The sequence below is a fragment of the Hydractinia symbiolongicarpus genome, chromosome 13 (genome assembly GCF_029227915.1).
Source record: "Hydractinia symbiolongicarpus strain clone_291-10 chromosome 13, HSymV2.1, whole genome shotgun sequence".
Lineage (NCBI taxonomy): Eukaryota > Metazoa > Cnidaria > Hydrozoa > Anthoathecata > Hydractiniidae > Hydractinia > Hydractinia symbiolongicarpus.
The window spans coordinates 16859508-17003686 of record NC_079887.1 but is presented as its reverse complement, the minus strand read 5'-3'; the positions used below and the strand labels follow the sequence as shown (position 1 = coordinate 17003686).

General features: G+C 35.9%; 5 protein-coding genes and 1 long non-coding RNA gene across 16 annotated transcripts in view; 5 read left to right on the top strand and 1 right to left on the bottom strand.

Annotated features, from left to right (window-relative positions):
* Nucleotides 1-6775, top strand: part of LOC130623839 (uncharacterized) — a 9721-nt gene extending 2946 nt beyond the window's left edge. For all 3 annotated transcript variants that reach the window (XM_057439366.1, XM_057439367.1, XM_057439368.1), the window contains exons 3-5: nucleotides 3276-3591; nucleotides 5629-5696; nucleotides 5783-6775. In XM_057439366.1, the coding sequence (XP_057295349.1) occupies nucleotides 3276-3591; nucleotides 5629-5696; nucleotides 5783-6066 (668 nt within the window). In that variant the 3' untranslated portion in view covers nucleotides 6067-6775. The remainder of the gene's footprint in view (nucleotides 1-3275; nucleotides 3592-5628; nucleotides 5697-5782) is intronic.
* A 23215-nt stretch (nucleotides 6776-29990) lies between these two features.
* LOC130623466 (malate synthase-like) lies at nucleotides 29991-44322 on the bottom strand. 5 transcript variants are annotated; one of them, XM_057438960.1, is made up of 11 exons: nucleotides 44225-44322; nucleotides 40519-40621; nucleotides 37757-37799; nucleotides 33828-33994; nucleotides 33284-33530; nucleotides 32919-33188; nucleotides 32581-32759; nucleotides 32337-32507; nucleotides 32117-32223; nucleotides 30468-30597; nucleotides 29991-30385 (listed from the first exon to the last, which is right to left on the bottom strand). In XM_057438960.1, the coding sequence occupies exons 3-11, from the start codon at nucleotides 37773-37775 to the stop codon at nucleotides 30089-30091; spliced, it is 1587 nt and encodes a 528-aa protein (XP_057294943.1). In that variant the 5' UTR covers nucleotides 37776-37799; nucleotides 40519-40621; nucleotides 44225-44322; the 3' UTR covers nucleotides 29991-30088. The 5 variants fall into 5 exon arrangements, with proteins under 5 accessions (XP_057294943.1, XP_057294941.1, XP_057294942.1 ...); XM_057438958.1 differs by having other exon boundaries at nucleotides 40523-40621; XM_057438959.1 differs by lacking the exon at nucleotides 40519-40621 and having other exon boundaries at nucleotides 44225-44320.
* On the top strand, nucleotides 37986-50508 carry LOC130623467 (isocitrate lyase-like). Its single transcript, XM_057438962.1, has 5 exons — nucleotides 37986-38144; nucleotides 38675-38741; nucleotides 47581-47763; nucleotides 47830-48122; nucleotides 49425-50508. Exons 2-5 carry the CDS (start codon nucleotides 38699-38701, stop codon nucleotides 50211-50213), a joined length of 1308 nt encoding a protein of 435 aa, XP_057294945.1. The 5' UTR covers nucleotides 37986-38144; nucleotides 38675-38698; the 3' UTR covers nucleotides 50214-50508.
* Nucleotides 50509-55419: 4911 nt separating this feature from the next.
* Nucleotides 55420-58915, top strand: LOC130623468 (uncharacterized). The gene is made up of 2 exons (XR_008981141.1): nucleotides 55420-56311; nucleotides 58177-58915. It is a non-coding gene; the product is annotated as an uncharacterized LOC130623468 (long non-coding RNA).
* Nucleotides 58916-62637: 3722 nt separating this feature from the next.
* On the top strand, nucleotides 62638-136955 carry LOC130623464 (uncharacterized). Of its 5 annotated transcripts, none has more exons than XM_057438954.1 (10): nucleotides 62667-62760; nucleotides 64025-64332; nucleotides 75623-76070; nucleotides 76162-76362; nucleotides 82502-82663; nucleotides 82813-83075; nucleotides 83270-83533; nucleotides 89518-90312; nucleotides 93305-93496; nucleotides 132179-136955. In XM_057438954.1, the coding sequence occupies exons 2-10, from the start codon at nucleotides 64192-64194 to the stop codon at nucleotides 133412-133414; spliced, it is 3702 nt and encodes a 1233-aa protein (XP_057294937.1). In that variant the 5' UTR covers nucleotides 62667-62760; nucleotides 64025-64191; the 3' UTR covers nucleotides 133415-136955. The 5 variants fall into 5 exon arrangements, with proteins under 5 accessions (XP_057294938.1, XP_057294937.1, XP_057294935.1 ...); XM_057438952.1 differs by having other exon boundaries at nucleotides 89515-90312; XM_057438953.1 differs by having other exon boundaries at nucleotides 62696-62760; nucleotides 64055-64332; nucleotides 89515-90312.
* A 4968-nt stretch (nucleotides 136956-141923) lies between these two features.
* Nucleotides 141924-143236, top strand: LOC130623145 (uncharacterized). Its single transcript, XM_057438634.1, has 5 exons — nucleotides 141924-142010; nucleotides 142054-142202; nucleotides 142363-142636; nucleotides 142726-142936; nucleotides 143019-143236. Exons 1-5 carry the CDS (start codon nucleotides 141924-141926, stop codon nucleotides 143234-143236), a joined length of 939 nt encoding a protein of 312 aa, XP_057294617.1.
* The last annotated feature ends 943 nt before the right edge of the window (nucleotides 143237-144179 follow it).

Genomic DNA, 144179 nt, shown 5'->3' with positions numbered 1-144179 from the left:
ATTATTATTATTATTATTATTATTATTATTATTATTATTATTATTATTATTATTATTATTATTATTATTATTATTATTATTATTATTATTATTATTATTATTATTATTATTATTATTATTATTATTATTATTATTATTATTATTATTATTATTATTATTATTATTATTATTATTATTATTATTATTATTATTATTATTATTATTATTATTATTATTATTATTGAAACTATTTACCCAGGATAGGCTTATCACTTCCTATTGGTACTGCTATCAACGAGGGTCCTGCGAAGGGCGTCCTAGCGTATTCAAACCTACCATTTGAGCTACGAAAGTCGCGCAAGCACAGCAATTACTCAAATAGACAACCGCCTAAGATATCAATCCTATTCTCATTATGAGCGCTAAGCATAAAGGATAGATTCACACTTTGATAGTCTCTGGCTTGACTCGGCCGGGGTTTGAACACAAGACCCCCGCACTTAAAGCGAACGCTCTACCACAACGCTATCAGTCGCAAAAAAGCAGTTAACAGAGCTATAAATAAAGAGGGTATTAGTAGTGGCGGTGTAACAAAACAAGTTAAAATATTGTAGATTTTAGGTGCGTATCTTTTGGCGTAGGTCAACCTAACCTAGCCTCATTTTTAGAATGACGTGGATACATTTTTATTTTACTATTTGTTATTAAATTTAGAACTAAAACTTAATGTACAGTTTACTAACACTTAGTGGCACTTCATCCGTCTGTCCGTCTGTCCGTCTGTCCATCTGTCCGTCTGTCCGTCTGTCCGTCTGTCCGTCTGTCCGTCTGTCCGTCTGCCCGTCTGCCCGTCTGTCCGTCTGTCCGTCTGTCCGTCTGTCCGTCTGTCCGTCTGTCCGTCTGTCCGTCTGTTTGTCTGTCTGTCTGTCTATAACAAATTTGTCTATAACAAATTATTTTCCACATTTGTTGCGTACAATTCAAATTAGCATTTCAGACTATCGGCTGTTGTTCTTTCAAAAGTTATGCATTTGTATCAAGCATTGTTAATGGTTAACCTTGATACTTACAGTTTGTAAGTAATATGAATTCCATGCTAAGAAAAAGCCTTTATTTATCAAAGTTCCTATCCAGAAAAAAGAAAAAGAATAAAATAATAACTTGTCTTGTGTATAACTTTTTCTCATCAGAACGTCTGTTAGCTGTGAGCAAGCTTAATTTTTGTCAAAATATCAGCTTCATTGTTCTTATAAACTAGGTTCATACTTTTACTTTTTTACCTTTATGTGTATATCTAAATCTTGGAGATCTTGCAGAATTGTTTAAATTGTTTATTCACGGAAAACAACTATCTATTCTTCCATAGTGTTGATTTATGAAATTTCGTTTTGACCTCACAAAGAAATTTTCGACAAAATTTTAGGAGCATATTTTTTTTTTCTAAGAATTACGTAGAACCATTCAAGTAACCATTTTTTGTACTCTTTTTCAAGGAATAGTTTTTAAATTGAATAGGAGAAAGCAAACATCCTTAGTGAAGTGAGCAAAATATCTGCAGAAAAGCTGTGAATTGCTTGGAAGAGCCCTTACATTTTAGCACTTCAATATAAACAACTAAGGGTTTAAAGTCAAACTTGCCAACCAAGATAAGAAAGTGAAATAGTGTCCCTTAATTCTGAAATCACATATGTGTGGAATGTGACTTTTAAATACTGGTAAAACTACCATTTTTTGTCTCATTTAGAAAAAAAATAAACAGGGTAAGATATCCCACAAAAGCTCAATTATTTTACAAACAATGTCAGTAAGCTGTCTTTTTTTACAGATTAGAAAATTAGGGACAATCAATAAGTGGAGACACAATATATATGCCAGTAACATCACGAAATTCACAACACCTTAAAATTGCACGTTTGTTTGAAATAAGCCAGCCAGCCTGCCTGTTTCTTATATTATCATACTCAGGGCTAGCCATGCTATACCTAGGTCATTTAACATTAAAAATAATAATCAAATCATTACGGTCCAGTGTCTGTCAGATTCATACGATTTTTCCATATTTATATTAAATGTTAATAGCTAAACCGTATGACAAACTAATTTTACTTGCAAATAACGCAAGAAAACAAACCATTATATGCACTACTCTGTTGTAAACTTTTGCTCAAAATTAACCTCGTTTTCATGTATTCAGTATTTTGGTATGTATACTTCGCTGAGGGAGAATGAATATGAAATACCGTAATGATCCGAACAAGGGCCCTTGGCGCTTATTAAATTTTTGGATTTTTTGCATGGGCGCTTAATCGAGGGGGGCGCTTATAATTTTTTCTAAATTTTATACAAATTAAAGGCAACAGTAATTTTCAATTTTGTTTTTACCTAAAAAATAAAACTGAACAAAAGATGTAAAAAATTGAAGTTTAGTCTTTTTGATTAAGCACCCCCTTTTATCCGGAGGGCGCTGATTCGAGGGGGCGCTTAATAAGTGGTGGGCGCTTAGTGAACTTTGAGGAAATTACCTGGGCGCTTATTCGAGGGGGGCGCTTAAAAAGTTCTGGGCGCTTATTCGGATCATTACGGTAGTTCCATTTTAAGATTTGTATGTAGCTATTTTTTACGATTCTCCAGCAATGTTATTTGTTTTAGTTTGGAGTTATTATATCATTGCTATAAGATTAAAAGTTATAAAGCCCGTCTGTACCACTTTTTAGCTAATCAACGCTATGAATTTTCCTTAAAAACCGGTTGAGAATAGCTATCAGTTAAAAAAAAAAAAAAAATAACTGAATTTATTCAATAAAATTCAGTTGTTATTACACAAAAAAATTATTTCCAAACAGTTTTACTCATCTTTCCAGTCCTACAAAATTTTCAATCTGACCATATATTTCATATATTTATTTTCAATTTGACGTTTTTTATATTTCAAGTTGACGTAAACTAATATTTTATATCCCGAGCGTCATTTTTAAACTCGATATATACACGCTTTTTTATAATATCTGATAAAAATATTTGATAATAAGCAAATTGAAATCCACCAAAAAACAAAGCAGGCTGTAAGCAACAGCAACAGCCAGCTCGAAGTGAGTACAATTAAAAGGAGAAGAGTCTTTCCTTGCGTTAAGTCATGTGATCGATTAAAAGCTTTGTTTCGATTGACACACTATCCTAACCGAGCAGTGAATTTGGTCCTCTCAAGAAAATAGTTGACAAAAAATTAAAAAGCAACAAGTGAACAGTCGAGCCTTTAAACTGGAGAAACTTATGTCGTTTTCATTGCTTTGTTTTAGTTTTTGTTAGCAATACTTATGGGAACAACCCCAAATTGAATTGTGAACCCCGACTACGAATAGTATCAACAGAACAAGATGGAGACTTTTATAGCCCATCTCGTGTACAGGTTTACAGATGCGACGGTGGGGTAAAACAACCAAGCCACTATCATTGTGTTGCCAAAAATATCGCTAAAGTGTACTTTATACTAACAAATTCAGACATCAATAAAAAAAACAACATATCTATCGTCAATCATACGAGCTGTGAAGAAAAATGCGTCTGCAAATGCCCTGGTGAAACTCATACGCCTGATTGTCCTTCTCAGATGAGGTAAATAGTTTTGTTTGTTTGTTTGTTGTTTTTTTTGTTTTTTGAGGGGGTATCCAACCTCTTTCCCAGGGCATTTTGCCTTGTTGATGAAGTTGATAAATGTTGGGCACTCCGTAATGAACATGATGATAGCAACAACATTTGTGACACTCTTCCGTTCAAAAAAAAAATGATTTCAGTAAGAGGTTGGAAAGTTATCAAAGAATTCGTATATATTTTGGACATAAATATTTTGAACAGAAGTATTTTGGACTAATTATCTATGACATCATGACCTAGCTCTGAGTGAGGTTTTGTTATCTAGAGTTTAAGGAGTTAGGGTTGGAGTTTTGCTAAGGTTTATGATGTTGTGTATGTTGGGGTTTTTATTCGGTTTGGCTTTTAAACACTTTACTTGAACTTTCATATTTAAATTATTTAACAGCAGATTCAGCAGTTTCAGATGATCAGAACCTATATTTTAAAGTTATAAAAATTTTTTGAAAAAAAATGAATTTCTAGACAGCCTTCCATGCTGTTTTACATGAAAGTCTTTTTTCACATTTCTTTCAAAAAAAGGGATTTTTCGATAAATAACCTTCATGCTAGCTTTGTTAAACTAAAGTACCCATTTATTTATATTTATGCTAGATTCCCCCCAAAAAAAAGTATTCAGGGCTGTACAGCAATTAAGTTTCTGTTACATAACATTAAAAGGCATAGGCTAATAATCTTGTACCTAAAAAAGACCGTTGCAGACAAGCGTATTTTTGGGGACAGGGGAGAAATTTTCAGATTTTAACTTTTTGGGATAAAAATGCATTCTCTCATGCCCTACCCCTAAATGCCCTACCCCTATATTTTCTGATCCACTTGCTTATTTTGAAAAATATTAGGCACAAATGTTAACTGACATAAAATAATTAAAGTGGCGGAAAAAAATTTTTCTGGTTTTTTATTTTTTGAGTATATCATATGCAAATATGATCTAAAAGATCAAATTGCACATTTTTTTTCTTCGGAGCTTAGAATATTGGTGTTTTAATTTTTTGTTTTTAACGCCCCAAAAACGCCCACATTTAGAGAAATTACAACTTGAATGAATGCTAAGTAACGCTAAGTAACCAGTTATAGAATAAGAAAAAGTGGGAGAAGAATGAAAAAGTGATTTACCGCAAAATACGGGTGTAAATTACGCCCTAACGGCGCAAAATAATATGTTAGGGCGTACTAAGGGCGTAATAAGAAATTCAGCTACTAAATATTTCAAGTAAAATAAGACAGGCAAACAAAAGTTACAAGTAAATAACGGAAGGGTAGGGTATTTGAGTTAAATTAAAAAATCTCAGCCCGTGGAAGAATTTCGCCCTTGGTACATATTTTCTGCATCAATATTTCGTGCATTTTTGTCCAGTTGCTAGCATAAAGTAATAAAACATCTTTCTGGGGGTTCCGAAGTAAAGCTGCGGTGTAACTGTTCTAAGCAGAACACGGCCATAATTATAGAGACTAACCGTTAACCGGTGGAACAATCGAATATGTCAGATTTGCTATTTCGTGTAAAAATATAACATAGATACTTGGGGCGAAGCAAGAACAGCTTTGCTGAGGATTAAAAGTGTAGCAGAAGCAGTAAAACAAATGTCTTGTTTGTATGACAAGGCGAGTAGTGATTATAAAGTAAATAGAAGAAGGAGAATTCTTGAAATGCTGTTGAGAATTGTTGAACAATAAGAGGGTGATTACTCTTCCTCATAAAACTTGAGACCGAATATTTTTCACGACGAGGGTTATTATTTTAAATGGATATAAAACGCCACCTTATTTTTGAGGTAACAAAATATTCTTACATGGGCAGTTTTAATTCATAGCAGTTTCGTCTATTGGTACTCTTAATAAAGCTGGTTAGAGTAACAAAGAAAAAATGTATCTAAACAATGTTCCCAATGAAAATGTGAACTGCTATGATTTTTAAATAATTTTTAGCTTTGTGTTCTGTTTTGTTTATATACCGTTTAGTCATGGTTTAGTGATCAATCAATTCTCTATTTTATTTAGTTGGGACCAAGAAGCATGCATGTGTATAGCAGAACAAAGCAAAACTGAATGTGCAACTGGACATACTGGTTCGTACCTTTTTTTTGCTTTGATCACTGTTCTTGCGACTTTTAATTGATAATGTTTTGTTAATCCATTCATTTACTAATTCTAGGGGGAAAAGGCCAAATTTCTGTGGTCATGTTCGTAGTTTCGTTATTCATTGAATTGGTTGCTGTGTTAATAATTGTATTTTTGGTCGTCGATGCGTGCAAGTATAAAAAGCATTCGGAAGGAGTAATTTACCGCACAACACAGTTTGTACGTCAAATATCCAGTGGTGAAAACGAAGGATTTCGATGCAACACGTTAAAGAGAGAACGCGACACAAGTGGATCAGTCACTCTACTTTACGATATAAGAAATGGTAATGTTCCGAACGGTAAAGCTGATATATAAGAAAGTTTTTATGATTCACTTTTTCATAACAACAGCTGGCTGTTTCCTACAGAAGAAAGTTATGAACAGTTTTACTTCGCCGATTATACACAAATTATGAAACGTCATATGATCCATTTCAAGATAGCTACAAACTTAGAAAGCATATTTTCTATAGCATACGACAATGTGTGCACGTGTATTTATTGTTTGCAAAGAGGGTTTAGTACATATGAAAATGCATGTTCAACCGTCTCGAATGATTTCGGTCACTTATGCAAATAGACGCTATTTCTTTCACTACTGTTCTTTTTTCGTCAAACCATTGTAGATATTTATTAAAGTAAACACTAGCTAGACTTATTTATTCATAAAAAAATATGATTTTTAAATGTGCCCCAGTGAAATATAAATTTAATCTAACAACATATTCTTAAAAACTGGAACGAACGATTCCAACAACCCTGCTGCTATATTTGTGACACTTAAAATTATCTTCATCGAAAGTAGCTGTTAAAGCGGCTACAAAACGATTCAAATAAGCTCTCCGACATGGGCAACTCTCCATCCTCGCACATCTGAATGACGGTGTGTAATAAATAGACCTTGTACAAGAAGTTATATGCACTTCACAACTGTACAAACAACCTGTAATAAATAATTTATTTTTTATGATGAATTTGATATTTTTACTTGCTATTTTCTATTAAAAAGAAAAATTTTCTTTTAATGTTCTTTTTGGTGCTAAATTGAGCGGTCTGTAAAAAGTCTTAAATATCAGTAAATCGAAAGTTTTTTTGACGAGGAAAGAAAGACAATACGGATGGATGGATGGATCCTACGGTTTTAGGTTACGTTTTCTACGTTGGTTACCTTTCCTACCTACGACGGTTACGTTTCCTACCCAGCAGTAGGTTACGCTTAGGTTACGTCGGTTACCCACGACATGGCGGTTACGTTTTATACGGCAACGCGCATGTGCAAATATAAAAAATAAATCATAAGGGCGGCTTGCGGCCTGAAAGATACTCTCAGTTAAAGATTGTTGTTGTTGTTTTTAATCATACCAATCATATTTAAGAAACAGAAAAACCTTTTAGATTTATTTGGTAAGTTTTATTTTGTTCTTTACCAGTTTTTAATGTTGTAAGTGCTTATATAAATATATTTTTCGTGGGCAACCGAAATGCATAGCTAGCTAACGTTTTGTAGCTAGCTAGTAACACCAAATAGCAATCTGAACTTTTAGGTTTGTTTAATGAAGTATTTTGTATCTTGTTCCCAATGGGTAAATATAAGCGTCGTTTGGGGGACCTAAGTCTGACTATTACACCTTGTTAACCCCGTGTGCAGACAAACTAACCAAACTCAAAATAACGTACGCGATTTTTATAAAAAAACTGCTTTATAAGAAATTGAATAGTCGCGCTTCAAAAATTTGTGAAATTTTACCTAGTAAAGTTTTACTAGTTGGTCGTCCTTATAAAAAACGCTAGTTTTAAATTCTGAATTATTAGTCACTATCATTTATACTGTGCCAAAGTGTTAAATTTCGACAACACGATCTCAAAGTTGGGGAGTTAATTTTGATTTAAATATGATATTTTGTTTAAATATTATTTTCTGTTCACATATATATATTTTTTTTGGTTGTGTTTTTTCTTACTTCTTGGGTTTATTTTTGGTTTTGTTATTTACGTTTCGTATTTTTTTCTACCTTTTGGCCTCCTTATGCTATTTCCATATTGCATTTGTTGTAAATACCTGTGTAATACGAGTACAAATTCAATATCTAACCAGTTGTAACCTGCGAAAAGTTTCTCATATATCAATGTGTTCAGAGTTGACTCTTCAAACATGATGAATGCACACACCGAGCGGTTGATATCTCTCCTACTCGATTTGAGTAACTTGACTGAGATTATACCGTGGGTGACTTCTCATATCCGGCGCTTGGCGGAAGAGATTGAGATTTGCGCTGTCACTGCCGAGGAAAACGGTGAAACCGAACTACTTAGCAGTCGGCGGCCAATGATCATATCTCTCTATGTTCAGAAATATACGATCGAGCCAGGAACGACCGGATGAATTATGAGAACGCCCTATTTTATCTGGTTTCGGCCAGAAAATATGTGCTTTTCGTCGGCATGATTGACGAAAGTGCAAATTTATTAACATGCACTTAAAACAATCCACATTTTATTTTGCTTTTGTTTTGTTTTGTTTTGTTTTGGCCGTTCCTACGTTAGTAGGAGCAACTGGCTACCTCGAGTAGAAAAGCTCGATTCGCAAGCAAGCTCGTCCCAGGGCATCTTGTACCTTTTCTCGCCATTCTGGTATAAAAGAGACAGCTAGCGTTGGGAACGAGGTTGCGTTTAAGATAATTCGGAAGAACCGCAGTGCGATCACATGTGTAGTCCACTGTTTTTTTATTCTTCACCGGACAGTCCATTTAAGGCCAAGGTTATGATCATCGAATATGGTCGTATATACAATTATTTGTATAAATATTGCAATAGTTTTTTATGCCAATGATTTGTACTTAAGAATGGCTGTCGAACAGCTGAAACGTAGTTAATAAATTACATCAAAACAAAAAAGCTTTATGCAGTGATATAAGTAAAGATTACCTATATGCAACCAATCTTCATCATTTAGGGAAAACAAATTAGGCTACTATACTATTAGGATAGTATTCTAGTTAGGAGATTTTAGACTAGTTAGGTAAATATCTGATATTTACAGGTTGTAGCCTGTTTTTTATTTTAGTTGCAGAAGTAATATACAAACAGTAAAATCAAACACACTATATATAAATAATGCTTTTTCAAATTATTTAGCTCCTGGGAGTCTTCATGAGGAATTTGTTATTATATATCTATACAATTACATCACAATTTGATTTAAAAGAGCGTAATAAAAACTTTTAACTATGCTTTTTTTCTAAATTTACTGCATTTATGATTTTTATGGAAAAGGTTAAAGGGGATACTTAAGCCTAATTTTAATGGCACGTATGCAAATGCTTGCAATTATTAATTAGCTTATTATACTGCTATAACATCATTTGGGAATTTAAACATTACTAAAGGTGGTAATTTTCCAAAACAATATCAATCCGATTAGTCCCAATGGCAATTTGATGTATCTAAGGGAATAATTTTCGCGGGAATTAAATTTTGCGGATTTGGCGGTTTTTGGTCAAAACCGCGAAATTCAATTCCCGCGAAAAATCCAAATGTGCCTCATCCGCGAAATTAAATTCCCGCGAAATTTCGAAAACACGTTCATCCGCGAAATTAAATTCCCTTTTTTAATTTTTCTTTTAATTTTTTTTATTTTAGATACCGTAAAATTCAGTAAATAAACCTACCCTGATTGTGATAATGAGGATGACGTTGGGAATATATTTTCTATTTTAGAGGATGATATGACGGATAGTTAAAGAAAAGATATATAAAGAGTTACTAAAATTCGTATTTCTTACTTTTAAAATTTTACGAAATTTGGATCTGCGAAATGAAATTCCTGCAAAATTTTTGGATACACTCTATCCGCGAAATTAAATTCCCGCGAAATTTTCAAATCATGTTGATCCGCGAAATTAAATTCCCTTTTTTTCTGCAAAATTTCCTAAAAAAAACCCCGCGAAAATAAGTTCCCGCGAAAATTAATTCCCTTAAGGTAGTATAACAGTATAAAATCGTATTTGTTGTTAAAATTAAAAGTCCCATAACTTCTTAAAAAATCAAAAGAGTATCTCAAAACCTGGTATGCTGTGGTTTTAAACCAGTCCAATGAAATAGAGCCAAATGTTTTTGGACCTATTATCATAGTTTCAGAGTTTAAATTCAGTTCAGTTTAGAGTTCAGGACACTGAGGAGCCATTTTTGACAGCATCTCAATTCAACAATAATACAGGTGCGAAAACTAATATTAGCAATTCTCATGATTGAAAATGTCAGTCTGGGTCTAAAAAACATGTCCTATAGCTTTTGGGCTGAGTCCCAAGAAACATTTTCAGTGCGGTGCTGGAATATTCAACCTTTTATTATTCTAATAAAAATCAGTGGCACTGTAGTGGCACTGTAGGGTTACATTCAGTTGGTGACGTTGGGTCCCACAATAATATTTGACTACTTTCTTGGGTTGTTGAATATCACAGCTTAGCAACTATTTGCAATTATTTAATGAGAGCAATGGTATCCATTATGATATATCAGCTGCATAGACTATCATAGCTGAAATATACTACATATAATAGCCTAAATGGCAGTTGCTCCTTCTTGAACTGTTTAGCTCCTGGACCTAGCCAGAACCTAACTAGAGATAGCTAGCTAGCTTCTGGATAGCCATATCTAGGTACCCAGCTAGATGTTAACTAATGGAAACCTTGGTAAGCAATATATATACTACTCAGAAGTTCAATAAATAATTAGATCTTACCTAGCAGATACTCTTTTTCACAAGAAAAAAACAACAGGGTCCAACAGTCACAAAAACTTTGCGCCACTGTTGATACTTGGTTTAAACCCGATAGGGCACATAAATTTCGATTTCTATATACACTATTCTTGATGGCGATAACGATTTTCGTTTCATTGACAACTTCCGATGTAATTGTGTTTTAAAAGGTGGGGCAATTCCGACTAACTGTTCTAGCTTTTGTATTTTAAAAACCATTTTTGATAACACGAATGCATGTTTTATGTCATTATTGACACACTATTCGATAAGGCCCGTGGAAAAATCCACTAAGGCGCAGAAGAACAATGGAAAAATAGATTGCTTTAGATTTTTTGCTGACGTCAGCAGTGCATATACAAAGAGAAAATTGGTGAAATTTAGCCATTTTTGTCTGTAATGTGCAGAGGTTGAAACGCTGATCAAAATAATGTATAGTATCGTATGTTTTTAAATTACGCCTAAGCAGATATAGGGGTATAAAAATTTTGCTGACGTCAGCAAAGTCCCTACCAAAAGTTCCAAAAAGAATTTATCCACAAATTCATACACCCGTTGCATTCATCGTATAGATCTTGAAATGCTGATCAAGAAAATGTATAGGAACATGAACTTTTGACAAACGGTTGCCGAGATATTGTGGTTTGTAGGTTTTGTGATGACGTCATCAATCCGTCCATTCCGAAACGGATTCAAGGACCCAGGTTTGGGAAACTTACCCAAATTGGTCCCTAGTTACCCACGCGGTGAAAAGTTATTTGGCCTCAAAGTTTTAAGTGCACTGTAATGGCTTCATTAATTTAATATAGGATATTGACGTTAAAGTAGTGTTATTGACGTCGCACCGTAACGTCAGAAAATTTAACATATTTGACATGCATTTTTCGGTTACTTCAAAGAAAATTTCGGTAAGATCAAAGAACAATGATGATATCAACTTTGCCTGTCACAGAGACACGGAACTGGCGTATTATTATATAGACTAGTCGATAAAGCCCGTGGAAAAATCCACTTAGGCAGAAAAACAATTAGAAAAATTAAAAACAATCAGTATATTGAATATGCCTTTTACTAAAAAAATAATCTGAAAATGCATAAAAAGAAAGTATATAAACAACGGCGTTGCAGGGGCGTATCTAGGGTTAGGCAGCCCAGACAATTGCCTAAGCCTAATTTTGTGGCCGTAAAAAAAAACATTCTATAGATAGAATAATCCATAAAAAACAGAATTATTTTTCTAAATTTGTTTTTGGCATCCCGCTCATTTCGACATCATGACTATGCGGCGTTTTATCAATTTTTTTATCATTGATATTTTACTCAAAAGCAAACCTGGGGCGATCTTAGGCAAAAAATGTCGATTCGCCTAAAACGTCCGCGGGTTTTAAAGTTTCGAATGAATGAAAATCACAGATGGAAGAAAAAACGCCTAAAACGTCCGCGAATTTTCAAGTTCCAATGAATGAAATTTTGAAATGGGAAGAAAAAACGCCTTAAACGTCCGTGGGTTTTTAAGTTTAAACGCTTAAAACGACCACGGGTATGGTTACATGGACGACAAGTGGATGCTTCTTTTTCAACATGGTTTAGCTGGGTCAGAAGCACCTCAAGTGGCTAGAATAAATCAAAGCATATGCTAGCTAAGTTAAATGAAGAAGTTTTGAGTTCGGAAACCCTTTCAGATATTAAAAGGATTGGAAATGCTGGAGGGAAGTATTGTTGCCACGTGCGCCATGTTGTTGTCTTAAACCAAAACTTCATCTTGCTTCTGCAAAAGACAATAAATACATTGCTTTAAAGTAAGTAATACTTCATATATTTTAGTTTTTACTGCTACTGGATTTAAAGCACTTTTGTGTCAAGAACTATTCTTAAAAGTGGTAAAGCAGCAGATGTTCTTACAAAACGTGTGATTTAAAAAATCTCTTTCTTATCAAAACGGCAATATTCTTTCCATTTTCTCCCGTTTGCAGCAATTGCGTAACATATTTTTCTTCGAAAAACCGGTAATCGTTTTTTTCTACAGGTTATTATTTTAAGCGACGAAAGTTCATCGGTCACGTAGCTTCTAAGTAAGTGACCTGCACATTCCGCATTCGTAGTTTTGAAGCGGTTCATTTTGATTTGTGCTGGCCAGCTAAGCTACTGAAAAGCTATTAAACGCTGTATCAATGCAGGTTCCACTACCGGTTATTGTTCACAGTGTTTGGAGAATTTTACTTATCGAAATGACTACTACCGGGAGGGGTTTATACACCCGGATGATGATGAGCTTTTAGATAGAGTGCAATCTGGAGAGAAGCCTTGGGCGACAATTGCGTGTGAGGAGGAGGATGAAGTGCTCGAATACGATATTGAGGATCGCAGGGGTCTGCATATTGTATCAGCGAACGTTAACGAGTGGGGGGTAATTTGTTATGAAATCATAAAGAATAAGGACTTAAAGCTCTCGGATCTGGCTGATTTGAATAAAATCAGTGAGATATTAAAAATTCAAATCGAGGATAGGCGCCTAGTTGATATCAAAGACTTTGAAAGCGAGCCAAATGTTATCAACGGAATCGTCTATGGCTATCCATTCTACACCCTACATCTTTATGATTATACCCGCCTTCATCCGATTGATGATTAAAGGGATCTTGCTCGGGTAGGTATTAACGTGAACCACAGGTTCATGTAACCATAGGGCTCGTTACCATTTCTTAACATACTCCGGAGGTACTTCACCATCCTCTGGTATTAGCATGAGTTCTTCAGAGACGAAGCTTCAATCAGTCTTGTCTTTTAAATAGTATAGGAGACGTGTACCAGTCACAATACGATCGAGTCTATACGTCTTTTTGCTCCACCAAGTATCGGTTGCGCGTCTTTTAGCATCACCATGCTCTTCACCGGGTTGCAGCAAGTACAAGTATAGGCCATCATCAGGTAGAGGCTTTTCTTCAAGATGGTCATCGCTTTTCATAACCGGGACTTCATCGAGCTTGATCGCTTTTGAAGGTTTCATGTCGATCATGACGGTCTTGGTATTATTCATGCTTTTGACGATAGTGTACAAGTGTTTGACCCATGTGGTACTAGTTTCGTTAGAGGCAAGCTCCTGCGCATCTTGAAGTTTGAAGAGCCTTTCCGGGAGTACTTTGTTGTAGGATTCCACGAACGCTGTGAACGTATGGTGATATTTAGTAGTTGCCCAGTTGATGGAAACGCCTTTGGCTTCCAACAGCTTACTCACATCAGACTTGAACTCACTACCATTATCGCATTGGAAGGTCTTGGGGTATCGTAAAGGTCCTGCTTTATAAATATCCTTGAGCATTTTCGCAACTTCACTGGCTTTCTTAGTACGTAATGGTCTCGCTACCTTATACCTTGAGGCCACGTCAATACCCGTCAAATTGTATTTATAGGTGTTTCCATAGACTTTGTCATGTGGCATGTACAAGAGATCAAACTGGTGCATCTCATTGGGTCTCGTTATGGTGAAATGAGGATAATTGATACGCTTTGGCCCTCGAATATGCCTGAGCCAGAGCAGCTGACGACTCACCCAGTGCATAACTCTCTTTTTTGAGAGGTCAGAGTTTTCAGCGAGCAGTTCGATCGCTTTCCGTCCAGTCCAGAGATTTTCTGGAGAATAGTAGATTTGAATTAGTTTTTCAGCTTCCTCCCCGGTAATGATATGTGCTTTTGTTTTCGACATCTTTTATTAGATGTCGAAAAACATATATCTATGCCCATTTGTAAGCCGCAAGGCCGAGCAAGGCCAACGATCCCACTATAAAAGCGAATTCACCGTCTTTTTGGCCTTTGCTAGGTGTGTAAAAATCTGAGAGCTTTGGGGCCTTCTCTATGGCTGCAATGAAATACTCCCGAATTCCCTCGTCGAGCTCGCTGAGACTCTCCCCAGCTTGCTTTTGTTCCTCCCTTCTCTTATTGTATGCATCAATCTTCGCTTGCCTATCCCTTACCCATTGGGATTGGGCAGCTTGAAGCCTTTCAACCGCTAAATCATGACGTTTTCTTTCTTCCTCGCCGTGCCCACTGAGTTTGCTGAACAAAAAATTTGACCCACTGAAAGCCAGAGCATTGATCAATGCTCCTCCAGCAACAACTGCTATAGTTGCCATTTATTTTGTAGACCCAAGGCCTGCAAAAATAAATTTTGATCTCTTAATATTCTACACTGTGGAACCTCCCATCCAGGATGTTTAATTGCGCGTCTTGGATAAGGAAGACGTAGCATCTAATATCTCCATTGCCATCCGCTTTTTTCGTCATGTGCAGGGTTATACCGTCCGATAACCTTTGCAGAGGCCGCCCACTTCCATGTAGGCCCCGATCAGGTGTTGCCCTGAAATCAATGAATAGCGCATAGCGCTTGGTGAAAAATTGACCTATGGTTACTTCACTATCATGGCACCCAAATAATTCAACGATCTGCTGCAAATGATCTCGAGGGAGCATAGCATGTGAATACAGCTCATTGGGCTCACCCTCCACCGTGACAGAAATCTTCTCTCCGCATAAGCCTTGGATACTTCAGGATTGACGAATAATAGTAATATACCCGCCAAGGATTTAGCAGGGGTATCGACTTGGAGATTGTAGGATGTATCACTTTTCTTTATTGTCACCACTGTACTCCTCAATACTCGTTCGTATGGTAGGGCGAGGCGGCTGTATCGCGACATCATAGCGCTCGCTAGATCCTCATTTACTAATTTTTCAAACTCGAGCGAAATGTTAGACATTTTGTATGTAGCGTCAGCTGCTTTGGCTGCGGTTGAGCCCGCGGCTGGTGATGTAGAACGAACTGTAGCCTATCGTGGAGTCCATGTTCATAAAACGGGAGGACTCTCGTCAACTCTAACATTTTTCCCAACGGAATACAAAAGGTGTTCCCGTACGCCGCGGCTATAGCACGCTCCTCATTTGTTCCTACATGGTCAGATGCTTTTACCTGTAAAGCGCGAATTGTCCCGTCATTTGGATTGATTCCCTCCAAAATCCGATTGTTCTTCCTATTAAATTTCGAAATCCAGAGATCACGGTAGACACTGAATACATTATAATCCGCAATATGCTGGACCTCATTCCCATTCAAAGTAATACGTAGGTCACGCACCAGGGCTTTTCCGATGTTGCTAACGATCGTTCTTTTCGTGTTGGTGCCGGTCAATTCCATATCAAATAGTAGTCTGATACTCCCAGAAAATATAACATTGTCTCGATCCATGTTTGGTATTTCCACATAGAGATCCTCATTCTGGCCAATCGTGGACGGTACATGACTCACTTTAACCCCCTGCCTCTTACCTTTGACAGCGAGCATAGTCTTGACTTCCTGATAAGGGTTTAGTCTTCCGAAAGTACTTATTTATTTAGGTAGGCTGGTGGTTGAAATAAATGGCTGATAATCCGGGGTATGAAGATGACTTTACGCCAGAGCGAGATATAGAAGACGAACCCGAAGAATTTAGTAGCGAGAGTGAGATCATTCAACCAGAGCCTGATGTCGGCATAGCGCCAGGACAACAGCAGGGAGGTGCGCGTAGGCGATTAGATGTAGGGTTGGGGGAACAGAATTTAGAGGAAACCGTCGACGATCTTTATGCTAAACTTAGCGAGCATTTAGGATTAAGGCTGTCAACCGATAAAAATTATTATTATTTTAGGGCCGATGAAGGTAAAAAGCTTGTTTTTAGGGCGGTTACGCTGGGGAGTAAAGACTATAAAGAGATATTGCTTACGACTACGACCGGTGAGTTAAGAGCTATTACATCTATAGAGACGGCCTTAGGACCTACGCGTCTGAAGGCCTTATGTTTTGCCGACATGTTACACCCAACAAGGGTAGTAGGAAGATGGCGCAGGAACTCCTAAATAATATTGATATCATCGATAATAACCCTGTTGATATCGAAATGTTGCCGCTACTTGAGAATGTTCTTGATGACGCGAAGAGCCTGATGGAGGATACTTCCTTTACTGAATCGTTAGACGAACGTGAAAGAAAAGAGTTTAAGCGCGAGCTTCAGACTCTCAGCGGTAAACTGAAGAGGTTAGAGACAAGGAAAGCTACACCAGGTGCATCCGAGGAGCAACAAAAAAATTGGGATAAGGATATCCACAATCTGCTGAAGGCGATTAAGGGGACCCTCATGAAAATAGCTGGAGATGACACATCCCTACGGGAGAAATTGACCATTTTGTTCAAAGAGCAGGGGCTCACTATCGCAAGCATCGTCTCAGCTGTTGGTCTACTGGTCTCTACCATCGTGCTCGCCGTCACTGGAGGAAGTGCAGGCGCCGTAGGAAGTACAGGAGGAGGTGGTGGTAGCAAAGGGTTTGTGAGAAAGCAGCTGGAGAGACTGGGACAATTCCTGAAGTATCTAGCAGGCAAGGCTGGGGCCGCATTACCAGGGATCATTGGCAGCGTAGTGTCGTTCTTTTTGAGAGTTGCAGCGAGAATTGTCGAATTCGCAGCGAGGCACTTGTATATGGCCTTGGCTGCCGCCGTGGGTAAGTAACAGGAGGAGTAAGAATCGATGAAGAGTCTAGTATGTTGTTCAACACATTAGACCTATTTCTTCATCCATATAAATGCAAGGATAAGTCCTACTCCTACCGTAACCAGCGTGGCTTTGGTATCCTCGTGAACAGCAGCTTCCTCGGAGGATGGTGGAGGGAGGGGTATATCATGTACCTGCTTCCTTGGTACAACAGCATGCGGAGCGTTAATATTGGGATTGATACCAATCTTGAAATGGTCCTGACTGATCAGGATCTTGTTGTTAAATCGAGCCACATTTCCGATCCTCAGTGACATATCGCTTGGGATCATGTAGACGCCATGAGCAACACTATAATCGACCTTGCTTCCTGCATATCTGAGTACGTTCTCGAATTCACTAATCTCTCGACCTGTATTTGTAGGTCTATTCCCCAGCTGTTCAAAGGTCGTCAAGTAAAGCCGTTGGGCATCGATAGAACTGCCTTGATTACCAATAATTCCTGATCGCGCATTGGCTTGGGACTCCAAAATCAAATACGCGTAGAGATAACTTTTCAATGCTAATACGTGTAAGACCCTGACTATTTTCAGTTATCCACCTACTCAATGAATCTTCATTAAAATATGAAGGCCCACTACCAGGAAAATCTTTACGTTTGGCTTGCCATTAATTGAAAATACTCTAATTTTTCCATTCTTGCTCATTTGGAGAAACACCAAATTTATGGGCCAGACGTCTAAATTTTTCCATGTTGAACATATTGTTTGTTGAATTGAAGCGGGAGGAGCCAGGAAACGATACCTCAAGTTCCTCTAGGATCTTCCGGATCTGGAAGTATACATGAACTCGATACACGGCACGCACAAGGGGTAATGGAGACGTTAGATGTTGCATGCTGATACCACAAGCCGATGTTGCACAAAATAAAGCGAAATTTAGCTGCGTTGACCAAAGGTTGAAGGGGTGATGTTTCCATTCATCAACTGGAGAATTAGCATGGAAAACATAGTCCACGAAGATAACAGGAAACTTTACTTTAAATAGATAGATTGCACAATGAGATCAGAGCCTTTTAACTGCTCCAGGTACCTGCCATGATTGGGGACATATTTTACTCTGAGAAATGAGTTGCATGAATATATATTCATGTTTCTTAAAGAAAGATGAAGCAACTGTATGTTACGAATATAGAGAACGATTTTTGAGGACTACCTAGGGCAGGACACGAGGATAGCCCTGAAATAAGCATTCGACCTACATGGTTGAATCTCTACAGCAACAACGAGTTTACTATCCGTAAGGTAGGGCCCGATCAGACGGTTACTCGAATTGAAATAATGAATGGGTTGCATAGGATTGAGGATTTAGCGAGTATCGTCAACAGTCAGGCAGGGCATAAGATTAAGCTGTTTGTTTTGAAAAATGGACTCTGCAGGCTTCGTGTCAATGACGGGTACACGGTGGTGATTCATCGACAACTGCAAGAGCTCTTGGGTCTACCCTACGATCCCAGTAAAAAATACTATATGAAGGATGACTATGATTCATTTTACAAGACTGACGTATACCAGCGACTGAGGCTTCTTTGCCCCCAGTTAGATGAGGTCATCCTCATCTAACTGAGGGCAACTTGCTTGCTGGATGGTAAAAAATCCAAGATAATGGCCATCCTACCGACCAAGGAGGTAGGTGCTTGGGGAGACATATTGACGTGAAGTTTCGATAACCCCGTGTACTTACCTTTGAAAGGTTCAACAGACCGTCTAGAGTTTATGCTGACGGATTAGCATCACCACGATAAGAATGTTTCATTCATGGGTATAACCATGCACTTGCTCAAAGAATAAATGACAGATATTACAAAGCTTTATCCGAGCGTACCACCGAGCCCACCAGATCAAGAAAATGAGAGGCATTTGTATCGATTGAAGAAAATTGAAGAGATCAAACAATTTCTGCGAAGCGAAGTTAAGCAACGTGAAAAACTCGCTAAAAAATTTGGAATGCATGGAACCTGGATACACTACATGGATCACGGGCTATTAGCGATAAGCGTAATCACCTCAGGCGTAGGGATAGGCAGCATGCTCAGTAGGATAGGAGTTCCTCTGGCGGTAGCAATGGGAGGAATCGCGATCGCTGTAGGGTTGGGGCAGACGGCCTTAAAACAAGGGGGTAAAAAGCTGAAATACAAACACGACTCAATAAGACTTCTTGCGGAAACGAAATTGAATAGTATTGTGGACCTCATATCAAGGGCTATTGAGAATGGAATTATATCCAACTACGAGTTCAGTTTGATCATGCAAGAGAAACAAAAATACCTTCTGCTCAAGGAACAAATAAGACAACGTACGAAGAAGATCGTTAGCGAGATCAATGACCAAGAGAGACAAGCACTTGTCACCAAAGGCCGCGATGAGGCGAGAGTAGAATTGTTAAAAAACTTGCATTCTGCATAATATGTAAGAAATACCTAGATACACCACCTAATTATTCATAATTTTAATGTTTTGATGAAATGACACCAAGCACTTCACCGGTACTAGCGTCAACCATAAAATCGCCGTCGTATATGACAGTTCGGTTTTGTTTTGCCTCCAGGCCTCTGATATATTCATCGAGTATTTTCATAGCTGTGATTTTTAAACATGGCTTGCAATAAGGCCCAAGGGTTTGTGTTGCAATATCTTTATATTTTACCTTATGAATCGCAGATATGAGATCAGCCCTCCTGAGAGTGGAGTATCCACGTATACCCAATTCTCTCACTTCTTTTTTAAGCTCGTTCATGTTTATTATACTACGACGAATATGTCCTCATCATCTGAATCAAGGTGTCGTGTCCTGGATTGTTTCACTGGTTTATACTTACACTCTTCTAGCATAACCTGCAGATAGTTCTTTTTCCCTTGCCGATAGATACTTGATAGCTTTAAAATGTAGATGCAGTCGCAGGGCTGCTTCAGGGGTACTGGTTGATCATGAAAATCAGTATTAATCTCCCTATTCCATAGTACTAACATACTCTTTTTTAACTGGTGGGGTAGTGAATTCATTACCGTTCAGTTTCTCAATCCATGTCAATATGCTTTGGTATTTCTGAAGCCATTCTGGATGCTTCCGTAAGTTAAGTGGCATTGTAAGTGAGGAACTATCATCATAACGAGATGCTACATTCCTATATAACCCCCTGGTATTCTGATTAGTAGGGCGGTAATTCTATTATCATTTTTATAACCAATCACAAATCTAGCATCCTTGCCTTTATTGGCTTGTATTGGATCGCTAAATACAATGTTTTCGATCTTTATATCAAAGATGTTAAATGCAGCTAGGTTGCTATAAAAAGCCGTTGTTTTAATATCATTTCCATAAAACATCCCGTTTATTTATGAAAATTAGACTCTAACTAGGGTTTTTACAAGGACAGCACCCACCATTGTACGTGATAAACATCATGTAATGCTGCCAGCACAGCATTTTCCTGCATATAATTAACCTCCGTTCACACTTGCATCTATCATATTTATCGAGATCAATTCTACATTCATCACAATACTCAGTCATTAATTTTAAAAGGCTTCGAGTAACCATGGCTCTGAAACGATCTGGAACATACTTGAACATCAAGGGATTGCGTTCAACGGCTCTGATACACATTTCTAAGGTCTTGAAATGGCTGGGGACATACTTGAGCAACCATGGATCCTTCCTAGTAGCCTTGATACACATGTCTTTTGTTTTGCAGTGATCTGGAATAGAACAGAGATACCAGGGGTAGCGCTCAATGTCTCTGATATTGAGCTCTTGATATCCATATTTATCCATATTTATTTTAGAATAATTCAGGAGACATCATAATTTTTACTCATATTCTGTATAATATGAGTATATGCTAATGCGCATGCGTATTATCGGAATCGGTATTCTCGGATTTTATTTTTGGTTGACGTCGGGTTTACCGATTTCGGATGGAGGTGGTGGTGGAAATGGTGGAAGCGGGGTTTTTGGGTGTAAAGGTGTAAAAGGAAAGAAAAACCACTTATGTTCACTCCTTACTACTACTTACATTTTCTTGATCAGCGCTTTAAGGTCTACACAATAAAGGCAACGTAAAAACAAGGTTCTAACTTTTTTGCAGATGGGTCAAAATTCATATGACGCTTATTTTTCAATTTAATCCTGCTTCAGTGGATTTTTCCACCGGCTTTATCGACTAGTTGTTATTATTATTATTACGGAAATTGCGTTTGGTGTTTGCAAAAAAGATGGCTGTTCTTTTTAAGCATTCTGTTACTTTTTCCTTTAAAATAAATCTTAAAAAAACATTTGAAGAAGAGCATGGTTATATAAATGAATGAATGAATATATATATATATATATATATATATATATATATATATATATATATATATATATATATATATATATATATATATATATATATATATATATATATATATATATATATATATATATATATATATATATATATATATATATATATATATATATAGTCATGCCAGAGACTATAAAAGTGTGAATCTATCCTTTCTGCTTAGCGCTCAGCATGAGAATAGGATTGATATCTTAGGCGGTTGTCTAGTTGAGCGATTGCTGTGCTTGCACGACTTTCGTAGCTCAAATGGGAGCTTTAAATGCGCTAGGACCCCCTTCGCAGGACCCTCGTTGATAGCAGTACCAATAGGAACTGATGAGGCTATCCTGGGTAAATAATAATCTCTATATATAGATATATAGATATATATATATATATATATATATATATATATATATATATATATATATATATATATATATATATATATATATATATATATATATATATATATATATATATATATATATATATATATATATATATATATATATATATATATATATATATATATATATATATATATATATATATATATATATATATATATATATATATATATATATATATATATATATATATATATATATATATATATATATATATATATATATATATATATATATATATATATATATATATATATATATATATATATGTGTGTGTGTCTTTGTAGCCATGTTCTTTATACCTAGCTAAGTCTCCAGTTTATATGTAACTGACCAGCTATTAGCTGCTGTAGCTGCATAACGTTAGCTTTAAACTAAAGATTTCCAGTACCTAGCTAACCTGTGAATTTTATGTTGCTTTTACATGTAGCTAGCTACTGTAGTTATCTTAGTTGTCTTTGCTAGGAATATGGCTATATAACAAGCCATAACACCTTTTAATACTATATAACATTTAAGGATAATTTAAAGACTCTTTTTTATGCAAAGTTACATATGTATTTTTAACATTTTGTGTAACTAAATTTACATTGGTTGCATGAAATATGACAAAAGGATTTTTATTTAACATGTAGTAATTCTGGTGGCTTAAGTGTGGTGGAAGAGGCAGGAGGAAGATTTACATGTTTTTTTACATTTAGGGTAAAAAATGTACAGGGAAGGCTGGGGTGACTTTCCATTTATATACATAGTCTATATATATAATATATACAAACTGTTGTGTTTTTGTTTTTTGAAATTTTGTGGTAACTTTTGTGGCAAAAGGATTATGTAATATAGCGAAAGTACTAATTTATGTAGAATTTCACTTTACACCTTGCAAGCCATTCGTGTTTTTATATCAAAATGAGAATTTTAACTCTGACATTATAAAAAGTAAAATTTCCACATAATCTATCAAACGTTATTAAAATTTTTAAACATTTCCCTGATTCTATTTTTGATTTGCGAAGTTCTTTTCCTGCAAAAATTTCTGAAAATAAAGTACAGAAATTTCTTACTTTTAAAATGTGAATTTAATTTGTTTCAAAATGTGGTTGTGACATTTTCATGTAAGAGTTTGTGGGCAAAAACATAAATCAGCATACTAAAAGAACTGACTTTTGTTAATTTAGAATTACTAAACACAACCATTTCTTTACATTTAGTGTAAACTTTTGTACGTATGGCCATATTTAATACCCGAAAGAGCTACTTTGTTGATTTTGATTTTATACTCTTTGTAAGCTATTTTTTTCTTCTTTTTCACAAATTGGATTAACTTTTTGTTGTAGACTACCACTATTACCACTTTTACCACTCAACTTTCACGTTTCATATAAATTGTTTGGGATAGGATGGTATGAATAGACCAAAATACCTGATCTTAGTTGTTTTTAATTGCTGTGCCTGGTGAAACTTTAACGTGAACATTTTGTGGAAGACAATAACATGACATAAACTGATGATAGAACCTATTTTTGTTGTTTTAGATGTTATAACTGAAACTTTTTTTGACATTTTATGTTAATTTGCAAAGTAGGACCATACACAGAAGAAGAATTAGATAAAACACCTTACAAGCTGTGTTTTTCTATATTTTGTATATATAAATTCTTACTTGGGAGGACTCTGTGCAACATACCGAAATGACTGACCCTTCTCGATTTAAATTTGATGTGTTCCAAATCGTAGTTTTTTGAAATTTTGTGCAAGATTTAATGGGTAAGGACAACATGCACAATGTCAAAAAAACTGATTTTTGTTGAATCAGAAGTACTCCCTTACAACCTTTTTTTTTACACTAAGTAAAGCTTTTGTGGGGATAAGAGTGTATCCAATATCATCGAAATAACTTATTTTTGTTGCAAACTGTTTTTCTTCGGCATTTTGGATTAAAATATTGTTTTAGAGGGCATATGCAATAGATATATACACCAAAATAATTAAATTTTGCAAACTTTGATTTTGTTGTTAACCTCTTTTACATTTTGATTAAACTTTTTTTGGTCTATTGCATACCCACGGTCAGTGTAAGTTTGGTGAGGAAGCACCGTATGTGCAATATATAGCTATCAAAAAACGTTTTGTTACATATAAATCCTTGCAATCCATTTTTTTAAACCTTAGATAAAAAACTTCTGCCACAGGCACAATTTATTTTTTATTTTTCACATTTTGTGTCAACCTTTTTGGCAGGGTTTGCACTAAACTAACTGATTTTAACATATATACACTGAAAGAGATTTGTGTTTAACATCGATAAGCTTTTTAAAGGTGAGATGTATTTCGAAATGCTATGGTAATCTTCTTTCCAAATAATTTTCGCATTGCAAGAGGGTCAGAGCAAGTAATTTTATTTCCACAAACTGGATTTGAAATCTAACAATGAACTATCTAAGTTCAGCAAAGAAAATTTTTATTCAGAAAGAAACCTAGCTAGCTATAGCTAGCTAAACTATATTAAAGTATTATGTAACCTGCTAATAAAACAGCACACCGTTTTTCCAAACTTTAAAGACGCTTATTGCAGTTACCAAGATAATTTTTCTCGTATATTTTAGTCGTGAGACAATACAATATGTTAGTACGTTTTCTGTTGCTGGAACATAAATTCAGCCCTCTAAACTTTCGCTATTCTTGGTCGAATAAATTAACGTATGACGCGTTTGCATAATCTGGTCATATATTGGCGAAAAATCACGCAACGATACCAGGGTATTTTTCGTCGTCTTCTCTCATATCAAAATATATATACATAGTCACGCGATTCCACATGTTGGATTATGTTAAAAAAACTTATGATGCTGAATATGATCTTAAATTCAAAACATTGAAATTCTAAAATTTTAAAGGTACTGTCCAGTAAAAATATAATAATAAAAAAGTAGCCTGATCTGAATTGCACTTTTCTTTTTTTTTTTGCGAGAATATAAGTGATTATATTTCTAAAGTTTTACAACTCGAATAACATTTCCTTTAGTTTACAAATTTTCATATCGCACGTTGTTGAAAGTAAATTTATACCGAAGCCATTCTACATGAAGGGGAGGCTAAAATAATATATTTGTTGTGACGTAAGCGTTTCTCGGCGAATCAAAACATTGTAAATAGAAAATGATTGTTTTACTCTGAAAAATATTACCAGATTAAATTCAATTTTTTTTTTAATTTTACCCCCTTTTTAAAAGAATGTAGCAATTTATGAATATTTAATTTCAAAGCATGCAACTCACTTTCAGAGATAGAACTTTATGTCCCTGTCCACACAAACAGAATGTCTCTCTCTACACAAATTAAAGTAGATTACTTTAAAGCTGCTTTATTTTTTGTGCCGATACTGAGACCAGATGCGGGTAAGATAATTTACGTAAAAGTGTATCTACGCAGACATCCGTTGGAGTAGCCGATGCTCAAATGCAGACAGCATCGCGTGATGATGAAATGAAAAAATCTGACGCGACATTACAAGTTAAATTCCTTAACGAATCTGAATCATTTTTTTGTAATATACTAAACTATCAACTGTTGTTGTCATATCGGTACATATATCGTACTTCAGAAAACCGACCAGTAAAAGAAGAAAGTATAGAAAATACAAACGCATTAAATAAATTGTGTTTTATGTACCTTTACACTTCCTCGACAATTATAAACCTCGTTCCCAGTACCCCTATTCTATTACCAAAGTTACCTCAATTAGCGAACAAAAAGAAATACTTAGTTCGAGGTTGTTGATATTTATACTTTTTATACCGTAATGCTTCGAATAAACGCCCATTAAGCGCCCCCAGAAAAAATATTATACCGCACGTGGATTAAAGTTGTTTAAATAACACTTGAGGCATAAAGAAAAAAAACCAGTAAATTCGGACCTGCTATGATTTCCAATTGTTTTGTCAAATGAGGAAATTATATACAATTAAATCCATGATAAAATATCTGTTCCGCCTGTAAGCGTAGTTTTGCAGCTTTATCTGTGCTCCGTCGATGTTCACCTCCTCATAAGTTAAGAACCGCATGGCTGGATTTCTTGTGTAAGACCTGGTGACCAACGACGAAGGGGCCAGGCAAAAGAGATTCATGTCTACGTAGTTCTTTTAACTAAGTCAGGAGTCGGTGAATTAGCTAGGATGGTCAGGTTGGCTATGAATAGGCTTGCTCGTGGATGAAAAAAAACCAGGACTACTAAGTGTCCGAACAAGACGGAAATCTATCAACGTTTTGTCCGACGAAAGTTCTAAAGGAGCTAAGGACATGTCCGACCAAACTGGAAATGTGGCGGGCATTTTGTTTGACGAGACTCCAAAAATTATTTCGAGGGCTGCCATCGCACGCAATAAAATGGGATTTTATAGGTTGATTTTTAAAACTCAATATTTATTTTTCAGGCGTGCGAATAATTGCACGCCTGGAAGGATTTACGCGTGTGCCACGGCGTGCGCGTGCGATCGCACGCTTCTCCTGAAAAAGACTGTTGTTTTTAATCTAAAATCAAATATTCTTTAATTTACAATCAAATATTCTATTTGTCCGAGAAAAATCATCTTCAGGTATTTCTTCACCTTCTTTGAAGCTAGTATACACCCCATTCGTACTTGGATATTCTTTACGTATCTTAGACACAACACAAGATTGTATAACCCGACGAACGCCTTTTCCCACGCATTGCTTATCAATGTCGAAAGTTATCTTCGCTATTTTCTGTGAAAGATAGAACCAAGGATAAACACAAACATGGTGTTGTGTACAAATACACTTGTCCAGTGGAATCGCGATGCTACATACATTGGTGAAACAGCGAGAAGGCTAAATCAAAGAATGCTAGATCACCAAAAGCGCGATAAGAACTCTCACATCCTAAAACATTCAGTCACTGAGAATCACCCACTTGCTGAACAAAAGAACTTCAGTATTTTAATAGATAATGTTCACCACTTTAAAAAGAGGAAAATAGCTGAGGCCATGTATATTCGCGATAACAGTCCCACGCTTAATGTACAGGAATTGTCTGTTCCATTAAAATTGTTTTAGGATAAGTATTATTTATAGTCAACAAGGGGAGGAGTGCATTTGTGCTCCGCGCGGTGGACGTTACCCTTACCTACGGTATATAATTTAAATACCCTTGGGTTTGCCGTTATGTGTTATATGTTTTGTTAAGTATTGTTTTATACGTCCTCTGTGTATTATGTAGTTGTTAATTTAAAAAACTTGTAAGATAATTGTAACAATTAAAAAAGATGTCAACATCAATCAAAATTCTCGTACTTATTTTAATGTCTGTTATTATATTAAAAAGATTATACTTCCTTTTACTGTACACGACTTTTTATTTACTGTATGTGACAAACTGCCCCAAGATCAATCTCAATTTTCAGAAAGTATTCAAGTTTTAATTTTAATTAGGCTTGGAGCATTCGGATTTGACGATAACCTGCCTCAGATATACGGAGCGCTAGGGGGTTGGGACCCAATGTTAGATCGTACTGCGATTTTACTCATAAAATCGCAATTACAATGCGGAAACGGTTTCGCACATTGTTTTAAACCTTTTTCCCAGGAGGGCATAAGCACGACTTCTTGCAAAGCGAAATGCATTGATGGCGGTTTAGTAACAAACCTACACATTTTTTTAATTTTATACTGTACATATGTTTTTACTCAATAAATAAAAGAAAATTTAACGAAAGCTTTCGGCCAGAACTTCGGCCATCTTTAGTCATAATACAAAGTTGTTAACATATAACACGTAATTGATAATTATATCTTGTTATAATTGATTTGTAATTGATAATTAACACGTAATTGATAATTATGTAAATGACTTTTGTTAAATAAATTTTATTTGTTGACTCGCTTATGTCTTTTTAAATGTCTATTTTCTGCACAAGTCATATTTTTCAGCAAACAAAAAATTTTATGAAAAAGGGTCAGGCGCCTGACTCTAAGAGGGTTGGTCGGCTGGATCTTTAACACCAGACATTGGTTAAGGGACGTAGCAAACAGTTTTCGTCTCCGTTAACGGCAAATTGGTTGTTAGGACGGGGACGGGGTAATGCATCGTCCGTTAAAGATATAAAAATGGAGACGAATTTCACTATTTCACCTTTTTTAGAGAAAATGAAAAAATATAACATATTAGAAAATGTTTCCACAGTAAAAATCCGCCATAATCTAGAATTTTTTGTTAAAAAATGTATCTCGTGTTCGTGGGATTCTATTTAACAGCAAATTTGCTGTTAACGGAGACGAAAACCAACGTAGGGGAAATGGGCTTGCCTTTAAGGGGCAGGGGGAGGGGTTTAAATTCTATCGGCCAATTTTCCGGTAACGGAGACGAAAGCTGTTTAACAACGGCCCCTTATGTCTGCCCTACTAGCTAGAGCTACAGGTGTCAACAGGTTTTTCTGCAGTCAGGAGGTAATGTTATATCTACTCCATGTTTATTCCAGAAATTACCTTCAACTCTTTTATACGTTTAGCTGTATATGTAGCTAGCTACAACAAAATTTGAAAACTACACACGTGCAACTTACAAAATATAGCTAGCTAGCTTGCTACCTTATGTTTAAGTAATTAAACATTACTATGTTGATCTGTACATGATCTGAAAACAAGCAAAAAACTATAAAATAACACGCGGTTTGGCGCGTTATAATCGTTTAAATTACTTCCATCTTTCTTTAGAAAAAGGTACAAGGAACTTAATCCAACTCAAATCTCAAGAAACAAAAAATACTAAAAATACAGGAAATTCAGAAACAGGAGTAGCATTAGATTAAACAACAAAAACAGTTTTAAAACTATTATTTTTATTTCAAATAAATTTAAAATAACATTAAAAACATCATTTCAAAGTAAGTGAGAAATTATTTGTATTATAATTAATTTAAATACAAGGAAATAAAGCAAATTTCAAGTCTGTGAAATATAGCACACTTTTCTTTTACGGTCGCCGTTTTTCTTATGCTTTATCTTTGATGAATTCTTTTTCTTACTCGGCGTCGTAGGTTTGATAGGGATAGGGGGGGAGATAGAAATTTTCAGTTCCTTGGTATACTCAACGCGTAGTAAACGTGCTCCACAATTTCGCTGAATTCTTATGCATTTAATTTAGCGATAAAATTAAAAAAAAAAAGAAAAAAAATGGCGAGCATTTATTTTGACGATGGATGAAAACAATTAATTTTGGCAAGTATTTAATTTCCCGATGGATGAGACAAAATTTGTACGAATAAGGTATACTAAATAGCAGATTTGGTATGTGTTAAAATCTATATTCATGACAAAATTTCAAATAAATTCTGCGAGGACTACCGTCTTAACGAACTATGTTAGGGTTTTTGATTGCCTTCAGCATACTTTTGACAAAGCAAGTATATAGTTCTGCAATTTAGCTTTTTACTACGTACATCCTTGGGTTATGCTTAGATTGTCAAATTCGCACTGCTATGTGTTTACCTTTTGATGTATGTGTCCGTTACATGGATTAAATGAGAAATAAAGTGGATTCTTTCACGGGCATACAACTAGTGGGAATTAATATCTGTAAAATGGTTTTTACGCATGGATATGTGGAGGTAAACTGTGTGGTTATACCTTCCATTACTGTGTGAAGGTTTAATCGACTTAACATTTTTATTAAATACAGCAATGGAGTTTGGAGCCTGCCGACACTCCAGTTTTATATTGGGTACTAAATATTATAAAGCTGGTTAATTTTTTAAAAAAGGTTTTTTTTGAGACTTTTGAATGATGTGAACAGTGTCAAAATGATTTTATATTGCAGTTTTTACAAGGTTTTTCATATTTAAATGGTATAGGCGCTAGTATGGAACCAATATAGGAATTTTCATCAGGTATATTAATATGTATTTTTAGTCCCATGTATTAGCTTTCCCAATCTTATGTATTGTATACAATTTAGCGGTGTTTGGTCTCGGTTAGGTGACCTTTTTCGTCAAAGTTAAAGTGTTAGAGACAATCCTTGCCAAAAGTGTTGAGACATGTCAAAACCCCCGCACCCCTCCACCAGATAATGTTGCGCTCAGGTTTTGTAAAAGACAGAAGTTTGATGATATGACTCATTGTGTAACATTGTGTGAAGAGGGAGGAAAGAAAGAACCGTAATTTTGTATTTATAGCCTTTTCTGCCACTTATGGCCAGTTTTTCTACAAACACTAAAAGTTTACTCATGACAGAACAGGCAATGATTTGTAAATCAATATTATCTTTTTAATGAACCAACCAAACAATCATAACCTGGAATTGTCAAAAATGTTTCAAAGTCATTTGACACAACTAACTTTTCCACTATTTCAGCAGCTGAAAAAAATGATTCGTTTTCACGACCACCTAACTTCTCAACTTCCTCTGACAAAACTGTTTTAAATAACGCTTCTGTTAATGTCCTTCCGTCATCCAATTTCGTGCTATGATGCAACCACTGCCATAATTGTGCGCGTGAAATTTCTGCCGTTGCTGCATCCTCCATTAAATTGTTAATTGCAGCAGCACCATGCCCCTGAAAACAATACCATGTACATATTAACGATGTATTATAGTCAGAGAAATTATATCTTACTAAAACAGCAAAAGAAGCTTACTCGAAACCACGAATTAAGATATTGCAATCCGATGGAAACGTTCACACGCACGCCTTCTTCCGTAACCTTACCGCCATCGATTACTATTGTGCTTAAATCATTTTCAGTAATAATTTTGTCGAAAGGAGCCCTACAAGCAAAACATAACTACATTTTATTGGAAACTTAAAAATTGTTTACTGAAGTGAATCACGATCATTTTATCCTACACTTGAATTAAAAACCATTAGCTTTCTCCATTATAAGATCCACATACATTAGGAACGAAAATTTTCGGACAGAAAAACTTTGGGAAATTTTTATCCGAAAAATATTTCCGTCCGAAATTTGTGTCTGCCGAAAGTATTTTGTCCGAAAATTTTGGTTTTTCTAATATTTGACCAGTGCATAGAAATTATATATAGGGTAATCAGAAAATCAATAAAATCTGCGGTTTTTGAACTTATTATTTTCGTTAATTTCACATTTGACTGAGGATCTATCTATAAAGTTGGACCTAAAGACCATTTTTAGATCTTGATCGAATATGTACACTATAAATGCTTCTAGCCTTCTATTTGTGTCATTTCCTGTAATCCTTACATTTGAAATGTAGTCAAAATTCGTTCATTAGACTTGCCCATACACTTTTCCGCTGACATAAAAAATTATGTCCGAAAGTTTTTCCGCCGAAAATTTTAGTTCTTAATGTAAACTATTTTAAAATCAGTCAACGAGAACCTGCTCGGTTTTACAACTGGTAGAAACAATGAAGAGAATTCTAACGAGGCAAGATAAAAGTTGACCAAAGCAGAAAGCTTCACAACAGGTGCTGATAGAAAGGTTAGTAAAGGGCGATTGAGAACTAAAATTACGTAGATACACGTATTTTTCCCTTGCAATAGTATATAAGACAAGTAAATATATTATTTTTTTATACTATGCAAGACAAAAGACATCTTCATACCAACGCTTTCTTTTGAATTTTTTAAAGGAAAAAAGACAAAAGACAACTACGACCCAGCATCTATTGTTCTCCGTAAGAACCTGAACTATCTCCGTGGAAGACAAAAAAAGATCTCGGCCAAAGCTAATCAAAAAGTGATTTCTATCTTATAGAATCACTTTTTGATGTCGACATCAAAAAGTGATTCTATAAGATAGAAACTTTCCTGAAACAAAGTTTCGCGATTTCGCGATTTTTGGGCAAAATTGCGAAATTTTTTTGCACGAAAAATATAATTTCTATGAAGTTTATTCTGGCGAAATGTTTGTTATCACAAATCGCAAAAATTTAGTCTTGCAAAGAAATTTCGTGATAATGAGGAAGGAAATCAGATGGAAGCGATTTGTGCACTTACATTCGAGGAAAACTCAGTGGGCTACTCACGCGAAGCATTCGATACATTTGAAACTTGTTTACTTTGTTTTATTTCACTTGCATATTTTCTTGAAAGACTGTGAAATAATACAAAGTTCATTTTTTCGTTATACCCATGAATTCGCAAAAGTTAATTCTAACTTTAAAATGTTTGAGCATTTATGGGATACAAAAAAATGAAATAACTTAATCACAAACGTCGCTGCAACTAAATTTTATATCCCTTTTGGTACATACTTTTGGCGATTCTTTGCTCTTTTATTGTATATTTAAAAGAGTGCGATATTACCTTTCTTTTTGGTTATCTTTTGCGTTTAGTCCTTTCATAAAGATATCCTTCGCTAATTTTACCAAATCCGGGTGCGCAACCCAAGTCCCATCGTACCCCTCTTCTACCTAAGAATATAAATCCTTGTCAGTATTCTTAGTATTCTAACACGTGTAAACAAACGCTCTGAAGCACGTAAAATATGCAATGAAAACTGGGGTATTGATATTTTTTGGCAGACCTCTCTTTCTTTATCAATTGTAACTTGGCTAATCGCCGTCTTATTGATCTCTTCATAACGTCGTGACGGAATAAAAGCTGACATACCACCCATGGCATGGGCGCCATGTTTGTGGCATATTTGGACAAGACGTTCAGCATAAGATCGCATAAAAGGTACTTGCATGGTAACCTAATAAAAAATAAAGGGATAGAAAGAAAAGAAAATCGTGCGTGCAAGAATGTGTAGCATTCCCAATTCTCACCTGTTTTCGATCTGGCATTATGCAATCATCGCGTGACTTCAACGTTTTAATTATACTAAAAATGTAATCCCACCTCCCGGCATTCATTCCACAAGCATAATTTCTTAATTCATACAGCATTTCCTCCATTTCGTAAGCAGCAGGAAAGGTTTCCACCATAATTGTTGCACGTATTTTACCTGAGAACATACAATTCAACAATCGTGCCTGATGAAATATGTAAAGAGGTTATCTACATGAAAGACAAAACAGGACCGAAAATAGTTCCTTATTTTTTGTTTATATAGGAAGATTTTATCCCTGTAAACTTTTGTAGTAAACAAAATTAAATCAAATACCTGTGGGAATGCACAGATACTTTTCGGAAAATTCGAAGATGTCGTTCCACAATCTGCATTCGAGATGATGTTCCATCTTGGGCAAGTAGAAATAAGTCGAGGAATTATTTTCAAGTCTGTTGTGTATATTATGAAAGAAGTACAAAGCAAAATCTATAAGACCTCCAGACACTGGTTTACCATCAACGTGTACATGTTTCTCGTCCAAGTGCCATCCGCGAGTACGAACTAAAAGTTGGGCAATTTTTTCTTTTAATTTTCTTGTTGAGCCTAAGAAAACAAGGAATAATTGGAACAAAATAATGTCATTTACCTGATAAATAAGCAGTTAACATTATAGTAAGGAATGCGAGAAGAACATATACCATCTGGGTTTAAAAACTCAATAGTTTTTAAGTTGGCATCGCGTAGATTTATATGTCCTTCGATGATATTATTCCAAGTTGGACTTAACGAATCTTCAAAATCCGCCATAAACACATCAGCTCCACTGTTTAAAGCGTTAATGATCATTTTCCTTTCGACCGGTCCTGTGATTTCACAGTGACGGCATTGGAGATCAGCAGGGACTGGTGCGACTTTCCATTTGTCGTCATGGTTTCCCACAGCAAACTTAAATGTAAGATCATGCTTTAAATTGAGAATCATGACTTTTAATTGTACTGTAACGAGACCGTAAAATTAACATTAATTATACATGATAAAAAAATAGCTGCGATAGTAAACAAATTGATAAGAAAAAAGAAGAAAACTACGACGTTTCGGGTGTTTACATACCCATTTTCAAGCAATCAATAATGTAAATTTCGATACATCATTAATTTATGTAAACATTTAAAATCAATTTACTTTAATCACCCTCACTAAAGATTTGCTATTTCACAATAGGTGCATGAAATTGTGTCTTACCTTAAGATTTTCCCCTGCATCGATTAAGTTTTGTCTTTTTACTCTTTCGCAAAGTAGGTACTGGCGAGTAGGTTCAAATTTCTTATGCAGCTCAGAAACAAACTTCAAAGCATCGTGAGTGAGTATGGAGTCGTACCCAGGCTTGATTTCGCCATAAACTGTCACGCCTAATTAAGAAGATAATGAAACGTAGAATTACAAAAATCCTTAACAACTTCTCATCGCCACAGATATACTATATTTTTTACGCTGATGTAAACATTGAAAATCTGCGTGCAAATTTGTTAATTTTTCTTTGAGTATAATCAGCCCTTCCACAGTCTAGTCAGTAGCGTCATTATCATCTATGTAAGAGTGTATCGAAAGTGAAACAAACATTTTAAAAAGATCTTAAGGATGAAGTGTTAAAAACAAAGTCACTTACATAGGGAGCTAAATTCTCTTAAAAAGTTTTAAAATTCTCTTAATTCAGCGCAGTAAAAAGATCTTGTCAAAAAACAAACATTAAAGGGTCCGATCTGATAATAGGTCAGTGTTTTAACGACTTGCAAGAAATGCTGGACGGTTACGAATTGGATGTCAAACAATTTGAATTATTAAATTATCAATGTCGAGTTATGAATAAGGTACCCATATCAGGCGTCAATTATTCTGTCTAGAAGTTCTTTAATCATAGTCGAGTACCAATTTTTTTGATAAGATACCACGACGAATTCATAACACTTATAACACTCTCATTTCCAACACCTCAGCTTTTTGGTCACTTAGTCAACATAAATTTCGTCCAGACTGGCTCTTTTTTTGGCTAGCTAGCTAAAAATGTTAATTCAATATTTACTGTAATCAAACTCTTTAGCGGCAGCGACTGTTTACGCTTTCTTGAACTCGGTGTGACAAATGTCACGGTCGTTTAAAATGCTATACAAGAAGACGTGCACGTCAAGTCATAATAACTACCTGCTCACAGCCACAATGCTCACAGTCATAACGCTCTTAATATTTTTGCATGTGAATATTGCCGAAATGCACAAATAAAAAGCTTTGTTTGATTTAGCTGAGAGAAAAATTTTCTATTATTTTTCCGGATTTTTCCTAATCAAACGTGATTTCCCATCCGTATTTTAAGTTACAAAAACTAAGCATTACAGTCTTTATGTGAATAAAACGCCCTGTAAGAATATAGTCTAACTCAAGAATGCGCGAAAAGTAAATTCACGCAAAAATTCATGGGTACAATTATGAATAAAAAGCATGTAGACGTGATGTAAACAAAATGCTCAAATGAAACAAAATTTCGTAACTGCTTTTGCTTTGCAAGTATCTACCTTAAGGGAAGAAAAGTTTGCGCAAGAATAGATTGCGGAATTAAAGATTGCGAAATCATGGTCGAAAAAATCTTAAATTTCGGAATTAAAGATTGTGAATCTGATATTGTGCCAAGAAATTGTGGAATTTAAAATTGCACGAAATCGCTTGACAAATTTATTTATATTGGCCATTGAGATTTATTCCTCTGAAAATTTCTTTCGATGCAAATAATTGAGTGGTTTTCCCTGTAAACCTTCATATAGCAAAACAACGACAGAAATAACTTGTCTTTTTCTTGGAAATTGATTAGATGCCAAATTTAATTTTTTTTCCTCTTGGAATTGTGGAAGAAAAGATTGCGAATCGCGTAATTTTTTTAGGAATTGCGGAAGAAGAAGAAATTGCTGAAAAAAAGAATTGCGAATTCAGGCCAGATACGCAATCTTTAATTCCGAAATCTTTTCTTCCGTAATAATTTCTTCCCTTAAGATATTGTAAAACGACAATATTTTATGACATCATAGGTTTTGAACCTACACTTTAAACGCCAAATATAGTTCAATACGCCTTGGTAAATTTTCATATCTCATGGTGTTTTAGCAAGTCTCCTGGTCTCCATGCTACATGATGGCCACAGATTTAAAATTTTATAATTTTAGGAGGTTTGGAGATCAATTGTGGGTAATTTTACCGTTTATTTTTTAATCCTTACGGTCAAATGTCGATTTTTTCGTGGGCAGTGACCGTTGACCGCCGCCATTTGAAACACTGATAGGTCCGTCATCAAGAGCGCCAATCCATATTGCACGCTTGCAGACGATTAAAAATAACAGAATAAAAAACTTTCCAAGAGTTGAACAAACAATTTTTTCCGGCCGCGCTGTACTTAGAATACGCTCACGTTCGCTTTGTCTTACTAAATAAGCTTGATATCGCCCTCCGCCATCCCAGTATCCGATATTTTGCGGGATGATCGGTTATTATTGCATTAATATTTCACGTTTAAGAATATACGAAGGGACACGGTGCTAAAAGCCTTGAATGATGTACAAATATAAATGAGGCAAGGTTATTAAAATAAGGAATAAACTATGCATTTCGTGTGAAAAAGAATATCCAAAAAGATATTTCTATGTCAAACATGGATTATTAATTAAAAAAAGGACAAAATTAATTTGTAAATTGCTATCCAGGTGAGATTCCAAAGTTTTTCAACATTATCATATGACTTACAAAATAAAAGTATTAAACAGATGATCTAGCGGAAGGTGCAACAAGCACGGTATTCGCGTAAACAATTCACGAGCTTGGTCAGAAAGAAGACAGTATACTAATTTCATCGTTACAAATCATTAAATAAATTATTCGTGCTGCGCGTTGCCTTAATGACGTCATTATTGACAGGTTTAATTCAGCAACATACACGTTGTTTTATATAGTAATTCAGTTGCTCCGAGTGAAATGAAATGTAGAATTGTTTATAAAAAGACGTGTAATCATCTGCTAGTGTAAACCAATATCTGCTTACGCTCCCCACACGCAGATAAAGACGCGCGTACAGATTTCTCCGACTCCAAACTGTGGTAAATTCTCAGCTTATCCGTTATATTGAGCAGGTAGGCTCACTTAAAAAGAAGGAAAAGAGATTTATAAATTAATAGTGAGGGTGATAAATTTAAAAGATTGGTTATAAATCAACGCAAATATCACCAGGGCAAAGCACCGGTACTTAAGAGCAAGAACAATTGAATATAACAGAAACGAAAACAAAAAAAAACGAATAAAGAACAACAAAGTTATGTTACAACTAACGAAAAACACAAGACGTAAATATCCACAATACTGTAGCCACTTACCCTCTGTAATTTGGGTAGCAAATCCTCTAAACATGATCCAGTTTGTGAGCCGACTTGAGGCAAGCTTATTCATAAGGTTTTTACCATTTATCGCATACATATTCCAAGAAAGGAAAATTTATATTACACGAAATTATTTTGCACTATGGATTTTAACAAAAACTCTATCACAACAAAAATAGGAGAAAAAGTTAAGGTTTGTGAAAAAAAAAAAACTACGATAACAAGAACTAGCTACAACTGACTATAGTAACTCTTTCTCAGCGCAAAAGTTAACACTTTACGGTTAAGTTACCAGGTAAATTAAGTAAAAAAAGCCATGCAAAAGAGCATAATATTTAAAACCAATGGGCGTGCTAAACAGTTATTTGTAACCTAAATTTATGAAACGCAGAAAAATACGTCTGTTAAAAGCTAATCTACTTCTGTTATACTTAGACTGGACTTTGGAGCAATAAAGTAATTAGTACATGGGGTGCAAAGTACATCTCCTTGGAGAATTGGGACGATTCATGTTTCCAGAGTTCAGAACTACAGAATAGTCCCACTCTCCACCACACATCCTCATATTTAAAATATTTTATATAACATGCGAACAAGCACAATATTACGTCACAAAAACGTCACAACATAACCTTTAGCTAGTCAAGTAGCACGTATTTAAATAAAAATTTGTATCTACTATGTTTCCATTATTCATTCCCTTATTCTTCCATGGTTCTGTTTTTTTTGTTGTTAATAAAAATAGTATTTCTAATGGCCTACCTGCTGGAAGACTAGTCATTGTTCACAAAAACCAGCGCTTCACCTACAAAGGCGTAAAAGAGACTAACAATAAAGCACAACAAACAAGACAATTGAACAATCAACAGTTTCACCGTCATTAAAAAAGTGTTGAGTCCCACAACTATTATTTTAATGATTAAAAAAACATGGACTTTGTACTCTATAAAGCTGCCTTCGATTACGGAATTCCCTCGCCTCATTATATGCATGACATTTTGAAAGATGTACTTTGGACTAAGCAGATAAAAGGAAAAAAGTTGAATAGGTAAATTAAAAGAGTGTCAGTGTTCACTGCGAAATGTTTGGTGATCTTTTGAATGCCAGCTAAAACATCTCCGCAAATAGTTGGATTCCCGAACATTTTCAGGTAAAAAACAATATTTTTTTTTTTTTTTTTAATTTGCTGCTCTTGTGCTTAAATTTATTATTACCAGTAGCTAGTGTGGCTGTGTCGCATGCTTGTGAAAACACTCAAAACGCTAAAATAAACTTTTCTCTATTCATCTTTCGTACCTACCTCATACAGAAAAAGTTAGAGTTCGTTTTTTTAATGCAATCGCGAGAATAAATCCGCCCAGAATCGATAGGCTAAGGATATTTTAATTTCGTTTCGCAAAATCACAAATATATAATACTTTTGTTTACATGTAGAAGTCTCTGGTAAAATAATTTATAATAGGGCGTAGCTATTAAATATGGTGCCACAAATGTTAATTAAAATTTCGCGCATTTGCATTCACGCTATTTTTATTTTTTGTAGGTCGAATTTTTCAAATTTCCAACACTAAACATTCATGAAAATATAGGCATAGCTACATTTAATATCGCTTCTACGGTAGATAATATGCTGTTTGTATTTTCTAGGAGAATTTTTCATAACATTTTATCCTCGTTTAGTGAATTGAAAATAACCTTACAAGAATGAGGGCTTCCAAGATTTCAGCTTCAACAGTAAGAAAATTAGGTAGGTAGACACGATCAAAATATTATTTTTTGTTTTTTTCACTAACATACACTAAGAAATGCCTAAGCTTCTGAAATTATTTAAATGGGCCATCAATACCCAATTGTGCGCAAGTTTTTTGTTTTTTTCGTTAAGGGAAATGCATTGTAATTGATCACATTTTTGAAAGTGAAAAAAAAGCATGGTCAGTAACACATTACTATCTCGCCTACGAGGATAATACTGGTTTGCAGCTCAACTAACTTACGCTGTCCCAAATGGGTAATTGCAACTTCGCAAATTTAAATCGTATCTAAACTCTTTAAATACGTGAAACAAAGTTGTCACTAAGAAAGGTTTTCCCTTCTCCAGAGTAGGATCGAACCTACGTCGAATTTACTCTTACATTTATAATTGAATGCTCTTACAACTGCTCCTGGCTAAACGTTAATCGTTAAACGATCCTACGTTTGTTAAAAACAAGCTATAAAAGCCATACACCGTTTTTCATAAGCATAAAGTTGATAACTTTGGTTCTGATAACTTCTGCCATTCCCTTTCTGCCCATTTCGTTATTAATATTTGCCTTTCCTTTCCTGTGAACAAATCTTCATCATAACACTTGCATGCATTTTAATCCATATCAAGCCATTCTGTTGAAGTACCTGCGCATAACTAGCATCGAGAGGTTGCCACAAGTCAGTTGCATCTTTTCAACCATTTCAATAAGGTCTTTGATCCCGGCAACCTTCACATTGAACCCATCTGATTGTTGACTGCTCAATTATCTATACGGAGAAGAACAAAACAATCCAAATGTTCTTCCTCAATAAATTTCTATTTTTTGCAAACTTCACCGTTAGCCCATGCATTTTTGTGAAAGAATACATCAACATTTGGGTACCAAACTTTTCAATCATTTTCACTCTTCCTTTCTACGAAAGGTAATGGCTAGTCTTGGTTGGTTACCGTTAGTTCAAAGCATGATCTGCAAGGTGCATTGTCGTTTATCTAGATCACTCCTTGGATGTGATCTATATGTATTGCAACGTTTTCTACAAGTTGCCATTTGAAGATCCTGAACTGTATTAAAGTTTGATTGTTTTTCCCCTTTGCTTTGCTCTCCGAATTTTGTAGTCGTAAAAAGAGGACGATCAGATGGGGAATAACACTAAGGGTTTTGTCTTTTTCTTGCTCACGATGTTGAAAGTGAATCCTTTTGCCTATGCTTTCTTCAATTTATTCCAAAGAGCTGTATAAAGTCGACCATTTTCTACCCTTTTGTTTTTGGCTGTAGCAATCTGCAGCATTTTTAGTAATTTGCGAATGATTTTTGGCACATCTTGACACTTGACTGATATCAAATTTATCAGCAACTGTTTCGTGTGTAGCAAGAGGCTCATAAACGCGCGGCAAAATCGACCACGTGCTTGCTGAATACATGCTATCATCCAAAATTTAATCAATGAGGTTGAACATGTGTAGCTCTATTTCCTTCTATGTTTTTTAAATATATCAACGAACTATAATAAATCGATCAAAGTTCTTGTGCTATTCGATATAACGTTTTAACTTACTCAAAACAAGCTTCTTTTCAACACCCAAAGACCCTGTCGCTTTTGCCTTACTTTTTGATGGTGCTCCTTTGTTCAAACAGTTAGTTCCTCTCTTATGGAGATTGTACATTTTGTTTTCGGATTTGAAGATTGACAAAAAATGTGCAATAAACCTAGCCTTTAAAAGATGGAAGAGCGCCTGATAAATATCATATTTAGTGGCCGAAGGCAAAAAGAGATACCTACGATTTCTTTTTGTTGTTTTGCTTTGCCTCTGATTTATTAATATCCAAAAGTAATTTAGCCGCTTCTTGGCCAGATCATGAAAATCGATAAATATGGTGACTGAAAAAAACAAACACAAAAAACTTGAAATTAAAGTATACCATTATTTCCAGTTCTAGATTTCCTTTGAAAAAGTGTTTATAACTTGCCATGCCTTAACTTTTTGTAACTATACAATAATGTGTGTATAAAAAATCTGTGAGTAAGTAATCTGAGTCAGTAAATAAGATTTAACTATATATAGTGTGATCTGTAATCAAAAATGTTCATTAAACAACAGAATTGGGTGTGTCATCATTTTTTGCATCTTGTAGCAATAAAAATAATCCTTGATCCAGTACGTATATACTTAATTTGATTACCGAATTCAGTCACTTTTAGCAAACTAAATCTAATTATACTACAATTGTTTACAAATGTTTCTAAACCAGAAGTTTAGAAACATTTTTTGCATCATTAAGCATTATTTTGAAGTGTCATAGCCATCCATTAAGAAATTACACTGTAATTTTAGGCGAAAATTTTGAAATCTATATATAGAAATGTGTACTGAATGCGTATATATACGCCAACTGCAATTCTGAAGTTCTTTCTGATCCAAGATGTCTTTTGCAGTATTTCAAATGTGCAAAATCTTGAGATTTCATGGTATTAAATTGATTTACCACGTTTACACTTTAGCAACTTTATTCGAATTCATGGGTTAAGTCACCAAAAATAGAAATTTGTACGAATTGCGTTTAAACTAGATTTTGCTATTTATAAGCTTTCTACATGGGTGTAAACAGAAAACTTTACAACATTTCCACGTTTTTGTTAGAATCTGGCCACTTTTGAAGTGATCATATGATTGACACAGAAAACACAAAAGCATGCATTATTTGCAGTTGATGAAACAGGGGGTCTGTAAAAGACGTTGGGCTTATAATTCAGAGCTTAAAAAGTTGTTTAACGGGAGGTGACGAATGATGAACTCATGCTGTCGATCTTCAAAAATATATTGATATCGATAATGCATTTTTCAACAAACTGGAGGAGTTAGTTAACCCTTGCGATGCCACCTGTTTTTGAAAAGACTTCTTTTCTTCTTCTTTAACAACTAAACAGTTAAACAAGTTTGAGCTGTAGTTGGTGCCTAAGAACAAGATGGTTAATGTTTGGTAGCTTCAGTGGCCCAATTTATCCTCTTTTTAAAACATTGGAAGCACTATTCAGGAGTTCTGGTAATTCAAGAGGGGTTGCTTTTGCCTGTCTGTGGCCCAAATATTTCCAGGACCAGTACTTTAAGGGATAATTTGTAAAATATTTCACCTGCGCCAAATTTTGGCCTTAACACTAGATTAACCCCTTAATAATCATAAAGCATAATCATAAAACCATTGGAAGCAGCTTGAATTTTTTTCTATAAACACTTCCCCCCCAAAAAAATGTGTATATTATGGGTTTTTAAGGATACACAGCACATACTCAGCATATTAAAAATACTTCTCTTCTTGCTATATTAACCCTAAACAAATATATATATATTCTGAAAGCCAAGTAAATCATAAGTATTTGTATAAAAAAAATCCCAAAAAGGAGAAAAAAAATTATATACAAAAATTCACCCTTCCAGTTCATTACTCCCCTCAGTAAAATTTTTGTTCGTTAAAAAAAATATGATTGCGAAGCTCTATTCAGCTCTAAAAAACTTTGCTTTTTTACTCAAAACAAAACTTGGTTCAAAAAATACTATCTATTGCTATCTCTTTTTTATTGCTTTACTGGATCTAAGACCTGCTTGTAATTAACAATTTCTACATCAAAATTCTCTCAATGTAAAGTCTATTGAAAAAAAGCATGATAGATCAATAATTCGATATTTCCTCACTTTCTAAGTTTTGTAGCCAAAGATATAGTTGTCGCAACAAACTTGTCTTCGTACAATTTCGACAAGATGGAGGGGAGTGTTCGGCAAAAATATATACCGTACGACTAAGAAATTTATTTCCAGAAAAAGCAAATTAAAGACCTTTGCTTTTACCTGCAAGAATCATTTTTACACCCACTTAACGTTATGAAAAATTAATAACTCATGAATATTTTATTTAAAATTAAAGGAAAAGTGTTTTCGTGGAACTATGGGTCTAGTTATTGTTAAACAGACAACAGGATAACATAAGGATAGAAAAGAAAAAAATAAAGAAATATATAAAACACTAAAAGATAAAACAGATTATTCCTCATTTCATCCCCCTTAACAATAAATATTTTTGATTCTGTTTTTAAAAATATCAAAGAATCAAAATCAAAAAAAATAAATTTTTTAAAAAAAATGACTCTGCAGGGATTACCGTATCCTTAAACCCCTATTATTATGACCACAGTTTAAGCTCTACACATTAGAAGCAACAGCAAACAAATTTCTAATTGTTGGCGTTATCAAAATTTAAATTTTATGTTCATTTTTAATCCTTCCTTTCCTTTATTTTCAATCAAAAACTACTGTAAAAATTTTTGTTAAAAAAATAAAACAGGGAAAATTTGTTTGCAAATTTTTACTTATAAACTGTTTTAAAAATAATTTTTAACCAGTGCAATAATAAAAGATCCCATGCTTAATCTCTTAAAACAATAGACATAGTGATCTGAGGCGAGAGGCTCAGGTCAATTTAGTTATCCTTATACCGATTTTGGGGATAACCAATTTGGGTGCCCAAAATGGAGAGATAAAAACTGTTACTTCTTGTAATGATGGATAGGGAAAAATGTGGTGGTAACAGCTCTAGATCTTGTAGGTTTACTTAAAAATATTAATTGCTTGATACAAACAAATTGAGTTTCTCGTTTCCTGAAAAGGTTGAAAGAGAATTTACGGGATTACCAATGCCCAAAGTAATTTCCTGGATTATATAACCCCTGAATATATAATCCCGTATTATATATAAATAATATGGCTTAGTATCTGTTGATAACTCCCCTGCCATGTATATACCTCTTTTTTTTCTTTTTTTTAATGCTAAAAATAGGTTTTTGGCAAAATGAGGGGTATATAAATACATAAAAAAAGAAAAACATTCTACAAACTTAAGAGAAATAATTTTTGAATATTTTTTAAAGAAAAAAAATTTCTTGTGATTTGCAGATACATAATTCATAAAGAGGTTTGCTCAGTGTCTACTATTTTGCTTTTTCATAAGTAGAATTGTTGTTGTCATAGGAATCGCACATTATTTAACAAAGAAAGTTCTGGACATTCCCCAGAAAAATAGAGTAATTACTTTGCCCTCTATGATTTGAGTGAACAAGCACTGTTATGTAGGTGGCTCTTTACGAATAGAATCTTTGTCTAACTTTATATATAATACTTGTAGTTCCTGTTTAATTTAATCCAAAGCTTGCTGGAAAAAAGGTACAATTTCTTGTTACAAAAACATAGAGGGATTAAACTATTTTCAATTATTTGGGGATCAGTAGCTCAGTTGGTAAGAGAATCAATGGCATAGTTATTGGAGCACCACAATCGTGTCCAACAGGCCAAGAGTTTGATCAAAGAAGGTCTATTTTAGCCAGCTAGCCAGGTAACCTTAAAACTTGGTTATTTGTTATCAGAATTCAAGCTTACGGCATGCAAAATTTTTTTTTTCATTCGTTCAAATATTACAAAAACAAAATATACCTTACCTTGCTTGGCGACTGATTGAGCAAGGTCTTGCGTTTGAAAATTTATAAAAACAACACCTCGTTGTGCTGTTCCGTACGAAATTGACCCGTTGTGCGAGGTTGGTCATTTTTCGCGCTTGTACGAAGATGGGCATTACAATTGTTGTATAAAAATTATGCAACAAATAATTTGGTTTAGAAATGAATATCTAAACATTGTTAATTACATTCAGTAAGCATGTCTTAAATATTCTCCGACGATAATTTTTTATAATTATCTAATGATTGTACCAACTTCGTACAACCTAAATAACTGTGTACGAGGTTGGGCCAACGTCACTTAACTTGATTCTTTTTATCCATTCCAACTTTGTACGACTTAAAATACTCTACACGAGGCTGGGACTACTTAACTTCTAATTTATTTAAATTTTTTTTCAACAATACCAACTTCGTACAACTTAAACAACTTTGTACGAGGTTTGGTCAACGTCATTTTTTAACTTGGATTTTTCTGACTCGAACCAACTTCGTACAACTTAAAATACCAAGGCACAGATAAAGACTACCATATATTATCATTATGGTCTTTACATCGATTTTTTTTTATTTACTCTATCAATAATTTGCACCAACAAAAACTGAATGCGGGTTAACGATAATCTCCCTGTATCAAATTCGCATGGGTACTTCATCCGAATGTAATTGGAGATGACTCAGTTGGTTCTGCAATGTTCGACTCGTCCATCAGTTTTTGATAAAATTGAGGATGTTTTTTGCCAGTATTTCGTTATAAAATGCTTGATACTTGCTACCAGAACGTTTAATCAGAAGTAGTGTATTTACTTCAGGTAGCTTCGATTGTTGTACCAGCTAGTCCAGGGGTACCGCTTTTGTATGATAATGGCAAAAACTCTCTCCTACATTGTCTCTCCATTTCTTCTTCATTTTCTACTTTTTTTTCTATTAAAGGAAAGTAATCGTTGTATAACTATCTTATTATTTTTACGAAATTGTTTGCGATCAGGCTTTTAAATAATTTTTCAATACCTGCTTCTTTGTTGTTGACACTGTTAAAACTCTGGAAAATAAGTTATATCAGGCAACTCGTGCACCACAGTTTCTATCAACTCCGACGGAGATCTCAGATTATCCAATTGGACCGAGCTGTTTCCATACACAAATTCTTTAGCAATTTCCATTTGCCTAAAATATGATAATATGAAGATAGATTTTCTTCGTCATTCATATCTTTAAACAGAACTGGTTCAGCACCGTCCTCTAATTCGTCGGGCATTATAGTAGCTATTTTTATAAAAAAAGGATGTAATAAAATTGTCGTCTGTTTTTGTAGTTTTTCTCTGTCTGCATACCAGTTTGGGTAACTGGATGTTATCGTTTTGGCTACTTTCAAGTTCGTCCGTAGCAGCTAGTTTTGTGGTTTATCTTTATTTGCGGGAAAAAGAATATCTTACCAGTTTCGGTTAACTGGTTGTTATCGTTTGAACTATTTCAGACAGCAAGTTGCGTTAAAAGTCTCAATGTAAAATTTAAAAATGTGTGTTCGAATATATTGAAAGTTTTTGCGTTCTTCTCTGTTCTCACTCAATTTTTAACAAAACGAAAAAAAGATATTTCAGAAAAGTTATTATTCTATTATAAAAGTTTCATTTTTTGACGATATTCGCCGCTGTACGAAGATGGTCCGTTTTGTACGAGGATGGTCACTCTCAGCGCTACGGCAAAAAAGGCCAACTTCGTACAGTGAATGACATCGTACGTAACAGTGCGTTGCAGAGTTCGAAGATAATGATTGTGCAGACTAGAGATAATGCAGTGTTCGCAGGCGAATATTATAAAGAGGTTGATATTACAGCGGTTTGCAGGTCTCCAGGGTTCCTCCTTAGAATAGGGGTACAGTTGCAGAGTCCTTTCTGTTCTGTTCCGAGTAAAATTTCAGTGAGCTTCAATCTTATTCTTTCCAGGACTCTAGCCTCAATAGTTCTTATTTTGTTCTTATTGTGGCGTTTTAATAAATACAGCAAGCCGCGGTGGAATATTTTTTCATGCGCCTGCGCAATTTCTTTGCTTTGGTGCTTCATGCTGTGATTTAACGGACATTGAATAAAATGTGACCCTAAACTTGTAAGTTGCTCTTATTTTTTCACATAATCTGAGCTTGTTTTTAAAAGTGTATTTTTATGAACAAACACTTGTTTTTCAACAAACGGAAACGGCATACACAAACGTTTTTTGAAAAATATTACAACGAGAATTCCTTTCCTAGGAATATTTTCTAGAATTCCTTTTTTGCTTGCGATCTCATGCTCCCATACACTAATACCAGTAAAATTTAGAAAAAAGAAGCTGACGTGAATCAAGAATTTTTGTTAACACCTCGCCATTTGCCTCGGCGTATATATACGTGGTCCCAATAACATCCTTTAACATTTACTTTCTCGTTGAAGAATTTTCGAAAATGCTGATGAAACAAGAATACAATTTTACCAGGAACTGAATTAATACCAGGTTGTGTAATTATTGTCTCCCTTTTTGATTTGAAGTGAGAATTTATTAAAAAGATACAAATCAATACCATGTGATGCACAAGGTAATTATATTAATATATGTAAATAAATTTAGTCAAGCTGACTTTCATATCATTGTTAAACAAGTAACGTTTTAAGCAGGCGATACATGACTTTCAAACCTGTGGACAATACAGGATTTTGTCGAATTCGATTTATTGAATTGAAGAAATTTGATCGTTTATTATCCTTTTTTGATTTTGACGATATTTATTGGTCATTGATTTGTTTTAACTTGCCGATGCAGAATAATTATATATAGGATGGGTGCAGTTTAATTAGTCGCTCATACAGCTAATAATACGATATAAATTTTTTTGACTTAAATTTCAACACATTTCTTCGTTATCGATCTCCCCATAGCCATCTATATTTATATAGATCCACATAAAGTTGTACTTCAATTGAAACCAAAAATAGGAACAAGAAACGCTTGTGCCAAGAAGATAATAGTGTTAATGTAGCAGTATGTCAGGTTATTTAACAAGAAACTATTCTGATTTCAAGAAAAAACATGAAAAGTGAAGAACACAAAGAAGCCTGTAACAACAATTATACTGAGGGTAATTTAAATTAGGATATGGAAGTTACATTAATGTTAACCGAAAATGAACAGACAGACAGACGCACTCTCTGTATAATTATATAGACTAGTCAAAAAGGGCCGTGGAAAAGTCTACTTAGCAGGAGAACAATACAAAAGACAAAGAATCCTAGGGACATGCCAAGTAAAACCAAAAGAAGTAACAAGAACAGGAAAATATAATTATCAGAAGCTTTTTTTTATAGCCATTCAAGTCCAAGCTGATCGGTATGTCGGAATTAGACGTGATTATTGTCTGGAGGATGTCGAAAAAATTAAAGGTTCAATTGTTCCAGAGTGCACTCTTGCTAGGAGAGGCGCAGAGAAACTTTGGACATTAATTTCGCGAGGCGGTGATTCATATGTTAACGCTCTGGGTTCATTGACAGGTAAATTTACTTCTTGCTGAACCTTTTAAAAAAATATAAACATTCGAAAATATTAAAAAATTATAGGTGGTCAAGCGGTTCAAATGGCAAAAGCAGGCTTACAAGCCATCTATCTTAGTGGATGGCAGGTAGCTGCAGACAGTAACACGGCTGGCCAAACGTTTCCTGACCAAAGTTTATATCCTGCAGATGCTGCTCCTCGTCTAGTACAACGTATAAACAACGCTTTAATGCGAGCTGATCAAATTGCTAAACTCGAAGGTGTCGAAGAACATATAGATTATTATCTCCCAATTGTGGCTGACGCAGAAGCTGGATTTGGTGGCGCCCTTAATGCCTTTGAACTCATGAGAAACATGGTATAATATTTTTAAATTTAATGCTGGTACTACGTTATCGTAATCAAAATTAGGTGCATAGAAAGTTACTTTTTTAAATTTCTGTTACGAGTAGCCTAGTTAACTAAGCATTTTTCGAGTATATCGCAATTCAGATTCCCTCAAACCAAAGCTTGGACGCCAACGAATGTTTCAGAGCAACTCACTAATTACAATCCAAATTCCTCCAAGCAAACCCCGAATTAAAATCAATCAATGGGCACAAAGCCAGGAAGGTCACAACTTACCCTCTTTAAATAGTATGAGAATTGATTATATTTGTTCGAGTGAGTGAAGTCATTTGATTATGATAATGATCACATTCCGAGATCCCGGCGATAAAAAAATAATGCTGGGTATCCTGGCCATGACATGAGTTGAAAGGGAAAAAACCAATCTTAAAAGGCTGAAAGTGAGCAACTAAAATGATAGAATAAAGAAATCGACAATTTTGACAATATCTTAAGTACGCGCGTGTGCAACAGTAGTGCAGGAAATAGTGGACATGTATTATTGATTCCGCGAATTTTATGGCGAAAGCATAAAACTTGAAACGAAACCTTGGAGCAGCCCATGTTCCCATACACCTATTTGTGGCCGAACTAATTTTTTTAAATTATTATAATATAGCCGTTTTCTGTCTTTGGAAAAGCAAATTTGAAGCCGTGAAGAAACTATTGGCTAATGCTTTCAAGTCGAGCTAATAGCCTTTACCAAGTGTATCACAAGCTGTTTTATAAGAATACATAAATTCTAATCAGGCTGGTCTACACAATAGGTTTTAGCCTGAAATTCTAGCCTGATATTCTTATGAAAAGTGTGTATTTAGGAAAGCAACTGATAAATTCGTCAACTAAGTCGATATAAAAAGGATATGCAAATTCAATAACTAATGAATTAACATTTTGAAACAGAAATGTGTGAGCTTCCACGTTCTCTAAATTTGTAAATACAAAGGAGAACACCATACTTTGTCGAAAGAGAGTCTCTGACTTATAATATTCTTATTATATATTATTTTTTTCATCTTTAAAAAATTGTCCGTCCTCCGTGGATACGCCATAGAATTATCGTACCTGCTGTAGTTTTACTAGACTTAGTTCTTTGCTTCTTTGTATTTTACAGACAAGTAAAACATACAACCTCAATCCGAGTAACACGCAATTTTTGGACGACAAAAAAACACAAACGAATTAAAGAAATCATCGACTTAGAGTCGCTGGCTTAATATATGTGGCTATTTTTTAATATTGTGTTCTACATCTATAGTTAGTTTTATTATAGATTATGGCTGGTGCCTCTGGCGTACATTTTGAAGACCAACTGGCCTCCGAAAAGAAATGTGGTCATATGGGTGGCAAAGTTCTTGTTCCTACGCAACAGTTTATACGTACGTTAAATGCCGCCAGACTGGCTTCTGATATGTTGGGCACACATACAATTTTAATTGCACGTACTGATGCACAAGCTGCCAATATGATTACTTCTGACGCAGACGAGCGAGACAGTCAATTCTTAACAGGAGACCGCACTTCTGAAGGATTTTTTAATGTATGTAACGGAATAGATCAAGCCATCGCTAGAGGACTATCTTACGCCCCATATGCTGATATAGTTTGGTGTGAGACAGATACTCCAAGCATAAAAGAAGCGGAATATTTTGCCAAATCAATTCATGATGAGTTTCCAGGTAAACCATTAGCATATAACTGTTCGCCTTCATTTAACTGGAAAGCAAATCTATCTGAAAATAGCATTAGAACATTCCAGCAAGATTTAGGAAAACTTGGTTACAGATTTCAATTTGTAACGTTGGCAGGCTTTCACAGTATGAATCATGCCATGTTTAAACTCGCCAGAGCATATAAAACAAGAGGCATGGAAGCATATGTTGCCATACAAGAGGACGAGTTTAAACAAGAAAAAAATGGCTTTACAGCACATAAGCACCAACGAGAAGTCGGAGCAGGTTATTTTGATAAAATATCTACTATGGTGTCTGGTGGTCAAAGTTCAGTTTGTGCGTTAAAAGGATCAACGGAGGAAGAACAGTTTCACTCCAAGCAATCGTGACGCATTTAACACTGCTCTTGTTATCAGAGTGTAAATATGCAAAATAAATCAACGTGATGTTTCATCAATCTTCTTCAAAGGAAATTTAAGTGAGAACTTACGGTCTTCTATCGCGACTGCGGATACTGATTATGTGTGAACATTTAATAGTAAACCTTAACACTCTACTTTTTACGAAAATTTTAACCATCGCAGTTATCATAACGTTTTTACTTTAACTTTTTTAATTTGTAGATTTCATTTATTATTCAAACTGAAAGTATGACCTGTTTTTTTTAAAATTAACGAGATGCAACTCAGCTTGTCGTTTTATCATTTGCAATCAGTACGTCGTCGTCGCACATACTACGTTCAGAATCACTGTAACCACGCAGACAAAAAATTGCTGAACGCACCAAACTTAACGATGTTTTGCCTATCAGCCACGCTTGCTTCATCTTTTTTTTCCGCGACCATGACGGCTAGTCTGAATATAAAAACACTTGTTCACGGCTCATACCACTGTTGATGCTGAATATCAATGATGTAAAAGTCCTGTGTTAAACAAATACAACTGAATCTGTGTTACATTAACACCAATATTTACAAGTTGTTGACTGACATCTACCATATCTTCCATATTTTGGATGACTAGGGGCGGCGGTGAAGGCGAAAATAACCATTCTTTGCTTGTTGCGCCATGTATTCGAAATAAGCAGGTTTAGGCGGTGGGGGCAAGAACACTGATTGTGGAGCGTATGGTGACAAAACATTGCGACCGCTCTCCTCCTTTTGAGGCGTTGTAGCAATTTGAGCGTATTCATGCATGTAAAAAGAATTGTTTCTGAATATCTTCATTTGATTTCGCCGAAAAAAAGGTATGTCTTAAATCGACAGATTTAACGTCGCGACGTCAATAAGAATTATCAAACGTCAATCATATAATAATACGCCAGTTCTGTCTGTCTGTCTGTCAACCTCGTTCCCAGGGCAATTTTTCGCTTTTTTGATATCTGAGACGGCGCGAAGAAATGACCCTGGGCTGGTTATAATCAGCACGATTCGTGCTGATTTTTAATTTATTCAAAATTTGGTCATTTTGTTAAGAATTGCATGCGGACCGCCGAGAACACCGTAGTGCTATAATTTATGCAAAACAATCTTGGATCGAAATCAAGGATAGAGTTTTATTTTCAATCAGAAACAAGTTAGCTAAAGTGTTTTGAGTTTTTGCTTCAAGAAAACATGGTTGCAGTGTTGCCTTCGCTTTTATTGGCTACAAACACAAACAAATTTTAAATATATATTTATTTTAAAGTTTTCAGCCATCTATGCTAGCTAGCTAGCAAAGGTCCAAGACGTACTTTTGTAGCTATAAAGGTTGTGCAAACCAAGGTAGCTAGCTATACACTTTTTTAATTATGATTTTTAGCTATCTTTATTTCATATTATAGTAAAAGTGAAAGTACTTTTAGCTAGCTATAGCTAGCTATCAAGCCACAGAATTCTCAGAGGGTTTTGTGATTAGAATTACTGAAGATGCCTATTATTATTTTATTATTGAAATTATTTACCCAGGATAGCCTCTTCAGTTCCTGTTGGTACTGCTATCAACAAGGGTCCTGCGAAGGAAGTCCTAGTACCAACTTACCCTCAAAATATTTTTTCTGTTCAAGCTGCAACCCGTAAAAGTGCCGTTGTCAACTTCTCCAATGATCATGCTAATCTCATTGCCCCAGATGGAACAATCTTTCCAATCGAACAATGCCAACGACTATACTATCTGTGCAAGAATAATGTGAGCCAAAAACGCATAGAAGATTTGAGAACATGGCACAGAATATTAGGACACTGTAATATTGATTATGTGATAAAATTAGAATCTGTAGTTCAAGGAATGCACATCAGTGAACAAGAAAAATTTGACTGTGAGGTATGTACACTAGTAAAGCAGACCAACACTCGTAATCGTCAGCCAGACATCCGTGCTACGACTCCTTTCGAACTTGGTACACCCTGACCTAGCCGGACCAATAGAACCAGCGTCACTGAATGGCTTCAGATATGCTCTTGTTTTCAATGATGATTTCACAGGATGTATGTTTACTTATTTTTTAAAACAGAAATCTGATGCGTCCAGTGCATTAGAAAATTTTTTAGCAGACATAGCGCCCTACAGCAAAGTGAAAACCTTTAATTTTGACGAAGAAATTTTTCCATATCACAGGACTTTAAAACTATCCTGACAAAACACTGTATCAAACACGAAATCTCTGATCCACATTCTCCTCATCAAAATGGCACTGCAAAGCGCAGCTGGCGCACCCTTTTTGAAATGGGAAGAGCGTTGTTACTTGAAGCTAGCTTACCTAAACATTTATGAACATGTGCTGTTATGGCTGCTACACATATTGGAAATCGTTGTTTTGTAGACCGCATCAGAGAAACACCATATGGTCTTATCACGGGACTAAAACCTGACATCTCAAGATTACATGTTTTTGGTACAATATGTTATGCATACGTCCATAATTAAAAGAAACTGGATCCAAGAAGCTGTAAAGGAATTTTTGTCAGGTATAACAAAGAGAGTCCAGCCTATCTAGTTTACTATTCCGACAGCAGGACTGTATCAAGTCATGACTTATTTTTAACTGACGTAAATACTAAACCGGCTACAAAAAGTAGTTCAGAACAAAATGAGAACCCAGAGAGAAATCCAGAGGCTCGATACCCAACTAGGGAAGGCAAAGCTCCACCACGATATGATTATCACTGTAGTGATTTTGAAAACACCGATTCTGATTGTTGTTATCTGAATGTTCCAAACACATACAATGACGCAATTCAACAAGATGACACAGATCAATGGATAAGTGCGATGGAAGAAGAAATCAACTCTTTGAAGCTCAACGATATGTTCACCGAAACACCACTACCCAAAAATAAGCAAGCAGTGGGGGAAAATGGGTGTACACCATCAAAGGAAATTCAAGCAACCCAATTTACAAAGCGCGTTATGTAGTAAATGTATTCAGCCAAGAAGAAGGAATAGATTACTCAGAAACCTTTTCACCACCTGCTAGAATGGAGTCTATCCGTACTTTACTGCAGGTAGCTGTTCAAGAAGATTGGAACATTCATCAAATGGACATTAAAGGAGCATATATACACGCTCCAATAGAATGTGAAGTTTATGTTCAACCAGCTCCTGCATATGAAACAGCCAATAATGTTTGGAAGTTAAATAAATCTCTTTATGGGCTTAAACAAAGTGGATGCAATTGGCACCAATTGCTGCATGATTTTTTATGTGATATTGGTTTTGTCCAATCTCATGCAGATCCATGTGTGTTTGTTCGTAGACATAGTGGCATGGTGTAGCTATATATTATACTAGTATTGAGTCATCAACGTAACCATCATGTGTCGGTCAGATACAGATCAGATATTTACGTTTTGACGTATATAATAACTGGCTCCTTTTGTCTGTTATTGTCATAACGTGCATATACACCTAAATAAATCGTATTGTTTAAAAAATTTTACAATTGTTAGGTCAAAATTTATAATTTTCTTTAAAAAAAATCTTATCGCCCTGCTTTAAATGCCTAAATTCAGAAAGTATAGCTATTACAGAATCATTTTTTTTGCTAATCCCATCAGACTAGCCTAAAAGCATCTCCTAACAAGTTTTAACTCAATATCTTTCTTTTTCATCCTTCTTTTTTCACATATTATATACAGTTTTGGTTTTCACGAAACGGGTCCCTGGAAACTCATTAACAACTAAATGGCCACTATGGTCAAATCAATTGACTTTTTTCAATAAATTTATGTTTGTTGCTTTACTAAGAGATTAAAGTCGTAAAACATAGGATGTTGCATTTCATGCAGTCAGTGAAAATTGTTATTTAATCTGTAAAATTTAATTAATTAAGCGTATAACTAATTAGTTAATTAAATGGTATGAACTTCCTAATCCAGTATTTTAATCTTTTTCAACCAAATCAACAGCATATGATTTTATTTTTTTATGTGTTCTGCACCGAAAGAATATTAGCTGGAGTGTAAAAGAAGGTCTGTTGGGAAGAAATAGGATTAGTTATGTATACCTGTATATACCTTGTGTTGTATTTAAGCTAGCTAGATAGCTGCTAAACATGTCTTCAAGAAAACCTTCATTGTGTTTTTTACTACACCCTTTGCACAAAAGCTAGCATAGCTAGCTTTAGAGTCTAGTAGCTACCTCCTTAACTGCACTGGAAAAAAAACAGTAGCTTACTTTAACAGCCTCTGGGTACAAACTAAAAGCTATTTAATTTTGTTTGCACGTTAAGCTATACTAACAATGCCAAATATTTTATTTTTCACAAAAATAAATTCAGTCCAGCAGAACATAAACATTCCAGCTTAGCCGCCATTATTGTTTTACTGTTATTATTTAATTTTTTGCGCATAAATTAATTTATCTTCATAATTAACGGAAACTTGAGAAACCAATCAGATCTTAGAACTGACCAGTGTGTGGCCCAGAGTCATTTCTTCTCGTCTTCCGAGATCGTCATAAAAAGAAAAATGGGCCTGGGGACGAGGTTGTCTGTCTGTGACTTTTGCAAAGTGGTTTATATTCTTCACAATTTTTTTAACAAATTCTATAAAACATCGGCTATAAAATTTTACCAAACTTGAACGTTAAAATAGTATTGACGTCAAAGGAAAGTTAATTAAGATTAGTGAAGCCATGACAGTGCACCTATAATTTTGAGGCCAAATAACTTGGAAACGAGTTGGTGACGTCAATGTTTTTTCACCGCGTGGGTAACTAGGTACCACCTGGGGGGACCAATTTGGGTAATTTTCCAAACCTGGGTCACCGAATCCGTTTCGGAATGAACGGGTTTATGACGTCATCAGAAAACCTTTAACGCTATTCGCTCCGGGGTTTTTCGAACACTAAGACCGGGCGGATTCCGCCCCCCCCCCCCTCAATAACTTTTCATAGGATTGTTTAAATTGAATCAAACTTGGCACACTTATAGTACGTCATAAAAAAAGGAACAAAGTGGCGGCAATAAATTTTTGCTTGCGTCAGCACATTTTCTGTGACGTCATCAGAAGCTTGAAAATTGTTAAAAATGCCACTATCTGCTTTAAATATAATTACTTTTGTTCTAGAGCGAATTTTTACATTCTGTTTGAAGTTTCTGAAAGCTAAATAAATCTTTTTTAACATATGTTTCGGTTTTTACATGGATCGGGTAAAAAATTGCCAAAAACTGCCCGAAAATCCGTTTTTTTCCCGATTTTCGGGTAAAATCCGACAAAATCGGGAAATCGGATAAGTCACGTGTCAAAATCATTCAAAATGGTTCTTCTTGATGAAACAAAGTTGTATTACAATTTTTAAGTTCTAAGGATAATCCTAACAGGAGTTATTATATTTTCCCCATTATAAGGATTTCATAGAGATTCTAGGGGTAGTTTCGAGTAATGACCAATATCAAAGCCTCTGAAAGGTATGGGACCTAAAAAATTTAGCATGCAGGTGTCTAATAGATAAATGTTAAACTCAGTAAGTATCATAGCCATATAAGAAAGAAATCAGGAGTTATTAAAAAAGAACCGTCAGGGGGGGGGGCGGAATCCGCACCCCCCACGGTCATTTACGGCAGGAAAAAAAGTGTGCGCATGCGCCATTATTTGTTATCAAATTTTCTGCCGCAAGCGATTCATAATGGCCACCATCGCAAGTGCTTCTAATTTCCCTTAAAAACAAATGTTTTTTGAGCCTCTGCGGTAGAGATCATCCCCTAAAAGGATTTTATTTTAGTAGAGCAGGCCTTGGACTATACAAAAACTCTAGATTCGACTACCCGAACACTTTCACTTTTGTTGGGAGGAGACAGAAAGAATAGCAATGTTTTGATTATAAAATTTTATAAGTTGGTGGAAAATGAAGATATTTGCTTTCCAACGCAAAGTCATGCTTTAAGATATGTTTTTCCTGAAAGCTGATAGCCTGTTTTATCAAATAAAACCAGTGGTTTGTGGCTGCCACTTTTTTTCTGAAAGAAATTGGTCCTCGGAAATGACCTTTCACAAGACTTCATAAATCGGTAAATATCATTATTTTAAATGAGAATTGCGCACTCAATAAGATAAATATAAGCAATAAACCAGTGTTAGATGTGAAAAATGTTGCTTGTGGCTACCCCCTAACTTTTCAGTCAGGGTAAACACTTAATTAGGCGACGGTAGGCTAATTAGGGCATACCACCTATTTACGCGACTCATTGTAGCCTAGTTAGACCATATGTAACCTAGTTAAGACATTGCAATGTTCAATGGCTTTTCACACATTCCTAAGAAAAAATAGCAAAAACACTTTGTTCAGAATGGATAGTGTATGCAACCATGATTCCAAAATTGTCACTCGTGCCTTGATATGCTCGCGCAAGTAAGAATTATGTTAAAATGAAATATTACATGTCGCCTATTTAGGTGACGATAGTAAAATACGCAATAATTTAATGAAGATATTCTTTCACAAAAAACGCAAAAAAAAAAATTGTTTTTTTTTAAGATGGATGTGGTAACAATTTGTTTTGTAACGTTTCTTTTTTATTTATCCTGTTTTAGCAATGTTAAAATCTTAGTCAAACAATACCACATTTTCATCCCCCATATTTTTTTTCCTGTGGCGTAAATGGCTGAAATCCATTATTTAAAACAACAAATATTGCCACACAAGGTTTGGGCCATAAGTTGCCAATGCGCAATGCAAATAACACGATAATTAGTCAAAATTGTCTGCGATTTGATTCACATAAAAATTGTAGTGCGAAACGCAATGATTTCGACGTATTTACAACAGAAAGTTTTCGTTCGCCTAGTTAGACTACGGTTAGCGTAATTAAACTACATCATGTCGCCTAACTAAATGACTCGCCTAATTAGGTCATGTCGTCTAATTAGGTGTTTACCCTGACTGTTTCACAGTCACCCGAAAGGGGTTAGGGTTTATTAATAGTTCTGCTAAAAATAATTTTTCATAGCGAAGGTTTGTTTGTTAATGAAAAATCTCATACAAAAAGAAATCGATAATATTTTTCTATAATATGTATATAATTAACAAAACAACAAGTAACACTAAACCAGAGATGCATTTATTTGGACAGCATATCTGTTCGTACCCTGGAAAAAATTTTTGACTTATATAATTGAGGCTTATGCCGAGTTTGTGGTGTCTGATAAATCATGAAAAATTTATGTTTATCTCGCCGGAAAAAAGTCAGGGGTTTCACAGGAATATGTTAAACATTAACTCACATGTCTGTACATTTTTATGCACACTTTGCTATCATTTTACATGCTTTTTTATGAGAGCCTCAGGTTTTTTTAAAAGATAAGAGCTTTTTGTAGGCCCCGCCATCTGCTCAATCATTGTTTTCCAAACCTAGAATCACCCAGAACCAGCTGGAATCAGTCAGAATGACCCCTAGGTCATTCTGACTGATTCCAGACCAAATTAACACGAACAGTCACTTGAAAAAAATATAAACAACTAGGAAAAAACGCTGGTGTAAATAGTGCGTTAATAATTGGCTCCGTATCGAACGTGTATTCCATAGACTTTAAAGGGAAAGACTCATGTTAGGTAGAAGACCTTCCAAGCCAACATTAAGAAATTGAAAAGGAGGACATTTAGTAAGAAGTTGGGAATTATGAAACTTTTTTTGTACAAAAAAATACATTTTATAATTGAGACTTGAAAAAGAAACTTTTTGTTTTCGGGAAGTCGGCTGTACGAGGTTTGTACCCGGGGTCCATTGAACGTTGACGGCTGGTCTGTTAAATTATTAAATTATAAAAGATTGAAAACGATTGCCACACATTGGACATGCATGCGTTTTCGTGGTTTTGGGTGGTTCTGGGTGATTCTGGTAGCTTATATTGTATTTTCTGTTTTTTCACATTTTAGGGCACCAGTCCCAAATTGTTCTATGATACAAAACATGTTGGCACGATTTCATTGAAGTAATTTTGACCCAATAATTCACAATTTCAAGCGTCATTCAAACGTGATTTGCATGTGAAGATTTGTTGACAGAAGCGGTTAAAAAAATGATGGAACAATGATGAAACAGAAGATCTTGCTGATTTGCTCGATTACCACTTTTTGTTGGATGCGTTTGAAATAAGAATATATTCGTGAAATCCAGATTATGAATTGAAATAAAAAATACTTGTAATAGCCTAATTTGTAAAGTATTTTTATATAATTCAGATTGACTTTCGTGGTGAAAAATCTCACAATTAGGGAATGGTCTAGGCTGAAATGTCTGTGTAAATGGTTAGCTTTTTCGTTTAACATATATATAGCTATATAACTGTACAATTTTTTTCATTTGCAATCATTTGCTAGTCTAACAACAACAACAATAATGATAAATATTTAAAGTGTTTCTAGCCCAGAAAATCACAAAAACCTATTGTTAGTGGATTATTTCCATTGGGGTCCACTGAGTCTGAGTGAAGCTAGCTTTCTCACATTTACGTTTAGTTTTAGCAGGCTTCTAGATAGAGAAAACTAATCAAGACCAACCTTTAGCTAAGGTTACAGATCAGATGAATTATTTTTTTTTCCTTTTAAAATTTAATTTTAGTAGTATAATATCGTTTGTTCTTTGTTTATTAGCGTCTATTTTACATTTCTAATAGTTGTCAACCATTTTTTTTTTGTGAAAACGAAAGTGAAATGTATGGTGTAGAAAAGCTCAAAATTTTAGTAGTAAAAAAAGTGGCAGCTACTACCTAATACGATAGAACGCTCGATAAGGGATACATGCAAACAGGAAAAGTAATTTTTAGGCAAAACCTTGCGTCAGAATGTTGTACAAGAGTGCTCCTGTACTGGTAAATTGTGAACTAGCCATCCGGGCTTTTGTGGACCTTGCCGTCTGTTTAGGCTGCCCCGGGTAGCAACCAAAGGCGAAATAGTAGTCTATGGTCATCCTTCTTTAGTTTTAAAAGAAAAAAATGTTAAATTTTCTTTTATTGGGCAACTAAAACAAGATAATAGAGAGTGAGGTCAATATCGATGACGTCATAATCTTATGCCGTAGGCGCTTTTTTAAAAAAAATTTTTGGCGCATGCGCACACTTTTTTTCCTTAAAATCGCGGTTTTGAATGACCTCGGACCGAATAGGGTTAAACCACAATATTTCCGTAACCGTTGGTCAAAAGTACATAATCCTATACATTTTCTTGATCAGCGTTTCAAGATCTATAAGATGAAAGCAACGGGTATACAAATTTCGAAAGAAAATTTTTTTGTACTTTTATAAGGGACTTTGCTGACGTCAGCAAAATTTTTAAACCCTTATATCATTAACCATTCATCAAAAGCACATGATTACATACATTTTGTTGATCAGCGCTTTAAACTCTACATAATAGAGCCAACGTAAAAACAATCTTCCGAATTGTTTTTTTGTGTGGATGGGTGGCCGACGTAATTAAAATTCAAATAATGCTTCTTTTTCAATTTTATCCTGCCTCAGTGGATTTTTCCACGGGATTTATCGACTAGTCTATATAATATAATACGCCAGTTCTATCTGTCTGTCACTTTTTCAAAGTGGATAAAATTTCTTTGATAAAGTCTATAAAACATCGCCTATAAAATTGTTCTGTAATTTACCAAACTTTAACGTTAAAATAGTATTGACGTCAAAGGAAAGTTAATTAAGATTGGTGAAGCCATTACAGTGCACTTAAAACTTTGAGGCCAAATAACTTGGAAAGGAGGTGGTGACGTCAATGATTTTTCTCCGCGTGGGTAACTAGGACCACCTGGGACCAATTTGGGTAAGTTTCCTAAACCTTGGTCCCCGAATCCAGTTCGGAATGAACGGGTTTATGACGTCATCAAAATACCTTTAAATCCTAATATCTCTGCAACCGTTTCTCAAAAGTACATGATCCTATACATTTTCTTGCTCAGCGTTTCAAGATCTAAGCGATGAAGGCAACAGGTACACAAATTTCTAAAAAAAATTTTAAGGTTTTGACGGGCCATTGCTGACGTCAGCAAAATTTTTAAACCTTTAAATCTTCTTAACCGTTCGTCAATAGCACATGATAATATATATTTTTCCTCATCAACGTTTTAATCTCTGCACATTACAGGAAACAAACTAAATTTCGGTAAATTTCTTTTTGTATATGCACTGCTGACGTCAGCAAAAAATCTAAAGCCATCTATTTTTCCATTGTTCTTCTGCCTTAGTGGATTTTTCCACGGGCTTTATTGACTAGTATCTTTTATTAAATTAATGAACCCATTACAATGCATTTAAAACTTTCAGACGAAATAACTCGGAAACGAGGTGGTGACGTTAATGATCTTTCACCACGTGGGTAACTAGGGACCACCTGGGACCAATTTGGGTTAGTTTCCCAAACCTGGGTCCCCGAATCCGTTTCGGAATGGACGGATTGATGACGTCATCAAAAACCATTAAACCCCAATATCTCTGCAACCGTTTGTCAAAGATACATGATCCTGTACAATTTCTTGATCAGCGTTTCAAGATCTGTACGACGAAGGCAACAGGTATACAAATTTCGTAAAAATAATTTGTGTTTTGGCGGGTCTTCGCTGACGTCGGCAAAATTTTAAAACCCTTATCTCTCCTTAGGCGTTGGTCGAAAACGTATGATCCTATACATTATTTTGATCAGGATATCAACCTCTACACATCACAGGCAACGAATAACCTAATTTTCGCCAATTTTTTGTGTTTCTACACTGCTGACGTCAGCATAAAACTAAAGCAACCTATTTTTCTATTGTCCTTCTGCCTAAGTGGATCTCTCCACTGACCTTAGTGACTAGTCTTATATAATAATACCAAGTGTCTGTGACAGGCATATTGAATGTGTTCATTTTCCTTTGAAAATGCCGAAATTTTCTGTGAAGTCGCCGAAAAAATATGTCTTATTTGTTAACGGCCTAGGCGTAACGGCACGACGCCGATGCATTTAGACTGACGTCAAGTCATTAAAAAAGAATAGTAAAGCCATTTTATCGCGCTTTTAAGTTTAAAGCTAAATAACTTAAAATCGGTTGAAACTAACTGACATCAGCTTCTGCGTGGGTTACTAGGGACCACGTTCATGATTTCTTTAAAAACGTTCGTCGAAAGCACATGATCATATACATTATTTTGACCAGTGTTTTAAGTCCTACAAAATAAAGGAAACGGGTAAACAAAATTTCAAAATAAAATTTATGTGTATTAACGGGCCTTGCTGACTTCTTTAAAATTCCAGTGACGGCTCTCTTGCCCATTGTTCTTTCGCGTAATTGGATTTGCTTTGGACGTGCTTTATCGACTAGTCTCTTATAATAATACGAAGCTTCTGTGTGTCTGTCGGTGACTTCAAAGTCTATAAAAATTCGCCTAATTATAAAATTCTGTAATTTACCAAACTTTGACGTCAAAACAATAGTAACGTCAAAAGAAGTATATTAAGATTAGTAAAGCCAATACATTGCACTTTTAAAATTAAAGCTAAATAATTTGGAAGCAGGTGAAAATAACTTACGTCATCTCCTGCGTGGGTAAATGGTTTATAATAAAACGAAAAGTGTGTCCGTCTGTCTGCGACAGGAAAAGTGGATGTGTTCATTTGCCTTTGAAGTAGCCAGAAAAGTTATGTCTAATTTGTTAATCTTTCTGACGTTCCAACGGCAGAACATTGGTTTGTCTTTGCTGACGTAAGCAAAACTTTTATACCCTTATATCTCCTTAATCGTTGGTTGAAATTACACAATCATATTCATTATCTTGATCAGCCTTTCAAGCTCTACTCATTGGAAGCAACGGCCAAAAAAATTTCTAAAAACTTAACCAAAATTCAAATGGCGGATTTTTAAAATTTTTATTGCTCTTTAGGCTAAGTGGATTTTTCCACGGGCATTATCAACTATTGTATATATAATCATGTGTGGTTGAAACACGATGAAGGAGATAATATTTTTCACCAGTTCATGTATTCCAAAACGGGTGGGTTGACCCAGCGTTGAAATATTTGCCCAAACTGGTCCTGGATGCCCCCTAATTACCCATGCAGGAAATAAAGTAAGTTATTTCCACCAATATCAAGTTATTTACCCTAAAAATTATACGTGAACAGCAATGATTTCATTAATCCTAAATACGTTATTCACTTGAAGCTAACAACGTCAAAGTTTTATAAATGACAGAACAGTTTTGTTGATCCACTTAGCAAAATTCTAACACGTAATTCTAAATCCGTACCAACGATTGCCAACGTATTAATCAATAGGGCAAATAGAGCGATAAAGATTTTCTTTATGTTGTTCAATTCATTACCTAGCAACTATTATTTCTAAATTTACAAGAGATTAAGCTCTATTCACAGCTTATTGCATTGGTAATGTCCTGCTTTGTGATAACTGAGGAAATTAGTAAAGGAGACATTATACTGATGGAACATCAAAAACATGTTTGATGGTTAATCGAGAATTAGCAGGTAATGTCTTTTTAACAAGGGTCAACTTAGAACTAATAATTCACAATGATACATATCTTCCGTCCTTAGGCAGAGAGATACAAGTTGTAATCAACAAAACTGACATTTTAGAAAGCCTTGTTCTCCTTTTCCTACATTCTTAAACTTAATGTTCTTATTAGAATCCCTCCATGTTAACCCTTAAAGCACGGGTCATGGAAATATCCGGGCTACACTTGGATAAAAAAAGCCCAACCGTTTCAGCGTTAAAGACCACGTTGCCATGAAAACTGCTCCGCATGTTTTAGAAAAATAATGAGTTAAGCTACTCAACGGTACGAACTATATACGTCTTGTCCCTAGTTATCAACCGCGGCTCAAATTTCGTGAAGCTGATTTAGTTGTCGGATAAAGAAAGAAGGGTCTTTTCAAAAACGCGCCGCAACGCAAGGGTTAACAGTTTTCTTATTAATTGTTCTTTAATAGAAAACCATCTACAGCTTCGAAGTTCTTAAATTGTTAACGTTCTGCACAATAAAAGCATTTTATATTTACCTACGTGATTTGTTCTTACCCGTATGTGGGTACTCATTACATCGTATGTGAATCCTGAACATACATTGAATTAAAAAAATTAGCAATTGAGACGGACAACGCGGTCTTGAAACACTAAAGTTACAGAATAATGCGCCAGATGCCATATATAACTAGGCCAGGTCCACTGATGTGATTTGTAGAAACACAACTTGCTCTCACTAACGTACATTAATAAAAATTTGCCAACGTTAAACATTTTGAAGCGCAGGTGATGGATACAGGTTAATTAATACCTTCACACTGTGAAGATTTTAATTAACACCCCTCTATGATAAGCATTCCATGCCCACCTAAAATAACAAAAACCGGTACTTATGTTATGTATTATTCAAACTGTCTTATATACTAAATTAAAATCAAGTTCAGATGATAGCGGACTAATCAATTATCTAGTGTGAGGTAATTCTTCAAAAAAATGGATCCAACAAAGCCACATGAAACTTGTTAAACGCTTTCGTTGGCTGTATATGCTACAACCTGGTAAAAATAAGATAAAGTTGAAATTCTGTACAATAATAGAAAGACATATGGAAGACCACAATAAAATTCCACATGTTCTCTATTTTATAAAAGAAACATTTTCTAAGAATGGCAGGTTTGAGTGTTTTTTTTAGAAAAATTGTATACAATACAGTAAATAGACTGCAAATACCATTGAATAATATAGATTTTATCATGTCATGAACAGGCGAGTTTATTCTCGGCTACGTTTTCACAGCTACAGCCGTAATCGACGGGCAATGATCGTAATCATATCAGATCACAGCAATTAAAGGGGAAGCTGGCTGAACAAATAAAAACTTTCGATTTACACAGCAAAAGTTGCAGAAGTTCAATATCCAATGTATTTGGATTATGTCGACAGCTCCAAAGATATCTTGGAAGAACTTGTTGGCCATGAAATCGAAGATTCAGATGACGATGAGGAAGTGGAAAGTGACAATGAAGAAGAAAGTAATTGCGAAGAAGCTGCTGAAAACTGCAGTGACGATGAATGTATGATTACTCATTAGTTATAATTAGTATTTCTTTTCGTTGAAAATTTATTAAAATCTAGTACCCGTTTTTTTCTTTTCAGGATAACATACCTCTGCGAGAAATAGGCTTGAAATTTAATCGATGCGCGAAAATAAATTTTAATTGAGGACAAAAAATGCATATATATATATGATGTATATGATAATGTATGTATACACTAGGCAGTTTTGAATTGTTTTTCGTTTTTTTTTTAGATCACAAATTAAGAGTAGTTTAATTAACACGGACCAGAAATTAAGGGCGGTTTAATTAACACGGATCAGAAATTAAGGGCGGTTTTTATTAACGCAGTTGGAAGTCAACCGCGTTAATAACCACACAGCGTTAATTTTGTGTAATAAGGTAGTTTAAAATATTTTAAAAATACCTGGAATAAATATTTATTTATTATGTGTGACAACAGCGACAAGAACTCTTGAATTTGTTGGTTATGCCAAGGCATGCAAACAAACGGAAAGTTTTGTTACAGCAACACTGGAGTAATTTTCCAAGGTAAAATAAACCAAATTTAATTAAGCAAAAAATAATATCTTTTCGAAAATATATTTTCTTCAGCTCTATTTTTCCTTTAAAGTTTTTTTACTGCTAAATATTTTTCTAAACTTCTTAAAACTGCTCGTGTTGTTACCATAGTCTAATTTGGGTTTTTTGTATTGTGTTCCATCATTCAAGCGCATATTCGGAATAAACATATATGACTTATTGTGAGATCTGTCAGGGGGTTATTTATTTGTTTATTTCTTATTTAGAGAACGAGTGAATCACAGAGTCGGACGATTTCAGAACGATTTGGCTTTATAAACCAGTGTTGATGACAACCATTGAGGTGTATAACAAAGAAGAAGAGAAACGTTTTACAATAAAAAATAAATTCAAAACAAGAATCTTGCTTTGTGTTGCATACAGTTTCTGCTTTTTCTGGGCGTTGTACAGGTGCGATGCATTTTGGTACGTTGCTAAGATCTGGAACAGCACATTCTTCTTGAGAAGACAATAAATACTCGACTTCCTCTACCAAATCTTCTGTATAGCTCTTATCTTTTTTTGTCGAATTTTTTTTGCTACCCAGGCGCCAGAAACCTTTGAGTATTGGTGTTTAAACGCAATTTGCCATCTTTCGTTTGCGCGTGCTTCGAGCTTGTGCCAGCATTGTGATCTAACACTGCTAACTGAGAACGCGCGACCATACCACTGTAGCTAAAATGAAGCCGTTTGGGGCAGTATTTGTTATAAAGGGCATGATATACCTCTAAACTGCCAGTATGTTTAAATTCAACTAGGTACTTCAAATCTGGTACCAATAGTTTGTCTCGCACAACTTTCTCCAGCGCTATGAAAACAGTAGAACCCTCTCGAAGCCATTTTTTAATTCGGCTGTCGTCTTCACTGAGTTTAGCGTGGGCACACTTCTTGTAATAAGTGTTTCCTTCCCAGTGATGTCTATTACTCACATGATGTAAAAGACTGAACCACTTTTCTTTTAAAATTGTTGGATTACCCTCGCATGATGCACAGCACCACCAAAAGTGATTGATAGCTAACAGACTTTTTCCAGGGTTGTAAATCACGGGCATTTTTTTCCCGCTGAGCTTCACTAATTTCTTTTTTATGCTCTTACTAACGTGCCATATATCAAATTGATGATTACTGTCATTCCGCTCCTCTTTTAAGTATTTCTTTTTTTGAATATGTCGATCGGTTGTAAGGTTGTTAATGGATATTCCATTACCGACACTCTCTAGTACTTTAATCATCCCAGCTTTTTCCATCCGCGATGAATTTTCCACTTCTCCCACATGGATCACATGGAAAGCCAAAATTTCTCCAGATTCCAAATTCATAAGGGTGTATGTACCGTACTTCGCGTTATAACCCGGTGAATCACATCTCCCGTCGCCTATCAAATCAAGTTTATCCTCAGCATCAAGACAGCTTTGAAAACGAAGTTCCCTGTGTAATGTGTACACTTTATGGACAGCCGGAAAAAGAAAATGTTTTTGGTTCGATAAAATGCGACTTTTAAAATAAACTTTATCTTGGAAATTTCCATAAATTCCTTAATTCGCTGGTAAGTATTGTCTGTAAATAATATAGCTGTTGACACGAGTAAATCTCCATGAGGTTGTCGCCGAATAAAAGGTTGCGAGCACCACTTGTGAGTGTGGCCAGCTCAGCATATCATATGTAAGATCAGTTGTGTCCCAACGATTATGGAGTTGGAAATGCTTACCGCTTTCATGCATGTGAAACAGCGCAGTAGTGAAAGTATGCAAGACCAATGTACAATAAAGTTACTTGATTTGTAGTCACCAGTGAGTTCCCCAAGTTCATTTTCAACACTATCACCACTTTCACTCTCTGTCACGCTATCCGGGTGGAACAAAGAATCTTGGTCATCATTGTACACGGATGCAGCTGGGTCGTCGTCATTATTTTCCACGTTGCTTTTTTTAAACAACACAGTATGCATTTCAACTGTCACATGGGGTGGAAATGACATCATGGTGTTGCAACTCTTGTTCTTAACAGACTTCTTTCCGGGGATTTTACTAACAACGGTTTCTTGTGTGCTTGTAAGTCGTTTACTTCTACTGTTGAGATACCTTGAAAACAGTATTGAGTTTTCTTCGACTGCGTACTAGCAACAGCATTGACACCTTTATCTACAACATCAAGTTCAACAACAGCAAAATGTTGATATCTGTCTGAAGACACGTTTGCTTCGGAAAATGTGTCTTCGAGTACTAACTCTACCGCCTAAATAATGAAAAGGCTGTGGAAACAAGTTTGAAAAAATGCAACATTTATCTTTTTTGTGAGTGTTTTTCAACTCGTCCCCAGGACTTGTTTGGCTTTCATATTATATTTACCTGTTTTTTCTCCCGTGATTTTATCCTTTCTTCTGTGTGTTTTCGTTTTTTACATTCTGACGTGAATATAAAGACTGTTGGTACAGCATCTGACAACAATCTTCTACGCGGGGTGGTACCAAGTAGTTCCGCCTAAAACGCGATATAATATTTAAATATAACCCCCGTCTAAAATGCAATAAGAATTATTCCTTGTTTTAACAAAATTTGTTTAGCAAATACTGAATCAAAAAGTGTGAAAAATATTATGGATGATTCCCTTACTTGCAGGTCTCTCTGGAAACACTCTGATTTAAAATGCTTTGATCAAATAAAAAAGCCTGAATGTTTTGGCAAGTCTCCATCACATCGTATGTTTTGCAACCATTTCTTGCGCAAGGTTTTGTTGTTTTTCGCTGAAGGAACTCTGTGGAAGCTCTGGTCTTTTTCACGTGACGATCTGTTTGTACATCCGAATGCTGAACAGTTGGGCATGTTTTATTTATGTAAGAATTATAATGTTGTTAAACGTATTGCTAGCTAATCGACTCAGACATAAAATGAGACTATACTTTGTAGCTTTGTTTACGAAAATTGCTTTCTGAACACATTTACGTCATAAACCGCGCTTGATCCAGTTTTTTTTAACTGTCGAAGGGGTCGAGATAGCGGTCGTATTTTTCAGAGAAAGAGCGTGAGTTTTTTAACTTTTCCTGTTAGAAGTTTGAAATAAAACTTTAAATTTTGAAGTTGTTGACTTGTGTTCTATGAAATATCAAAAAATAATTTTTGGGTTAACTTCCCCTTTAAAGTAATTAACTTTTTTACGGACCCAGATGGAAGAAATAGATTGATTAAAATCGCAGATTATTTTTCTGTTTTTTTGTTGACTGCAAATTAGACTATCACGCCAAATTAGGATTGGTAGCTCAGTTACAAGATTTTTCATAGACTAGTTAAGCGAGCATCTTCTATTTAGGCGATTCGTTATCTTCATTCGCGATTATCTGACAACCGTGTTTGGTCTCGCTTTAATTTTGGGTTTAGTTGTTCGCTAAGTCATCTTTGTTTAACTTTGTTTTTGTAATTTACTTAGTGGTACTACAAAGTATACGCAGCCGTGTTATTACGCAGGAACTTTTGCCATATTTGAGAACAAGCCAAGAACCTATGGCACTTCAAATAGTGTTATAATATCATCCTTCTAAAACTGAATTTTCGGAAAATAAGACGCCGTAAATGTGGTTACACAATCCGCAACCGTCACAAATAAGGCTCTTGTAAGGCAACAAAATATGACGGCATGCGTTGATGAAACCAATTCTAACCGTCAATGGAGAAAGACCTTATTCGACAGACCAACGCCTATTGGAATTGGAAAGGTTTTAAGAAGGATTATGGAATAGAGTGTCATGGCTGTCCTAAAGAAAGATGTTTTGGAAGCAGCTTACAACTGTGTGCGGGTCACAATTCTGGCTGCGAAATCGCTGTTTATGCTAAGAACGAGTTTTGTAGATTGAAGCTAAGAATGCTGGCAATTCATCTAATAGATCCGTGACGATTTATAACATTAAAATCATTTGTCCAGTGATTGCTACCTACGTGTGAAATTGTCACAGCAGACCTGCTGGACGTTTTGTGCTTGGTAGTGCAGCCATTTTATTTGCATATAAAAAAAGTACAGAAGGAAGAAGAGATCTCGGAAATAACCATTTGTACGCAAGGATTGCAGAACAATTTCGTCGCGTAAAGTTAAAAGGATTGCTGCAGAAATGAAGGTGCTATTAAGGAATGCACACGTATACCAACAATCTGCTTTAAGTGTCTTGACACATTGACTACGGGGAATTCATGAGAACTGTTCCTGAAATTAACTCACTCCTTCAGACACTTGGAGATTGCATTAAGACAAATTTTTTACTTGATGAAAGAACACGTTTGTAACGATCCTGAACGTTTATTGTTGTCGCTACACCTGAATTATGGTGATATTGTTACAAGCTCGTGAGCTTGTATTAAAACGCAAATGTGTCCTACAAGAACGGAAATTTTTGCCTCTCTGAGCACCGACACGGGAGTCGTCGTGTGTTCGAATCTCATCTTGGTAACTTACTAGATTGCCAAAACGGTTCATCATTCACTGTGCAGCATGCATTGAGCTGCCACACTGGTGGATTCATTGCCACACAATGAAGTTAGAAATATCACTGCTTAGTTTTTTAATTCATTTTGCAAGGCAGAATGAGTTTTCGAATTGTTAACTGGTGAGTGAATAGTTCCAACAACTAAAAAGACAAGACCCGTGTCGACATCGCAGGAGTGATAAGAATGGAATGGAGGAAATAGTGACAAAGAAGGAAAATAACCCGAAAAGGGTGGAACAGGGAAAAAAACTAAGTCTAATGGAAAGAGAAAGGAGGATTTATTGGGAGGTGTGAAACATGTTAAGAAGATAGAGATAGAATATGAGAGGGATATGGTTATATTATTTATTTTTGGCTTGTGGTCTGATTGTTTTATTGTGTGGATATTTGGTATTTTAGGAAGAGTCCTGACGTGAAGTTGACGAAACCTGTTGTGGTGCAATAGTCTATACAGGGAAGACCTAATCCAGTTCATGAAATGGATTAAAAAATTTTTCTGTAATGAGTAAAGTTAAGGAAGTTAAGAATAACTTCTTCTTCTACTTCACCGTTTTTAGTGCATTAAAGTCTCGGTTATAAGATGTTGTTGAACAGCCTTTTTAACGTCTCTGCATCGAATTTAGGCAAAGTGGATTTTGGTGATTCTGTCAAGTTGGTTGAGATTGTTGTTGCGTCAAGCAAAAGATTATTCCTGAAAATATTCAGGTACTGGAATTTTGATTTTTCTGGTCGTATGGTTTGTTGATCACGAACATGATATTGATTAGGAGTTAGGAAAGTTTATAGCAAAATGGGGATAAATGAAAGTAGGGTCAAGAAGATTATTGCTGATAACTCCTATAGATACCAAAGCTGTGTTGAGGATAGTGAGGGGTATCATCCTGAAAAGACACGCAAGTCCTGAGATTGATCGTATGGCTGTTAAGGATTATATTATAAGTAATGAAGATGCTGTGTTGTAGATAGTAGACATAAAGGTATCACGTAATGAAACTCGTCTTAAGTCGTGCTTTTATGATTTGAGCATAGGTGAGTTTACGATAACTATTCTGTTTCGTCATGATTTTTCCTTTGATTATGAGAAATTGGAACGGGATATATCAAGGAAAAATGGAAGGGAAGAGGTTCGTTTTTCTGATAATAACACGTCTGGACCTATACCACTGAGAGATGGTTTTAAGTTATATGTAAGCCATGATGGTTTTATAATTTCTGAAATTCGATTGGCACTTAACACACCGGAAATAAGTAAAAATCAAGCATATGCTCACGATGAAAAAAAACTGTTAGTCCTGAAGTTAAGAAGTTCATGTTTTACATGTCTAATGAACACGTATCAAGTGATATTCCAAAACTTACCGCGTATGGGCTTAGTGAGGATATTTAGGCTAATTCTAAGTTCTGTACATAAACTTTGCATAAACTGCAAGGAAACTCTGTAGCCTTCCATTTCTTAATCTGCCTTTTGATGATTCCTTTATCATCGTTACAGGATGGGGTTATCTTGCTCACCGTTTCTGTGTATTTTTCCTGTTTGCCGCTCCTGATGACGTTCATGTTATGACGTTCACGGTTGTTTTTTTCTTTCAACAGACGCATCACATGTTAGTTGTTCTTTTACGGCCTTCGTTATCTCCTTTGTCTTTTTACTTTTATTTCCATCAACCTCAATTGCATTTAACTTAGACCGACAAATCTTTTCTTTCTCGAACTCGTTATTGGCTTTTGTACTTAGTTGCGTGCTTTTGTCGATATATGATTTCATCCAAGGTGATTGCTTGAACTTCATTCCGCGATGTGTTTTTGTCAGTTTCACTCCTAGCTCGATTTATTGTTTTAGACTCTTGTAGTAGATTATGTAATTTGTTTTCGATCGCATATTCGGGATTAACTTTTCTATCTCGTTTACTTTTACTCTTTGTGGAGCCAGTGGATAATCGTTAAGAAGGTCATCTAGTTCTTCTGGGTATTCGACATCAACCTCCAACATATACCCCTAATCCTTGCTGCGTTAACTTTATATTGTTTGTTACTCAAACTTAGTTATGTCTTTGATGGCTACCGCAAATTCAATGTTGTTGAAGTTGAGATCGTTGAGGTAGTTTTTGTATTTTGTTTGACTTTGTGTACTCTTAGTATTGCGTACATAAAAAATTTATTGTTATTATTTGTTTCTTGCGGCTTTGTTGTCTTTAGTTTTTGTGCTAGTTTGGTATAAGTTGATCCTCTTTAGTGGTTCAAATACATCGATTTCCACATCCATACCTATAATCCTTGACATTATCCAACTAGATCCGTTAGAATCGCCTAGTTTTTTCACTCTATCGAGAATATGGTGTACTAATTCTTTGAAAATATCATCATATTGATCGTCACGTAAATATTTTGGGTCTTCGAAGATATTGGTTGTCATATTTGTACTTGCCTGTGATCGGGTATAACTTTTTCAATTCTACTACCACAATGCCTTTATAACCCTACACAAACCTCTTTTACACATCCTCACGTACTGATTGACATCAAGACCTTCAGTACAATAAAAACGGTAGATTTTCACAGCATTACCTGTCGCAGTCTCTGTTAGGTGGAAGTAACCCTTTTAAAAGTCGGAATTTTTTTTCACATAATTAGTTACGAAAGGTTATTTTGAGACTATATATCCATATATTTTCTGTTTTAACACAATTGTCACGGTTTTATGGCTATAATGCTATTATTTTTCCCCAAAAATATTCAGCTTCAACAATTTCTCTTTAAATTATAATATTGTGAACAATAAAGTAATTCTGCCGAATATAGCTTTAGTGCTACCTGCGTGCGAAATTATAAAATGACGTAATTATTAAAGGGAAACGCTAATAATAAAAAAGATGGCGCATAAAGAAAAATAAATTCCGATCTCCATAGAGAGCTTTATCGCTATGGCTTTGTAAATCATACAAAAGTGTTACTGCCATCTTAATTTAGGTTTTACCCAAAACTTAAATACCTCCTTATGATTTTCGACTACTACTTCGTGTTTTTTTCTCTATTATCAAGGGTTTGATTGCAGACTAAACGGATTTTTTTGTCGGATCCTACGATTTTTTCTGGTGCCGATTAAGCAACATTGATTGCATCCATTTCTTTAGCTTAAAATTTTTTTCAACACTGTCGCAAATATTATTATAAATATATTATTATCATCTCTGTTCCTCACCTGGATCAGAACTGTAGTAGATAGGCATGTTTGGTCCTGAAGCAAAAAGCGGAAAATTCTAACACTTTCGTTTCTAACACACTTTGGATAAAAGTTCACCTGTTAATACCAGCTAAATGCCTCTAAACAGTGTGCTGTGGATTTTACAACATTAATTAAGCAGCATATCGTATTTACTCCTTTATTCTCACATCCCTAATATTTCCACCTCTCGAGTAAACCCGTTTCTCAGTATGAGTTGTAAAATAATCTTGCTAACCAAAAATCCAACATGTTGGATTACTTCACAATTTCGTCGATATTTCCTCTGCATTGCACATAGTCAAAGACAACAAATTCACTGGTGACGACATTATTCTTTACATTACAATCACATGTCTGAATTTCAAGCAACAGTTAGAAAAGTTTTGTTATTTTACATACAAAACAGATTTATGATACACCTATTTGTATTTTTACGAATCTTTCTGGATGTCTTTCCTTGAAAATAATACCAACCAGATTTTCATGCATTAAAACTGCCTTGGTGTTCCCACGGCAGAAATAATAGAGTAAATATAGTACACAATTCGGGTCAAATTACAGAAAAAATTATTCATTTATTGCGAAATTATTCCTATATAGTAAAATTATTTCCTGATATAGAAATTATAAAACTTCCCAATCAGGAAATTTTTCCGTTTCATGAAAGTTGATTTTTGATTACCTTAAAGGAAAGGCGAACAAAAAACCCTTTTGTGGCAGCCACAAAATAAATTTTAGGCGAGGTAGCAAAAATTAATGAACGTGTAAAGCCGTTCTAAAGCCGTCCGTCCGTGCGTCCGATTTTCAGGGTATAATGTGAGTATAATAACGTGTTGTTCTGCTGCGAAGTTTTAAGCCACAAATTCACCTTTTTGTAAACAAGCAGCTTTAATTTATAACCCCCTTAATATAAAAACAGCAAATCTTTTAGCAAAACCATTTGATGCTAACTAAATATTACAAAAGCTAAACAATTGTCAAGATTCTACGGGATATTCCAGAACAGCGGATCTGGTCTTTGAAGTTATCTCAGGCATCATGAATTTTCAATCAACAGCCGTGTTGATTGAAAATTGTTGTTCGCTGTTCGCCTCTCCTTTAAGGGAAGAAACTATTTGCAGAAGAAATTTGTGCGGAATTTATTTTTGCGGATGAGTGACCCAAAAATGGCATATTTTGCGGAATAAATTTTTGCGGATAGCGACCTCAAAAATAAATTTTGCCGGTGCAAGAAATTTGGTCAATCAAAAGTCGGGTAAAACCCAACCTTAGTGTATGAAAAACATCTAATTTATGGAATACCATCTCTCTATTTTTCATCAAAATATCAAAAAAAGGAATACTAAGCTGTAACAAATGTAAGATCAAATATCGTCACTGAAAATCTCGAAAATATTTCTACATTGATCGTCCTCCACAGACCACTCCTCTTCGTCACTATCATCTTCGCCATTGTAGGTAACAAAACTTGCCAACATCAAGAAGAAGGGTGGCTGAGTGATCAGTATCCAGTTAAAGCCGTTTACATACTGATTTGCCATACGGTATAATAACCTCATCTAAAAGTTTAACGATGTCTAGATGAGGCTGCGACTTTTTGAATTTCCGGACAGCTGCAATAGGACCGTTGATTGCGGCGTATTTTCCAATAAGAAATCGCTCCTTGTCAGTTTACTTGTTGTATCCCTTTTTCGTAATGTTCTTGATGTTATCTTTAACATTCTGATATTCGACCGCTCCAAGCTCGACTACTTCGTCTTGTGTTGGCAAAGACGATGATGATCCTTTAATAAAAATAAAAACTGTGAAAGGGTGAACAAAGGACAAAAATGTTGCTCGAGATCAAAAGCTTGAAAAAGGATAAATGAGCTCGTAAAATGATCAGAAGTTTTATTTAAAAAAGGAGCTCCTGTGAAATAAAACATACATGGAAGATTATCTATTTCCTTTTTATATGTTGTTTCTGTAGCATCGTAGCGTTCGCTGAAAAGGAAGTCTCCACTCCACTACACAATACTTTGTTTTTCTAAGATATTTCTCCATTATCGAAACCTGTTGCAAATAAAGATGCTGCTTGTAGTTGTATCGTTATTGACGAAGAGTAATAAATAATTCAACAAGCTCAATAACGTTTTAATTCTTCCTTTTTCAACCCCCTTCTTTATTCTCGTGTTGTAAAGCTAAAGAGGCAAAGCAAAGTCAACAGATCGATTCTTTACGCATAAAGTATTTCGAAAAATTTGCGGAATTTATTTTTGCGGATGACTAAAGTTTCTTCACTTCTCCGGAATTAATTTTTGCTGATTTTGGCATAATCCGCAAAAATTAATTCCGCAAAAAAAAGTCCCGCGCAAATTTCTTCTGCAAATAATTTCTTTCCTTAGAAACAAAAAATGAGTGCTATATATCTAAGAGGGTAAAATGTTGCCACGCTTTATGGTCCTTGGTTGATTCTAATTCTGGATTTGCTCTTAGAATTATTTTTTTGTTTTTTTTGGTGGATCTGAATTTAGGCATTTGCTCTGACACATTCGTTTACGTCTTCGCTTTCGCATGAGAGAAACTCATTTAATATTCTTGAGAAAGCTTAGTTTACTAGTCTATGCAGTAGAAGGAGCCGTAGGTCCATGACTCACTGAAACAATAGTCGTAAATATTATCATCCAGTAGGCACATTGTGGACTTCAGTCTTTAGCAACATAACTTAAGAAGCTATAGATAGCTGGCTGACTAGCTAGCTACTTAGCTAGTCTCTTTCCAACCGTATTAAACCTGATGATATGAGCTGCTATCATCGCTTTTTAGATTCATGATATTTTAGGCACTTCAGCAAAAACAAAACACACGGCTAACCTTTTTTATCGATAATTCTGTTGGTATACTTCGCTTAGCAAACGTGCTTTACAATTTTGTATCGCTTGCGAATCTTAATTGCTTCGCCAAAAAGACTTTTGCGAAGCAATTGAGCAAATTGGTTATTATTCTATATTGGTATAGCTTTATTTCTCAAAATATATTTTACTTTCCTAAAGGACAAATGGCATATTTCAGCCATGGCTGAAAAGACAAGACACCGCAAGAAGAACAGACGCAAGCAAAATGAAGAACATGACCGTGTTAAGCGTATGTCAATGTTTGGATTGCGTATCGAGACCCGAGATGATTACGACGAAAACAATTACGATGATTTCAAGAATGTGCGTCGAGAGATAAAAGATAAAAGTCATACTTACCGAATAGGTCCTGCACCCGTGACAGACTATCAAATCAAACCAAACCATCATGTAGCTAACACACCTGGCAGCTTGGATAGCGACCTAGATAGCTTGGATCTGGATACACATTTTTCTTCTGATTTGTTGAATTTAAATGCATCGAAAGCAGGTTGTAGAGGTCTCATTATGTACTTTGCTAAATTGGGAAATTTTGAAGGCGATGATAATATCGATTTGGAATTTGTCGATTCCTTGCTACGTGGAGGTGATTAAATGTTATATTAAAAGTAAAAAACAATAGAAGAAGAAAAACAAAAGAGTTATTACTATATTCATTTTTTCCTTTGTCAATTTAGGTGCAGATATCAATTTTTCGGATCGCCATGGCCAAACACCTTTACACGAAATCTCTCGTAGTTGGCATACAGATGTAGCTCAGTTTGCTTTGCTTCGCGGCGCAGATCTGAATCATACTGACAATTTTGGCAGAACTCCACTTCACTTGGCATCAGCGATTAATTATCCAGAAATGGTATTTTGGTTGATCACTAACGGAGGTATCTTACATTCCACTATAGCGAAAACACATATAATATTCCCAGAGGTTGTTTGTGCATTGCTTAGCTATATTTTTAGCCTGGAATATTATAGTCTTGTTTGAGTTAACAGTAACTGTACCTTATTATTATTATTACTATTTCTTACCCAGGATAGCTTCTCCAGTTCCTAATAGAACTGTTATCAATGAGGTCCCTGCGAAGGGGGTCCTTAAAGCTTCCATTTAAGCTACGGAAGGCGTGCAAGCACAACAGCCACAAGACGTAGGGCATTTGTAGTAAAGCTGTCGAGCGAACCCCACTAAATGTCCGACATGTTCCTAATCATCTCAAAACATAAAACGTGTGCATAAAAGTAATTCAGGCTTACCTCCTATACACGTCTTTTTATCTAAGAAACACGTCAATAAGTAACACGAGTCTCAGAAACGAAAGAAGCTAAGAAACATTTAAGAAACATGGGCAGTTGGAAAAAGGGAAATCGATAAGAAGCATTTTTTTGTATTATAGAAAAAACTAAACAGGAAACAATACATAGTCTGCTGTGTGTTTATACGGGAAATCTGCTGCGCTGATTAGCTAAAAAGCTTTCACTACGGGCTTTATACAGCACGGTGTAACGTTTAACCTGATAGCAACCTAAATGGTTGCTAAAATTGTAAACAAACAACTTCGATTGGTAACATAGCTAGCTCTAGTAAATCCAAAACCTCGCATCAATCCGCCAGAAAAACAGCAAGGAATGTTGAGAATTTTAAATTCACTGCGTTTTTAATATTAACATTCATAGCAACAAGGAGCAACCAGCAACGGCGTCGAATTTGTGTGATGGGCTCTTCCTCTGACGAAGAACAAACCTTGGTTGAAAAAACCTTTAAAATCTTTTTATGGATATTGTGTTCTTTTCTTTTTGTACATGTATTTGAAAAATTTATACAATGAAATTCAAATTATACGTTTTCTTTTTTTATCCAAACCGGGTTTTTACAACCTCGTTACAAATCTTTAGAAAATAATCCTGGTTTCTACAAACCCAAACAAAATGGCTATCAGTTGATAAATACAATATAAACTATTTCTCTTCAGAGAAATATTACCCTCGGCCAGCGTACCTCGCAAGTTCGGTCTATACTGTTGTCTTCGGTTAATATTTCTCGGCATAGATAGACAAAACAGTTTATAAAAACAGTTTATATACGGAAAATATCGCCCTCAGTCATTGCACCAACCTCGCGATCTCGGTCAGCACTTCAACCTCGGGCGATATTTTGCGGCACGGCCGGGGTATTCAGTTATTTTTGTATTAGCAGCGAACGTGTATGTTGAACCTTTCAAACAAGAATATTCCTTAGGAGACATTTGAGCCTGAAATGGGACAAAACTTACGAAACATTGAGCCTGCTTACTTTCATTTGTTTCTTAAATAAAAAAAGTCGTGTATTCCAGACTCGTTGCTGATCGACGACATTCACTGGGCTTGTTGGTCTATAGAATAAAGTCATAAAATAACAACGCGATGATTGCAAACTCGATGAGTATGAGAAAAAATGTAAGTGTGGGCGTCGACTCTCCGTACGTGATATGTTGAAGATCTGAAGAACACTCATTAAATGTAACATATTTGTGCTCTATAGAAGAGATAGTCCTTCAACCAGTAGAGTTCACCTCTGATTCCATATCTTGGTAATTTACTGAGAAGACAATCATGGTGTGCTGTGTCAAATGCCTTCTGTAAACAAGATATACGGCACCTGTAACGTTACCATTATCTACATTGCGTTGTATGAATGTGATGAGAACGATGAGTGCTTGTTGAGTTGATTTTGAGTGTCTAAAACCATATTGGTGTTGGGCGGGTAAATTGTTCTCTTCGAGATATTCAATTAACTGCATATATACAACGCGCTCCACTGCTTTTGGGAGTGTATTAAATATTGTAATTGGGGTGGTAGGTTGTCCAAGGATGATTTACAATCAGATTTATAAAGAAGTGTTATCCTTCCTCTTTTCTCAGTAGTTGGAAATAAAACATTTTCAAAACTAAGGTTGATAAGTATTGTCAATTGTGCGGCAATTTCATCTGCACCAGCTGCACTAGCTGCACTAGCTTCTTCACGTAGAAGTATCCTTTCAACATTCCAAGGGTGATGTTATCTAGTCTTTCCATTTATTGGTTCTTATCATAGACGAGTCTCGACGGTGTCTTTTCTCAGTTTGTTGTGAGCTCATACACTCTGATGTGGATGTTGAAGTACTTCCAGATACCTTCAGTTTATCTGTTGCGTCCTATTGTGTAGAGCTTAAACTGCTGATCCAGAAAATGAATATGATTATGTGCTTTTGATAGGCGGTTAATTAATGAGATATAATGGTTTAAAAATTGCCCGTAAAGGCACAAAAAATTTTTTTAGGAAATTTGTATACCTGTTGCCTTCATCGTATAGATCTTGAAACGCTGAGCAAAATATGTATAGGGTCATGAACTTTTGAAAAACGGTTGCAGAGATATTAGGGATTGAAGGTTTTTTGATGACGTCATCAACCCGTCCATTCCGAAACGGATTTGGGGACTAAGGTTTGGGAAACTTACCCAAATTGGTCCCAGGTGGTCCCTAGTTACCTACGCAGGAGATGACGTCAGTTATTTCCACCCGTTTCCAAGTTATTTAGCCTTAAATTTAAAAGTGCAATGCAATGGCTTCACTAATCTTGATATACTTTCCTTTGACGTCAATATTGCTTTAACGTCAAAGTTTGCTAATTTACAGAACAAATTTTTTAGGCGATATTTTATAGACTTTATCAAAGAAATTTTATCCACTTTGCAAAAGTGACAGACAGACACACGGAACTGGCGTATTATTATATAGATCTGCCTAACTCTACAATAAAAATGAAATTAGCATTTCTGGAGTGAACCATCAACAAAACCCAATCTCTAGTATCCCAGAAAAAGAGGAACTAGAGAATAAAGTCAAAAAAAAAAAATATATATTTTTCAAATTTGTGACTATAGAAATAGCTGTTATGACAGTTTAAGTTCATGTCCGGAACTGAGTTTTCTTTCTTTTCGGTAATGGAGTGTCATCAATGATGTTAAATTTGCTGCTTGTCCACTGAACATTCCCAGCAATTGGTCTTACAAAAAATTGAGCTTTGATAATATTATCATTATACCCAACATCTCTTACAAAAGGATTGTCACGGCGAGATCCAATTGCATCTACAAAATAGTTTTCTAAATCATCCTGAAAGAATAATGGTACGCCATGTTCTAAAAGGAATTTAACAATTTCTTTGATTGAATTGACTGTAATTATTAGTCCTTCGTGTGTCTGCCAAGAGAGAAAAATTTATCCATTATGAGACAAAATTGTGCTGTCCAGCTGCTTCAGATGGACCAAATTGATTGAAAACACTACCAACAGTTTCACTAAGGACTTGAGCGACAAGACGAACTTTCATTAAGAGAAAGGTGTCAGTTGAACATGGTCATTTATCAACTTGTAAACTAACTTTAAGCCACCTTCTTCATAATAGAGTTGTGTAACATGACTCCAAAGAATATAGGCATAATTTGATATGATGTAATCCCAGCAAATGTTGCGGTATTGTACGAAAGAGGATTGGCAACACTTTTAGCAAGGAACGCAAGTACATTGTAGGTCCTTTAACCGCTTTTTAAAGTGGCAAAGTTTGTATGAATGTCACCTAGATTAACAAAACCGTTAAGTTCGCCAGTATATTTGCCCCATACTAAATCTTCCTGAATTTTCATCTCATGAAGCAATATTATTGTGTATCTTTTAATATCTGAGAATATAGCAGTTTTTTTGGCAAGATCATTTATAACTTCGGGATTAAATCCCCTGGTTGGTCGTGTGTAATTTCTGTAATCATTAATCGTGTTGGCAGGCTTGGATGAACCAGCATACCACTACCAGGATCATATCTCAAATCTGAATAAGCGGAAGAAGATTTTGCAGCCAGGTTGAGACAAAATTTAATAATCGTTGGATGGTACGTGACGCTAGTTGGTGAAGAAGATTGATTACATCTTTGCTGCTCTTCTCAAAACAATTTCATAAACGTGAACAGGGTAACCAAATCAGAAATTGTTTCACGACTTACATTGCCACTGTTAATTCGAATCGCAGTTTTCATTTCCACAAATTGGGCTGTTAGTTGTTTGCACACTAACCCATGACTTTGAATGGTTAAATTTATGCGTTCAGGAGAAGTGAATTTGACATGTGCTTTTTACTTTGCTGGTTCAAGCATCTTGGTTTCTTTATGAGTCGTAGATGATTTAAATTTAACGTTATGTGCTGTGCAATTAGCACAAGGATTATGTTTCATAGACAAAGTTATAATACTGCAAATAATTGAGTGATAATAATGACCTGAATAGTTTGACTTGAATAGTTTTTGTTCAAATGTCAAATGTTTTTGGAATAACGTGCTTTTGAAAGGATAATTCCCTGCTATTAGCACAATCTGGTGCAGGTCGTTTTATGCCCAACTTAACAACAAATATCACCAATGTTATTGAATTATTAACAAAAAGCCGAACATATGATAACCACGAAATCAAATGTTCAAAAAACCAAAACATGTAAGGAATTACCACGAGAATAGCAGCTTTGCTAATTTTTTTTACATTACATACACGCTTACATATATGTTTTTTCGTAATAAAAACATTCTTACATATCACGAAAACAACATGGCATAAAAATTGTCAATTTTTTTTAATTTTTTATGTCAAAATTTTGTCTCCCAAAAACGATAATCACATTAACAGTCGCTGCCATTATTGAACAAACGCCAACTAGGTTCGTAATTCATTTGTGACGTCATACAGCGTATATAGCTTAACAACAGGACTTGTGAAGATTCACTCACTTCTTGGTATTTTCTAGAGTGATTATTAAAATTTTTATCGCGAGGTTCGGGCGGTGAAGAAGCTTAATTCTTTTTTAAGAAATTAGCAACATGCAAAAAAAGGTAAACAGAGGACTTTGATACTGTTTTTGTTTTGTTTTGTTAGCACAAAATCACGTTCAGAACACCTTATTGCGCATAACCATTTGAAGTTTTATTTTCAAATTTAGCAAATTAAACGAATTCCTGCTGTCTTTAAAGATGTTTTGATATAAAAATAACGCAAAAAAAATTTCATAATAAATTTGAATACACGAAGTGGATATTTATCTTTTTCCAAGTGAAACTATATAAAACAATATTTATAACGGTGAAACATCATTCTATTCTGCAGAAGATATTTATTTCAAAACATGAAGAATAAATTTACTCTTAGACAATCGTAGGAGGTACAGTTTATTATTTCTTCGCTTTGTTAATTCAGAATGCGTTTGTTTACATTCCCTCGGACTTACGTCACACAGTTAGTATTTCACCAAACAGAATGTACTAATCGACACTGTCATGACACGACCGTGGGACTACTTTGACCTTAAATATCTTGAGAATCAAAGCTCACAAATATAAAAGATTTAACACAGTTCTTATTCACACTATAATAAACATTTTAAGCACAACTTGTTATCAATCGTTAGTTCTCCTTTAAGTGAGCAAAAAATTTTGACCTCAACACAGGGTGTGTAAACCGGTCACTTTATCATTTTAAGTCATTTTAAGTAAATCTACTTCTAAATCGCAGTATAAAAGTGGTTAATAAATATACCTGTCTCTGCTTGGTTTTCCTCAACTAGGTTTTTATGCGTTTTAAAAATGCGATTTAAGGCACTTAAAAAAAACCCTTCAACGATTTTCGTGCTTTTCACACCCATTTCTTACTGGCTTTGTGAAAAAATGGACTAACTTGTTTAAATTTCTGTACCGCTTAAGTACAGTATGTGGCAAATCCAGTAAAGCGCTTACAGCGATACAACATTTCGGGTGTAATATATTTAAAAAAAATAACTCTCCGCAACTTTAGTTCAAATAAAAGCACGCTTACAGTCTGCTGTTACTCCGTCATCGGATTTAATGCATTTTTTTAAAAACAACTTTCCCGCAACTGTAATTGAAATAAAAGCACGGTTAAAGCCTGTTGTTACCCAGCATAGCCAGAATAGCCCTGTTTTTGGTTGGATGGTGATAACTTTATTTTTAGCACGAATTGAGGAGCACACAATAGGCGAACTACAAACTGCTGTACACTATGCTGCAAAAAACAATGCTACAGATTCTCTAAAAGTCTTACTGCATATGGAAGGAAGCATTAATGAAGTTGACTATAAAAACCGAACACCCTTGTTTGTTGCCGCCGAAACTGGTAAGGTTGTAATATAAGAAAATACGATATAGGATTGGGAAATGAGAAGAAAATACATTCATTAACCGCTTTCTCTATTTAAATCACTAGCTATCGTATATCATTTTCCCGTTCCTTGTAACGTTTTGGTTGTACTTATTTCTCCATAGGACGTGCAGAAGCATGCCGATTTCTTCTTGAACAAGGTGCTCCTTGTGGTGTGTACGATGACTGTGGTACATCAGCACTAACATTAATGGTGGAGAAAATGCCTGATGTTGCGAAGATTGCGTTGGGGCAATTCGAAATGGTAGATAAAGCTTTACGCAAAAAATATTATTATTTAAACTACCTTGAATCAGATGTTTGGAAGAGAGTGGCTTTAAAACACGGAAAACCGCTACGAGAATCCTGTTCTAGAACCCCTCTTGAGGTTAGTATTGTTTATTTACGCGCGTTTGTTTGTTTGTTTGTTTGTCCGTTTGTTTTTTTGTTTGTTTGTTTGTTTGTTTGTTTGTTTGTTTGTTTGTCCGTTTGTTTGTTTGTTTGTATTATCGCAAACTTTTTGTTCTTAATTATTATAATCGTGATGTTTGTTTTCTCGTAAGTGATATATCTTTGTTCCAGACAATCTGTTTCTACAATGAAACAGATCTGATTATGCATCCTGTGATCCTACGTTTGATTGCTATAAAATGGCAACTATTTGGAAAATATCACACTACTCTTAACACTGGAATGAATCTGATCTACACTATCTTATGGACAGTGCTTGGTGTAACAATGCCAAAAACGAAGATTAAACGTTATTACACGCCTGTTGCTGCCAACACTTGGAGGATTGTGTTGGAAATTATTGGACTTAGTATGGCTTTTTACTTCCTAGTTACAGTAAGTAAAAATAAAGTTTATCAGCAATGTCTTAAAATGACGTCAGAAAAACACCTAAAACAACTTATTTTCCCATTATTCTTCTGCTTAAGAGGGTTTTTTCACGGGATCCATCCATTCTCGGTTATCCCATCCTCGTCCCCAGGGGTCTGTTGCTTATGTCAAAGCCGTTAGCGCTTACTTGACGGCTAAACAGGACCCTGGTAAAAGGCTGCTTTTCATAATTAGTATATTGGTTACTATAAATAATTAATGATTTGGCTCGTTGTTACAATTTCTGCAGCTAGTAAAAGCAACTTGATCGAGTCTTCATTCTTTACATGCACATGGAGAAAACGATGTCCTTTGGTAGTTTATGTTTTTTTTTCTTGATCAGTATTTTAAGCTCTATACAATGGAAGTTACTGTGAATCAAATTTTTAGAAATTTTTTTTAATACTTTAACGGGTCTTTTGCTGACATCAGCAAAATTTTTTAAACCCAAGTCTCCTTAAACGTTCGTCAAAAAGCACATAATCCTATGCATTATTTTGACCAGCGCTTTAAGCATTACAGAATAAAGGAAACGGGTAAACAAATTCTCAAAATAAAATAAATAAGTCGTTGCTGACTTCATTAAAATTCCAGTGACGGTTCTCTTTTCCACATTATTCTCCTGTCTAAGTGGATTTTTCCCTGGGCTTTATCGACTAGTATTATTATAAGAGAGTCAATAAGGCCCAAGTAAAAATTAGGCAGAAGGACAACGGATAAGATCCGTCATATAAATTTTGATGACATCAGCAAATATTTCAGTATATTACACACTGCCCTTTACCAAAAAAATTAATCTGAAAATGTTAAAAAAGTTTACAAGGAAAATTCCTAATTTAATGAAGTGTTCTTAAAATGTTACTTAACCCTATTCGGTCCGGGGGGGGGCGGATTCTGCCCCCCCTGACGGTTTTTTTTTAATAACTCCTGATTGCTTTGTTATATGGCTATGATACTTACTGAGTTTCAACATTTATCTATTAGACACCTGCATGCTAATTTTTTAGGTCCCATACCTTTCAGAAGCTTTGATATTGGCCATTACTTGAAACTACCCCTAAAAATCTCTATGAAATCCTTATAATGGGGAAAATATAATAACTCCTGTTAGGATTATCCTTAGAACTTGAAACTTGCAATACAACTTTGTTTCATCAAGAAGGATCATTTTAAATAATTTGAACACGTGACTAATCCGATTTCCCGATTTTGTCGGATTTTACCCGAAAATCGGAAAAAAACGGATTTTCGGGCAATTTTTGGCAATTTTTCATCCGATCCATGTAAAAACCGGAAGATATGTTAAATAACTTTTATTTAGCTTTCAGAAACTTCAAACAGAATGTAAAAATTCGCTCTAGAACAAAAGTAATTATATTTTAAGCAGATAGTGGCATTTTTAACAATTTTCAAGCTTTTGATGACGTCACAGAAAATGTGCTGACGCAAGCAAATTTTTATTGGCGCCATTTTGTTCCTTTTATGACGAACTATAAGTGTGCCAAGTTTGATTCAATTTGAACAACCTTATGAAAAGTTATTGAGGGGGGGCGGAATCCGCCCCCCCCCGGTCATAGTATGTTCGAAAAACCCCGGACCGAATAGGGTTAAAATGTCAAAGGTCAAATGGCATTTAATCCTCCATACAAATCTTACAAAATAAAAAAGCATCGTGCAAGGTGTTAAATTTAGTTGAGAAAAAGTTGCAGCAACGACTCTCACAACACCAACACTCACATAACCGACAGTAACAACAGTTTCAACAATTTCAACACCGATAATAACATCGTCAGAAATAACGCATCTTAAATATGTATATTTTATAAGCTATTATGTTGAAAACCTTTAATATTTTATTCTCAAATGTCAAAAAGCAGGCTTGCAAGAGTTAACATAAATCAACAAAAATAAGTTCTTTACGCATTTTAAATATTGTCTTAGTCCTAAAAGCTTATAGAAAAATAACAAAAACCATATAGTTTGAAAAACATCAAATTTAAGTCTATAAAAATCATTTTTTTGGTTGCATACCAACCTCTCCCACAAAAATTTAATGTAAAAACTAACAGGTGAACAACTTAAAATTACTTTTTTTGATATGATGATCCATACTGCCCTTTACAACACATTCTAAACTGGAATGTCAAAAAAGCGGTGAGCAAAAAGTATATTTAAAATCAACACAGATCCTTATTTTAAGAAACATTGTATACGGTCCTTCGTCACAAAAGTTCACGGTCGGTACGGTCCTTTCACACAAAATGTAAAACAGAACCATCAACAGATCCATCCATCCATCCATCCATCCATCCATCCATCCATCCATCCATCCATCCATCCATCCATCCATCCATCCATCCATCCATCCATCCATCCATCCATCCATTTATTTATTTATTTATTTATTTATTTATTTATTTATTTATTTATTTATTTATTTATTTATTTATTTATTTATTTATTTATTTATTTATTTATTTATTTATTTATTTATAAAAATAAATAATTACATAATTCTGAAATATTACCGAAAGCTAACCGAAAAAAACCTCAGCAAATGCCTCACTTCGCATGATAAATATTAAAATTAATTTGAAAGAACTAGTCGGTGGCCCGTGCACAATCCACGGGTTTGCCCGCTTTTTTAAAACCGCATAGCGTGCTTGTCGCTACTCTCGGTACCATTTTGCGTGACAGACGGACAGACGTATACGGTTATTCTAATATAAATAAAAAATGAATTGCACTGGCATTTCAATCTGTTAACTTTAGCAAATTTTTTTTACGGACGCATTCGTGTTAAACAGGGATCAGAATCTTGCCTATTTCAAACATAAAATTGATACATATATAAAAATTAATTCCTTAATGACACAAATACATATAACGAGCATTTAATAACATTAAATGAACCATACAATAACCATGACAACGCAAGGCATGCTCATGCGAAGACATAAAATTAACAACTTCTATCTCAGGCGATCAAATTATGATAACAAAATTTAACAAGCGTTTAGAACAACAGATTCACAAAATTTCAATAGAAAAAGATCATCTGTTTAAACGACAAAGATGAACGCCGCCAGCTTTTAAAATGACTAATAGCTACGTAAAATTTGGCAGGTCAAAATGCATCGATTCTTTGAAACACAGTACCTTATCGGTAAAAAAAAGTCGGCAAAAAAATTAGTCGGCAAAAATAAAAAAAGTCAGCAAGTATATTAGTCACTTGGACAAAATTTAGTCATTTTTTGCCGACTAAATTTTTGAATTTAGTCACTTTTTGCCGACTAAATTTTTGAATTTAGTCACTTTTTGCCGACTAAATTTTTTAAATTAAGTCACTTTTTGCCGACCAATCTCCAGACAAAAATGATAAAGAATGTTTAGATTTTGAAGGTTCTTTTTAAAATTAAAAAAACAACAACAAAAATGGTTATAGGCATATAAAAAAGATTAAGTTTAGTCAATTTTGAGAATAATCGCATACAACTGATAAAATTAGCAACAAGGAACAAAAAACGGCAAAAAGGTGATCGGCAAAAAATTCTCGTCCGTAAAAAATCAGCAAACATTCGTATACTGTCCGTTTTGACCTATAACTCATCCGTCAGGTTTTAAAACTTCCATTTAAACTGGTGGTGCATTTCAGCCTTAACCCTATTCGGTCCCTCCCTGCCGGGCGTTTTTTATAACTCTTTCGCATATGCTCCATGATTACTAAGTTCAAGGACATTGCCTATTACTCGAAATTGCCCCTGAAATTCTCTATGAAATCCTTAAAACCGGGAAAGTATAATATCTGTTGTTATGATTAACCTTAGAACTTGAAATTTACAACACGTCTTAATTTTGTCAAGGGAAATCACTCTGTAGATTTTATACGCTTGATATATCCGATTTCTCGATTTTCTGGGTTTTACCCGGAGATCAGGAAAAATCCGGTATTCCGGGAATTTTAGACGTTTTTCCGTGCGAAGTATGTAAAAATCGGTTAATATGTTAAATAACCTTTGTTTGGCTGTCAGAAACTTTGAACAGAATGTAAAAATTCGGTGAAATTACCTCCTTTCGATCTTAATATGCTTGATAAACCAGACCGAATAGGGTTAAAGATATTTTCTTTGACTAAAAATATAACATTGGTATGCAAAAGGTGTGAAATTGTACTTGCGTATAATTTCTTCAAACATTTTTTGAACACAATAAACAATATGTAGGAGAAATAATATGTTTTCCTAACCTAATAACATTGATTGTCATCAACATTTAATCAAATGCCAAGTATCCAATTTTCAATTTACAAAATTGTCTCTTCGTAAGGTATAATTTATGCAGAGAGTAGCATGACACGCAATAGACCTTTTCATCGATAATACAACCATTTTGAATTTACCAGTCTCGTAATGGATCTGCGGACGACTGGGACATCTAAGTTAGTGTATACAGAAAAATTTGTTGCATTGCGTTGGCTTGTATACAATTAGCTTCCTGTTACTCCAACACCGAACATTTATTATCTCGAATCGTTTTTTTCGGTCCCTTGAACTTTCGTTAATACTTTCTTATAATAATTTAACTCGAAACCTGGATAACTCGAAAATTAGTAAGCTCGATCCATTTATATTCCCTTTTTCGAATGAAGTACGAATGAATTGAATGACTTAATAAATGGTTGTGGAGAAACAACGTGGTATCTACTCATTTTAAAACATGTAGTGTGTGCTAATAGTTCTAATTTCATTACTTTTGTTATACTAAATTTATGTTTTCGATTCGGTTCTGATTTTTTGTTCCCATTATTGTCTTTAGGCGAAAAAAATATTTAACTTAAGTTGATTATTCATCGCGAACTAGGTGCCCTTTTTTATCATATTTGGTAGTTTAAAGGTCATGAAGTGTTGTGCATAAAATCACAACACCCTGGGACCGCCGTTGCTGCCTTCTCTGGAGTATATTGATAATAACTGCTGGTTCTCTGATAGCAGTGTAAAAAAACAGCTGGTTTTCTGATGGTTACTTCAAAATACTGGTGGTTCTCTGGTGGTTACTTCGAAATACTGCTGGTTACTGCCGTTGTTTGCTGGTTTCTACTTTTAGCATCTACGGACCACGCTTTAAGTCGAACTATTTTTCCTGATCCCTTGGAAGTATGAGTTGCCAGGAGTTAACGGAATTTGTTTTAATTATGGTTTTTACTGAGAAAAAATTAATAAAATCGATTGTAGAGGCACTTAGAAATATTTATCTTCCTGAGGCATATCTTTTTTTGGTGGAGAGGGAAGATAAACTGATTTAATTAAGAAAGTCTGCTGAGCTACTTGAACTTCCAGTTTTACCGTCATCGGAAAAAAAGAGCAAGCAGATACCGAAGAGATGCGAAACTAACTCTTGGTTATATTAAAATACTTTTTCCTAAAGAGTTAAAATTTAGATTTTGATTTAGAGCCTCAAAGATTTTTGTAGCCTAGTGGTAGAGCGTTCGCTCCTAGTGCTGAAGTCTTAGGCTCAAACCTGGCCGAGTCATGCTGAGTCATGCCGGCTCTTTAACATATCCTTTCAAATATAGTGTAGGGTGTTGGCTAACATCAGTGGATCTTTCATATTCAAAATGAACATATGACACTGTGCGTCTTAATAATAAAATGCTTCCTGTTACATGCAAACCCCTATTTAGAATGGACAAATTTTTAGCTCCCATCGACTCCTATTGTATGCAAAGATATGTGACTTAGATACATAATTTGCATTATATTTTTTATCATCGTTACAAGTACAAGGATCATTAACTAGTATTTCGAATTAACGCACCAGCTTTGTCTGAATCTTTTTATCGTTAAGTTTATGCAGCTTCTGAATCTTGTTTAGCTGTTGTCTTCCTAAGAAGACTTCCAACGTTATTTTGTTATTACAGTTTGTTTTTATAATTTCTCTTCGTTCTTTAGCAGTTTCTCGAATTCAGAAACAGTGAAAATCGATCAAAGAAATTTAAAGAATGGAGAAATCGTGAGATTGATCGTGATATGCAGTATTGTCATCCAAGATGGCCAGAGGAAAGAAGATACCTTACTTCTGAAATAAAAATGGTCAGTACATCATCTCGTTCTTATTTAAAGAATGGGTGGAATATTTTCGAACTGGTGACAAACATTATCATGGCGTTAGTGGTATTTACCAGAATTATTGCTACATCATCTAGTAACGAGACTGTTGATCGTGTCCATTATAAATCATTTCCAATCCTGTTAATCATGTTATGGTTAAGGTTTATGCGAAGTTGTCAGTGCTATCAATCACTTGGTCCTTTTATAACCATGTTAGGTCACGTGATTACTGATACAATGAAATTTGGATTCTTATTTTTTGAGTTCTTTATTCCATACGTATGTGCATTTTGGATTTTGTTTGGTGGACGACCAGACACTCAATTTGAATATTTTAATGACATTGTTTATCAAGTCTTTTTAATGACACTTGTCGATGAATACGAGCGCGATGATATAATGAAGCAAGATAAAGTCATGGCACAAATACTTGTTGGAACATATTTAGCAATTGCATCAGTTGTTTGCGTAAACCTATATATTGCCCTAATGTCCCAAACCTTCACTCGAATATACCAAAATGCTAAGGCTACGGCATTTATGCAACAAGCAAAACATTTATTGAAAATTGAAGAAAATTTAGGACGGAAGCAAAAACGTCAGGCGAAGAATTTTATGAATACGAAATGTTCACCTCAGGTAATATCGTAGTTCTTCTTTTTTTAAACATCTTCAACAGAACGGTTTTTGAAAAAAGGGAAGGCTTATCTACTAATAGCCAGTTATAAAGTTTATAACGCATTTAGTAATTTAACACTGTTATTTCTATACACCTCCATTTGTGTATTTTTCGAATTTATACCGGTTGATACAACACTAGTCGTTAGCACTTGGAAACATCCATGGGTTCGCCGACATACATACTTTCAGATTTACGCCCGTCGTCATATTTTTCGTATGGCTATTTTGTTCATCCTAATCGCACGGGTCCTCCGATCCTTAGATTTTTGAATGTTGTGCATTATTCCCGCTTCAGTGTTGTTTTTTCCCGCCGGTTAAAAGGAAGTAATAAACTACTGCGGCTGGTTCGATATAAAGCTGTGGCACACCCACTTCAAATACACAATACGGCTATTGTTATAGTGACTAGTCGGGGAACTCGGTGTTAAAACGCCGGGTTAAGCTACAAGTAACTGTGTTACCCGCCATTGAATGCCCGATGAGAACCGTAAACTGTGTCACACATTTAGGTTGAGCGCTTCAGTAAGGTAGGGAGTATGTTGTAAATCGAGTGAAGTGTTAACATTATGGTGTTTCGGGTGTACTATATTTTTCAAGAAATAACCTCCTCACAACTTTAGCTGAAATAAAAACACAGTTTACAACCCGTTGTTACCCGGTGAAAGTTTAAAAATAAATCGTGACACTGAGCTGAGCGCTTATTAAAGGTAAACCGTGTCGCACATGCGTATAGGCTTAATACTTTGTTCAAAAAAGTTTATCGCAACTTCGATTTAAATAAAAACACATCCTTAAGCCCGTCGTTACAAAATATCGACACTGTTGTCTCATCCATAAAGTTCTGACTTTTGTTGAAGTTTATATGTATTGCAATTAGTGTAAGAAAGATTAATTCAAAATTCTGTTGAAGCCAACTGCATCTGCCTACTTTCACGTTTTAGCTAGAGGAAGCTAATAGCATCCACAACACCAGGTGCAGCGGAGTAAAAGATAGATTGGTGAAGATAACACAAAAATTAATAAATTATGGCTAACCTAATAAATAACCTCATAAATTATGGCTAACCTAAAAATCAAATAAATCAAACTAAATGAAACCCTTAAAACAATAGAAACAAGATGCAGACGCTGCATAAACTATCTCGTTATTACATCTATGAAACAGCCACAAGAGTGAAACACCCATTTTACAATTTTATACAAAGTAGAAAGTAAGGCTAAATCTGTTGGCTTTATTTGTTCTGCCCTCATTGTGCATAAGAATAATTTTCTGAAGAAAATAATTTTTTGAGGAAAATATTTTTGTTAACGGGAAATACAGCCTGTCATTTACTGTGGAGAGTCACACTATTGGAAAGTATATATTGATTTGTTATCTTCGATAATCAACGTTTGCTGCACACTAAATTTTATTTTAATAACATTTCCAAAGGCACGTTCAGTTTAACAGGCAACTTGGCAGAATTAACCAGAAATGTAAAACGCAAGGAAATAATTTCTGCAGCAGAGAGAAGTAGTACCCAAGTCCGAACATTCGGAATTACTTGCAACTTATGTTCCTTAGTCCTATATTAAAAACAAACAAACAAAAAAGTGCGATCAACTGTACGGTAATGTAAACAACTTATCATCAATATGTCAAATTAAATTTACATTTGCAACAACAACTCATTTGTTCCATCCGTCTTGCGCAGTAAGCAGCAAAGAAATCAGTCAGATATAACAGAATTTAGGAGAAATCAGAAGAACAGTTAGACCATACTTGGTTAGAGGCAGAAATACCTTTTATGTATAGTACTTTAATGAGTATTCCTGCTTGTGGAGCAAAAACATCCGTGAATGTCTTATTGAGATTCTACCTTTTTAGGCTTATTAAAATTTCACAGTAAATTGATTGTTTAACACTATTGAATATTTTTTTTTTATACCCGACGCAGATTAATTTCCGCGTGGATTACTTATGTTCATAAAAACTGACTGAAAAATCTCTTCACACTGACTTACGCTTTTCTTCAAAAAACAATGAATTTGAAATAACAATGTCTAAACAAGTGTTAAATTTGCCACTCCCATATTACACATATAGTGCTGAACTAAATCAAACCGCCGCAGAACTTTATTTTTGAGGGTACATCATTCTCACTAAATACTAAGAGTTTCTGAACGGATGAGTTGATGACGTCGACTTAAAACCTTTGGGAAGCTAGTTATAACTTGTCTGTTACGTAAACAAAAATATGTAAACAAACAGAAAAATGCCTGAAAAGTAGTTTAGAAAAATAAATGCAAGCTTCTTAAAACAAAAATAGTGTTCTTAGATAGCAGTATCACAAAGCTAAAACAATAAAAATAGTTAAAAAATTGTCCTTTTTCCAGCAGTGAGTTGCTTTGATCTTCTTGCCAAATTTCAGACTGCTTTTTGGGGATCATATGCAAAGGGATCTAAAGAGCTTTAGTTTCTCATTAGTCATTTACCTAAAATTTCGCTTCTATGTGGTCCTATTTTACCGAGAACTCGTCCCGGTGCTAGCGGGGCCCCGACGGGTTACTTGTCCCTGCGCTAGCGGGCTTTTTTTTCGTCAGTGGTTAACACAAGTGGCTTTTGATGCACAAACAGACAGGCAAGGGCTATTAATATAGAGCCTAGTCCATCCACGGGTTCGCCCATCCTTTATTTATCGCATTCCGTGTTCCCGTGACATGACTTTTTCTCGCGCACAAACAGACAGACGGAATACGGCTATTTTTAAAGGGATAGAATAAAACGCCCGCTCGCACTGTTATTCTTACCACGCATTTCTTATCGGAAGGTTCCGACCCGTACCCCATTGCCGTAAACATGTTGACTCCGTTTTTCCGGTACTTAACACGACTTATATTTTCAATTGTTACTAATGTTCTGTAAGGCCGGTAAAACATGCTAATTAAAACATACAATTATTTACGACAGGTTATCTATGATAATGGAAAAAGTGACGATGACAGTGATGACGGTAATAAATTGATGATTTATCGCATGTTTCAATCTGTCAACGAGATTAAAGACAAAGTTCTTGTCTTAATGGTTAACACAACAGAAGTCGCTAGTGAAAAAAAACAGACATGCGAGTCAAGTTCAACCTTGGATGATATTACTGTTCAGGTAAAATCTGTTTATTGAACTCTAAAGCTTGATTCTTACTTGTGAAAATGCGATAAGTTCAAAAAACAATACACGAAGAATTTATTTTCGGTAGTGGGAACTAAAAGCGAATAATTTTTTAATTCATCGCGGAAGAAATAGGCAAAGGAAGAGGCGATATATATAAAAATATAATCCTCAAAGGTAAGCCGTCTTATGATCAAAAAGAGAATTTCTTTAACTTTTACAGCTTCAATCACTATGCAGATTCTTATAGAATAAGTATGGAACATGTGAAGATATACCTTTCTTTACCATCGAATACACCGGAGGATGACACGCAAAGCGAAAGTCAGGTATACAGACTGCGGAAGATAGAGATACTTTGAAATAACGGTAGCAATCAACCGACGATATCATTATTAAGTTAACTTGTTTTTAGAAAAAATACAAACTAATAAGATCAACACTTATATATTGGTAGATCACCAGAGCAAAACAACACGTTCGCTCAAACTAATTGAAACTAAATCTAGAACTTGAAAACATATTATATTAAAGCATCAATCAATAAACCAATTTAATTGTTGAATGCACGATGAAAAAAAGGAAGGAATAACAAATTGATTCCTTTTTATTTTAAACTGCCTTTAACATAAGAAAGATTTGAAAATTTTGTTGCAGGCAACTGTATTTGACTACGTTTACCTTTTAGTGAGAGGTAGCTAACAGCTACCTATAGCCACAGCCCACAGTTATGGCTTAGTAAAAATCAGATTGGTGAAAATAACAGAAAAAGATATATGTTGACCAGGATAAACAGCTCTTATATCCAACTGAATAATATGGCTAGCTAGGCAGGTGACTTTAGAGGATGATTCCTCAAAATCTACGTTCGTAGCTAAAATCTTAAGGTTGATGTGTTCAAGATTTGTATTTGGCTAAAAACGTGATTGTATATTTATCTTAACACTAGCCGAATTCCCGTGGAAGAATCCACTGAATCTCTCATTGAATCCATGTAAGGGATACCAAACACAAACATTAAAACTCACAATCCAACCTCAACCACCAGGCTCCTTGACTCTTTTTCATAACGGGACAGCAAAAAGCCTTGGGGTTGAGGTTGCTCATAATCTGCATTATTCTATATTTATACCCGCTGAAATAAAACTTTTAAAAATATAAGCAGTTGCAACAAAAGAAAAATAGAAATAAAAAAAAATTAAACTAAAAAATGCAATCAAATTCCAATCAGTTCTCTTTGTGACTTTATATAATCGTACGTTTTCTTCTTTATATATTTCTGATAACAACATTAACTTTTTATACTCGGTACATTATATATCTACCGTAACAATTCAATCCAAAATATTAAAAGAACAGTTTTCCGTACAGACCCAAATTTATGAAAATCAATTATTTTGAAACATGCTGTGCATGATAAAAATGCAGTGTTTTCGAATTTAAGAATCAAACATATTTCAAACGATCGTAACGTCGTAACAGATATAAACATTGATTTAGTTTTCTTACAGTTTTTAAGTTTGTTTACATTGAGGTTTTTTATAACGACATCAACACTGCACCGCCCACTTTGTAGCGTTAAAAAACAGTACCAACGGAAAAATTACTTTTTACATTATTTTTCTCTAGGATATACGCGTTGTATTTTATAATAGTGTTTTGCATTTCAGCCTCAATGTTCTTAATTTTCTTGACAAAATCTATCCTCGTTATTCTCAATATATTCTTAGCATGGCTATGGCCTGAAAATTTATAATGCCTTAATAAAATATAGCTTGCAATATTTTGCTATAGCTATTGACAAATTCTTTTTATATTTAAAACAAAAAATCAACGTTGGACATATTCTTAACTTCTGACCCATTGTTCAGAGTATATTCTTACGATAAATAAAATATTTTCTGGCTCAAGACACAACAAAAAATTTAGCTCTGAAAGTTAAAACGGCTAAAAAATCGTTATACACCCAAATCCATTTCTCTACCAGATAACCTAAACAACACACCTGCTTTCCTTTCACTTTCTCAGTAGGTAGCTTGCTAGCGTTCTCTGGATAAAAGTTCAATCAGTTTTTTACTTCGATTACTAAACTTCGCTTCATCCCAAAGAGAACAAATTGAAAACGTATAGCTACAATTGCTTGATACATGTCCAATCAGTTCTCTTTGTGATTTTAAATCATCGTTCGTTAGAAATATTTCTAACTAACAACACTAACTTCGTTCGCCAACGTTCGTTTTTTTACATTTCAGATTCGAATTACATTCATATTCGAATTCGATACATTTTCTATAAAAGGAAGCAACCTCGGTCCCAGAACACAAAAATGAGCTTTAAGCTGGCCTTTGATAAGTAAGCATTGGCATGCCTTGTTTGAAATAACTTTTTCAGGATTACTTTGAAAAAGAGACAACCTTCTTCGCTTCGGTTTCCTTTTTCAGTTGATAAACAACTTGTTTCCGTGAGGTATGGCGCGCACATTGTAAGCCGGGGGTAGAATTAAATTACTCTATCTATAACGACCCCGTGGGGCTTTTAAAACAGAAAAAACAAATAAAAACATTGAAAGGAGAGGCGAACAGAAAACTTTTTTGTGGCAGCCACAAAATACATTTTAAGCGAGGTAGTAAAAATTAAGGAACGTCTAAATCCCAAAATCTAATAAAATAAATGCTATAACGACACACAAATAACTATATTGCATAAATAAATATCCATATTCCTTCCTAGCAACATTTTTACAAAGTTTTTATGGCTGTGTGGTGGGAAAAAAGAAAGTTTGAAATGTAGTTACAAATAAACATTAAAAATAAGATCTTTAACTCCATTTAACCAAGAATATTTAACATACAATCGTAGTGCCAAAATTTTATAACCTTCGTTACTACTTCTTCGAACTTTATAAACATGTGTCACAGCCAATAATAATAATATTTTTTTCGTAATTTGGTTTGCATTTTCACAACATATATCCAACTTCGAACAATGAACTTTGTTGTGATGAGATGGCGCCAAATTTGATAAATACACAGACCGGAAACTTTCAACAACAAATCGAACGTGCAATATGGCGGTTTCAGCTTTGTTTACAAATCTTTATTTTCTTTATCTTTACTCATGAATTACTAAATTTAGTAATGAAAATAAAAATATTTTCGTCGTGTTATTCAACTAATAGCATATTTTCTATTTTGATCTTTAACTTTTGTATTATTTTTTAAAAAACAGTGTGATCATCGAAGCGTGGCCATCACTGTTGCGAAAGATCTAATATTGTTTCTGTAAATAACCACACCAGTTTGGCAAATGTGTAAAAATATTGAGCCATAAAATGAATGCTTCAGCATTCAAGGATAAAAGTAAAAACTGGTATTTTGTAATAAACTTCTAATGAAGAGATTTTCTGGGTATAATGTGAGTATAATAACGTGTTGTTGTGCTGCAAAGTTTTAAGCCACAAATTCACCTTTTTTAACGAAACAGCTTTAATTTATAACCCCCTTAATATAAAAACAGCAAATCTTTTAGCAAAACCATTTGATGCTAACTAAATAATACAAAAGCTAAACGATTGTCAAGATTTTACGGGATATTCCAGAACAGCGGATCTGGTCTTTGAAATTATCTCAGGCATCATGAATTTTCAATCAGCAGCCGTGCCACGGCTGTTCGCCTCTCCTTTAAGGGAAGAAATTATTTGCAGAAGAAATTTGTGCGGAATTTATTTTTGCGGATGAGTGACCCAAAAATGGCATATTTTGCGGAATAAACTTTTGCGGATAGCGACCTCAAAAAAGATTTTGCGGAATAAATTTTTGCGGATGCAAGAAATTTGGTCAATCAAACGTCGGGTAAAACCCAACCTTAGTGTATGAAAAACATCTGATTTATGGAATACCATCTCTCTATTTTTAATCAAAATATCAAAAAAGGAATACTAAGCTGTAACAAATGTAAGATCAAATATCGCCACTGAAAATATCGAAAATATTTCTACATGGATCGTTCTCCACAGACTACTCCTCTTCCGCACTATCATCTTCGCCATTGTATGTAACGAAACTTGCCAACATCAAGAAGAAGGGTGGCTGAGTGATCAGTATCCAGGTAAAGCCGTTTACGTACTGATTTGACATACGGTATAATAACCTCATCTAAAAGTTTAATGATGTCTAGATGAGGCTGCGACTTTTTGAATTTCCGGACAGCTGCAATAGAACATTTGTTTACATTCATCGACAATCCATTATCGAACACAATATATGACGGTCTATTATTGGTATAATATTTTAAATTTCCGATTAACATTCGGATGTAATAAAGTCTGATCTAGAAGGACAGGTTTGATATGAATCTCGCCTTAGAGATTCTTAGTTTCTTTACAATGACCATGTCCGAATACAAGAACCCAGGACGCCCGGGGAGGAGACTGGTTTGACGTTTAACCGATGCGTCGCGTGCATAATGAAACGTAAAATTGAAAAGCAAAATTTGAATTTGAGTTTTAAATTTTTAATTCTCAATTTTCAAAGTAAATTGAAATTCAAAAATCATTAAAAAATTTTAATTTTTGATTTTCAAATTACTTTGAAAATTGAAATTGAATTGGTTAAAAAAGGTAAATTTGTGGCTTAAAACTTTGCAGCACAACAACACGTTATTATACTCACATTATACCCAGAAAATCTCTTCATTAGAAGTTTATTACAAAATACCAGTTTTTACTTTTATCCTTGAATGCTGTAGCATTCATTTTATGGCTCAATATTTTTACACATTTGCCAAACTGGTGTGGTTATTTACAGAAACAATATTAGATCTTTCGCAACAGTGATGGCCACTCTTCGATGATCACACTGTTTTTTAAAAAATAATACAAAAGTTAAAGATCAAAATAGAAAATATGCTATTAGTTGAATAACACGACGAAAATATTTTTATTTTCATTACTAAACTTAGTAATTCATGAGTAAAGATAAAGAAAATAAAGATTTGTAAACAAAGCTGAAACCGCCATATTGCACGTTCGATTTGTTGTTGAAAGTTTCCGGTCTGTGTATTTATCAAATTTGGCGCCATCTCATCACAACAAAGTTCATTGTTCGAAGTTGGATATATGTTGTGAAAATGCGAACCAAATTACGAAAAAAATATTATTATTGGCTGTGACACATGTTTATAAAGTTCGAAGAAGTAGTAACGAAGGTTATAAAATGCTGGCACTACGATTGTATGTAAAATATTCTTGGTTAAATGGAGTTAAAGATCTTATTTTTAATGTTTATTTGTAACTACATTTCAAACTTTCTTTTTTCCCACCACACAGCCATAAAAACTTTGTAAAAATGTTGCTAGGAAGGAATATGGATATTTATTTATGCAATATAGTTAATTGTGTGTCGTTATAGCAGTTATTTTATTAGATTTTGGGATTTAGACGTTCCTTAATTAATCAAAATTAGCCATCATTTCTAATTTTCAATTTTCAATTAAATTGCAAATCAAATGGCCCTAAGGGTACACGCATTTACAAAGTTAAGTAATAACAAGAAAACCGGGTGGTTTAAGAACTGTGAAACACATAAGAGAAAGAAAACTATGTTTCGTTTTTTTTTTCGAAAAAAAAGAATTACAAAAGGAAACAAAAACACTCGTACGCTCTATATGAACTGAATACAAAACTTCATGGGCAAAAACAGCGTGTACGGTAAAATGGAGTCGTTCTGGTTTAGAATATTACAAAAATCCTGAGATATGATAACCTGCCTTCAATAAATGAAATCGATATATGCAACCATAGAAAGAATTTTAAAAATATATGCAACCATAGCAAGTTCAGAAATGGAACAAAATCGAAAGTCACACAAAGTCGAACAAATGCCAAAAAATAATAACAAAATTACCAAAAGGCAACAATTTAAAAATCGATGCGCGAGTTGATGTCACTAAAATATGGGCATAACAAACTTCAGCGCTATAAATCGTTCAAAAATAGAACAAACTGCTTACGAATAGTACAAAAATGAACAACCAGATTCATGTCTATCGAGAGGGCATCTTCTTCGGTTTGGCTGATATCATCAGCTGCAAGTGAAGCATTATTCTTCTTGGTTTCGTCACTTTCAACTAATTCTGATTCACTTCTTTCGTTTCTGTCAGCAAGTGAGATATTTTCGACACAAAGATTTGATGCATCACACGTTATTTTGACTTTAGCACGCAGCATGCTTTGGACAAGTGCCACTTTTTTTGTCAAGGGTATGGCAAAGCACTTCTTCAATGTGCCGTATGATGCGTTCATGTTGCGTTTGATATGGTCACTATCTACTACTGTAAAGGCTACATTTGATACTTGGATGCAACCATCTGCACAGAACATATGTTGAAAAGAATTGCACATGGCGAAGTCATCTTCAATGGTAAGTTCGTCCCCTTTGCAAGCACTACAGCACAGTTTCACTGACAATGATTTCATATCAACGCTAACAATTGTTGCAAAAAACGTTTTAATCGTTGAAATCCTCATGATGAAGCTCAATGCTGTCATCGGTGTTTTCCGCAACAGTGGAAGACTCAGTTGTTTTTAGAAGTCTGGTTGACATGTATTTTGAAATGCGTAATTTCGTTATGACATAACACTTTTCAAGTTCGACGTTATGAGGTCCACCAAACAATGTCACTTGGATGCTATCCGTTTGGTCCTGCAAAACCACTTTCATAAAGAAGAGGTTTTTGCCATCTTTCTCCACGTGCTCCATATCTCCAACTTTCGTGACAATCCCTTTAACATTAACAATGTCAAACAATGGATATTCATTCATGACTTCAGATATTGTTGCGAGGGTTAATTCGTGCTTTGGAGGGTCAAATTCAAGCTTTTTCTTCTTGACAGATGTGTAATCAGTTATCAACACTTCGTTTTGCAAACTTCTTTCCACGATCGAAGTTCAAACCAGAATTATGTGAAGAAATTTCATTAACAAATTTATGTTTTTTTGGAGAAAAACAAACTGTCCTCTGTTCACAATTTTTAGTCGCCAACATAAAATCGAAATACTTTCTTTTTTTGTCACTAGAGCATTTAATAGGTGACACATTCGAAATGTACCGAACCAAAACTCCAGGAGGAGCTGTAAAAGATAAGGAGTCGTTTGATACAATTGAATTAACAAAATTTATTTGCAATGGAATTTTGAAGAAAATGCACTTACCGTTTCCTTTCCTGGGAGTGTAACTTTTGTTAGTAGACATAACGCGAAGCTGAAAAATAAAATATAATATAATAAAATAATTATAAACAAAATGAAAACAACCGGTGACCTAAAAAGAGATTGAATTATAATAAAAATGCACATAATCATCAGAGTAGTACAATGTGAGGAGCTTTGAAAACATGGTTATTAAACAATCTGTAAAGTACATGAACAGGCTCCATGATCCATCTTGTGCGTGAGTGTGACTCTGCACAAGGTGTGCATTTCCCAACTGTTTAATGCTAATACAAGGTTTAGTACAGTTAGATATTTCAGAATCCATCAAATAGTCAGGTGAATGTTTGGAATTCTAAAGTCAGAAAAAATGAAATTAAAGTAAAGAATTCACAACAAGGAAACCAAAACAGCATCGTGGTCAGAATAGTATAATGGCATAATGTTGATGACAGGATTACTAAAATAATCTTTCATGACATAGACATGATCAATGACAATGCCAGATTTATGAGTTGGGTCGTGTACAAGTTGCATGTAGCCACATTACTCAATCATTGAAATCATAATGTTGACTGGTTGATCTAAGTAATTAAGATTGAAGTCACCAAGAATGACATGTGGTGACTTAGAAAGAATTAAATATGATAATAGTTCAGCAAATTTGTCTGTTGAGACTCCATGACTTTTGTAAAGAAGCAGCATTTTTATAGTGTTGCATTGGGCAGAATTTTCAAATTTGATTTCTGCAAAAGATATCGCATCATAGTTTTCAAGTGCTTCCATTGAAGTTAAACGATTATTCATAATGAGTATGCTCTTGTACTTGTCCTGATGATTATTGAAAGATAGGTTATATGAAGGAAGTAATCCTTGGAATTCATAAGTGTTGTATTCAGGCAACAATTAAGTTTCTGTTTAGCAAATAACATTGGATTGCATTAAAATAGAATGCTCCACTAAATCTGGTGCATGTTTAGTAAATGATCTAATATTAGCTAGAGTTATGGAAACAGGAGGGAAACATCTATTCGCTACAGCTGCTTCAGATCTTAGTCTAATATACTCCAAAGACACATTTTGATTGCAAGTGACAGCTTCTGGAGTTACTTCACCAGCAATAAAAAGATTCTCGAGACTTCTTACTCGGCTCAAGGCAACATAATTTTGACCATGGTTAAATTGACGTTGCCGTTTTAATTCCAATAATATTACAGCAATAGGAAGAGTCAAGCCCTGTAAATTTTACCCAATTGACCATCAATCAAACGATCACCTATGTCGATATTATTCGTTAACATCACTTTGGCATCTTTTTTATGACTAAACATTGTGCAAGACCACCAGTTTGACTTTGATTAATTTCAGCAATTTTATCAATAGCAGGTATTCGAATTTCGGAATGTGATATTTCAGTAAGCTTAGAAGCATTTAAATCATCTTTCAGGGAATTTTCAGCATAAATGAACACAGTGTCTGATGGCAGCTCACATTCATCTTTCTGTCGCTTTTTCAGCAATGCTAGATCATCTTCAGCCAAATTCTTCATCCAATTCTTACATTATTCAATATATTCACAAACCGGTCATCGCCTTGCTGACGCATAGAGGTGATAAAAGTTGAGTAAGTCATTCTTGCCGAATAGGTGGTAATTGATATAAATCACCAACAACGACAACAGACACACCAGCAAACAATTTGTCAAGTGCTACACCAAATATATCACACAAACGCCTGTGAATATGATATAGCCTATTATTAGATACCATGGATATTTCATCGATTATGATAAGACGTAGTTCTGAATATTTTTCTCGTAACTTGCATTTTAACTGATCACTAAGTTTATTTATGTCTGGAGTGGTGGCTTGAAAAGGAATCCCTAATGCGGTATTCATGGTTGTTCCATCAATATCGATCGCTGCTATGCCAGTAGGAGCAATTTTCGAAACTTCGGATTTTTCAGGAGCACCACTATGAAAACAGAGGCACTTAGAAACAGATAAATAGATAGTATTGATAAAATATGATTTTGCAACGCCAGCTCCTCCGTTTATGAAGATATTCAATGGTTTGATTACTTTCTCGCTTTTGCTATAAGCATATTTAATAGAGTTCTTACCCCAGGTATAGACCATGTTAAAAATGTCTCGTTGTTGTTTATTTAAACTATGAATCATACTGCTAATTTCATGATCTGCTGGCAAAATAATTGAAGTTTGACTGCAACAAACGAAAAGCACTGGCTGTTGCTTATCATATTCATCTTCATGTTCACCATTGTATTCTGGGGATGTCTGTTCCGAATCATCAAAGTGGCTGTTTTGATCTGTTATAATAATAAGCCGAACAAATGCAGCATTTAATTGTTCAGCATAAGGTTCAAATTCTTCACGGTTTCTTCTAATAATGTCCATAACATTGTCTGACTGCACTTTCTGACAATAACTAGCATTGATCAATAGATCCGTTTCATCACGAAAGGGATAAAATAAAAAAAGCAGATAATGAGTATATTTTTCAGGATGCAAGTCTTTATTTGGAATGTGATATTTTAAAACTTGTTGCACGGAGTGGCGTTTCATTCTGTCAGTATAGTTCTTAGTATAGAGTTTTCGGAAAGCCATGAACCTCATGATGAACAGAACTTACATCGTCTGTTATTAATTCTAATTTTGAATCGTTAGTCTCCATACTGTAATCAACATAGTAATACGAAGCAAATATTGCAAGACACATATTATCTACTACAGAATAGGCACCTTTTTTAGATTTAGTATCAGGCCTATCCATGTACCTATCAACAATATTACGCTCAAATACATCAGTGCTATCAGGATCAAGCTCATCTATTTGTTCAGCTGATTTGCAGATCGTATTCGTTCTGATGGAATATTACTATTTATGTACATAACTTTAGGGAAACACCTACGAAACCAAACCTCTGGTAGGCTATAGTAAACAGCTTCTTGAATAGATACTTGACGTGAGGTAGCAAAAGCAGAAGCTATTTTGTACATTGACTGTGTTACACTCAAATTTAGTAAATTAGCCTCTTTCGCTGCTTGCTTAAAAGCTTGAGATGAGTCTGTTTCAGACTTGGAAAAATATGCTGTCATGTAACAAGCAGCCTTATAATAATTGAATACTGGTTGCAGATCCATGTTAGCCCTCCAAGCTTTAAGTATAATAGGATTGTAATTGTTCACAAAGCATGAATCAGGGTTTCTTTGGTAGTGTATTTCATAATCAGGGCCAGATGAAATAGCTAAAGCTTCATAGTACTCGTCACAATCAATATCGAGTAAATCGAGTATTTCAGAGATGGTTCTGTCACAAAGGTGGATTTATTGGGGTCTAAGTATTCATCAATGAACATTTTCACCTTTGAAAGAATTGAATTTCGATGTGCAATAACTTCAATCTTGGCTTCAATACTCATACCATCTGCTAACGGTTGCGCAATTATAGTTCGTTCTGTGAAAAAGCGGCCAAAGTTATAATGACACTTCTTATTTTTATACTTCTGACATGACCTACTATGCTTGTGTATTTGACATGTTTTCACTAAATGATGTAAGTCCTCATCGTGGTCTTCATTTTGGATTTGAGGTTTGATTACAGAATCAATAAAAGATGTGAACTCAGGAATAGTTGATTTGGTTAGTTGAGGGGAATTCAATATCCAAATAAGAGAGTGTATATGTGCAACACCCCGAAACTGAAATTGAACTCTAATGGCGTAATTCTTTATTTTTCCAATAGCATCACAGACAAAGGCCACCTCAGCAAATAAAGTTTCCATACGATACTGGAAGTGCCTAGCGACAAAAACTGGATTGCTGTTGAGAATATTACAGCGTTCCATGTAAAATAATTTTTCAATTTGTTCCTCTGACATAGGTCTATTTTGCATCTTCGTAACGATGGTAATGAGTTCATTCCAATGAAGATCAGCAGCAGAAAGTGTAAGAAAAAATGTAGGACAACCATGAATGCTAAGTCAGATGCAATCATTGATGAACTGTTTGACTAAGGTTTGAAGACAGCATTCCAGCAGTCACATTACTTAATGTCTTTTTCATGGCAATATTTATTTGACTAGACAAGCCAAACTGCTGCAGTACAAATTGCACAAAAAATGTAGTCTGAATTGGCTGCAAATATTTGCTTATAATTTAGTAAGCATTGATTAAAATACTTTGCTGGGGTTAACTTTACATCTCTTTCAACATTGTACCCATAGCGACCCTGTGGCAAAAGGTTGGTAAAAGCTAATTCCTCGTAGAAATTGTCAAGTAAAATGCTTGTTGGAATTTTCCCCTCACCTGGTGCAATTTCTAATAGCTCACTATTCATTTCAGAAGGTACAACAAACACTTCCGAGGCTGCTTGACGTGTATTTTCAGTCACTGTATCGGTTTCAGAATCACTAGAATCACTTTCAACTTCAATAGGTATGGAGTCCATTGAAGTATTATCCAAGTTTATTTCAATGTAAAGATTATTGTTAATTTTTAAATATAACAAAGCCTCTTTAACACACTCCGGTGAAACAGCCTCAAAATAAAAATGACCATTGAAAATACGTTTCTTCTTTAGCTTGATAAGATATAAGCCGGAATTACTAGAAGGACGAGGTAGAGAATTACATGAATTGGCATCTGACCTTTTGAAATGATAACAACTTTTTTGAAAAGCTGTCGTTTGCAAATCAAAGTTGTTTCTAATTTGTTTAACCGAGACAATTACTCAGGGCTTTCAACAATTGCCAACTTGTTGAAAACTACCTGACAAGGAATTTTATTTTTTGCTATCTTCAAAGCACATGTCATACATATGTACTTTTTACCATCAGAACTGACTACGTTAGTATTTATTTTTTGAGGTGAAGATTGTGGCTGTCATTATAAACTTTTACAGACCTTCGGTACAAACATCTATTGCATATCACACAGATGTGAACGGGCCCTAGTTGTATTTTTTTATGAAAGTTCCTAACACAACTTTCAGAAGATATAGCCTTCTGCTTCAGACTTCTCTGTTTCTTAACATTTTTGGGTTATCTTAATACCAAAGCCCCAGTTTCAACATTAACCTTTGAACATGATGCAGAGAAATTTGAACTGGAAGTGGGATTCAACTTCACAGTTGCATGTTGATGTCGTTGCCGTTCATTGGCTTTGTTTTTAGCACTAGATGTACGTTTCCTCAAAGCTTGACCTTCAGACTTGTGATTTGCAACTATTTTGCTTTTCTCAGCAGCAGATATAAAATTGGGCATGAGAGTCTATCAAATAGTAGTGACGTTTATCAGGTATAAATGAAAATAAATATCCACTTATAAATATAATTATACCAGTAAAATCATTGCATTTCCGTAAATTGTGGATAAGTTCAGAATGAGCATTTGAACCACTATGGAGAAATCCAAAACAATCAGCAGCAAAAGAAAGTGGCACAGTCAAATTCTGTATGATAATAGACCTAGGAAGTTCTGTTGCAGACAAAAACATTCTTGTATTTTGAGATTTAAACAAGGCATCACCTTTTTCCAATGTGTATTCTAAGTCATTTATTGTCCACCGACTAACTGGTTTAAATGAGGAAAAGCATATCCCAAACAAAGATATACATGAGCATTGACTTCCTCGTGTGTTTCCAAATTTTTTGTCCCTTTGGTGAAAGGACGAATAAGATTTGGCAGCACTTGAAGGATTCATTTCATTATTATTTCAAATATACGTTGAGTACCTATATGTAGTTCTTTACGTATTGAAACAGAGTTGAAAATGGCTGGATAAAGTTGGACCGTATGTAAATTTCAAAAAAAAGGCAAGCGATACTGAAAAAACAGTAAATTAACTCACAATGCATGCAACACAGAGATAGACAAAGCGCTTCGGGTACAAATTCAACAATCTGGCTCCCACATGTAGTAAAGTACAGCGACAAAGTCGCTATGCTACGCACTACAGCCAATTAAGTTAGAATATGAAAAAAGGCTACCGATAGACCCAATTAAAATTGAAAATGCAGCTACCTTGCGCCTTCATGGAAATCGCTGGCGCCATACTTTGCACCCGAACCGTCTACGCCAGTAGCGCTGTAGACCGTAGACCGAAATGATGAAGAAAGTTGCTTCAGCTAGGACGACAAACGCCGGCTATTTCAGAAACTGTGTTCCACAGTTAAAAATAAAAATATTTTCATTGTCTTAATCAGCTAATAGCACTTTTGCTGTTTTAATCTTTAACTTGCGCATTATTTTTAATAAAACAGAGTGATCATCGAAGCGTGGCCATCACAATGTAGCGAAAGATCTATTATTGTTTCTAAATATACCAGCTAGAGTAGGGAGGTAATTAAAGTACGGTTTAGGTTTTCGACGGTCAAACCCCTATTAAAAAACGCTGCTTTTAGACCCCTAAAAAATCTGTGATTTCATCATGCCTCAGCTGACAAACGCGCATGCGCAAATCTGTTTGAATAGGGAAATTCCCTACTCAAATTGCGACCGTTGTTAGTTGAAGTCTGAATGTACTTATAATAAAGAGAAATGAATTACTTCAGAAATGCAATCAGTAAATTATATAGCGCTGTCTCAGCGCCAGTAGCAGCAACTCGCGACGCTCTTGCCGATCGCCTGAAGAGTGTACGAGACACTGTTACTTCTTATTGTAACAGGGCAAGGGAAGGACGACGCTGCACGACGAAATGGAGAGAGAAGCGCGAGAGGACTTTTACGATGCTGGAGACATACAAGATGAATACAGAGGAGTCGAAGACATAAAGCACACGTTCCCACAAGAGAAAAACCGATCCGAAGGCGTCGAAGACATTCAGCAATTATTTGATGAGAATGACACACAGATGTTGGAAGACGGAAATCGTGTCAAGACATGGCGGTTCAACAAGAACCTTAATCAACCACTGTCGGAGGCCATCATGTGAAAAATTACACCCTACATAGACATGAGGGTTAAGGTAGTCTACAGTTTTGCTTGCACCATCTACGAAGCAGGAGGTGGCACGGCTCCGTATCACAAGACCAAAGGAAGCGAAGGATCGCTTACGAGCCTAGCTGACATCGAAGCCTTTATCGAAAAATGTGAAATGCAGCGATTAGATCTAGGAGATAACGAGTTTTGGGGGAAGGCGTACTTACCACCAGAAAGAACAATCGAGACCATAGGATCGTACGAAGGGAAAATAGTCTTCCAGCATGTGCAAATCAAGATCATCTCCACAAGGGAGCCCTTGTTAGGCTGTGGACCCTTACCAGACTGGTTGCGAAAAAAGAGGTGCATCTACAGCTTTGACAAGGAGGATGAGAGAACCGACAATTTGTGTGTCTGGAGATGTCTTGCCGTACACTACCGTGGAGAAAGAGAGCAGCGCGAGAAACGTGTCACGAGACCAGCCCTCGCACTAGCACGCGAGTACTACGAGAACCCCAAACTAAAGAGGGAAGAAGTACGTGCAACGAAGCTCGTTGACTTCGAGGGGATAGCGAAGCGTTTCAAGATTAACATCAGAGTCTTTGAGCCCAGGACCAACTCTGAAAAGGCACCCTGGAGACTCGTGTACGGTCAGAATCAACACAAAAAAGATTTAGACACGATCAACCTCGGCATGCTGGAAGGGCACTGTTTTTACATTAAAAAGATAGATGTTTTAACACAACACTGGGAATGCAAAGCCTGCAAACAGCGACTCAACAGAGCTGAAAACCTAACAAGACACAAAAAAAAACGAGTGCGAGGGAAAAAAGCCGACTATCATCTGCAAGGACGAGAAGGTCAAGCGCATGCCTAGCAAGTCAGAGAAGGTCTTTTACGGTGAGGGCTTCAGCTATGACGCCTGTAAATGGCTCGAGCACATGTCGAGGGAAACTGGAAGACACATCCATCACGCACTCTGTGGGCATGGAAGAGAACGCGTGATTCGCTACGGGGAGAAAGAAAATGAGGTCTACCTTGTAGACGGCTATGAACCTCAGACCAGGACAGTCTATGAGTACCACGGCTGCAAGTGGCACGGATGCCCCTGCCAAGGAACAAACACGAATAAATATCGATATACGACCACCAAGTCTAAGGAGGAAGGCATCCGAAAACTTGGCTACAATCTCGTGACAGTGTGGGAGTGTGAGAGCCCACCCAAAGCCAAGAGGTACTTCAAGAAAAAATTTTGACCCTACCCTCACTACATCGTGTTTGATTTCGAGGCCCTCATGCTCCCTCTGAATCAGCGGCAAACATCCGATCTAACATACATCTCGGAGCATGTACCGGTCAGCGTCGCCATTCACGATAGCCTGAACTGGGATCCAACGTTCCTGGAGCACGATGATCCCAAGACCTTGGTTGAACGATTTGTGGAGCAGCTCGAAAAGAGACACGCCATCATCGTGAAAGATGTGGAGAGAATGTACCCGAGACCCGATGATTTTGACATGCTTCCAGACAAGACTCAGAAGGCATGGAACGAGTGGGTAAACCAAGTGGCCGTGATCGGCTTCAACAGTGGCAAGTATGACCTGAACATGATCAAGCGGTACTTTATCGATCAAATTGTCAGAGACGATAGCGAAAAGATCAACGTGGCGAAGAAAGACAACGACTACATGTTCCTCACGACCTCGAGGTTCAAATTTCTCGATATCAAAAATTTTATAGCTCCTGGTCTGAGCTACGACCGATGGTGCAAGTCTCTGGATTGCAAGCTCAAAAAGCTGGTGTTCCCATACGAGTGGCTGACGAGCTATGACAAGCTAACCCACGTCGGACCCGTGGCGCACGAACACTTTTATAGCAGTCTTATTGGTAAAAACACCCTCTCTCTTGATGAGTACGAAACATTCCGTGCAGAGTTTTACAAGCGAGGCTGCGTCACCATGATGGACTGGTTGCGTGAGTACAATTTAGCCGACGTGGAACCTTTCATCGAAGCCGTGGACAAGACAAGGCGGCAGTACTACGACGACGAGATAGACATTTTGAAAGACGCGGTAAGCATTCCAGGCGTATCGATGCGCTACGTCTTGAACAAGTCTCTACGATTGAATCCAAAGCTAGAGCTATACGCACCAGGAGAACCATGCAAGCACAAGTGTAAGGTAGACTGCTACCAGCGGTCTTGCAAGGCGTGCAAAAAGGTGCAAAAAGCTTGCACTGAGTGCACGAAGAATGAGGCGTATGAACTGCTTCAAACGGGCATGGTGGGAGGGCCTGCCATCGTGTTCTGTAGGTATCACGAGAGAGACGTGACGGGTATCAGATCTCACGTATACGAGGACGCTAAAAAGTGCAAAACCATTCTTGGATATGACGCGAACATGCTGTACCCGAGTACGTTGATATTTTACTTTCCTTGTGGGAGGGAGAGGCTGATCAAGATCAAATCACCCACGGCTGAGCACGAGATCAGACTGTTGGTAGAAGGGGTGCAGAGCGACAGCTTATTCGGTTTTGCGCAGGTCGACATCGAAGTGCCGAAGGAGCTGTATGACAAATTCAGTGAGATGGCTCCACTGTTTGTTGTGAAAGAGATACCCGACGATCAAATCCCTGAGCACATGCACAAGTACCTAAAAGCAACAGGGCGAAAGCGTGTTCGAGGTACGCGTAAGCTTCTAGGGTTGATGAAAGCTAAAAAGATCTTGTTGTACACTCCGGTGCTAAAGTGGTACCTCGACCACGGCCTGCAGGTGACAGCATTTTACCAGTTCATCGAGTATGAACGAGGTAAGCCATTTGCATGGTTTCCGGAAGAAATTGCCGATGCACGACGATAAGCAGATAAGAACCCAGACAAGCGTATTGTGGGAGATACAGCCAAACAGAAAGGGAACTCGTTCCATGGAAAAACGATCGAGGACCAAGCGAGGCACGCTAATACTACGTTTACCAGAGATGAAAAGAAGGTCGATGCAGCGATGAGATCGCCGTATCATGAAGATCTTGAAGAGATAGGTGATTCCTACGAGATCCGAGAAGGAAAGAAAAAGGTGCATATCGACAGAGCGTATCAGTGCGGTATTGCGGTGTACCAGCTGGCCAAGCTTCGTATGTTGGAAATTTACTACGATTTTTTGGATAAGTACGTGGATCGTCGAGACTTTGAATATATTTACATGGATACGGACAGTGCCTATTTTGCCATCTCTGGAGAAGAGTTACGTGATGTTGTTCGCCCTGAACTGCTTGACGAGTACGACAAAGACGTGAAAAACTGGCTCGTCACTGATAAGTACTCGAGTCGAACAGGAGGTCTGTTTAAGCTTGAGTTTATGGGGTTTAGGATGATTGCCACGACAGCCAAGTGCTATTTCGTCGAAGGAAAGGAAGGCACAAAATTCTCTTGTAAAGGCATGTCGAAGAAGCAGAACGCTATGACATGGGAGAGGTATAAGAACGCGCTGAATGGCTATATTGACACTGCGAAAAACGTAGGTTTCCGGGTGCGCAACCAGGGGATGGTTACGTACGAACAAAACAAGCTTGGCCTCTCGGCTTTATATGATAAACGAAAGGTGCACGCTGACGGTGTACATACCTCCCCTCTTATGTTGTGAATAGTGAATAGTGTTTCCCCGTCCAGAGTTTTGTGAAGTACCACTTCACAAAAGCAACAAAAAAAGGGAGTTTAAGGGTTCCCTTGTGAGGGTTTTGTTTTGAAAATAAAAATGATGAACGACATAAGCCTCACTGTAGCAATAATTCTTCCGTACGTCTTGATCGTGCTCTGCTTTTTGCGTTATAGAAGGCTTCTAATAAAGATGAGCGAGATTACAGCTATATTTGATGTTGTAGACACGGAAGCCTTTCAACCCAAAGAAAAACCTATCGACAAACGTCAAGCCTTGAAAGAAGCTATACGCAAAGGCAAACAGCATCTCTTGCCCAAAAAATGTACTGAAAGCTTTGCTGACAAAGCACCAGATGAGGTGATCGAAAAAGCGTACGCCGACTATGTTCAACGAGAAATTCACGAGAAAGGAGAAAAGACCGCCAAGGCACTATCTTCACACGCGATTAGCATGTACGCCAAGGCTGTAGGTAATGTTGTTCAACTCGACAGTGCGGAGGGTCTGAAAAAAGACATCGAGGAAGATCCGATTATCAAGGACTCCATGGCAGATTTGGGGATCCTTGTGTACTCTGCCTTTGGAAAATTTCTAGCGCCACTATTGGTTGCTGCTCATACATTTAACCATGCCTGCCAGCATGTGTCCAAGACAGATAAAAAGCGAGATGATGAACAGCAAGAAGAAGATGGGGAGCAGTCAGATATTTAACAAAAAATTGAAAATGCAGTATTGGATGGCAGACGAAGACGAGTACCGAAATGTTCTAAATAAAACTGCAAGGCTAGCCGAACTCTCGCGAAAGCGAAAAAACCACGCATACGTAGAGGAATTTCTAAAAGGGTGGGAAGCCCTGTTCGCGTACGGAACCTACACATTCGTAGGGGAGGTAGGCTCCAACTTTTCAGCATCTGATGCGTGGAAGCTGATGCAGGATCCTGAAGACGCACACCTTGACGAAAAGACGAAAGGTTTCAAAAGGCAGATGATAAACTTTACGCGCGCTCTAAAATGGATGCAGTGCTGCGGACGTCTCACGCCTGACAAAATCCAAACTATCCATGAAATCATGATGCGCGGGGAAAAACACAAGGGCGGCAAACCCGTGCTGACAGGGAAATACAGGACGACTAAGGCATTTGCTGGTTTTCACGAATTTGCCCCTGTTTTTACAATCCCAAGGTTAGTGATAGACGCCCTGGATCGATACTACTCTACAGAGACTGACGATCCGATATGGAAGGCGGTGAGGTTGTTTATGGACTTGATTAATACCCATCCATTCGAAGATGGGAATGGGAGGTTGTGTAGGCTCGTTATTTCCCACGTACTTATGGAGAGTGGAATGAGTCTCTTTCTGGTTTTGCTTAGCTCGTTCCACAAACGCGGCAGGCGCCATTACCTTCAGGCTGTTATAAGGTTTGAAGAGAGACCATCGTTATTTTACACGATGGTCTGTAGGTCTTTGGTGAAGGTATGGGATAATTTTGAGCAAAACTTGGCTCTACTAGAAAAGTCGAAAATTCACTGATTCGTCACTACAAGGAAATTTTGTAAAACTCTTTACAAAATTTTTAGCCCAGGCATGCCTTTGGTTGTTTAAAACGATGGCTTTTCCTTCGTTGTAGGTCCCTGTTGAATCGACAGTCACCTCTACCCGAATCGAAGAACCTCAGATAAAGGCTTTTTCATCTACTATTTTTCCAAGGGCAAGTTTAAATAAATGAGTGAAGAACAATCTATCCAAGTCATAACCAAGAAGAATGAGGGTCGTGTTGCTGCTGGCAAGAGACTTGCTAAATGGAATCGCAAGAACAAGGCTGACTTGCAGAAGAACTTTGGCAAAAGTACTTCACAAAAGGGTCAGGAACTTGTCGCAAGTCCTCACAAGTTCAAGCTCTATGTCGCTGGAGGTCTCGCTGCCGTACTTACCGGTTGCGTGGCAGTCTATTACATACGTGGCAGCGCGCTAAGAAAGCCTGCTGAAACCATCTCCACAGGAGTACGTGCGTCTCAGCAGCAAGGGCCTTCGAAACCCCAAATTGACATTTTCGAGATGCGATATACCTATAATAAATGAGCAGCAAAGAGTATCAGAAAGAAGTCGTCGATTCCTTGTGGGAATCTGTCAGGCTAGTATCCTATACTATTGTCTTGGCGTGCGTCTCAGCAGCAAGGGCCTTCGAAACCCCAAATTGACATTTTCGAGATGCGATATACCTATAATAAATGAGCAGCAAAGAGTATCAGAAAGAAGTCGTCGATTCCTTGTGGGAATCTGTCAGGCTAGTATCCTATACTATTGTCTTGGCGCTAGGCGCGAAAAAGGCTCTGGGGGTTTCTAGACCGGGGGCCAAGATGGACATGGAGGACGGCTTGAAGCTCGCTGGCTATATGACAGGAGCGATATTATTCGACGATTACGCGATAAAACAAGGGTGGTATAAGCGTTCCATGATGCCTCCGAAGTAACTGTCTAACTCAGAATAAATATGACCCTAGACATTGTCAAAGACCCACATACGGCAATCTGTACTGGACCGACAAGCTGTGGCAAGACGCAGCGTGTCCTGGATTTGCTTGAGAACGAGTATAGGCAGCATTTTGACAATATTGTCATTCTCTGCCCTACAATCCGCTGGAACAAGACCTATCTCGAGAGATCCTCGCTATGGAGGGATGACTATGTGTTCCTGGTGGAGCCTAAGGAGCAGCTGTTCGAGTGGATCCAAAAACTGTCGTCATTGCTGGCGGGCGAAGAGACGTTGTTTATCGTTGACGATATAATAGCCGACGATAGCCTTGATAAAAAGCGACAGCCCTTGCTTGAGCTTGCCATCAGTGGTAGACATCGCAAACACAGTCTCTGGCTAATAACGCAGTCGTATACCGCCTTGCCAAAGAACCTCAGACGACAGAAGAAACAGTTGTTCATGTGGTTCCCCCACGAACGATTAGACATGAAACTCGTCGACGAAGAAACAAACATGATCAGCGACTGGGAAAACATCAAGGCTCAGCTCAGGAAGTCCAAGCATGCTTGCCTGTACATAAGACTGGAGCACCCCAGGACTTGGAAAATTTTTTGAGTTCTGTCCCAAGCAACCTGGTTGGAATTATTCCAAAACTACAAGATGAAAAATATTGAGATAAATCGTCTTTTCAGATCCCTTCCAGCCCGCTTTAAACATCAGAGATTGATGGAGCTTGCCGAGATATAGGATTTTTTTTGTAACCTTGATAGATTACAAAAACTACGCTTATACCCATCAACTGAGCGGTTCCCTCGTAGCAGGGGAACCTGTGAAATGGCTCGGGCTCGAGAAATTTACCACTCGTTGACAAGGGGGTCGATATCGACCCCCTTCATCCAGACACGATGTTACTGGCAGAAACCGGTCTCTATTGCTTTAATGTAAGAAACCCAAGGCAAAATACATTGGGTTGTAGAGGAAGTGCGAAGGCTTGCTGCAACCATCGAAGAGCAGCGTCAAGCCCTGGCGTTGCTTGAAGATGACCGCGAAGAAAAAGATATAATGTCAACTGTTCTAAGGACATACATCCTGGTTGGAATATAATTGGGAAAGTTATATATTGACCGTTTCAAAATATTTCAATATATAATTAAGCGTTAAAGAAAAATGGAAAAGTACGTACAGAGTCAGCAATTTACAAAGTCTTACGATGTGACGGTACCGGTTCTGCGATGCTGTATCAAGGCAGGATCTACTACCGGTTATTGTTCACAGTGTTTGGAAAATTTTAGATTTAGAAATGGATCATACTATGAGGGTTTTATACATCCGAACGATGATGAGCTTCTAGACAAAGTAGCATCGGGTGAAAAGCCGTGGGCAACAATTCCCTGTAAGGAGGAAGATGAAGTGCTCGAATACGATATCGAGGATCGCAGGGGTCTGCATATTGTTTCCGATGAGGTGAACAAGTGGGGCATGCTCTGCTACGAGATTATCAAGGATAAGGACTTAAGGCTCTCGGATCTAGCAGATCTAAAGAAAATTGGTGACATACTCAACATTCAAATTGAGGATAGGCGCCTAGTTGATATCAAAGATCTTGATAGCGAGCCAAATGTTATCAAGGGAATCGTCTATGGCTATCCATTCTATACCCTACATCCTGATGATTATACCCGCCTTCATCCGATTGACGACTCTGGGGACTCCGAGGATGACTAAGACTTTATGTTGGTAAGTATTAACGTGAGCCACAGGTTCACGTTAACTACCACAAAAAATTACACCCACAAGTGGCAACTGAGAGGTTCCCCCGCTACGGGGGCACCTGTGAAATGGTCATCTGGCTCGTGAAATTTACCATTCCTTAACATGCTCCGGAGGTACTTCAACATCCTCTGGGATTAGCATGAGCTCCTCTGCCACAAGGCTTCGATCAGGCCCATCTGCCAAATAGTACAGAAGACGTGTACCAGTCACAATACGATCGAGTCTATACGTGTTTTTGCACCACCAGGCGTCAGTAGCACGTCTTTTCGCATCACCATGCTCTTCTCCCGGCTGTAGCAGGTACAAGTAAAGACCGTCCTCAGGTAACGGCTTTTCTTGCTCCGGGCGATTTTTCGTAAGTGGTGCTCCTGCGTAGCCGCTAGGTGATACCTCATCCATCTTGATCGCTTTTGAAGGTTTCATGCCGATCATGGCAGTTTTGGTATTGTTCATGCTTTTCACGATAGTGTACAGATGTTTGACCCATGTGGTACTAGTCTCATTAGTGACCAACTCTTGCGCATCCTGAGGCTTGAAAAGTCTCTCAGCGAGTAGCTTGTTATAGGACTCGACAAAGGCTGTGAACGTATGGTGGTACTTGGTAGCTGCGCGCTTAATCTCGACCCCTTTGCCCTCTAGCAGTTTTGTCACATCTGACTTGAACTCACTACCGTTGTCGCACTGGAAGATCTTCGGATAGCGTAAAGGTCCTCCTTTACCTCCAGCGTAAATGTCCTTGATCATGTCAGCGACTTCGCTGGCTTTCTTCGTTCTCAATGGTCTAGCTACCTTGTAACGCGAGGCTACATCGATCCCTGTGAGGATATATTTGTATTTCGAGCCATACAGGCGATCATGAGGCATGTAGAGCAAATCAAATTGGTGCATTTCATTAGGTCTTGTGATTGTAAAATGCGGGTAATCAATCCTTTTAGGTCCTCGAATATGTCTAAGCCAGAGCAACTGACGAGACAGCCAGTGTACGACTTTCTTTTTAGGTAGTCCACTGTGCTCAGCGAGCAATTTAACAGCCTTGCGACCGGTCCAGAGATTTTCTGGGGTATAGTAAATACTGCTTAATTTTTTCGCTTCTTCTGGAGTAATGATATGTTTCGACATGTTTATTTTAGGATTCGACATGTCGAAAACATTTTACGCCGTCTAGGCGAACTTGTACACTGCAAAACCAAGGAGGGCTAAGGATCCTACGATGAACGCCAGTTCGCCGTCTTATTGCTGCTTGCTGGGCGTGTAGAAGTCGGATAACTTAGGAGCCTTCTCGATCGTTGCGATGTAATAGTCTCTCATGCCTTCATCGAGCTCCTTCAAGCTCTCTCCAGCTTGCCTTTTCAGCTCTCGTTGATGGCTATACCAATCGATCTTTGCCTGCCGATCTCTTACCCACTGTTGCTGAGCTGTCTGAAGTTGTTCAATTGCCTTGTCGTGCCTTTTACGCTCGGCCTCACCATGGCCTGGCAGCTTACTGAACAAATAGTTGCTCCCCGAGAACGCGAGGGCATTGATTATAGCCCCACCCGCGAGTACTAATATGCTTGCCATCTTTATTTTAGGATTCTCGTTTAATATTTGACAGAGTGAAAACGCCTATCTAAGATGTTCAGCTGAGCATCTTGAAGTAGGAAAACGTAGCATTTAATATCCCCCGTTGTTCCGTCTGCTTTCTTTGTCATATGCAAGGTTATACCGTCTGACACTCTCTGGAATGGCCTTCCGGAACCGTGTAGACTATGATCAGGTGATGCTCGGAAATCAACAAACAAGGCGTATCTCTCTGTGAAGAACTGCCCAATCGTCACCTTTGAATCGTGGCTACCGAATAAGTTTACGATCTGCTCGAGGTGATCTTTCGGTAGCATCGAGCTAGAGTAGAGCTCATTAGGCTCACCCTCGACAGTGATCGAGATTTTTTCGATCTTTGGGTTGTAGAAGACCTCGTTAGCGCCCGAGTAAGCCTTCACTTTCCCCGGATCTACGAATAATAATAAGGCGCCTTTAAAACTTTTTGCTGAAGTATCAATTTGCAAATTGTAGCTGGTATCAGCCTTTTTTATCATGACAACTTTGCTACGGAGAACCCTTTCATAGGGTAGCGCTAAACTACTATACCTTGACATCATAGCACTCCCGAGGGCTTCCTTATTAACCTTGTCAAACTCTAGTGCGATATTAGTGATCTTGTAGGCAGCATCCAGTGGTTTAGCTGCTGTGCTTCCAACAGCTGGGGTACCGGCATCCTTTATAACGTCACCATATGATGCAAAATGTATAGCGAATTACAGATCATCGCGTAGCCCTGGCTGGTAGAACGGCAAGTCTCGTCTCAATTCAAACATTTTACCGATAGGAATGGAAAAGGTGCTGCCATAGGCTGCGACGATCGCTCTTTCCTCATCCGTGCCTACATAATCAGTCGCTTTTACCTGTAGGGCGCGGATTGTACCGTCGTTGGGATTGATCCCCTCTAGGATCAAGTTGTTTTCCCGATCAAACTTGCCTGGAGTATCAGAGGAACAGCAAACTATCTGGAACGAAGATATTGCAAAGGCTAGGGAAGATCTAGAACGACTCCAAGATCAAAAGGAAGCAGTACGAGAAGCACACGGTTTACTATCATCTGACACTCAGAGCCAACTGAAAGCAATTAAGGAAACGCTGATGAAAATCACAGAAGGCGATAAATCTCTAGCTGAAAAGCTTAGAATCTTATTCAGGGAGCAAGGGATTACTATAGCTAGCATCGTGGCGGCTGTTGGTCTACTGATTTCCACCGTCGTACTCGCAGTTACAGGTGGAGGTTCCGCAACAGGCGCAGGAGGAAGTGCCGCAGGGAAGGGTTTCATACAAAAACAGCTGGAAAGGCTTGACTATCGTAGATGATCTGGTATGTTGACAAACATATTAGATCGCCTTGCAGCTCAGCATGAGCACCTATTTTTTAAGCCATAGATATGCTAAGATGAGACCTACTCCCGCAGTAACCAAGGTGGCCTTGGTGTCCTCGTGAGGGTTTCCATCTCCTAGACCTGACTGAGGTATCTTTTCAGACCTCTGGTTTAGGGACCTCGATATTTCTTGCCGCGTAGCACCTCGTTTTAAAAACCGAGGCTGTGTGGGCTTGCCTCCGGGCTTCGCGTTGTTTAGGTCTAGCCTTATGCCAATCATCGCACCCGCCGGCGCAATCAAGATGTTATTGTTTTACCCCACAATTTTACCAATACGCAGGTTCATATCGGATGGTAGCATGTACACGTGGTGCATCACGGCAAAATTCACCGGGGTCCTGGCATATTGAAGCACCTTTTGAAACTCGGTGATATCGTGGCCTACGTTCTCCTCACGTTGTACCATGGCTTCGAATTTCTGTAGTAGTATCTGTCTCGCTGTGAAATTGTCAGCAGCCGAACCTATAAGGGATGCCTTGGCATCAGCTTGGGACCCTAGTAGTAAAATCACGTAAACACGAATACTCTCGCTAAGCTTCTTCAGACCTTCCGATGTCAGGCCTTGGCTCGTAGGCATGATAAACTTGGCCCAGTCCCCATCAACTTGCGGCCACCATCTACCATTTGTGAGCGAGGACATGAGAGCTTTAAACTTGTATTGGACATTAGGGTCGGCACCATATTCACAACAAATCTGGGCATATCCAGATGTAGAGTAGGGGTTCTCGTATTGAGAAAAGCCGTCATCGTATGGCATGGGTACCTTCATTCTCGCTAGGATACGCCGCATGTGGTAATAGACGTGGAATTTAAAGATACTGTTGATGAGAGGCACGGAGCCATTCAAGTGTTTGGCGGATATACCCAAGGCGGTACTAGCGCAATGACAAGAAAAATTAACTTGTATATTCCAGTAGCCAAGGGCTTGACTGGTCCAATTTACACTAACCGGGTCGTTCAACAGGTTAGTGGGGACTTTTATCGGGTATTTCGTGAACATCGAGAAGGTCACAGGAATGTGCGATTCTGTAGAAACGTAGAGGTCTTGATGCTCTAGATTAATTACACCGAGAGGCCATTCGCCTCTATTGGGCTTGTATTTTGCCTTGTGGTAATAGCTATAAATGTTCATGTTTCTTTAAGAATAAACATGAGACAGCTGTATGTCACGGATATAGAGAAGCCTACGATTTTTGACGATTACCTAGGGCAGGACACGAGAATTGCCCTGAAATCGATAAGTATCAGGCCCGTATGGCTGAACCTCTACAGTAACAACGATTTTACAATACGCAAAGTAGGACCTGATCAGACTGTTACCCGAATTACAATAATGAACGGCCTGTACAAGATCGAGGATATCGCGGCCATCGTCAACAGTCAAGCACAGGACAAGATTAAGCTGTTTGTTCTGAAAAATGGACTCTGCAGGCTTAGGGTTAGTGACGGGTATACTGTGGTAATCCATCGACAACTGCAAGAGCTTATGGGGCTACCCTACGACCCTGCAAAAAAGTATTTTACCAAAGGCGACTATGACAGCTACTACAAAACTGACGTGTACCAAAGATTAAGACTCGTTTGCCCCCAGCTGGGTGAGGATGACTGCCTACTGGATGGGAAGAAATCAAAAATTCTTGCTTTGCTTCCTACCAAAGAGTTCAACGCATGGGGAGACATGCTTACATGGAGTTTTGACACTCCAATCTACCTTCCTTTGAAAGGCTCAACAGACAGACTGGCGTTCATGCTGACGGACGAGTATCATCATGAAAAAAATGTTTCGTTCGTCGGAATTGCGATGCATTTACTCATAGAATAAATGGCTGATACAATGAAGCTTTACCCAACTTTACCGCCAAGTGCGCCTGAGCATGAGCCTGATCGCCTAGCGGAAGAAAGTCAGGTCTACAGACTAAAAAAGATCGAAGAAATCGAGCAGTACCTGCGGTCTTAGATCAAAGAGAGAGAAAAACTCTACAAAAAGTTCAAGCTTTGGGGGATGGGGCTTCGCTATGCTGATCATGGCATGATTGCTGTTACTGTCATCACCTCCGCAGCAGGTATCGCCACGCTTGCAACCGGATTCGGAGCCCCTATAGCAATTGGTCTTGAAGCCGCGGCTCTTGCAGTGGGTATAGGCCAAGTAGGTTTGAAGAATGCCTCGAAGCGACTAGGGCACAAGGTGCACAAACATGAGTGCATCAAACTCCTAGCTGAATCAAAACTAGACACTGTATACGACAAGATTTCCAGAGCGATCCAATATGGTATAATTTCAGACGATGAGTTTACATGGATCATGCAGGAAAAACAACGCTATATGGTGCTCAAGGAGCAGATCCGACAACGAACGAAAAAAGCTGTGAAATCCATCAACGATAATGAACGCGCAGAGTTGCTAGCACAAGGCAGGCAGGAAGCCAAAGATGAAATTTTTAAAAAACTGCAATCTGCGCAGTATGCCAGCGCTACTTAGAGTCTCCACCTGCTTATTCGTAGATCTCTGTAGGAGCATCTAGTGTATTGTTCAAAACACTAGATCGCCTACACAATCTCGATCACTTCTCCTGTATCTTGATCTATGAGCAAGTCGCCATCATGTATGACACGTCGCTGAGCGAGATCCCTCAAATATTGAGCTAGATTTTTCTGCCATGCAATTTAACACAAGGCTCGCAGTACGGTCCGTCCGTTTGTGTCGACGCATCCTTATACTTGACTTTGCATATGGCTTCAACAAGGTCTATTCGCTTCAACGTGGAGTACCCTTTGAGACCTAAGGCCTTAGCTTCCTGTCGCAGTTTGTCCATTTGTTTATGTAGCTGAACACAACCAGGCTTTTCGTTATTTTTGTGACTGTCTCCAGTCATAAAAGATTACTTTTTAGTCTCCTTAGTCTTCCACTTCCACAAGGTCGTAATCATAGTAAAATTGACCAGGATTCTTCGTAGATTTTTTCTTTCCCAGTGATTTGATGAACATCTGACCTGTTCGACCTATCAAAGCTTCTCTCAGTACACTCGTTGCCCATGCTCGAATTCGTTCACCATCGCAATTGATCAAGGCGATGACAGTTGCATCACCTTTTTTGGTCTTGATCTCTTCAACATACTCAATTTTTAATATGATTCCAGTGGGAACATCACGCCACTTCTTAATACTCTCGTGTTCTGATTTCAAGGCATCAAATTGTTCTGCAGATAGGAAAGGCATCTCTTTATTATAGATTTTTTAAACCTCAACCAGGATCAAAATACTGGACATTACTTCCATAATTTAGAGATCTCGCGCCTTTCTTTCTCATCTAAACACCAATTCCAATATCGATCCGGATGCCACGCCACTGGCATTACCTCATTCCATATTTTTGCATAAAAATTACGCTTGTGATGCTGCCGCAGCAATTCATCATGAATTATATCAAAACCACGCAGCAATACAACAATCTCGAGGTGCCTATTTTCTAGAGCCCAATCAAAGTCTGTCGCACCCCACTCTTTGCACATTTTAACAATCCCTATGTGACCATATTTAGCTGCATTTCATAGAGCCCTATTAAAGTCTGTCGCACCCCACTCTTTGCACATTTTAACAATCTCTATGTGACCCTTTTCAGCTGCACGTGCCATCGGCCAATCAAATTCTGTCGCACCCCACTCTTTGCACATTTTAAAATCTCTATGTGACCATTGAGAGCTGCACGTGCCATCGGCCAATCAAATTCTGTCGCACCATATTCTTTACACATTTTAACAATCTCTATGTGACCATTTTCAGCTGCAAGTCTCATGGTCCAATCAAAGTCTGTCGCACCCCACTCTTTGCACATTTTAACAATCTCTATGTGACCATTGAGAGCTGCACGTGCCATCGGCCAATCAAATTCTGTCGCACCATATTCTTTACACATTTTAACAATCTCTATGTGACCATTTTCAGCTGCAAGTCTCATGGTCCAATTAAAGTCTGTCGCACCCCACTCTTTGCACATTTTAACAATCTCTATGTGACCATTGAGAGCTGCACGTACCATCGGCCAATCAAATTCTGTCGCACCCCACTCTTTGCACATTTTAACAATCTCTATGTGACCATATTTAGCTGCATTTCGTAGAGCCCAATCAAAGTCTGTTGTCACGATGTCACGGTGGTTGTGAACGTTATCCATGATCTTGCCAAACACGCTATTATTCCTCAGCTTAAAAAGGTCTTTATTAAAATCATTTTTAGCTGTATTTTCTAGAGTTCCATAAAAGGTCGTCGCGCTTGTATGTGGTATGCGATCTAGAGTCCACCACCAAATATCCTCTCGCGCTTCTCTCTCGACTTCATCGTGCAGCGTCGTCCGTCCACCAATTTGCTCCCTCGCCCTGTTATAATAAAAAGTAACAGTGTCTCGCAGGCTCTGCAGTCTCTCTGCAAGAGCATCACGTGTTGCTGCTACTGGCGCTGAGACAGCACTATATAATTTACTGATTGCATTTCTGAAGTAATTCATTTCTCTTTATTATAAGTACATTCAGACTTTAACTAACAGCGGTCGCAATTTGAGTAGGGAATTTCCCTATTCAAACAGATTTGCGCATGCGCGTTTGTCAGCAGTTTTGTCGTGTGCCGTCATGATGTCACGTGTTTACTCATTTGAGGCATGATGAAATCTGTGACGTCACAGATTTTTTAGGGGTCTAAAAGCAGCGTTTTTTAATAGGGGTTTGACCGTCGAAAACCTAAACCGTACTTTAATTACCTCCCTACTCTAGCTATACCCACCAGTTTGGCAAATGTGTAAAAATACTGAACCATAAAATTATTCAGCATTCAAGGATAAAAGTAAAAAATGGTATTTTGTAACAAACTTCTATGAATGAACACATGTTCTAGGTATAAAATAAGTATAATAACGTGTTGTTGTTGTGCTGCAAGTTTTAAGCCATAAATTCACTTTTTTCAAACAACCAGCTTTAATTTATTACCCCTTAAATATAAAATCAGCAAATCTTTTTTGTTTAAAGCCATTTCTCACTTGATTTGATGCTAACTAAATATTACAAAAACTAAACAACTGTCAAGATTTTACGGGAATACTCCAGACCAGCGGATCTGGTCCTTGAAATTATCTTTGGCATCATGAATTTTCAATCGAAGCCGTGCCACGGCTGTTCGCCTCTCCTTTAAAAAATAAATAAATTAGTTTTAATAAAATAAAAAAACAGAGTTTTATGTTTAAATATTAACCCCCTGATTTGCGTTTTATAACTTAGTAAATTTTAGCCTTACGCCACGCTTTAGGGACACAATGCATGAGAAATGAGAAAGTGAACCGTATATTTTTGTCCTTGGCCTCACCGTGCGCACACACACACACACAAGGCGTATTAATATAAAGACTAGCTATATACCCGTGGAAGAATCCACTTGATTTCTTATTTAATCCATGTAACGGACACGTAAACACAAAGCAGTTCGAATTTTCCAATCTGTTTTATTTAATAAGCATAACCCGTACATGGTTAAAAGCTAAATTGTAAAACTATATATATATATATATATATATATATATATATATATATATATATATATATATATATATATATATATATATATATATATATATATATATATATATATATATATATATATATATATATATATATATATATATATATATATATATATATATATATATATATATATATATATATATATATATATATATATATATATATATATATATATATATATATATACTGCTTTGTCAAAAGTACATCAGGGAAAAGAAGGATACTAAAGGCAATCAAAAACTCCTAACATAGTTCGTTAAGCCTTGCAGAGTTTTTCGAAATTTTTCGAAATTTTGTCATGAATATACAGTTTGCAACACATACCAAAATCAGCCATTTAATATATTGCATACAGTAAAATGTAAGAAATCAACGACACAGAAAAGAAATGTAAGAATATAAGAACATTAATTATTTCAGTATATTGCATACTGCCCTCTATCGCAATATTTCAATCCTAAATGTTAAAAAGAACAGTGTTTTCTTTAAACCCAAGCCCAAGATTATCAAAAATCAATTATTTTGTTTGTATACATAGTATCTTACACAAAATGTAAAATGTCAAAAAATCAATTTATAAATATAAAAAATTGCTCATTTCAGTCTCATCTCAATTTCTCCCATAAACGTTTATACAAAATATTTAACCTATATGTACTAAGAAATAGTTTTTTGGTAATATTGCATATTGTTCTCCCTAACAAAAGTCGACCTCAATTATTTCTATCTATTATCCAAAAATTTCAAACCTCACAATTTGCAACACATAAATTGTAAGACAACAAAAATTGGTTATCTCTGTGTATTGCATACCATACTCTTCCATAGACGTTGACGCACAATATGAAATTGATAGCCCGTAAATAAATCTACTTAAATAGTTACGGTGGTGATGATGATGTCAATTGCCCGTTACCATTTTTGTCGAAAGCTTGTAACGCTGTTCCTTCCATTGTGTCCGCTTAAAGCGATGATCAGAATAACGCATAGAATCACGTGCTTTCCACAAAGTGTTAAAGGGGCACTCCAGTGAAAACTTTTTTTTGAAAAAAATGTTATTTTGATAAGACAATGCATAAATATGTCAGAATAAACCTTTAACAATCGTTAAAAATCTTTATTTATACCTTAATCGGGTCCGTAAACAAGGTTGCGTAAAGTCGAGGGAACTAGGTTCAAGTAAAGGAGCAAACGTCACATCGTGCAGAAAGTCCGTGAGCTCAGCAGCACACCTTCTAAAAGTTTGTTTACTTACTGTTTACATTGTTCATTGATAAGACGTCTTGTAATAATGACGAAGATTATTACTTAGAAAACATAGAATCGGATAATTCTCTTCATGAAAAAGATTTTACAAAGCTACAGCCACACGACTTCGAACCTCTTGAGTCTCACAAGGGAGAAATTAATAATGATGCAAAGTGACGAGCTGTCTTTTACTGACTCAAACAACATTCTTAGCAAAATATTTTCTTTTTAAAGAAATAAAAAACATATTTAATCGATTTTTTTAACATTCGTTTCATCAAAAAAACTTTATCATTCGCTTCAGTAAAAAATCTTTCCTACTTTACAATCCAATTTATTTTTATTTCACAGTTCAGCAATATTCTTCCTCTGCACGCGCTTTTTTGCGCACAAATGCAAACAAATTTTATATAACGTTGGAATTTTCTCCGTGATGGAGGACCATTGAAATGCGTTTTCGAAAGATCGAATAATGTTCGGGTTGTGATAAGTTGGTAAAACGGGGGTATTAATATTGCATAAAAAAAATCATTTTTATGATTATGGTAGGTCATAAATGCGTTGCAGAAACTACTGATTTATAAGTGGTTGTTTTGACAAAGCTTTTTTAGAAACTGCATTATCAGCATTTCATGGAGCCTTAAACAGTAACAAAGATTGAAGAAAATAGGTACATTTGCCCCCTGAAAATATTCGGCATGTCCTGCCATCAAAAAGCTTCTTTTTTGAAAAACAAAGAATAGAAACTTGAGCGCTACGAAAAGGCCGGTTCACACTTCATTCGCCGTAGTCGCACGAATAGGCGACCATGCATCTACACATGCGCAAAATCTATTTTTAGTATACTACGTAATTTTCGCTCATTCGCCGGCATTCGTAGCAGTAGTTGAATCTTGTTCAACTACCACGGCGAATGAGTATTATCGACCAATCAGATGCTGTATTTTTTGCTGAGTTGCAAAAATCAAAATTAAAATTGCAGCTAAAAATAAAAACACACGGTACAAAAATGGAGCAGCAGTAAACAATTAATTACAAAGAACTAATGACTTTGTTACAGCAACAGCCTTTAGCTTTTAAGGATACACTACATCAGGAAACTGTGGTTGGAATTACTAATGGCTCTCATGAAGATAAGAATGAATCTAAGTAACTCCTCCAATTTGGAGGGTGTCATCCTAAAGTGACGAAAAAATAGCGCTCTATCAAATAATTTAAGATCCTGAACCAGGAGATGATATTCTTCTTTTATTTTTCTCTCTTTGTATGTTTGACTAGCCCAGAATCTTCTTTTAGCTACACGAGTAGTTTTACGTTTCATCCGCCTTCGCAACAAAAGCAATAAAACAATTTGCCTTGCTGTAAGCGCCATATTTGTTTTAGTTGAAACAATTTTATATTTTAAGAGCGAATGTGAACAGCATTCTTCCGTTCACAGAAAATAGACTTTTTAAAAATCTCCCTATCCGAGCGACCACAGCAAATGACTGTGAACCAGCCTAAAGATACATGTGTAACTAGAAAACTTTTTTGTCGGTGATTGTATTGGAAATTGGTATAATGTTCTTTTATTTAATATAAAAATGTACAAAACGTTATTTGGTTGTGTTCTGCAGATATAAGTACAAATAATGAAATGAGAAGAAATGAGAAACTTTGGTCGCGTTCACCAGCTGAAATGGCATTTTTACAAAGTGGCAATATTTTAATATGGAAGTTTATTTCCTGGAGATCTCTTTTAAAAGAACTATCTGTGAAGTGCGCCAACCAAATATAAAAACTTTGATCGCTTGGTAGATCACCTGCACGACGTATTTTGTTTATCCATTTTTGTTTGAGTTCTTCCTTTTTCACAGACGGGATTCTGTAAAAAACTTACTTCTTTATACTTTTCTGGTCGATTGGTACATCGAAAGGCAAAGAAACTAACCATTTTTTAAAGATTTAAACGTAAATTACATACAAAAAGCGATTTAATGTAAGCTATAGGTCTTAACATGAACGTTCTCTGCGCTCGCCTAAACTTTCTGCACGATGTGATGTCATTATTTATAATCGGGTCCAGTCCTAAATGAAATCGCGCCTGTCTGTTTTTTTATGAGAAAAAAATTGAATATGCGAAGGCTAGTACAACAATTTTAAATAAGGAAAACAAGTGAAGTAATCTTTTTTGATTTCTTATGCTTTTCTGAGTACGTATAAAACAAAAATGTGATTTTTACTGGAGTTCCCCTTTAAAGAAATCTCACTTGATAGTCTCACCAGAACTTTCATATACATTTTTTCCAGGTTTTTATTACTCTACTATGTAAAGCTAAAAACATTTCGCAAGACTCAGCACACATTCCAGGATGTAAAAATCAGGTTTACAACGTTGCAACGATTTCATACGATTGTGAAAATCTTTCGGATATTTTCATACGACACAGAGATAAAGTTTAACTTAGCAATGTAATATAGTGACATGTTAAAGCATAACAGGTCAGATCATTGTCCTTTTACCCTATCAAAAAATAAAACAGCGCAAATGTGATAACAATGCAGCGTTTTCAAATTTAAGAATCGAAAATATTTGAAACGATCATTTATTTAAGTTTGTTTAAATTTTGGTAAGTTTAAGTTATCACCCCACCCTGTAGTGTTAAAAACAGTAAAAATTACTTTTTAATAGGTAATATAAATTCTTCTCTAAGAGATTTATGCTATTTATATAACAATAGTGTTTTTTTGTTTTTTTTTTTGTTTCAGCCTGAATATTCTTAACTTTTTGACAAATATCATCCTCATTATTCTTAATAGATATTCTTAGCATGACTATGGCCTTAAAATAAACATGCCTTAATAATTTAAGCTTGCTTTAATTTTATAGCTAATGGGAAATTCTGCTACATATTACGGCTCTAGTGCTGCTTTGGACGAATAAAGAAGTTCGGTTTACTATATAGTAAGAAATAATCAAATCGTGCATCATACAAATTTTTATATTTAGAACAAACCATCGAGAATATAGACATATTCTTAGAATATTCTTAACTTCTGACTCATTTTTCAAAAATATTCTTATAAAGAATGTGCATAAAGAAAACCTGTTTAAGCTTAAGACAAGGGCACTTAAGACAACAAGGAACTAAATATTTAAAGGAAAAGCTGTGCTCTGAAAGGTAAAACGGTTAAAAAATCGTTACACACCTAAACTTATCTCTTTACCAGATAAACTAAACAACACACCTGCTTTACTTTGGCTTTCTCAGTTAGCTAGCGTCTCTTGATAAAAGTCTAATCAGATTTTTACATCGATTTATAAATTTTGCTTCGTCCGAAAGATAACAGATTAGAAATGTGTACAATTGTGTTTGATACATTTCCAATCAGTTCTCTTAGTGACGCTATTCTCGACAGCAACTGTTTGTTTTCTTGTTACGTTTTATATTCGAATTATATTCGAATGCGATAGTAGCAACCTCGGTCCCAGAACACAAAAATGGAAGATCAATAAGAACAAACAAACTTTACATTATGACCGGCAAACATTGATATGCTTTGTTTAAAATAACTTCTTTTCAAGAAATGAGTACAATGGATGTAAAAGGGGGACAGCCTTCTTCGCTTCGTCTATTTCTTTTCAGTTGGTAAACAAATTGTTTCCGTAAGATACGGCACGCGCATGCTAAACCGGGGATAAACGGGTACTATTATTAACCGTTATGGCCTATGCAGCTTTAACGTAAATAAAAATAAACCCTTGTTTTGCGATTGTTTTTACTTTAGTAAATTCTAGCGTAACGCCATGCTTTGGAGCGCAAATGCAAGAGTCGTAAGAACGTGACTGATGATTTTTGTCCTTGGCCTCACCGTGCGCACACACACACACAAGGCGAATTAACATATAGACTAGCCGAATTCCCGTGGAAGAATCCACTGAATCTGTCATTGAATGCATGTAAGGGATACCAAACAAAACATACAACATAGTGATTTGAATTTTTAAAACTCACAATCCAACCTCGGCTCTTTGTCTCTTTTTTATTACGGGACGGCAAAAAGAGGAAAAAATCCTGAGATCGAGGTTGCTCACAGTCTGCATTACTTTATATATATACCCGTTGAAACAAAACATTTAAAAATATAAGCAGGTGCAAACAAACAAAAAAAAAGTCCTATAAAATCAAAGGCGTCGAACAACCGTTACGTATAAAGCGAAATCTACTAAAACTACGTACTTGCCTTCCTATGCCGGAAGTACACCAGGGGAAAAGAGTATATCAGACATTAAAAAATCCAACATATTTCGCCAAGTCATACAAAAAGTTTATTACAAAATTTCCACACTGTACAGTTTGTAACACGCCATACCAAAATCAGATATTCAGTCTATTGCATACAGCTACCCTATCAAAGTTTTACACAAAATAAAAGAAATCAACAGTTATCAACTCATAAATAGATAAATAAAAACTTGAATCATTTCCGTATATTGTATATCTACCGCAATATTTCAATCCAAAATATTAAAGGAACTTTTTGCCTAACAGACCCAAACTCATTACCAAGAAAATCAATTATTTTTGGCTTTATGTATCAAGAAAGCAGCGCAAACGTGCCGTGCATGATAACAATGCAGTGTTTTCGAATTTAAGAATCGAATACATTTCAAAAAATTGTAACATGACAAATGTAAACATCGATTTAAGTTTGTTTACATTTTATTTGTTTAGAATAATGTCAACAACAGTGAATCACCCACTTCTTAGCGTTAAAAGCAGTAACGACGGAAAAATTACTTTTTACAGTTTATAAAATTCTTCTCTAGGATATACACCGTGCATTTTATAAGAATAGTATTTTTTTTTGTTTCAGCCTCAATGTTTTTAACTTTCTTGACAAATACTATTCTCATTATTCCTAATATATTCTTAGCATGGCTATGACCTCAACATATATAATACCTTAATAAAATAAAGCTTGCTATATGTTGCTATAGCTATTGGTAGTTTTTTTTTATATTCAAAGCAAACAATCGAGGTTGGACATATTCCTAGGATATTCTTAACTTCTGACCTATTATTCAGAGTATTCTTACAAAAAAAGTGCTTAAAGAAAATATTTTCCGGCTCAAGACACAACATATTTAACTTCATAAAGGGAAAGTTTAGCTCTGAAAGTTAAAACAGCTTATTCTCTACCAGATAATCTAAAAAACACGCCTGCTTTCTTTCGCTTTCTCAGTAGGTCGCTAGCTAGCGTTCTCTGGATAAAAGTCGAATCAGTTTTTTACTTCGATTACTAAACTTCGCTTTATCCCACAGAAAACAAATTGAAAATGTATAGCTAACTACAATTTCCGATACATTTCCAACCAGTTCTCTTTGTGGCGTTATATCATCGTACGTTTTTCTTCTTTATAAAAAATATTTCTGACAATATAAACATTTTATACACGCTCGACAACAACAGTCGCTCTACAATAACAGATTTGTTTTTTACATTTTAGATTCGAATTATTATTCGAATTCGACAGTTTTTTTAAAAAAGAAAGCAACCTCGGTCTCAGAACACAATAATGGAAAACATAGAAGAACAAATAAGCTTTAATCTAATTTCATGATAAGTAAACATTGTTTGAAATAACTTTTTTCAGGATTAATTTGAAAACGAGACAACCTTCTTCGCTTCGGTTTTCTTTTTTCAATTGATAAACAACTTGTTTCCGTGAGATATGGTGCGAACATGGTAAACCGGGGGTAAAATTAAATTATTCTATCCATAACGACCCCGCACGGCTTTTAAAATAAACAACAAATAAACGCCAGTGTAGCAATTTTTTTTAACTTAGTAAATTTTAGCCTTATGCCACGCTTTGGGGACACAATGCATGAGCCATAAGAAAGTGACCCGTTTATTTTTTATCCTTGGCCTCACCGTGCGCACACACACACAAGGCGTATTAATATATAGATGGGAAAACATATAGTAAAAAACACTGATTCAGAAATTCTACTTTGCGGATAAAGTTTTCGTGAAATTTGGAAAAGTCATTGCCATTACAAAATTATTTATTGGATGAAAGGTAAACCCTCATTATTAAAGGTACACTATTTTCATATCAAGTTAATTAACAGTAGAAGGTGTAGCTGCGTAAATGCAATTAGCGTGAGAGAGGTTGGTTGAAAATTTATTTGCAGCCAACTGTATTTGACTACTTTCACTTTTTTGCCAGAGGTAGCTAGCTAGTTAGCGAACAGCTATTAGCCACAAACCCCAGTTGCGGCTACGTAAAAGTCAAGATAACACAGCAATAATTATTGTTGGCTAAGGTGAAAGAACAAAAACCTTAAAAGAATAGTAATAATATATTCATCTTAACATGTGAAAACAAGCAGAAAAAAAATATTCCGATAGATACATGTTATTTAGAAAAGAAAAAGGACAAAATTAGACCTACAAACCTTATACCATCACTTCCACACCAAAATAGCCTTCGTGAGTGTATGCCGATCATAACATGTCACCTCGGAATGGTTATTAGCATAAATCAACCTCGTAACTGATCATTACGAACCTCGTAACTGATTATTAAAAAGATTAAGCCAGATGAACAAAAAAATTCGAAGCAATAAAATGTAATCACAGTGATAAAAATAATTACTTCTCTATAATAATAGCCGTCGTCTGTCTGTGTCTGGCGGACCCCCCGCGGCGTTAGAAAATGATGTTACGGAAACACGAATATCAAATGCGATATATTTCTGTCCACTTTGTTGCAACGGTTTAATTTAAAGTACGGGCGACCCCGTGTATTTTTTCACGGGATAACGACTAGTTTATATAAATATGATTTACTTGTATTGTGTTTAGCTGGATATCGTACGGAAAAAATGCGATAAGATGGAATCTAATCTTAAAGATTTGCATAGTCTCCTTACTAAAGAGATCATGGAGAACAAGGTTTTGGCCAATGATGCGCAGTTAGCTTCCATCAAAGAGCTTAAAGAAATTTTGAAGTTGCACACTTTCAAAAGTAGTACCGATGACTGTACTGGAAACACTGAGCCACATTCTTCCACAAATGATGACCGAAAAACATGGGGGGAAAATTTTTCGAATCTGCCAGAAAATTTAAACAATCCAAGCCAGTTTCAACACGAATTAAAGTGTAAAAGATGTGTCAATACGCAACATGCCTTTGGCGGATGGCCTTCATTAGGGTGTCATCGATATGCTGACGATACTATTTTCCAATCGCCTTACGATTCAAATGCAGCATTTCATTTACCAATAAAGGAACCATTTTTGAATCAAAGAAAATTTTTGTTACAAGATAATGAAAGTTATGACTCTTATCTTGCTCACAATTTTGAGGAGTTTTTGAGATTTAAGAAGATTCAAGAGCGGAATCGTGCTGCTTCCCAGAAGACTTATTACCCTTCCGGTGATAATTACTATCACACTGCATCCAGTCTTTCAGATATGCCAGTCGAAGTGTCTAACAGGCACCAGAAAAATGTCTTTAATACTGATGATGTCTTTCACACTAACTCAGTGAGAAACTATGGCAGCCAACGACATTGTATTAAAAAATCCAATAAAGAAACATCAGATCCAGAATGCACCGAGGCAGACTATGCTGGGCACAGCTCCAACAGAGATGATTGTTGCATTTTTAACAAGGAGATTCTTGACGAGCCCGCAGACATAGACATAAAAAATGTTGTTAAAATTTTAGAGCGTTACGAAATTGATTTACCTTATCATGGCAAAGGCAATTATGAAAGTAGTAACTGTCAAACAGAACACAAGTTTGAAGTAGCTGCAGATGAAAAAACAAATGAAGTTCTGGATTCACCTGACGTTATTGATAATAAAGCCGTACGTGCAAATGTAAACCTTAAACACGGCTGCGTAGGTTCTTCCACTCTAATCAATTTTCAGCACAACGTTAAAAACGAAGAAGATTTAGAAAAAAAACCCTTAATTCTGGAGGAATTTGAGAAAATAAAAATTATACCGCGAAGAGATACCTATGGCAGTAAGCATAAAGTCTATTTAAACCAGAAACTCACTGGTTTAGAGGTGAGAGATACCATTGTTTGACATTATTACAATGAAATATGTCACAATGTGTTAGAGCTGTTTCATTTTCAGTAATACGCTGTATTGCATCACGCAGTAGGTGTTGATACTAAAACCAACGTGGCGCACAATTATTTCCAGAGAATATGGTATATTAAGCAATCGTTTGCTGAAAACGAACTAAGATGTGTGGTGTGCTGTAATACTTAATTGTATCTGATTGTAAAAATATTTAGTCTGTTTAGTGCTGAGTAACAACAAGTAAAATGCAACAACATTCCTTAAAGATTCTGTCAGGTACTTGTTTAACATTTTTTTAACAAATGAACTATGCACTGATTAAATGTTGATCCAATACCATCTCACTAAGGAATAGATTTTGAATATATTGAACACTATAAATTTAAAAATGTTTGCTAAGCATTTCGCAAGTCAACCGAAAAACGGGACCAGGCAACTTAAGGCTTTTTGTTTTGTTCTGGTATCATTTCTACTCAGTATAGATATAAAAGATATTTGAACGTATTCACCATGGTCATCATTGTTATATTCATACTCATATTGTTCGATATAAAGAAATTGGCTTTAACAAGGATGGAAAGATTAAAATGTAACTTAATATCATGCTAAACTCGCGACAGGGAGCAAACATGTGTTTTCTAAAGCGCAAAAGTGATTAACAGTATAGCTAGCTCGCTGCAGTGCTTAGTCAAGCCATTATTTCCAGCAGTTTTTAAATAAAGCCAGCTAACTGCACTGAAAATAAAATAGGAGTCATTGCGATGCTCTTTAGGGTGTCATTTGGATATATTCCGTATGCCAATATTGTAAGAAGGTTGGGCGTTTACATCTCACACCATTCGAAAGTTAAATTGGCGGTGCAACATCTTAAAAAAATAGAGCATATAAATCAACGTTTATATCAAGTTTTGATGTTATTTTCTGCAATGAATTTGTGAAAATATTTGTCGTAGAAGCTTAAGCCTAAAGCAGTGCCGATCAAGCAGCGACAAGATTTTTTTAAACTCCATAAATAAAATAAAGCCAAAATTTGTACTTAAGCTAGAAGTATTTTATTAGAACTAAAAAAATGCAATCTTTTGATTTCGGTATGAGCCAACTAGAAGAGTTTCAAACAGCATAACACAATTGTTAGAAAAGGTTTGCAAAGCTAGCTGTCGGAAATACGAACGCCGTGAACATATACTTTGACTTTATTTGATTTTATATATATATATAGGTCATAATTTAGAAGAACCTCTTTCGTTACAGTCTTTTAGTTCTGAGCTGTTGGTTCCTACATTCTGGTCCACCGAGCCGGATCTTTTATCCGCCTTTACCTTTGAAATCAATTGTTTCTGGGTTTATGTTACATTTATTAGTTTGAGTATAACAGTATTGACATGATGTCAGCTTTAATTTTAACTAGAAATTTAAAAAAAGGTTGCGAAGCATTACGCAAGTTGCAAACAAAATTGAAACTAGCTAATAGTTGTCCCTAGTGTTTTTTTGTTTCTCTTTGATATAATACGGCGAGGTGCTAACATCTTACTGCAGCTGATATCTGGGAATACACCAAAACTAAATATCATAGACGTAGAAAACCCTGGGGACGAGGTTGCAAAATAAACTCACCGCGGATCAACAACAACTCGTTGCGCAAAAGTAGTGATTTTTTGGCAAAAATACAATATATATATGCGGAATATTTCTTTTCAAAAGGTACGAGAGATTTAGATCGCGCGAAACTAAACAAAAACGATTACTGAGAAATTTCGTAAAACCTCTTTCCACAGAATTATAAAATTAAATATTGATAATAATCACAATATTGTCAGCGTTGGCCGACGTAAATCCAACATTGATAAAGTTTTTAGCGCCAAAAATCTATGCAAAGTTATACTTTTATAAAGTTAAACCTTTATTCTGAAAGAAATGCAATACATCGAGTTGTGCAATCCGTAGCGTGCCGAAATGTCACGAATTAATGGGATGCGCGTGGTAAGGTACACTCTTTCAACCGGAAAATAATACTCGGAACGCAGATAATAATAGAGACTTTCGCGTTAACGATTTCGGAGATGAGAAGGCGAACAAAGCAGCTTGTGGGTTGTTTTTTTTACACGTAAAAATAACGGCACTAGTTATGAAAACCGATTTCTTAAAGCCGCGGTATCTGCTGCAATAAGTTTCGAAAGCTCACGGGAAACAATAAACAAAAACAAACAATCTACAGAAACGAAAACAATTTATTAACTTTATCAAGATTTATAAAACAGCTTCAAATTTTTGACAGAAAAACAATAACAACGCGGTGTGAGGTTTCGCTTTCTTCTTTTTATCTCACGTATTGCAAGATAACATCTCTCCTCGCTCTAATTGTACGCAATCTATAATGAAAGAAAACATTTTTATATAGTATATTATATTATATATATAGCAAAGTCTCTAAATACATTAAAATCCAGTGCCTTTGAGGGACGATATTTAGAGCTAAATTTCTAAACTACAATTATATATTATTCTTTGGGACAGAGTGCTCAAAAAGTGTTTACTAGATACAATATGCTTGATATAATTAATAAAGTCATTTTGAGTGTTGTCTTCTTTTGGGGATTGGTAGTTCAGTCGGTAGAGCGTTCACTTCCTATTCATATGGGTTCAATCCCACGTAACAATTGTTGCTTATTGAACAGAAATTTAAAAGGTTTCTGTAGCTCAAATGGAAGCTTTTTAACACTCTAGAACCGTTTATGTTGTACCTCCTGGAGAAAAATTGACAGGGTAAATTTATTGGAATTAATGAGGCTAACCACATAAACAATAGATCACTACTTTTTGTGGCCAAGACAACAGAATTGAAAGCACTGTTTTTCATTTGGAAAGTACAAATTGTATTTAAAAATTTGCCCAAGCTTGCCCTCATACTTATGGCTTTTTTGGCCAGTTGACACGCACACTAATCTACCACACTGAACACAAAAGTTACGAAAAACACGAAATTTGAGTAAGGTCTATTATGTGGTTTCACATTCTTAAAGGGTCATTCAAGAATAGTTTTTACCTATCATCACTTAGCTATACCACATTATTGTAAGCTCATGAAACACAAAAAAAACATAGGGTTGTAAAGAAAATGATGAAGCCCTGAATATTTTTATCTTTTTTAAATATTTTTATATATGTCCAAACTTAATCTCCCAAAAACAATAATTACATTAACGGTCATCACCATTATCGAACAAAAGTCCACTTGGTCATTTGTGACTTCACACATCGTACATAGCTCACTTCTTGAAAAAATTATTGCAAGGTTCGAGTTTTTGAAGAATTTAACAACATGCGAAAGTAGGTAAACAAAGTAGAACTTCCAGTTAAAGGCACTGTTTGATAAAATAGTTTAGATTTAGAACATATATCAGTAAAAAGACGCTAGTAGCAACAGTACAAAAGTTTTTAACCAAAAATGAGCAAATACCTTAAAGAATGAAGAGGTATATTTAAGAGGGTGCTGATAAGCAGCAAACGCACGCATATACAAGGGCGAGTTCGGGCGACTTTGCGAATAAATTTGGCGTTTGTCCTCCAAAATCGCCCGTAGCATTCCCGAAATGCAATTTCTTGTAACATATCATCATGCGGACGACAGTTGCAAGAAGGCGCTTGAAGAGAAAGGAGTTAATAAAGTTTATATATAAGTTATTTATAAAGTAAATCTTATCAAAAACCATCAAAAACAGTTCTTTTAAGAACTTCGCCACCACATAGTAATTTATTTTAATTTTTATAGTTTTTTGAACCATTGGTGGCTTATCGGCACCCTCGTGTATATTTTCCCCTGTTAGTTTTGGATTGGTGACTTAAATTTATTTTAACGATACAACAAAAAAAAGAAGCAACTTGAGTTTTAGGAAATATTTAAAAATTTTATAATAAAATTTAAAAAGAAAGAGTTTTGTTAATACTTTATGGATTGAATTTTCTTCTTCTGACTGTAGCTAGAGGTAATGATTCCATTGAAGGTACAAGCTTTCCAACTCGAAGTATTAAGAGAAAGCTAAGCCAATTATTATCAGGACTTGGTATGTTTTGTGTTAGGTCTGTAAAAATACACGATAATTCAAATTAGCCGATAGCCGTTTTCTTATTCCTTGATTGTACTTCCCAGTCTTTCGCTCCCGACATACGGAAAATCGGGAAATCACGGTGGGGGGGGGGGGGTACAAAAGACGGGGGCAGGGGGTACAAAGCCTATATATTGGCATTTTTTTTAGCTAACTTTTATTAGAGCTGCTCAGTCCAAACTTATTTGTTCTAGTAGACAAAAAAATAACCTACCTTTTTGTGAAAAAATATCATTCTTATTTCTTTACCCTGATTTTATATGATTTTTTTTCTATCGAAATTTTGAGAATCTCAATAATTCTCTTGGTATACCGTGTAGCAAACGTGCTCCACAATTTCGCTTCGCTCGCGAAGCTCAGTTGCTTCGCAAAAAAGAAGCGACTTCCACAAGGTGTATTAAGAAATGAGCTGAAAGATGTATTTCACGAGGTTAAAAACGCTACCGAGTTACATTTATTGGACAGTTATATTGAAAGATTGTCAAATAGTCGTACTTCATTGAATGAGCTTAATGGAGGAAATAATTGACTTGCTGGAGAAAGATGATAAAGTAACAGCACAGGTTAGTGACAACTTCAAGTTTGAGCGAATCATTGGGAGCTCGATTAGTTTGGCAAGGTCTAAGCTAGCAGTTGCTCAAAGTGCTAAAATTGGGAATGCGGATTAAAACCTTAGTGCCGGACAAGCGAAAAACATAGCTACTGCAACACTTCCAAAGCTGAGTATCAAACCATTCGATGGAAATCCATTGCATTGGAAAAACTCTTTGATTCATTTATGCATATGATTGACAAGTCGAATAATTCAGACATAGAAAAATTTTCTTATCTTAAGTTATATTTAACTGGCCCTGCTGCTGAAATATTGTGTGGGTTAAATCTAACCAATGATAATTATAACTTCAACTGGTAATTTTAATGCCTCAAGTGTTGAACCATTTTGTACCGAAAACTTTTTTACCGAATCAAAACTGCAAAACAAGCTGTCAGAATTTAAAAATAGAAACAACCAGTTTAACAAACCAAAATGTGCCTTTTGTGAGTCAAAAAAACATTTATCACAGTGTTGTGATGTCGTTGTGGATATTAGTGTGAGAAAAACAATATTGTTTAACAAAAAAAGATGTTTCAAGTGCATTAGAGTTGGGCATATAAGTAAAAAATGCCAGTCAACTAGAAATTAAACAAAGGTTGGGAAGCATTTCGCAAGTTGCAAGCAAAATTAAACTATCCAATACTTTGTCCCTAGCGCTTCTTGTTTCTTTGGCGCTAACATCTTCCGAAATACATCAAAATTGAATATTATATAGAAGAACCCTGGGGACGAGGTAGGAAAATGAACGCTCTGCAGAACAATTCGTTGCACAAAAACAGTTTTTTTTTTGCGAATAGACTGCGCGAGTATTTGATGTGCGTGGGATATTCTTTTCAAAATGTGCGAGAAAATTAGATTACGCGAAACTAACAAAAACGAATAACGAGTTTGTACCGCCTTTTCCCACAGAATGATAAAAGCAAAGAGCGCAATACAAAATTACACTTTTAGCAGTATTCAGAAAGATATGTAATACATCGAGTTGTACAACCCGCAGAAGTTGGTCCTAACGTTAACGATTTCGTAAATGACCTGCAACAAAACAGTATTTTTTTCACGTAAAAATACCGGCACTAGAAGCCACAGAATCTGCTGGAACGAATTTCGAAAACTCACGGGAAACAATTAAAACAAAAACAAACAAATCAAAACAGTTTTTTAACTTTATCAAGATTTATTAAATAGCTTCAAATTTGGGCAGAAAAACAATAACGGTTTCGCCTTCTTTTCACCACACGCATTGGAAGATTACATCACTCACCCCCATTGTACACAATCTAAAAGAAAAAGAAAACATTTTCATATAGTGCCTTTAAGGGATGGCCAAGTCAATGGAATTGAAAGCACTGTTTTTTATCTCATAAATAATTAACGCTAATTCGGAAAAGTATAAAAGAAAAAAACTAAACAATTTGGCAACTTTACTAATTTTATATGCAAAGTTCCAACCATACCAACAGTTTCCAAATCTGACAAAATCAATTTAGAAGTGTTTATTTTTCCAGAATTTGATTGATGCAAGGCCAAGGGAAATTAAATAAGTTTATTGTCCTAGACCCATTCAAAAACATATGCTTTTCATCATTCAGATTTTTTTCAACCAACATTAATGTAATCACCCAGAGGAAATTATAATGTCTCTTGTGTGTGTTTTAGAAGCTGAGTACACAAATACACAAATATTACAAGTGCTGAACTTTGGCAATCATATTTTGCAATCAGACCCTTTTAAAAACTATGCTGAATCATGTCAATTATTAAATTCAGCACTAATAGAAAAGCACCTTGGATAGGATTCTTTGTTGGATGAATAAAATGACTGACAAATGGTTTATCGTGAATGAAATAGTAATTTTTACACAAATAATTTAAAAAATAATGAACTTTTTTATGTGGGTTGTTTTCTAACACACGTGGGCGGTGGACAAGAAACTCTGATATAATTTCTCTTGGCCTATTATTCCTGAGAATATTCTAAAATAAGAGGGTGTCAATAAGCTGCAAACGGCCACATTTATAAGGGCGAGTTCGGGCAACTTTTCCAATTAAATTAGTGGTTGTCTTCCAAAACCGCCCGCACTTTCCCGAACTTGCCTGGAGCATTTCCAAAATTCAATTCTTTGTAACACACCTTGTAGTCGATAGTTGGAAAAAAATGCTTTAAGAGAAAGGAGTTAATAAACTTTAAAAGTTATTTATCAAGTAAATTTTATCAAAAACCATCAAAAACAGTTCTTTTAAGAACTTTGCTACCACAGAGTTTATTTTATGGTCTATGCGGGTTTTTTCGGGTGAATACTTCAATTTTTTTCTAAACACTAAACTTGGTCAAAAACGCCTGCACGTTATACGGCGTATGCAGCTTATCAGCACCCTTGATCTAAAATTATAAGCAGTCTCGAAGATGCCCACGCCGTTTAGAGGACGTGTGCGGTTTGGGCATTCTTGGAGTTCTGTTTAATGACAGTTTTAATGTTTTAATGTCGTTTTAAACCTTTTTCTCAGGGAGGGTGTACGGACAACTAATTCCTATTGACAATTACATTGCTGTTGGTTTGATAGCAAAGGTGGATATTTTTTTTAATTACTGTAACAGGTTACTTATATAATAAATAAAAAACTGTCAGCTCACTCTAGCACCCAGAGCTATTTTTTTGTCTGCGCCCTAGCTACAGGTTTTCCTATATCTGGCTATCAGTTAGGTAGTAATACAGCTTCTTCATATGTATTCTACAAATTACTTTCAATTCTTTTATACAAGACTGAGCTCTAACTACGTTTCGTGTGATTAAGCCTTACCTTGATTTGGATAAAACCAATTAAAATTGATAATATTATATTCTTACATCTTCTTAGAAACAATAAAATAAAACACAGCTCGGCGCGTTATAATTGTACAAATTACTTCAATATTTCTTTAGAAAAGGGTAGCTTACACAGGAGCTTTCCAATCCAACTCAAATCTCCAGAAAAACCACAGCAACAAAAAAGCTTAAAATACACAAGTAAAGTTGATTGGAAACAGGACTAGCAATAAATTATTTCAAAAGAAGAAAACCGTTTTAATACTATTATGTTTCATTAAAATACAACTATAGTAGTATTAGAAGCAAAATTGCGAAATAATTAATTATTTATACAATAATTAGCTATAATACAAAGAAATAAGGCATATTTTAGGTCTGTAAAATATACGTGTCTAAAATGCCGACTACCGTTTCTTGTTCACGGCATATTCCTCTTTGTGTGTTCAAGTTCGGCGGACGTATATTCCGGACCAAAAGACAGGGGGTTCAAAATCCGGGGGTGCCGTACGAGCCGTACGCATTGCATTTTTTTACTAGACTTATACTTTAACCCCTCGGTCCGAACTTATTTGTTTTATTAGAAAAAAAATACCCTAGCTTTATTTGCAAAAATATCAGTCCTATTTCTTTAAGCTGATTTTAAATGATTTTTTTTCTATCAAAGTTTTGAGAATCTCAATAATTCTCTTGGTATACCTCGCGTGTAGCAAACGTGCTACATAATTTCGCTTCGCTCGCAAAGCTCAATTGCTTCGCAAAAATTGTTTGTTTAAAATGTAGTGGTAATCATCATGCTGCATTGTGTAATTTTAAATCAAAAGACAACGAAAAAGATGAGAAAAAGGAAAATGCAACTACAAGCTTCGTTTCTGGTTCCTCGAAAGTTGAGGTTGTTAATGTGTCCAAAAGTAAATCATCGAAATTGAGAATTATGTTTGAATCTGGGTCTCAAATTTCATTTATATCCCCCAAAGGCTAAAGATTTGCTAAATTTAAATGTTAAAATGCTAAATTTGACAAAACCGACATTACTATCAAAACCTTTGGGAAAAAAACAGTCTAATAAAACATTAGAAAAAGTCGAATTTTTAGTGAGAGTAGTAGATGGAAATTTTCTACGTGTTTCTGGCCTAGTTGATTTCTGGACAATTTATTGACAATATTAAAGCATGCCACTCTCATTTGCAAAATCTAGTTTTGGCAGATACAAATTTGGAAAATTCAGACTTGCCAGTTGATATTTTAATTGGAGCCAATTTTTATTGGTCCTTTTTACTGGCAGAGTTATAGTTTATCAAGAGAATTTTTAACATTTTGTACATGCATGTTGGAAGACGTTTTTAGTTGTGATCTGAAGATGCTCTGACAAAGATCAGGGAGAAAATTTATCAAATTTAACTTGTTATTTATTGCCTTAAACCCAAGAAATATTTACTAATTAAGAGTTATAAGGCCTAGAAATGGTTCAGGTCCAGTTGCCCTGGAATCCAAGCTTGGTTATATACTCAGTGGCGAATGCAAAATCCCTTCTGCTGTCTGTAATTCCTTGTCATCCAACTTTGTTGAAACAACTGTACTCAAGATTGCCAGCGAGGTAACTGAAAAGCAAGTTTCACATGACACCATAAGTCATCTTTGGGAAAATACAAAATCAACAAACACTGACATAGTTAAGGATTTCAAAGAATCACTAGAGTTTAAAGATAACCGTTATCAGGTGAGTTTCACCCCTTTAGAGAGGATTTTGATGTTAACAATGATAACTTTCTGCTTGCGAAAAATCGATTGCGTACTTTGGCTAAAAAGTTTACTGCAGATAACAATTTGTATGATGAGTACAAGAAAATTAGTGACTATCAGCTTGAAACTGGTATTGTTGAAATTGTTCTGGACCATGAAAATCTTCCTTCACATGGGAATGTTCATTACCTTCCACACAGAGCAGTTATTTGTGAGGATATATCCACCACAAAAGTAAGGGTTGTTTTTTATGCTAGTGCTTCAGATAGGTCAGCCTGTTCGTCCTCTTTTAGTTAATTAAATTTATGTTTGTATGCTGCTCCATCATTGACTTCATCATTGTTGGGTGTGTTGCTTAGGTATCGAATGCATAACTGGGTTTTTGGCTGATATTGAAAAGGCATTTTTTCAGATTTCCTTACATCCCTCTCATCGTGATTTTGTACGGTTTCTGTGGTTCAAAGAATTCACACCTGGAACAAATTTTGATGACTTGGAGTTGGTCATTTTGAGGTTGTGTTGTGCGTTATTTGGTTGTACATCATCTCCATTTCTACATCAAGCCACTTTGAAATAGCGTATTGGTACATTTCATGAGGTTAACCCTGATTTTATAAAATTAATTGATTTTCTCCATGTTGATGATGTAGTTGGAAGTTTTAATTTGACAGAGGAGGTTGAATGTCTATTTAAAGAGTGAACAAAGGTTGAGGATGGCCTTGTTTTGTCTGAAAAAGCTTCAATGTAATGATTCTGATGTTCAAAGGTATGTTTATGAAAATTCACTGTTTGACATTCTTGGTCCCAATCAGTTTGATAATGAGTGCAAAGTTTTAGGTGTCTGGTGGAATAAAAGTCAAGACAAATTGTTTTTTTTACTTTGAAACGTTCACAGAACAATGTTTATCTGCAGTTAATAAACGTGACCTTTTGGATTGTATTGCATCATTTTGTGATCCGATTGGTTTGGTCAATCCTCTATTAGTTAAGCTAAAGCATTTCTTTCAAAAGCTTTGTATTTTGAAGCTAGAATGGGATACATAACTGTCAAGTAAACTTTTAAATGAATGGCTGGAGTTGTGTCAACCTTTCTCAAAGTCTGTGCCAATCTACTTGCCTATAGTTTATTGTTTTAATTCACCCGAAGATAAGGTAATTGATATTCAGCTTCATGGGTTTTGTGATACTTCCTTAAAAGCATATGGTGCATGCGTTTATCTTCGATTCACTAAATTGTCTGGAGCAGTTCGATGTGTTTTAATTTCATCTCGATCACGGATTTCGCCAATCAAGCCACAGACAATTCCTCGCTTAGAACTTATGGGTGCAGTTTTATTAGCTGAATTGATCAATTGTGTTAAAAATGCACTTCATTGCTACCAAATTTCATCTGTTTAGGCAAGGATAGACAGTACTGTTGCATTCTACTGGATCGTAATTAATAGAAACGAGCAAGTGTTTTTTCGGAATAGAGTAGCAAAAATTGTCAAGTTGTTGTCACAAGATATTTAAAAACCAGA

Excerpts from the sequence above, each read along its gene's own strand:
- LOC130623466 (XM_057438957.1), bottom strand. The coding sequence starts at position 37,091 with ATGTATGCGATAAATGGTAAAAACCTTATGAATAAGCTTGCCTCAAGT. Across the intron at positions 32,224-32,336 it reads CAATTGATAAAGAAAGAGAG|GTAGAAGAGGGGTACGATGG; the intron begins GTCTGCCAAAAA and ends TTATATTCTTAG. Across the intron at positions 30,598-32,116 it reads AAAGATAACCAAAAAGAAAG|GGCTCCTTTCGACAAAATTA; the intron begins GTAATATCGCAC and ends TTTTGCTTGTAG.
- LOC130623467 (XM_057438962.1), top strand. The coding sequence starts at position 38,699 with ATGAGGGCTTCCAAGATTTCAGCTTCAACAGTAAGAAAATTAG. Across the intron at positions 47,764-47,829 it reads CGCTCTGGGTTCATTGACAG|GTGGTCAAGCGGTTCAAATG; the intron begins GTAAATTTACTT and ends AAAAAATTATAG. Across the intron at positions 48,123-49,424 it reads TTGAACTCATGAGAAACATG|ATTATGGCTGGTGCCTCTGG; the intron begins GTATAATATTTT and ends GTTTTATTATAG.
- LOC130623464 (XM_057438952.1), top strand. The coding sequence starts at position 64,192 with ATGTCGACAGCTCCAAAGATATCTTGGAAGAACTTGTTGGCCATGAAA. Across the intron at positions 76,363-82,501 it reads TTGGTTGATCACTAACGGAG|CACGAATTGAGGAGCACACA; the intron begins GTATCTTACATT and ends CTTTATTTTTAG. Across the intron at positions 83,076-83,269 it reads GTTCTAGAACCCCTCTTGAG|ACAATCTGTTTCTACAATGA; the intron begins GTTAGTATTGTT and ends TCTTTGTTCCAG.
- LOC130623145 (XM_057438634.1), top strand. The coding sequence starts at position 141,924 with ATGCTAAATTTGACAAAACCGACATTACTATCAAAACCTTTGGGAAAA. Across the intron at positions 142,203-142,362 it reads TGGTCCTTTTTACTGGCAGA|AGTTATAAGGCCTAGAAATG; the intron begins GTTATAGTTTAT and ends TTACTAATTAAG. Across the intron at positions 142,937-143,018 it reads TGCTTCAGATAGGTCAGCCT|GTATCGAATGCATAACTGGG; the intron begins GTTCGTCCTCTT and ends TGTGTTGCTTAG.